The 130,269-nt window shown below is 45.6% G+C and overlaps 2 protein-coding genes across 3 annotated transcripts; one reads left to right on the top strand and one right to left on the bottom strand.

Annotated features, from left to right (window-relative positions):
- Positions 1-15,105: 15,105 nt before the first annotated feature.
- LOC136159156 (endogenous retrovirus group V member 1 Env polyprotein-like) lies at positions 15,106-23,150 on the bottom strand. The gene is made up of 2 exons (XM_065921030.1): positions 23,060-23,150; positions 15,106-18,685 (listed from the first exon to the last, which is right to left on the bottom strand). Exon 2 carries the CDS (start codon positions 18,463-18,465, stop codon positions 17,407-17,409), a length of 1,059 nt encoding a protein of 352 aa, XP_065777102.1. The 5' UTR covers positions 18,466-18,685; positions 23,060-23,150; the 3' UTR covers positions 15,106-17,406.
- A 128-nt stretch (positions 23,151-23,278) lies between these two features.
- Positions 23,279-127,661, top strand: CCNY (cyclin Y). Of its 2 annotated transcripts, none has more exons than XM_065921029.1 (10): positions 23,279-23,793; positions 93,196-93,270; positions 96,763-96,797; positions 103,088-103,188; positions 116,185-116,220; positions 117,835-117,892; positions 117,985-118,104; positions 120,428-120,594; positions 124,002-124,164; positions 125,001-127,661. In XM_065921029.1, exons 1-10 carry the CDS (start codon positions 23,640-23,642, stop codon positions 125,115-125,117), a joined length of 1,026 nt encoding a protein of 341 aa, XP_065777101.1. In that variant the 5' UTR covers positions 23,279-23,639; the 3' UTR covers positions 125,118-127,661. The 2 variants fall into 2 exon arrangements, with proteins under 2 accessions (XP_065777101.1, XP_065777100.1); XM_065921028.1 differs by lacking the exon at positions 23,279-23,793 and adding an exon at positions 92,966-92,988.
- Positions 127,662-130,269: the final 2,608 nt, after the last annotated feature.

The raw sequence follows: 130,269 nt of genomic DNA, 5'->3' as shown, positions 1-130,269 counted from the left end.
TAGAACCATGTTGGTTACACTTTGTAGTGTTTGGTGCTCTTTTAACTATCCGAACATTGACTACAGTTTTTACTCTATGGTGTAATATAAAAGATCTTGCAGAAGTCTTTAGTGTCGGTTTGCTCTTAAGGTGATGAAAGGTGACATATATTTTAATACCTGTGCCGAGTTACAAGTTCAGATTGTATTTGCAGACCTTCACGGGCTCCACTGCCAATTTCCACAGTGGGCCGTGTTTTCTGCCACATGTTCTTTCTGCCGTCGTCTCAGAAACCCAGCCCCAGGGCTTAGCTGTATACAGCGGAGTAGCTCTGAGAGATTCAGCTGGTGTGATGGACTAGGCCTCTCTGCACATGGCCTGGAAATCTCCTGCTGGTGACCCTCTATTTTGAGTTTTGGCTAACAACCATGGGAGGGTTTTTTTTTTTTTTTTTTTTTTTTAATATTTATTTGTTTGGCTGCATCAGGGCTTAGTTGCGACACACGGGATGTTTTGCTGCTGCGTGGACTCTCTAGTTGTAGCACGTGGGCTTAGTTGCCCCACAGAGTGTGGGATCTTAGTTCCCCGATCAGGTATCCAATCCAAGCCCCTTGCATTGCAAGGTAGATTCTTAATCACTGGACCACCAGGGAAGTCCCACCATAGGAATTTCAAAGGAAAATCTAAGACAACTCAAGATTTTATTTTTCACTTCGAAACAGCTACTTGTAGATCAAATACTTTTTTGAGTCAGCACTTTCAGATGAAGTTCATTACATCAAGTAGATTATTGCTGGTATTCACATCTCATCCTGCTTTTAGAATAAAAAACCTCGAAGACACGTGTAAGCCCAAAGCCCTGACCACAAGGTTCTCTGTCATCTCACTCACTCGTGGGACATCTGCTGAAGGCCTCCTGTGGGCTGGACTCGCCTTGGTTTCTGCTGTAACTCCCAACCTATAAAGGCTGCCCCTCCCCCAGTTTCAGCAACGGAGCCGGTTACTGTGTGGGGGCGTGTGGGGTGCAGGCCAGGAGGCCGCTATGTGGCATCTCAGTGCCACCCCCACGGCGTCATCTCTTATCTGTAACTCCCAGGAGGCCAGGCGCACCGTTCCTCGCGGCTTTCTCTAGAAATACTTAATCCACCCCTCAGAGCCTGAGCTCTGAATCTCTTTTACTCAATGTCTGTCTTTCATTCTACAGAGAAGTAAGATGAGGAAAGAAGATAAGAAAGAAAAGAAGAAAGGAAAGCCCCAGGTTTCAAGTGAAGGAGAAGGGTGCTTGGTACTCACGCAGTCATCATTCACTCCATCACTCAACCTTTCATTCAGTCGCTCAGAGTCCGTGTCAATGAGATGTATGTTCAGAAGTGTGGACACCGAGAGGGTGACCCAGGAGTCAGCAGACGGGGCGTAAACAAGTTGATGCAGGAGATGCAGTAGGTCAGAATGGGAGGCAGATGTGGGTGGAGCCAGACTTGGGAGTGACTGGAAATGCAGCGGATGAGGGTGGGTGTGTCTAGATGGGGTACGGAGCAGACACACCCTCCTAGGAGAAGAGTCAAGGAGATGGAGGAGGTGAAGTTAGGACTCATGGTGGGGGTGTCCATTTGGTTCGACAGAGACTGCGTATACATGTGTACCCCAACTCTGTAATTTCAGGGGAAGGAGATTGCATCTGACTACTTGGGACCCCCAGATAGCCAATGCCCCCCTTTTCCCCAGTAGTTTAAACATGAGGAAATATTATCATCTCACAAGACACCAGGCCCAGAGATTCAGTGGGAGATTCAGTGGCTCAACACGGCCTCACAAGCATCGGCTCTCTGTGTAGGCTAGTCTCCCAATCCTGATGTCATTGCCTGGATACAGGCACCAGAGGGCAGCTGGCAGCACCTCTTCTGGTTGTCCTGTCTTCAGAGCAGAAAACTTGCACAGAAGACCTTCTGCAGGTCTCACCAGCTGAGTCTCACCTGCCAGATGCTCATTGTCACCTTCTGTAGCTGCTCACTGGCCTGGAGAGTGGAGTTAAAAGCTCTGGATTCCTAGTGAGGAAGCAACCTCGGGCTGGGAGGGCGGCCAGCTTCTGTGAAGCATGTGGCCAATTGGTGTTGAATAGAACTGGATTCTGGAAGAGCCAGGTGTGGGCAGCTAATAGGGTCTCCCATATTGGGGATGTGCAAGGCTGCAGCTGGCCGGGAGCTGGAGACCTCAGTGGGAGTTGAGGCTGGAGCTGCACATGATTTCCCCGGATTCTGGCTCATCTGATTTGTACCTTGGAACCTCATCTTCTGCTGCTAGATTAGCACAATGTGCTAGCTCTCCACCCAGCGTTAGCAGATACTGCCTGCAGCCTCCTGGTGGATGGAGCCAGAGGTAAGCTGGAAGCTGTGTGAACATCGTTTGTCTCATGCAGCAGTGTTGCACGGAATCCAGAGCTGTCACTCTTTCTGTGACTTTATTCTTTTAATCCTGAGAGTTTCTGCACCTGGACTATTGGAAATAGAAATTACTGACCCTAGGTTGGAGGATTACACCACCTTGTCAGATTGAACTAGGTGGCTTGTGAGGTGAAATTGCTCAAAATGGAAGAATAGAGGGAGGACATTGCTGGGTGTGAGACCAGGAGCTCTGCACTTGCCCGAAGTAGGACCATTTGTATCAGCAGCCTCGCCTCCCTGCTTCCTTCATCAGCTCTTCTTAGGTCCAGTAAGGCTGTGCCTTTGTGCCTAAAGTACGTTTTTAAAATATGAGGACTCTTGAAACCAACACACTGCTTTTCTAGTCCTCATCCAAAAATAATGGTGTGATTTGGGCACATGTGCGGCACAGGCTGCCCTCGAGATTCAGCCAGTCCTGCTGAGTTATCAGCACTTCACAAGCTTCTCGGCAGCTGAGGTGCCGAATCTGAGGTGGTCCTAGAGACACCCAACCCCACGCCAGCTACTCAGGCATGGCGCAGTTTAATCTTTCTGCTTTGTGCGTAAGCTTCTCTATAAATCCATTTTCTCCTAATATATTTCATATTCGTACATTTCAGACTTCCAAATGTATGTTTTTAAACACAAAGCATTGTTAGCACAGTGTCCTTTGTACTTCAGAGATTTATTTTGCCACAGGGTACTGTGTGATGACTCATGACGAGATTTAAGGTAAGTCTCTTCACACATAATTCCATCAAAGATGGAAAACAAATAAAACAAAAGTAACCTTGCACTCTGTTACAGCAGGTTGTATGTGCTTAAATAAAATGCAACCCTTCTTATTTCTAAGCCAGTCTTAGATTTCAGGAAGATAGAGGTTTTTGTTTTTTCAGATTTCCTTTTTAAAAAAAATGTTTGTTTGTTTATTCGTAAGTAGTACCAAAGCTCACTGCGGGTTGCGCTGCACACACTTTCATTACCATTTGTTTTTACTTTATTTTTGTTTTTTGGCCAAGGGATCTTAGTTCCCCGGCCAGGGGATTGAACCAGTGACCCTTCCTTTGGGAGTGTGGAGTCTTAACCACTGAACCACCAGGGAGTCTCTGTTCTTGCTTTTAATCCAGACCTTTACGTTTCCTGGGCCATCGATCAGATGTGGAGATAAAGCCCTGCTCCGAATCTACGAATTCCTTGGATCTTTGTGCAGAAAGAGTCAGAGCCTGAACTTAACACCCTTCCTCCTCCCCTCTGTGCCCCTATGGCTTCTGCCCACAGCCCTGAGGTGGGGGGCGGGGGATGAGGAGGCCTGTGAGGCTCAACTTTCAGCTCCCTAACTGTCCGGAGGGAAGGTGTCACCTTTAAAAAATAAATTGTATCCTTTTACTTTTCAGAAATCAACTTTATTTTTTAATACAGGTAAGACATATTTGAGATTCAAAATTCAAAGGATACAAAGGTATAGAGTGCAGTCTTGTTTCCCATCCCCGGCTCCAGTCACCCGGGAGGCAACTGCGGTCACCTGTTTCTTTTTTGGGAAAGAGATTCATGGATGATGCCTCCTGTTTCCTTGGATTGCTGCACCATATTCAGCAGTGTGATGAGAGGTTTCTGGAAAGAGACCTGTGGAGTCAGGCAGCATGCTCGTTGCTACAAGTGAGAAAGGGTCTGGAAGGAGAGAGGGCCAAGGCCCGTGGCAACACTGCACTTCTGGCCTCTTCTGTTACATCCTGAGTCCTGTGGAGGCTCCAACCGCACAGCTGTTATCCGAAGTAATGGCTGCCATTTCCTGAGTGCTGTCCCCGTGCCTGGCACCAAGCTGCGTGCCATACGGGGCTTACCGCACCTAGTTCTCATCAGTATTGGTGCTTTTACCAGCATCCCCATCTTGCACATGAGGAAGCAGACTTTGAGAGGGTAAGTGACTTGCCCAAGGTCACACACTGTTAGGGCTCAGGGCCGAGGGCAAGCCTGGTAGGGAGCAAGGGAACGCGGGCCCAAAGCACGAGGCTGGCTGGAGGGCGTGTGTGCTGGCCAGGTGGGTGTCGGCTGGAGACAGCTCTGTGGCCCCACTGGGCAGACTTAGGAACACCCGAACCCTTCCTGTTGTAATCAACAAGAGCACGCACCCGTTTCTTTTTAAAACTTTTTATGTTGGAATATAGCCAATTAACAATGTCGTGATAGTTTCATGTGCACGGCAAAGGGACTCAGCCACACATGGACGTGTATCCACTCTCCCCGAAGCTCCCCTCCCATCCGGGCTGGCACATAACACTGCGCAGAGTTCCCTGTGCCGTACGGCAGGCCCTTGCCGGCTATCCATTTGAGAGCATGCATCCATTTCTCTCTGGTGTTTAAAATCCATGAAGCCGATCAGGAGAAGATGGCACCACAGATTGAGGATTAGATGTTGGGCTATCAAAGCTGAAGACTTACACATTGGAATAGAATCCTCAAGCTAAAAGAAGTCATAAAGGTGTAACTTACTGCTTTGATTTTATAGACAAAGAAACCAGATTTCAGGTTGATGTATTTAAATGTTGATAGTTACTGGGAATGGCGACATTACAAATACGCAGAAGTCTTAACTCCATTACCAAGGTGCCTCTCTTTTTTTATAAACTGGATTTTCAACCAGCTTTTGGTGAAAGCAGAGTTTTCTGAGAAACCATTTGCCCTTGTGCCCCCTGAAACTGGGAGGCTGCAGGACCCTGGTGGATACATCCATCTCTGACATGTGGTACAGAATGCATGAGCAAAACGGCCTTAGACTGAAACTGGCCTTAATGAAGGAAGGGGTGTCTAGTTTGATCTGGATCATCTAGGTTAAGATTTTGACACATGAAGACTTTATTTAGACAAATGTTACTTCACTTACAGTTATTTATAAATATGCTCAAAATGTGACTGAAAATTTTCCAGCTCACAAGTCTCTGCCTTGCTTAATCTTAACACGGCTGCACTGAGTAAGAGGAAGTGTTGCCAGCCCAGAAACCATTGTGGTTTTCAATGCCTTAGAAGGTTTACCTTCCCATAACCCGACCTATTAATTTTACCTTCTTCAAAGAACTAAATTAGTCATGAGTAAGAGAGACTATACTCCTTTTAGAAGATTTCTCTCCATGTTAACTAGGTATTTGAAAAGTTTTATTGATTATTTTATCTGATTTTTAAAATCAAACTTGTTATTTGAATAGTTTTATTGATTTTTATATAATTAGATGGAAATTTTAACAATTCTACTTTTAAATTTACAGTTTTAATGTGTTATATAGTAGCTATACAAGTTAAAGTTTACATAACAGAACATATAAGTAGTCCGAAACCAGTTTTCAAGGACTTTAATATTTCCAATAGGACTGAATTTCTAGTTTGCGTATTGAAGATTATTGTGGTGTGAGGTTGTTTTTTTTTTTAACTTAATTGCATATCAGTTCAGTTCAGTCGCTCAGTCGTGTCCAACTTTTTGCAACCCCATGGACTACAGCACGCCAGTCTTCCCGGTCCTTCACCAATTCCTGGAGCTTGTTCAAACTGATGTCCATTGAGTCAGTGATGCCATACAACCACTTCATCCTCTGTTGTCCCCTTCTCCTCCTGCCTTTAATCTTTCCCAGCATCAGGGTCTTTACCAATGAGTCAGTTCTTCGTATCAGGTGTCCAAAGTATTGGAGTTTCAGCTTCAGCAAACATTATGGGTTAAATGATTTGATAGCTACGATCACTATAGATTTGCATAAGCAAATATTTGAAAATATTTCCTTATTCCTGCTACCTGACTCTGGTGCTTGGTAACTTCAAACCCCTGAGGCCCAGGACACAGGAATTTTTGTGGTGAGCGGCAGCCAGTCAGTGTGGTTGGTGATGTTCTCTTTGGAGATAGGTTTATGGGAAAGTCCTTCACGTTTGTCTTGGCTGACACTCTGTGGTCATACAGTGTACTGCAATGAATTTGGCATGTGGAAGTAACTTTATTGAGATATAATTCACATGCTGCAATTCATCTAGTTCAAGTGTACAATTCAGTGACTTTTAGCTGTGTAATCATCACCACAATCTAGAAGTTAGAGCGTTGCCACCACTCCACTAAGATGGTTCATGCCCATTTATAGTTAACTAATTTGCTTTTTTTTTTGCTTCCTGTGATATAAAGAATGGTAAGATATCATTTGTAACTTGGGATTTCATCAAAACTAGGAGAGAAATTTTTTTTTTTTGGCTGCACCACAGTTTCCGGGATCTTAGTTCCCTGACCAGGGATCAAACCCATGCCCCTTGCTGTGGAAAGTAGAAGCACATTTTAACCACTGAACCACCTGGGAAGTCCCCATGTATTTTATGATGACAGTCTGCAGTTGCAGGAGAGAACCTGAGGCAGCCTATGGCTGGGCTGGGTTTCATGATAAAGATTGCCCTCATGTAGTAGCTGTGTCCTCACAAATGACTGGAACCCACGGGTGAGCCCCAGGGGCCAGGTGGGGAAGCTTCAGGGAGAGGTTGAGGGTCCCCTGGGACGTTGCATGGCGATCATTTCACCTGGTCAAGTTAAAACAAAGATGTCTCAGGATCCTTGGAGCTTAAACTGAAGTGTTATCTGAACAGACTCTGATCTGATTTCTTCTGGAAACTTACAGGAAAATTTCTAAAGAAAAAACAAGGGCAAGCCATAGTAAAATGGGAAAAATACTTTGAATTTTTCTGAGCCTTTGAGCCTCAGAATTCTCATTTGTTAAATGAGATGCAAAACATGACAGAAATACATAAATTGCCAGATTAATGTATTTGGAGCATACTTCTACTAAAAAAATTTTACTAAATTTTATACTAAAATTATTTTTAATCTGAAATTTAAATTTTATTGAGTACCCTGTATTTTTATTTGTTAAACCTGTCAATATACAAACCTTAGTCATTCTTCAAAAAATGACTGTCATATTTGCTAAAAATGCATATACTATCTTAATTTTAATCAGTCATCCCTCCCCCCACCCCTGCCTCCCCACAACCTTCCTAAGAAAAACGACTATGTTTTAAGAGGAGTTTTAAAGGTGGCTCTAGTGGTAAAGAATCATCCTGCCAGTGCAGGAGACACGAGACTTGGGTTTGATCCCTGGATCGGGATATCCCCTGGAGGAGGGAACGGCAACCCAGGCCAGTCTTCTTGCCTGGGGAATCCCATGCCCAGTCCTTGGGGCTGCAGAGTCAGGACAGGAAAGCGCACCTGTGAAAATTCCCACACTGACCACTAGATGGAGCGAAATTGTTAAACAGAAACAACAGCCCATCTCGGTCTGCTCAGTCTCAATGGCAAGTCAAAATGAACCCTATTTGAGAATCACTTTTCTGAAAGAGATGCATTTTTCTTTTATCCTCAAAATAACATAATTAAGGTATCCGATGTCTAAAAAAGGTATCAAACAACATATGCTTTTCAACAAGAGTATGCTTTGCGTTAAACACTTCCCATTTGCCATGAATGGAGATGGGGAAGAGCAGGGAGAAGGTGCAGACTCACAGGAAGTACCCAGGTAACAAGCCCTAAGACTGATGATGTAATGCACTGAACCTAAAACTGCAAACCAGAATCAAATACCAGGAAAACAGTGTAGAAAATCTCCAAGCTCCATTCTCTCCACCAGTGGGATGTCACCTTCCTGTAGTCCTCTGATTAGAGGGCGAACCAACTCATTTTGCTGCTGCTTCCTCTCCCCAGACCTGGAAGAGATGGGATTTTTCTGTTTTCCTTCCCTGTTTCAAGGGATTCCCTGGCGCTCTGGTTTAAAGTAAACTTCTGTTTTACCCTCGCATTTTCCCACAAGATCATCAGTGTTAAAAATCAAGCTCTTGTAATAATGCACGAGCCAGCCTGGGTTTGCCCCTGGAAATACAGAGCATTTGGGATTTAGAAATTCCTGTCTCTCTTGAAAGCCTGATTTGCAAGTTTGTGATCTTAAAAAAATTGTCAATAGCAAAGGCTAGACTGCAGAAACATAACATGTTTTTCTTTGTCTTCTAGAAGAATCATAATTCTGCCTGAGACAAATAGATGCTACCAACAGGTCATGTACATGGAGGTTCAGAGAGAGGACATCACCTAATTAAAAAATAATATCCATTACTTTTCAGCATGACAGTGAAGCCAGCTTTATCAAGTACTTTCTAACACCTGATGTTTAGCCAGTAGTTATTCAGATCCAAGCAAACAGAAATACATCCTACCTTTAATTTTATTACAAGTTAATCACTAAAGGGATATTGCCTATAAACTTAAATCATACATAATGGACCATCTCTGGGAACCCTGCCTCCCAGGTAATACGCATTAAACTAAAATACCTTTGTTTAGCTCCCAGAAAACATCCTGACCAGGCCCACCTGTGAATGACTTCAGGGAGAAAGAAATTAACACATCCCCTTCCAAGGCTGACTGGAAACAGGAAATGTCTCACTTTACTCCCTCCCCTTTTAGTATAAAAGAAGCCTGAATTCTAACTCCAGACAAGCTGCTTATTTGGGATACATCCGTTATTTTTTTCATGCTTCTGGCTTTCCTCTTAAAGTTGCTATTCCTCGCCCCAACAACTCATCTTTTGACGCACTGTTCTGTCATGCAGTGAGCAGTACAAACTTGGACTCAGTAACACATGTACATTCTCAAGTGAGATGGACAAATATCCCTGCAATTCAGAGGTCATCTGTTGGGGCCACTCCAGCCATCCCAAACACTATAACAAACAGATGTTCTCTGTTTCTCAGTGGCTGAAGTAAGTATTATAGAAGAGTCTAAGTGGCAAAAGAATTGTTCTAAAAGAATTTTTCCAAATGACTACCCACTGTTAAAATTTCAGCACTGTAATAATGAAAGAACTTGCTAGGAAACTGGGGTTGTAACAGTTATGTTTTGGTGGTTATTAAGTGTTGCAGAAAGTTGAATAGTGTTTTGCCATTACACAGCAGAAACTATACATCTGCAGAAATAAAGAGCGATGAACAAAATGAGAAAAGCAAACGCCATCATTCTGAGTTTGGGATAGTAAGGGAGCCAGCCACTGTCACTGGTGTTTTGGTGGAGACTCAAAGGTGGGCAAGGAGTGGGAAAACTTTATAAGATGGAGAAAGGGAGGTTTCAGGTGTGCCTGACCAGAGGCTGGTGGCAGGGAGCAGCTGAGGGTGGATAAGCTAGAACCGCGGATCTTACGTGATTGGTTGGGGGTCAGGTTTGACTCTCTCTGGTTGGCTTTAAGTTGGAAGCAGGGACAAAATTAGGAAGGTGTGTCAGTTATTAAACAAGCCCTAGCCATCTGAGGCCAACTGTTAGAGAGGTTACTATTTAGCTTCCTGGCTTGTTGCTAGAGGCAGCAATCTTGCTTCCTGTAAGTTTGATTTAAAGGAGGCTGGCATCCTGGGCTGGTTACTATAGATAAGGGGTTGGTCTCCAGGATAGGTGGCTGCAGGCTGTGGGTCAACCTATTGCTCTGATGGTCTGGCCATTGGGTATGTGTACATTCAGTCTCTCCCATTCCATTCCCTAATCTGTGACAGAAAGAGAAACTAAGCAGATACACCCAGATGTTGATGAGAGATCAAAATGAAAACTTTTAATCATAATGGGAATTCCCTGGTGGTCCTAAGGTTAGGACTCTGTGCTTCCACTGTATCTATGATTTGATTTCTCAAGTGCTTCACATATATAAGTGGAATCTTAAAATATCTGTCTTTTTGTGACTGGCTTATTTAACTTGGCGTAATGTCAAGGTTTTTTCATATGTAGCATATGTCAGAATTTCCTTTCTTCCTTTTTTTAACAGCTCCCCCCCCCACCTGCTGCTCCCCCTGAAAAAAATTAGGAAAGATTTAACCTGAGAATAATGAACTCACAGCAGTGCCCTTGTTTCTCTTCATTTAATTTCACCTTTTGGAAATGGGCCTCATTACCCGCATTTGTAACATGGGGTCATAATAGATACATGTTCGTGTGCACACTGCCTAGCACAAAATAGGGAATGAGAGGCTGTTAGGTCTCCCCTGCTAGTCCCCTCAAGATGGTTTTCCCCTGCACCCCATCTCCCCCTCCTCAATTTCCTTCTCTCTTCTTTTGACCCTCTTAGGAACTGAGAGAGGGAGGGACCAGGATGAAACGTCGGTCATGACATGCAGAGGTCATAGCCTGGCGGGGAAATGCTGAGAGGGAAGAAAACTCAATAGACCCAGGACAACATAGGGATTCTCAAGGGGAAATATACCCTTTTTAAGGCTGAAAAACATTCCATTGTAGGTATACACCACATTTTGTTTATCCACTCATTTGTCGACAGACCCTTAGATTGCTTCTACCTTTTGGCTATTGTAGATGCTGCTACTGTGAACAGGAATGTACAAAAATCTTTTTGAGACCCCACCTTCAAATTTTTTGGGGGGGCACACTCAGAAGTGGGATTGCTGAATCATACAATAATTCTATTTTTATTTTGGGGGGATTCCCCTGGAGATGGAAAAGGCAACCCACTCCAGTATTCTTGCTTGGAGAATCCCATAGGCAGTCTACGGCCATACCACCCTGAACGTGCCTGATCTTGTCTGATCTCGGAAGCTAAGCAGGGTCGGGCCTGGTTAGTACTTGGATGGGAGACTCCCATAGACAGAGGAGCCTGGCGGGCTACAGTCCATAAGGTTGCGAGTCAGACATGACTTAGCGACTAACCACCACCACCATCCTAGTTTATATAGCAGCTGCACCAGTTTACATTCCTACCAGCAGTGCACAAACACGTTTCTCACTCCTAAGTTTGATTTCCTGGTGTGCCGGTCTGGAGTAGATTGCTTCTTTAGTCACTAAGTCGTGTCTGACTCTTTTGCGACCCTCTGAACTGTAGCCTGCCAGGCTCCTCTGTGCATGGGATTCTGGGGCAAGAATACTGAGTGGGTTGCCATTTCCTCCTCCAGGGGATCTTCTTGACCCAGGGATCAAACCCACATTTCCTGCATTGGCAGGTGGGTTCTCTACCACTGAGCCACCTGGGAAGCCTGTGGAGTAGTTTAGAAGCAGTGAATTAGAAGGGACCAGCGGGTGAAATAATAGTGTGTCATCTGGCAATCTGGCTGAGAAACAAGAATTCTAAGAAGCAAAACTAGCACTGGATTATTACACTATTCAATAATGTATACTTAATGATGCTTTGGAATGCAATAAAAAACTTAAATTATGTCTGATTTCCCATTTACAAGGAGGCAGACATCTATATGGCAACCCACTCCAGTACTCTTGCCTGGAAAACCCCATGGCAGAGGAGCCTGATCAGCTGCAGTCCATGGGGTCACTGGGAGTCAGACACGACTCAGCAACTTCACCTCCACGCATTGGAAAGGGAAATGGCAACCCACTCCAGTATTCTTGCCCGGAGAATCCCAGGGATGGGGGAGCCTGGTGGGCTGCCATCTATGGGGTCACACAGAGTTGGACACGACTGAAGCAACTTAGCAGCAGCAGATATCTATATACATTTTAGAAAAACATCCACTGATAAATATGTAAGTACTTAAGAGTTTGATTATGATTTCTGAAACGAAGAGTGCCATCAAAAATGGTGAAACTTTTCAAAGGGTCCTTAAGGAGGTCTTTTAATTTACCCAGGAAGTTTACTTAAATGGCCTGGACCCCTTCCTATAATGCCACATCAGTGAGACATTGCTGTTTCCACGTATAATGATCATACAGGGGACTTTTCAAATTTAAATCATTATGTAAGAAGGACATACACTAAGCCAGAATGATATTTTCAGCTAATGGTGTTTGTACGGTAGTGAAATGTTTATTAAGGAAAGCACTAATCTGTTGAGCTGGGGAAAAAATTCCCCAAACCATTGGGGAACAACAGGTCTAACAGATAATTACCATTTGGGGGTGTATATTGAACTGTCTACAGGGCACTAGGAGTCTGAGAGAAGTGAGGAGGTGACATATGCCTGAGAAGCGTCATGACCTAGTTATGACACACACGGGACATTATTACAGGGTGTGGGCTGCACGTGGGAAGGGGGTGGTCAGAGAGAGGTGTGCCCTTTATCTTGGGCAAGAACCACTGCAGCCACCCTGTTGGTGGCTGGTGGGCTGGCAGGGATGTCCAAAGGCGGCTGGTGGAGGCACGGTGTGCAAGCCAGGCCAGGGGTGCTGGGGATGGAGGGTGAGCTGGGAGGCAGATGAAACGGTTGTCGGGAAGCCTAGTCAGGGCTCACCATTAGAGATCAAAGCCACGGTTAGGGAATCCAGAGTGACCTGAACAGAAGGTACTGAGGCTGGGACTAAATAAGTCACTGATAGTTAACGGGCTCCCCAGGTGGCACAGTGGTAAAGGAATCCACCTGCCAAAGCGGGAGATGCGGGTTTGACCCCTGGGTCGGGAAGATCCCCTGGAGTAGGAAATGGCAACCCGCTCCATATTCTTGCCTGGAAGATTCCGTGGGCAGAGGAGCCTGGCGGGCTATAGTCCATGGACTCGCAGAGTTGGACATGACTGAACGCAGTGCCCTGATAGTTAGAACGGCAGAGGTGTGTGAGGACATCTCACATAATGAAGTGATGCTTGCCCATCTTTTTTTTTTAACTTTCCCATCTTGAAATGGGAAAAGTGCTGCTGTCCTTTGTTTGCTCCACATCCTGGCCCCTTTGTGAAGTCGGCTGTGTTGTCATTTCTGGGTCATGGTGAGGAAACTGGGCGGTGAGCCTGAAGTTCCTTCAGTCACATCATGTCAGGAGCTGAACTGGGACTGGAATTCCCTGCCCTGGAGCTTTCTGCTACCAGGTGAGCCTTGGTCCTGTTATTTTCCAGTGCTAACCATCTTCTCCCTAGAAAAAGATTTTGTTTCTGATAAATGTGTTATGTCTTAGTGGGCTGTGAAGCCTGGAGGTAGCTTATGCAACAAACTCAGTCAAAATTGCAGGTTAGTACCCTGGTCTCCTCAGCAACGTTAGGAGGGGGCCTGGAATTAAGGGGACTTGGCTTTTGAAAAGTCTTTTTTAGAGACACTAGGTTTTTGGTGGCTGGCTCTGAGACTTCTATTCAGTACAGATTCTATACTAACCAATAATCCTTGGCTGGACTAATGATTTCTATCTAGGTGAAGGTACTCATCTGTTTTACAGGCAAATGAACCAATGGCTTTTGCATGTACATTTAATACTTCAGTGAATATTTCAGAAAATCACTAAAATGTAAGACTACTGAGATTGCTTATGTTATTTAAGGCTTTTAAAAAATTAACTGGATTGGTAGGGAATGAATCTTGGCCACATTTTCAACAGTAAGTTCCCTTATTCACTAGTTATATCTTTAAACCTGAGTTACCACTCGTTGGTTACAAACAGTTCAAGGCATTAAAGTATTCTAGAATGTCCTGCAAACAACTGCAGCTTAGGATATATACCAACAATCAATCACAAGGTGGAGTGGGCTCCCTTACTTCCTAACTCACCTCAATTGTTCTGAGGATAAATGAATCACTTTACGTTGGTCCAGGTCAAGTTGCTGTCAGAGTCTATACTTCCCTCGTAGCTGGTTACCATCACATTTTCCAGGGGCCTATTTTGGAGGGGGAGGGGTCACTGGAAAATAAAGTGACAGGAGAGCACTGCTGGCACAACAGAGGGTCTTGGTTATCCCACAGCAGCCTTATAAACATCAGCGACTGACAAGGAACCTGGCCACCAGGTGGTCGGAGCAGATACACTCTGAGCAGGCGTTTAGCCTGAGCTTGGGGCCATTTTCCTTCTTTTGACCAAAGGTCCACGTCCTGGGTTAACTTGGCTCACTGTTTTCTGTCTTCTAAGAGGTGATTCAGGGAGTTGTGTAAATTATGTAATTTGCACACTGTTGTGTAATTACGGCTCCCTGATTCAGATGAGGTGGTTTCTTTTTATAAAGAGATATTTATAAATTGTTTGAGCTGACAGCGATATTGCTCGTTTTCAATATTGTGATTCCTTTCAAAATTCTGCTTAAAAAAACCCAGCTTCCATAGCTAAAAAGTTTGAAGAGCACTGACTAAGCTATCCCCCCAAGTTTCATATTTACTTCTCTACAACAACCAAAACCTTCAGCAGCGATTATGGAGATAAAGGAAAAAAAAAAAAAAATTGCCAAGTACTTCTGTCTGCTCAGAGAGCAGGATGGGGTTAGCTGATCCAGCTGGAAGCTTTCTAAGGCTGAGTGTTCAAATACAGGGTCTCAGGCTGCACTGCTTACCTCCCCTCGCCCACTCCAGCCCCACACCTGGGCCAGGTCCATGTGAGAAAGTGCCCCTGCATTCAGACTTCCAAGGGCTACATCACAGCAGATGCTGGGGCCAAAGGCATGGGTTTTTCCTGAATAATGCTTCTCAACCTTGCTGCCTTTGGTCTGGAGGGCTGAGTTCCACAGAAATAACAAGGCTCCCCTCTCTTCAAGTCTAGAACTAGTCCTAAGCAGTCACTCCCAAACCACTTCAAAAAGAGGAAAGGAGAGAAGCAAGGCTCATTAGAATGGGTCTCTTTCCCACTCGAAACATCTGCAGAATCCTCTCTCATTATTCCAATCTGCTTTCCTGAGCTCCTCCTGTTCAGTGATTCCTGGAGATGGGGCAGGAGGGTGGGGTAGAGGTGGCTGAGAGGGTATCTTGCAGATAAGATCTCCACTTTGGCCATTTCTCAGTAGTGTGACCTGCCACAGATTTAATGATCAGAATTAGTGTCTTTATTTGTAAAATGGAGGATAAAAGCATAGGCTTGGTTGTTAAAAACAAAACACAACACCTTAATATCCAGCAGGTGTTCAATAAATGACAACTTTCATCATATTGGCACTGTTTCTCTGTACTGTGACCTTCCACAGGTTTAATGATCAGGAGCTTCTGCGGGCTTTCCTGGAACTCTCACCACGTGTCAAACAGGAGTCATTTCTGTCTTGAGGATTTTCATGTGTGTGTGTTTTGGTGGGAGGGGGTTGGCACTCTGGAAAATTACTGACGAGGCCTTCGTACTTATCTTTCCTTTCCAGGCCTGCTAACCCAAAATCACATCCTGAATAAGCCCCGCAGATGCATTGCTAAGGGGAATGGCAGGAACATTAAAGGAGGTGGGATGGGGGTGGGAAGTGCAGAAAAGTCCCTGTAGATGAGTAGCTGTCCATTCTTGGGCAACAGTCTGTGGCCACCTTGCCCCCTGGTCGTGTCTAAATGCTCCCCCAGGTGGTGTTCTCAGTTGACACTGCCATTCTGTTCTGCCAATGACTCTTCAGCACAGAAAGTGTGCAGAAGTCATGCTGTCTCCTATGTGCCATCCTGTGTCTCCTTGTAAGCCCTTCAGCCCACATCATTAATGTAAATATTTTAACTGTTATGATTAAATAAAAAGTTCATGTGTCTGCATGGACATGCTGCACACATATGGTCGAATGACTGTAAGCTTCTTTTCACACAGCACCCAAATCACAAAGCAGCAATTGGAACAGATCACACAGTAACCATGCACTGCAGCCCTGAAAATCTGAATATTCACTGACTTGCAGTTACATCCCAGTCAAACTTGCCTGGGAAGCAAAAGAGTCGGAACTGCCTTAATAAAGAGAAATACTTTCATCCTGTCGCTGCCTCCCCACCTCTATGGGGCTGCAGTTCTTTAGAACTTTCCTTCCTCATCTTGGCATTAGCACTTGGCTGTCATTTATCTTCCCAGTGCTACTGCCCTGGGCCCTTGGACTCTTTAATCAATAGAAATTGACAAGAGGCCAGATGAGAATTTCCAAGGTTTTACAGGGGCTCACACTGCAGCTCAAGGGAACAAAGGCAAGAATCAGGTGTCCTTGCCCACCTGCTCCTTCACAAAGAGCTCCCTGGGTCCTTAGATGGGGTGACGGTGGGAATGGATCTGCAGTCCAGGCAGGGGGCATGGCTCAGGTGGTCTGTCCATCCTCCTTGGCAGTGCCATATGCATGAATTGTGCAAGTTTTTTGCTTTCTGCATTAGCACTTCAAAATGGCATACTGCCGACTACCGCCACCAGGAAGGGTGTGTAGTGGTCAACATCGCCCTACTGCACAGGCGTGAGGTTGTCTTTAATCACTTGTGGTTAACTTATGGCCTTCAGCACCATGTTTAAGGAAGCATCACCCCTTGGTCAGTCTAAGGATGCCAGCTTCCTGTTTTTCAAGGAGGCACTGTCCTGGGGCAAGTGTCCTGGCAGATGACCCAAGATCCCAGCTGATCTCATTTTCCTTTGAGGGATTTTACACCCTTTGTTCTTAAGGGTCAAGGAGCCGAACGTCTCTTCTTCTGGAGCTTCTTTCTGCTTGAGACCCTAGACTAGCCGAGAAGTGTAGAAGTCCCTTGCTGACTGTTTCAAAGACCTATAGGGACCAGGGTCACCTTCTAGGAATGTGTTTAAATCCTTGAGCCATCAGGAGCCTCACTTGGAACTGTTGAAGCATGGAAGACACAAATCTAACTAAAGATTAAACAGGCAGGCTCTGAATAACAAAAGAACTACCACCACTAGAGGGCCCAGGAGAGGCAGAAACCAAGGAATGTAACAAGATGAAACCTTTGACTGTGTCCCATATAGTTTGTGCAGTGGGGCAGCTGAACCCATGTAGCCATTTAACTTGTTCATAAATTTCCTGAGTATTTACTTCAACTTCCTCTGAGTTGTTGATGCATGTTCTACAAGTTTTGTTAATCACTGCACAGACACCCCCTTGTTCATCCAGAAGATGACCTAGGGTTATTGTTGAACACAACATTGGCTAAGGATCTGGGGACTCTTGGAGACCCCTTAAAGGCATCACCAGTTGTTGTTGTTGTTGTTGTTTTTGGCTGCACTAGGCATATCTTGCAGGATCTTAGTTCCCTGACCAGGGATTGAACCCACACCTTTGGCATGTGGAGTGAAAGCATGGAGTCCTGACCACTGGACCACCAGAGAATTCCCATCACCGTTTTTTGAGACCAGGTTTTCAATGGCCTGTGTGAGGTTTCTTAAGATTGTTTCATGATAGGTGAAGCTCCCCAAGGGGCAGCCAGACCTATGGCCACCCCAGTTCCTGCCAGGACTAGTCTGAGTGCCCAGTTATGTCTGCTTTGAGAGGTGGCACTACTGTATGCAGTGGTGCTTAGTCCTTCAGCGCTCAGTCGGCCCAAAGTGCATTCTCCTCGGAAGTGAACATTGTCTAAGCAGGGGTAGGCCAGTGCTCGGAGAGGCCAGGAGAAGGAGGAATTGGGGCTCCCTTCAAAGGGTAGTTTATTCTGTGGTGGACCACAGAGGAATAGATAGCCGGCAGGGGTGCAAGCTTGGCGGGGTGAAGTAGAATTAAACCATTGACGTAAAAGGGCACCCCAGCGAGGGGCATTACTGCATCTAGGGGACAAAGGCCCTCCGTCTAGTGGTCCCCCATCTAGTTCTGAGTTTTCCTCTATTTCCTCCTCATCGCTGAAGGCAGAGGGGGTCTGATAGGTGAGCCTCCAGGCTGGGGCTGCTGTTCCTTTCCAGTGTGTACAAGATGTGTTGGGCTGGGTGCCTGGGGAGAGCAGAGATGGGTCCACACACCAGTGAGTCTGGTTAGGAGTGCAGGAGGAGCTTAACGTGGAAAATGACATTGGATAAATAGACAGTGAGCTTCCCCCATCAGTAAGGCAGGCATCTGTCTGGCAGGGGCAACAGGGTTTTCCTTGCCCTGTGCAGAGAAAGGGCCGCTTGATCCAGAGACCCGTTTGATTCCAAGGGTCTGTAAGTTCTACACACCCCATTTCCTCATGATCTTCAAGATTCACTATTAGAAGCGGCGTGTTCCTAACTGGTTCAAAAGTCAGGGTGAGATTAACATCCTCATCTACAGGCACAATCTGGAGCTGAGGAACCCCCTCTTGTGGGTGGGGATGACAGGTCCAACAATTGGAGAGATTATTTCCTGAGGCCAAAATGCTGGAGAAGTTGACAACTGTGTTCCCTCTCCAGGCTCCCCTCTCCTCGTTGTTTTGTCCCCAACCCCTCCTTAGGAGAAGGGCCAGGAGAAGGGTCCATGTTTCCCATCCTGTCATTGGTTCTGGTCTTCTAGACTCCGAGGGTCCAAAAAAGCTGCTTATCCGGTGGGGGTGGCTGAGCAAACCAGGGATATGTGAGCAAAAATGCAATGACGAAATTAGCAACCGGAAGTCCAGCCTAGTAAATCACTTTTTACTCATCTCTTAGTGCTGCTTGTCTTCTGCATAAGCATCACAGGTCTTCAACTGGCGCACACGTGTGTTCTTCCGTTGTAGCCTGTGGGGTTTTTGGAGGCAAAAGATTTAATCTAGTTAAATGTACCTAACTTGGTATTCCTTGTAGTTCACTGGCAGTGAGGGTAGCTAAAATTACTCCATAGAGGCCCTTCCATCTTGGTAGCTGATCTTCAGGGGATCCCTCCTTCCAAGTTTTAAGAACTTGGTCCCCAAACTTAACTCATAAAGAAGCTGCCCCCTCTGCTGTAGCCCTAGTGGGCGCTGGTGGTACCTTGTTGGCACTCGCCAAGGCTGCTTCGTGAACCTGTTCCAGGCTAACAGTACACTGTAGCCACTGGCTCAGTTCCTCACACTGGTGGTTAAGGGCGGGCCTCTGCTAGGTCACGTCAAATGGGCTAATCTTCAGGATACCCTGGGGGCTGTGTGCACCCTGAAGAGTGCAAAAGGAACCAGGACTCATGAGTCTCTTGGCAAAGTTTTGTTAAGGTTTTCTTTAAAGTATGGCTCATTTTTTTCCTACTTTTTCCTGAAGATTGGAGGTGCTAAGAGGTGTGCAGATTATAGCTAATCCCCAAGGTGTTTGTTAGGCCTTCCTTTGCTATGAAGGAGGGCCCATTATGGCTCTGGAGGGGTTTTAGAAGTCCAACCCAAGCAACTGTCTCCTTTAAGAGAGACTCACAGACTTCAGTGGCCTTTTCAGATTGAATGGGGAAGGCTTCCACCCATCCTGTAAAAGTATTGATGGACACAGAAAGATACTTTTATCCTGACTGTGGGGGCATCTGCGTGAAGTTCAGTTGCCAGTCTTCTCCCAGGTCTGTCCACCGGTGTTGAACTGGCTTGAGTAATGAACCAGGGACTGCATGGGCTTGCAGATTATTAAGGGGATACAAAACACAAGCAAGGGTCACTTGTTTTATTGCTCCTTTAAGCCCCTTTCCTGAAAAAGGCCTTAGTATCAAGTCCCATAGTGCACTCCTCCCATAGGTGGTGGCATCATATGAACCCTAATGAGCCTTCATTGTTAGGCTCCAAGGATAAGAAACTTGTCATCCTTTCTATACCAGCTTGTTCTAGCTTTCTTATAGCCCCATTTTTCAGCATCCTCTTGTTCCTGTGGGGAACACTGGGGAAGGCAGGCCAGTTTAGGGTGGGGAGACAGTAATTAGGGCCGTAATTTGGTCATGCTCTGCAACTGCACTGTGTGTTTAGGGACTTGATCAGCTTTGTTCTTTCTTTGGGGTATAAAGGATGGCCCTTACAGGGAATTACTGCCGCCTGGGTCAGGAACTGCACTGCTTCTAAAAGATCTAAGATTAAATCTTCATGTTTTGTGGCAGAATTTCTAGCAGTTAACATTCCTGTCTCTCTCCAAATGGCAGCATGAGCATGTACATATCACATGGAGTCCATATTTAGAATCAGTAAAAATATTTTTCTGGGCTGAAGTCTGAGGTGGTGGGGCCCTGGCTCCGATGATTTTATATAAGCCAACTACGTGTGCTGCGCTTAGTCTCAGAGTCGTGTCCGACCCACGATGACCACACGGACTGTAGCCCGCCAGGCTCCTCTGTCCACGGGGATATCTAGGCAAGAAGACTAGAGTGGGTTGCCTTGCCTTCCTCCAGGGGATCTTCCCAGCCCAGGGATTGAACCCAGGTCTACAGCATTGCAGGTGGATTCTATACCATCTAAGCCACCAGAGAAGCCTTAACTGTAGCAGCCTGCCATCTGGATTCCCATCTCTATAAACTACTCCCATCAATGAACCATTCAGCCTTAGGGTTGTCATGGGGTTCACCCAGAAGACTGGATCTGACAGAGTAAGTTTGCTTTACTGTCTCTGTACACTTATGCAATAAATTTCCATTTTCAACAGCTGGGAGAAGTGTTGGGTTTAAGGCTTGGCACACCTTTAAAGTAATATCAGGAGTGTCTATTAGAAGAGCCTGGTATTTTGCTAACCTCCCTCTGGTTCACCAATGGTATCCTCTGGCTTCTAACACAGACTGCACCTGATGAAGGGTCAATTCATCTAGATGTTGTCCCAGGGTGAGCCTGCAAGCCTCACTGACCAGTAGGGCCATGCTGCTAACACCTGAAAGCAGCTGGGGCATCCCAAGGCTACTGAGTAGCACTGTTTTGAAAAGTAAGCCACTGACCGTTGATCTGCTCCCAATTTTGGGGTCAGGACTCCTAGTGCTATCCCTGCCCTCTCATGGATAGGGTGAAGGGTTTGTCTAAATTTGGAAGCCCCAGTGATGGTGCTTTGCTCAACTCAGTCTTTAGAGTCTCAAAGTGCTACTGATGCTCCCTACTCCACTGAAGGGGTTCCCTTTCTCCCTTCAGAGCTTCATATATAAGGCCACACTTGGAATCCAGATATGGCAGAACCCAGACATTCCGAGAAAGCCTCGGAGTTGTCTCTTTGTGGCTGGAGGTGGTAATGCACGAACTGCTGTTTTCTGATCTATGGCCAGGGGGTCAAAACAAACCCTAAACATTGAGCCTGTTGTAAAAGCTCAGGCTTTGTTGAGGAGACTTTATATCCCCTTTCTGCCAGGAAACTTGGGACCTTAACACCATTCTGATCTGAATCTTGCCTTATCTCACAACTTACTGATGGTCGGACATGAGCTCCAACAAACTCTGGGAGACAGTGAAGGTCAGGGGAGCCTGGTGCGCTGCAGTCCATGGGACGCAGTCGGACACAATTTAGTGACAGAACAACAGTTAACAGGTCATCAGCATACTGGAACACAGCGCTCCACACTACAGGCTGACTTCCACCAGTTCTTTTGCTAATGCATTTCCGAAGAGATGGGGGCTCTCCAGAAAGCCCCAGCGAAGCACTGTCCAAGTGCTTCCAGGGTATCAAGTTCCTTCCGTTCAAAGGCAGAAAGGTATGAGTCTGAATGAAGGAGGATAAAGAAAAATGCATCTTTGAGGTCTAGGAGAGAGAAGTACTGAGCACCCCCTGGTATTTAGGTGAGTTGGGTGTATGTATGTATGGGTTAGGCACCAATGGGTGAATTGGGTGGATGACCCATAAGTCTTGTACAAACGGAGGCCAAACGGTATCCCTGTGAGGCTTTTTGGATAGGAGAATTCAAGTGCTGTAATAGGACTGACTGGGCTCAGTGGGCCTGTGTTTTAGGAATTTGGTGAGGAGAGCAGCAGTTCGATCTGCGACCCCTCCTCCCTGCCAAGGTCTCAGGCTTTAAAAGATAGTGCCTCTACCAGGGGTATTTTCCCACAGGCTTGACCTCTATTTCCATCTGGGGAACAAACTTTGCCTTTCCTGGTACCGATATAGTTCCAGAAAATAGGATCCCCCTGTTCCCTAATTTCCTGGGGAATATTTTCATGACCAATGGGTGGGGCATCTGGGGCTACTAACAAATGCATTCTCTGTTCTAATTCTCCGTCTTCTTGGATCTAAGAGTATACTAGCTTGGTTCTAAGAGTATACTAGCTCCCAGTTTATTTAGCAAATCTCTTCTGAGGAGGGAAAGAGGTCACTCAGGCATATACAAAAAAGAATGAGTGATGAGATGACACCAGCTGCAAAGTCACAGGTAAAGGGGAGGGGGTGTAAATCGTCTTATGTTTGGCCGCCCATCATCCCCCGTTAGTACAGTCGCGGATAAAGACGCGGGTGGGCTGGGGACGGCACAGCCGGGCCAAGTCAGAACAAGGACACCTACCCCTTATCCCAATAAACGGCAACAATACACTTCAGACACGGAGCTTTTAAAATACGGACTAACAAAAAGACACAGGGAGAAGCACAAGTTTAAAAGAGAATAAACTCGTCCAGAATTAGACAAGATCATGTTTACAGTGCCTCTGGCAAGCTGTACACACACTGCGGATGCCGAGTATTTGCTCCCTTTTGTTACCAGTTAGCGCCTGCGTCGACACGTCGCGTTTCTGGGCCTCAGTTTCCTCGTAAGGAGAACGGGGTCACACCAGGTTCTACCCGCTAAAGCATTCTGTCCCCGGTCTCAGGATACCTTCCCGGGCCATTTGGAAGGGGGGGGGAAAGGGTTGTTTCAGCTGCCTTATATTTTCTTTCCGAGGGGCGAGGGGGCAGCGCTGCAGTGTGTGTGTGTGTGTGGGGGGGGGGTTAGGATGGGGACCACCCTGCAAAGTTCCCGCACCCACAGCCGACTGCGTGGTGGGGTGAACAGGAGAGCCTGGCGCACCTGACGATAAACCTGCGGGGAGCGCGGCGCCGCCCCGGCCCAAGGTGCATTCTGGGCAGACGACGGGTGGCTCAGGACGGGAGAGCGCCCCAACCCTGCCCATTAACTCTAACTTCTGAGAGTTTAAAGGAGGAAAAAAAAAAAAATCCCCTCCCTCCACCCCGACTCCCCTCCTCCGCTGCCAGCGGCCCAGGCGCCGCACGCACCTCTCTTCCCTGCGCCGGTTCCTCGCGACACCACTACACCTCCGGCGCGCACGCGGGAGGCCGCCCCCTCCTCCGCATCCGCTTCCAGGGCAGAGGGCGGGGCGAGGCCGGTGGGCGGGGCGCGGAGGGCGCGGAGGGCGCGGAGGGCGGGGCGGCTCGCGAGTGGGCGGGGCGCGGAGGGCGGGGCCCGGCCCCAGCGTTCCCCTGGCCGCCCACGCCCGGGCCAAGCGCCGCGCCTACTTGCCGCCCGCGTTCTCGTCGCCCACGGCCGCTCGCGTCCCCGCCGCCTGCTTTCGCCCCCGCGTCTCCGCATCCCGAACGGCCGCGCCCCCTGAACCGGAACCGCTTGCGGCCGCCGGCGCAGAGCCGGGCCGATCGGGAAGCGGAGGCGGTTGCGCGGCGCCCGCCATGGCGGCGGCGGGGTGAGCCGGGCCGGGCGGCCGCAGTCGCGCGGGCGCGGGCGCTCCTCCGCCGCGGACAGGCCGCCGGGCCGGGCGAGGGGAGCCGGGCCGCCCATGGCGAGGCCGCGCCGCCGCCGCCGCTGCTGACCCGGGGCCGCGCCGGGGCCGGGGCGCCAGCCATGGGGAACACCGCCTCGTGCTGCGTGTCGTCCAGCCCCAAGCTCCGCAGGAATGCCCACTCGCGGCTGGAGTCCTGCCGGCCCGACGCCGACCTGAGTCGCGAGGACACGGGCTGCAACCTGCAGCACATCAGCGACCGGGAGAACATCGACGGTGAGGCGGGCTGGCGGGGGCTCTGATTACTCCGACGCCCCGCGCCGCCTGCGCGCGCGCCCCGCACCCCGCGCCCCGCCCGGCGGCCGTTGCTCTCGGCCCGTTACCGCGAGCGGACCGGGGTCTTCGCCCCGGAGAGCGGGCCGGGGCGGGGTCCAGGCCGGGCTCCGGGTGTCTGTCCGGCGGAGCTGCCTGTCGAGTTGCGCGCGGGAAGGGTGAGCCTGTCTGTTTCCCGAGAGGCGAAGGAGATGGGGACCCTGGGCACGGCCGAGGACTGAATGCCTGGGTCGGCTCCCCGGAAACTCGCGAATTGAGCCCACTTGCTGGCCCTGACCCCATTTCGTTAAAAAAAAAAACAAAAACACGGCCCTCCTCGCAAAATAGCAACAACAAAAAGGATTTTGGGTGGGGGAATGTTGAGAGATTGCAGTCAAATAACGTCACCTGAATTCTTTAACATTTTTTTCTTTACAGTATTATCGCAGTGATTTGCAGACAGCTTTGGAATAAGTCCCCTTGTTTTTGCTTGAGGTTGAATTACAGTCCTGTGAATTTCTGATTGATTTCAATGACTTCTGGACTAGGATTTGTAAAGGAAGTTAAAGGACTGATCGCTGCACCTAGTAATGATTGTTTATTGGTCTTACAGTATTTTATTGGTACTGTTTTATCAATAAGCTTATGTGATTTAATATCTAATAGGTGGGTAGTTTATGCATCATACAGTTTATGTAATTTTCAGCTTAATTTTGAAATTGGAAATATATTTTTATGAAATCTTGACTTTTTTTTAAACCACCGATTCTTTTCACAGTTGATGTGGTTGAACTAATTTGAACAAAATTTCTTGTGTGAATGAATTGGCACAACTCTGTCATAATTCATTCTTGTCACTTTTAGGATGGTGCATTCCATCTAGTATGCAAAGCCAAATTTAAACTCTACCACGGGGAAGAATTTTTTCATTGTTTGGCGTCATTTAATTTCTTGTAAATAGTAAATTCATCTTTTTAGAACAACTTTATTAAATGGGTACTATATGTAAAGAGAGACTAATAAAATATCTGGTCTGTAGTAGACAATAAGTTAGGGTTCAGTATGACATTTCTAGTGGTGTTATTTTAGACTTCCTTTATGTTAACCTGGGCATCCCTGGTTGTCTGGGTGCTACGTCGCTTCAGTCGTGTCTCTTTGTGACCCCATGGAGTGTAGCCAGCCAGGCTCCTCTGTCCGTGGGATTGTCCAGGCAAGAATACTGGAATGGGTTACCATTTCCTTCTCCTGGAGCAAACCCGCATTTCTTAAGTCTTCTGCATTGGCCTGCGGGTTCTTTACCACTAACTAGCGCAACCTGGGAAGCCCTTCCTGGTAGCCCGGTGGTAAAGAATCCCTGGGTGGGGAAGATCCCCTGGAGAAGGAAATGACAGCTCACTCCAGTATTCTTGCCTGGGAAATCCCATGGACAGAGGAGCATAGTGGGCTATAGTCCATGGGATCAAAAAGAGTGGGACATGAATGACGCGACTTAGCACACATGCACAGCAGAAATATATTAAGTCCCACTTGTCTTGATCGCTTCTGTGGTCCCAAGCGCCTGAAAGAAGTGTCCAGCATGTAATAAAGACTGAGTAACTATTGTATTATAAAAGAATGAATGAATGACTTTGTTGTAAAATATCGTTACTCATATATATTGTTGGAACTTTGGAAATAATTTCTCCTTTGTGTTGTGCTCTAATATTGGGTAGAGACATTGTTTTAAATAATGGATTAAAGCAGTACAAAGAAAAGGAAGACTCACGTTTCTTAGACCCAGGCTGCATGCTGTTATGACTATAATAAGAAAGGGGGAAAATAAAAGTAACTGTAATCAGCTCTTTGGCAATAAGGTTTAGAAGGATTTTGCCAGAGAAATGTAGAATGGTGTTGAGTGTTCTTTCATTTGGAAGAAGTCTTAAGTTTTGCTCATTTGTTTTTCAGAAAACATTTGGAAGAAGTCTTAAGTTTTGGTCATTTGTTTTTCAGAAAACATTTGGAAGATCATCAGTTCTTGTTTTGGAGCTTTGGGATAGTTTGAGAGACTGTAGAGCAGGTTAAGAGGATTTCTGATCTGGGCTATAGTGTCTTTTCGCCCCAGAACCCACTGGTTATGATGCTAATTTAAACCCAGAAGTATTCATTCACTATTTAAATAATGTTCTCTCTGTCTATCACATTCAGTCAATAATACTTATAACATTTACCTATTCAGCTGTTCTCAATGATTTCAGTTAGACCAGAAATCTAGGACTGGGCTTTGGCATGAGTATGTGTAAAGCTCTCCAGGTGATTCTGAGATGCTGCTGGTTTGAAAATCACTGGCTGGGGTGAGTCTTGGAAGTGTCATTGTTGTTCAGAGGCATTTTCCGTGGGAATTCTTTGTGTCAGAAGCTGGCAGAGAAGAACAGATTTGTTTAAGTTGTAGTGTATAGATATGTATATATATTTGTATTTTAACTTCTGATTGTTAGACGATTAAACTTTTAAAAACTGCGTCTCAAGAGTTCTTAATTTTAGTACATAACAAAAGCTGAAGTGCCTAAGTACCATATTTCTTCTGTCCTGAAAGACCTTCCAGATAGCTAGACTTGGAAGATTCAGAGAAATTCATAGAGCTTAGTTAAGTTAGTTTCTTTAGAGCACCAAGGATACTAGGTTCATGTTTTCCACACCCAAATGCAGCAGGTAATGTTTATCTGTAGAATTTCAGTCATTGTGTTAGGGTTCCATGATGCCCAAGGGGAACTTGCCTCCTTTTATATTTAGTGTACGCTATCCACTGGAGGAGAGAATGGCTATCCACTCCAGTATTCTTGCCTGGAGAATCCTATGGACAGAGGAGCCTGGAGGACTGCAGTCCATGGGGTTGCAAAGAGAGGAACAGGATTGAGCAGCTGACACACACACAATGTTAGGTTATTCCTGTTTTAGAAATTTAAGTTAGACTCATCATTAGCTAAGTAAATGAATGAGTTGCTAAATGAAATAAATGTTACTAAATAAATGTTACTTCTTATAAAGTTATTGTGAGATCAAGAAGTAACAAAAACACTTAGCAACAATGATGATAACAAAGTATAACACTTACATGTTGCTTGACATCAGCTCATTTGTTTAGTAACATTTAGTCACATTTTGTGACAGTAACATTTATTTAGTAACTCATTCATTTAGTAACATTTAGTCATAGTAACCCTGGGGACAATATCATCCTTACTTTACAACCAGAAACAAGGCAGAGAGGAGAAATGACTTGCCTAAAGCCATGGAGCCATTAAATTACAAGTGGAAACTTTCCAGTGTTGCTTGACTAGCCATCAGATAATAACTAGACTGGGGTTGCCTTCTTGGGTAGGCTGTGGGTCACTGGGTCATATCTGTGGTTTCTCTTCTTCCATCTGTAACAACTGGTCTTACCTGATTAGATCTTTTTTTGTGGAAGAAGAAGAGGAGGAAGGACTAAGGAGAATTTAAAAATTCAACGAGGCCAAATAAATCAGGATAATTATAATACCTGTACCTGCGTGTCAGTTTGGGTTTACAAACTCAAATCTTAAAATGATTGAGAGCCACTTCATCCAGGGACTAGCTGTCATCCTGGACCACCCTATCACTTTCTCATCTCCTGTTCAATCTGCTAGGAAGGCATGACTCTGCCTTCAAAGTACATCCAGAGGGACTCCCCTAGTGGTCCAGTGGCTAAGACTCCTTGCTCCCAGTGCAGGGGATCAGGTTCGATCAGTCGTCAGGGGACCAGATGCCACATACAGCAATGAAGATCAAAGATTCCGCATGCCACAGCTGAGACCCGGTGCAGAATCTGACCACTTTAAACTTCTCCTGCTGTTGCCATGTAATGAGCCTGACTGGTCTCCCTGCCTCTCTACAAGCTTACCCACCACAGTCTGTTCTCAGCACTGCTGCTGCACTGAGATCCTTCTCAGAACTTTAACACATCACTCAGAAAACTGCAGCAACTCCATCTGGCACATAGAATAAAAGCTTTACAGTGCATTTGACAACGCAGGCCTTCCAGTGGACTCCAGGGTCCTTTGTAATCTGCCTGCCTGCTTACCTACCTGCCTCAGTCACTTGCTCTTTGCAGTCACACTGGCCCCTTCAGTTCTGTTCCTTGAACATGTCAGATGTGCAGTCACCTCAGGACCTTTGCTCTGTCACTCTGCCTGGAGTTCTCTTCTCCATGTGTGCTCTTGGCTAGCTTTCTCACCACTTTCAGTCTCAAGTCAGGCCTCACTTTTCAGTGAATCCTTCCCAGACACCCCACTAAACACCCCTCTTGTCACCCCATCAGCAATCCTAATATGCCTTTTGTGCACCACCACTTTACTTTACTGCGTATCACCTATAGTGCATTGTACGTATACTTTTACACTGCATATACCATACCACTGCATACCACTTTTACCACTGCACCACTTGCGAAGCCCCTTTTCATACATATATACAACTGTAACCATAACTATTTCTACTTACTTTGGCATGTAAGTTCTTTATTTATTGTTGTGACCCACATGCTTACAGTAGTGGGTTGTCTGATACCTTGCAGACACGCTCTATTTGTTGAATGAACGAGTGACGCCACCCACTGAAGGACATCAGAGCATCAGCGTGTGTGTTTATTGAGAGGAAGTAGAGAATGTGTAAGACTTGTAGCAATGAAAGCAGATTGGAATAGGAAACTTTTCGGTTGGTGTGCGTTTCTACCTGAGAGGTAAGCAGATAGGGTCATGTCCTGAAAATGAAACTTAAGAAAGATTTCAAAGCATATAGCAAAAGAAAACGCACCCAAACGAAAGGAAACTGAAAGGAAACCGTGGCTAGTGGCAATCTGTTTAACAACATGATACTATTCAGTCTTCTTTCCTTGTCTCTTTAGATGAATGACTTTAGCTGTCTCACATCTTTGAGGATCAAAAAGAGTCTCACATGCTTAACACACCAAAAAGTACTAGATAAACATTTTTGATTAGGGACACAGCCACTCACAGTGATTTTCGTGTATTTAAAGTGAGGTGTGTTCTGGGCTGATGAGCTGAACTGCTCATCTCAGGTATGGGAGGGTGGCTGGGAAAGTCCACTGTGTTTAAACTCCACGGACATCAGTGCCTGTTGGGGAGTATTAGCTTGGACTCCTACAGTCAGTTTCCACGCTGTCTGCAGCCTATGGAAATTTGTCTCTTATGCATTCTTTTTCTCAGGCTTTAACCCACTTTAACCTTTCCAGCTTGACGGGCAAAACCATGCCTGTAGACTTTGCTTCCAAGCTAAAATTTATTAGCATTGCTGCCTGTGAGGTTGTGAAGATCCTCTGACCAACTGTGGGAGTGGCTCCCTGACCTCCACCCCACTCACTTATTTTCCTCTCTGATTTAGAGTAGGGGGTCGTTTGTTCCCATCCCCTCATGCTGTGTATGAGGAAACTGAATCTTGGAGAGGTGCAGTCTGTTGCCCTGGTCTTGCAGATCCTGGACAAGGGCAGTGAATCTCTTCACGTCTTTGTCCTCATTTTCCAGGAGAGGTAATCGAGTCTTAAAGGTTAAGATATTTGCTCGAGTTTCTGCAGGTGGTTAGTGGCAGAGTTGGAGTCCAGTCTGTCCTCACTTGGTAGAGCATCCCACCTCAGCTGCCCTGTGACTGCTAATTCGAGGTGGGGGGTGGTATGTGCCTGGCTCACACTTGCCTTGTTTTCAGAGATTCAGTTGTTGCCTGGGCACTTTTGACTAGCAGTATTTGTGATTAGGATTTTTGCTTTTCTGCTCCTTTTTGAGAGAAGTGCATATTAAATAATTTTGTGGAATAGTATTGAATAGATTTCCTCACCCTTTTCTACAAAGCTGATTGTCTCTATCATCTTGAAATGAATTGCTTTCGCATTTGTGGCTAGATGACACTTAACACAAGGATGAAATCCATTCCTACCCAGGAAAGGGCAGAACCAAAAGGAAAAATATGAGAGACAAGCCACGTGAGCAGTTCTGAAATCCTGTGTAGCTCCAAATGTATAGCGTTGGACTTGCCTGTAAAGAAGCAGTGTTTGGTATTTTTCACAAGAGAGCTATTGGCAGTGTTATACTTGCCATACTTCAAAGTACAAATCCGTTAACGATTCAGCATCTGGGTGCCCAGGGTAAGTGCATGGCACCAGCAGTTGATGTCAGGGCCTCTCGTGCTCTCAGTATCATTTTCAGCAGAGAGCTAGAAGGAAAGAGAGAGCTCACTCTCTCTGCAGTCTTTGTTTGCATCATTGTGAAATGTTGAGTTTGTGGCTGCGAGTCTTGGGTAGGAGATTGTTTCCTCTCTGTGTTCTAAGACTCACTGTTAGCCTGTCCTACCTTTTCTGAAGAAGAGGGAGGGCTCTTCCCTGGATTTTTTCAGAATATGCCTCTGGCTATGTGAAGTGGGTGGAGGGTGAAGAGCCCAGAAGTCCGGAGTCTGCAGTCTGACCATGACCCCGCCTTGGCTATGGATCCTCTTCCTACCGAGCCTCACTGCATCTCTGCTTAAACATACTGCCTTGACATGTGACCTGAGGAACCTGAAATTGGACTAAGATGGTTAATAAACCAGAAGGTGCTAGATGGATATATGTCTTGAACGTAGCATTCAGATTGATTTTCTTGAATTAAATGTGCACTGGGTGTAAGAGCTACAGCAGCCTGTGTATGAACTTACTGTAGCCAGAGAAGCCAGAAGCCAGAGGGCTCGTCCTGCAAACACATTGAGGGTTCAAGGCAGTCCTGGAAGGATAAGTGGAATTTGAGAGCTGGGTGGGATGAGGTTAGACAGAGTTCTGTGACTTGAGTGGATGCTTGCTGGCAGTAGAATTTGGACTGCACATTCTCCTCATCTTGGCATTTATTGCCCTTCTAGGTTGCGTCTCTCTACAGTCACACCATAATGCCTCTGCAGAGAGAGTGGAATGAGTGTTTTAGGCAACTCCCCTCTCTCCCGTCGGTGCCAGGCCCACCCAACCAGCCAGTCTGCGTCCGCCCTCATCCTCGGAACATCAGCTTATGCCCTGACAGAGAGGGTGAGGCCAGGGATTTAAAAAAAAAAAAAAAAATTATTCAAAGGATAAGGTTTAGAGGCCTGCATACGGGTGCTTTATTTTATTAAAATACTGCTTTAACTAAAGAGGAGTTGATGGGCTGAAAAATAAGCACAGGCAGCCCTGTGTAAATTTGGGGGGTTTGTGCCTGTTTCTTTCAAGGAAAAGTCTGACCGACTGGGTCTACAGCTGCAGAGGTCAGAGGAGACCTATGGTCCCTTCCTTTGCTTCTTTTTGAGGCTTCTGTTGCTCTCTGCCAGCTTGGAGAGAGGGATGTGCTGAAGCTAAAATTGAGTGGTCTGCCCAACAGCAGACAACTTGGCAGGCTCCTCGGTTGGCAAGATTCTGCCTAGAAAGTCAGTTGGTGTCTCTTGGAAGAGAGGTCATCTCAGGGACGGTTGGTCCCAATCAGCAGTGTGCTGGCTTCTCTGCTGGTTTGCTGGGGAGGTTACTTAACATGTAAATACTGGAGTGGAAAACCTTGAAATCCTTTATTCTTCACCTTTGTCAGAATACTGACATTCTATACATTGGTTTTGACTTTGTAAAAAGATTTTTGTTTTCATTATTTGTTTTTTCATATGGCTCAAAAGTTGGACTGAAAAGAGTCCAAAAAGGGAGTTAGTTCTAAAATGTTCCAGCAATGGTGACATCTCTGGGCTAAGTGTCTAGTCTTCATTGCTTATACTACTTTGATTTAAAAATAAAAAACAAATTCAACCTGGTTTCATTATTCCACAGATACATCACCTGGCATGTGTGATTTTAATTTCTGGGTCATTTTCTGCAGTCTTTGTCCCCTACTCGGGCTGTATGGCGGGGGCTCATTGGGTGTGACAGATGAGTGCCGTGCCCAGCAGAGATGTACCAGCCTCTGCAGACATGTCAGCTGGCTCCTGGTACTGAGAGGAATACAGCTGGAGTAGACTAAAGATAATTGTTAGCCACTGCAGTTACATCCTTGCCAGTGTGCTCTATGAGCTTTGCAGAAATCTTCAGTGGATGGTGAAATGCAAGTCACTTCTATTTTGGATGCCTCTGATTATAGACCTTGTGACTCTTGAGGAGGGTGAATAGGAAATACTCTACATGGCAGTTGGTTGATATGTAGTATAGCCGTGAGTGTAGTGCTTGGAACATTCTGTAAGCAAGTTCTTTCTTGTGGCTGGGTGATTCTGGTCCTTGGTGGGGAAAGAAAACCTATGAAAAATATTCTGATTATATTTGGGGAATCTTGTCTCACTCTGCAAATTGACCATTAATCTGGGGAATTGGCGCATGGACTGATAGGTTGAGAGGCCTGTACTTCAAGAGAAGGTTTTTCTCCACACTTAAGATTTTGTCCATTAATGAACCTCTGACTCAGGATACCAGTTGATGACAGCTGTTCTGTTAAGTGTAATCGTCATCATCCTTTAAACACCCTTTTGTTTTTAGATGTGGATCTAGATTTTGTACAGTTGCTTGTCAGTCCAGGTTTTAAGGCTCCCCGTGAGTCCTGCCAAAATCTAGGACAATAGTCGAAGTCATGATGCTGTGTTTGAATTCAGCTTTGAAAATTTTGAACTCCTGAAACAATCAAGCAGTACTTTCATTTATAGTGAACATTACTTTTGCCAGTTTTATGCAGACAATCTTTTTTCCCCTCAAGTTGTAAGTGATGGGCGGTTATTTTAATGTGTAGTCCTTGCTACTCCTTTGCTTGAAAGGCATTAGTAAGCAGGGTTTCTGCAGTGTTGGAGAATGCCTTCTGTCTTCTGCAAGCTGCAGTGGTGACTCGTTCATTCACTGTAATGTTAGTGTACATTTGACTCTTAAGATGAATCTAATGTCTAATTTTCTGTTTCTTGCATTTTGTCAGACATCTGGAGGAAGCATAGCAGAGCTGGCCTTCAGAAGTGGGACTTTAGGTTTTAACCACACAGCCCTGAACTGGAGGAGGAGAGCACAGGTCCTTGCTTTGCATGCCGCTCTCTTCCCAGAGGCTGGTTGTTCGGAGCCCTGGCCCGGCTGCAGGGCCTGCTCCTTTGTAGCGAGGGTGGTGCACCTTTGTTGCTGGCTTTGCAGCTATCACTGGCCCCTAGGTGTTGGGGGTGCAGGATGTGAGCAGAGTGTGCGTGAAGGAGCTGCAGTGGCCTTGAGAAGGGGGAGGAGACCCAGCACCAGACCTCCAAACTGGCACAGCCCCCACGGTGGCCCAGGAGTGGTCAGTGGCTCTGCTCCTGGGCCATGTTGGGTGTCTCTGAGCCTTTGAGAATGACTGAGGCTGGATGGAGAGTGTGGCTGTGGTTTTCACTTGGTGGGGATGGTCTACTGGGGCCCTGTGGGCTTCTGGCGTGGAGCCAGGAGACTGGATGACTGGACCACATCACCTTCTCTCATTTAACCAAGAATGTTCTGGGAGGAGCCCTTGTGGAATCTAGAATCGGGTTTTTCGAAAACAGTTATTCCTGTGTCTGGGGTAAAATGGTTCTGTGATGGCTCAGGGGGAAGGACAGAAGGATCTGTGAACAGAGTGTGAGGACAAGAGAGGGCGGCACAAGTAAGCGCGGGCCCAGCCACTGAGGCCAGGCTGAGTCACCCTCGTCCTGGCCACCCAGCCCCCCAGGGACCTGAGGGTTGATCTGTGTCTTTATGTTGGATACAGAAGGGTGGCAACCGGGGCACTGGGCGAGTGCTGTCCCCCGCCTTCTGGGTCTGGAATGTAGTGCTGACATCTAGCCAAGAAGGACCTCAAGCTGATTTTCGTAAATGGGTTTCTGATGAGATGTATTCACATGTGAGGGGATATTTATGGAGCCTGGCTTCTTGGGCTGAAGATCAGGGTCACGTTCAGTAAAGCAGGTGTCCTCAGCGAAGGCCCACTGGGTCTCTCAGCTTTGGCGTCATTGACGCTTTGGGCAGGATCCTTCCTTGGTGGTGGTGCTGCTGCTGCCCGTCCGTGGTAGCATGCTTAGCAGCGCCCCTTCCTCCACCCACTGCTCAGGAGAGTCAGACATGTCTCCAGACTTCGCCAAATCTCATTTCCTCAGAGGGCAGCTCCCCTCTGCCCCTTTTGAGAACCACTGAGCTGCCAGGCTCTGTGAGTCACAACTGACAGAGAAACTGACGTGGTGGTCCTGCAGCTTGGTTACGGTCACACACCAGAGGCTGCGGAGGGGTCTCCTGGGGCACCGTGTGGACCATGCCACTGTTCCCCCACAGGACTGCTTTCTGTACTCATGTGGACTCGGTGGAACTGGCCCGGGCTCTGGGGTGGGGCTCCTCATGGTGCTGTGGACAGAAATCTGTGCCCCCGACTCCGATGGTGCCATGGCGTTCTGCGTGCACTGAATGGTGTGTGATTCCTTCACTCAGGTTAAAAGGTCATGTGTTTTTCTTCTCTGTGCCTTTTCCTTTTCTTCTCCTTTCTTTTTCCCCTTTTTAATGCAATATACTGAGAGGTGTGGTACAGTTTTCCTCTTTTAGCCAGCAGTTTTATTTTTTACTTCAACTTCAAAATCAATTAGTTTTTTTGTGTGGGTTTTCCATATTTTATTAATATTCACCGTGGGCTTTCTTCTGAGACTCTGTTTTGAGGAGAAATGTAAAGATTGTTCGAGTTGATAAAGCTCTGATCTGTGTTTTCTGCTTCACTCTGGCTTGGTTTGAGTGCTCAGTGTGATTTTGTATTTTTGTGGACCTTATCAAATCTCATCTCTGCAGCTGAACGATCTGGGTGAACTGGGTGGGTGTTTGATTCAGGGTCTGGTGTTCAAGGTCATGCTCAGTAGAAAACTTGAGGGGAAACCCTCAGGGCGTGGATCTCTGTTGCACTGTTAACACTCTGAAGGAAAAATGTTGAGAGATGAACCCACTTATGTCATTTGATTTCAAGAAGTTTCTTTACCCAAGCTCACCACTGCTGGAATGAGGAAGTGGAGTTTGGGTTTCTTGAGATGGAAGTTTAGAAATTGAGGTCCTGGTTTGTAGCTTGCCTAGGTGAAGAAAGCCCCCTAAAATATGGTGATGCTATATTCCTGACAATTAAACCTTGCTTCTATGAATATTTGAACCCAAACTGTCAGTCCTTCCCTTGTAAAAGTCCTTGTAAAGATACAAATGGAAGTGGTTCCTGAAGCTAGAGGTGTTCTCCCAGAGCCTGGGGGTTGAAGGTGTATGGTCGATGTCTGCATAGCACAGATCGCTGGTTAGAAGGTATCCTTGTGGTCAAGGTGCAGCTGCTGGTTAGAGGAGTGGTGGTCAGCAACCTTGTTACAGAGCTAGGAGGGAAACTGGCTGCCTGGACCTTGACTGCAGGATTGAAAAGGATCCCAGCAGAAAGATGGGAAGACCGAGGCCTTGAGGCTGGGACCGTATCTGGGACTGCCTGTCTGCGCACACACAGTGCGCCGTTTAGCAGCACTGTTTGGAGTTATCAGGTCGAGCCCCTCTTGATCCTCGGGACACATCTGGACGTGACGCAGAGATGAGCCTCAGAAGCAGCCAGAGCTTGGTCATTTTCTCTCAGTTCTTTCTGTATTCTGAAGTCCTCCAAAGTGACCTCCAGTATTGTTTTCAGAGTGACTCTTAAGTTTAACCAAGCCCAGCACATGCCTGTGTGCATGAAATAAGAGATCTCTCAGGGAGGGAAGGTCTGGTCTTACCCAAGCGAAGTGTGTCATAGCTCTTTCAGCTCCTTTCCCGAGCAGCCCGGCTAGCGAGTCTCTTTGCACAAGAAGAAAAACAGCAAAACGCATTCTGTACCACTTACGGAGTGGTGCTGAGCAGTGTGTGGGAACTCTGAGACAGAAGGTTGTGGTTATAGAGGATTTTAAGTATTTTAATTTTAGGCATATAAACAAAACCGAGGGGCAGTAGAGCTTCTCATTAGGTGCCCTCACAAGACTCTTTCAGTGAACAGGTGACCAGGATATAAAGGGGTGTCCAGTATGAACCTGCATCCTGTTCCCTTAGTAAAGAGCAGTGTTCCTCGCGAGTGTCTCCACCCCAACAGTTCATGGGACTATTTCTCCTTTTACCTGTTGGTGGTTTAACATAGCGACCAGGTGGGCGCTGTCACTGAGATCTGTGTTGGCCATGTTGTTTGGTTTGCACTCCGGGGTGCAGGTAATTTACCTAATTTTCAGGTATTATTAGAAGACACTTGGTGTGTAGCATTTTAGCCTTCATTTTTCTAAAGTCTACCGAGAATACACAACTTTTGGTACCATTTTTGTTTGAAATGATTGTTACTGTTGATGATGGGATCAGTGATCCCATTACAAAGCTTTTTTTTTTTTTTCCCCAGAGTTCAGAAACGAGGTGACAGTTTGGAATTCTCTCTATAGATAAAACAGACCATGTGAGCAAAATGCTAATGCTGAGAAGTTAGGGGGCTTCCTTCCCTGTTAAACTAACATGTCTAGCAAGTGGTAAATTCCTTGTGAGAAAGTATTTCTAGAATGTGTTCTCTTCAGCCACAGAGTTGGAGAGAATGTGGAATTCAGTAGCACGTGTTGGCTGAGAGATATCTGGTCTCCCTCGCGCTTACAGGGGAACTCGTGGTGCCTGTGACCACTGGGCTCAGAGCCCTGGCTACCGTGGGCAGCACACAGCTATGCTGGCATTTTGTACAGGAGCGAGAATTTGATGCCCCCTGTTGGAGTTTAAGGTTCATTTCTTCTGCAGGTCAATAAATAATTGGTCAGCCCAAGTACCAGTAAATTCCAGGCTCCTTGCTCACTGCATGCTGGGAATGCAAAGAACAGTGTAGCTCAGACTTTGCCCTTAAGGACCTGATGATCCTTTAAGGGAGACAGATATGCAGATAAATGATTGCAGTAGGTAGAAGGGAGGCCAGTGGTGACCTCTGACCTAGGTGGTGAGGGGATGTGGTCAGGGGAGGCTTTGCCAAGGTGGCCTAGTGGCGAGGGAAGAGGAGTGGGCATGGGGAAGAGGCAGGGAGTGGGCAGAGAAACTGCTTCAGAAAGCTCACACATGAATTGGGCACGGGATGGTGTGAAGTCAGTAGGTAATGTTGGACTTGGTGGTGGCTTAGCCCTAGACATCGCATTTAATGGATTATGCTTGTTAAGGGGACTTTTGTTCTAAAAGATTTCCTAATGGGTGGATGTTCATTGGTGAGCAGTGTCTTGTGTATTTTGCACATACTGTGGATTCTGGAAAATGATGACTCAAAGTTGTAATGTGGAAGACAGAATAAGGTCTGGAGGACTGTTTTTGTTGAGTTTGAGAAGTTAACCTTCATAGAATCACAGAATGTTCATACCATCAGGGACCCCCGAGATCCTCGAGCTCTAGGCCAGGCAGCCTGCTGGGAGGGCTGCTCCTTCCCAGCACCCCACGATTCCTGCTGGGTGGCGTGCAGGTGGGAGCTGTCTCCTGATGGGGTCAGAGCCTCTCACCTGGTTCTCGCCACCAGGCCAAAGATTTCCCCAGAGGAGATGAATCTTGACCCATCTTAATGTTCCTTCTTTACATGATGTTAGTCTGATTGAGAGTTGTGTCTTAGAGAATTGTGTTAGTCATCAGGCTGTGTAATAAACTACCCCCAAATTTAGTAGCTTAGAACAACAGCATTCATTATCCTCAGTGTCTGTGGGTCGGGACTCAGACCTAGCCTAGCTCAGGGCCTCTGGTGGCATTGTAGTCCAGTTGTCAGCTGGGGCCTCCATCCTCTTAGAGCTCAACCAGGGGAATCGAATCTCCTCCCAAGGCCTTAGGTGCTGGCTGTAAGTATCATTCCTTGCCTTGCAGGCCTCTCCAGGGCAGCTCACACTGACAGCTGCCTTCCCTGGAACCAGTGGTCTGGGAGGGCAAGAGAGACCCCTAGGGTGAAAGCCACAGCCTTTCTGTACATAAGTGAGAAATGGCATTTCATCATTGCTTAAGACTGGCCCACACCCAAGGAGCCTATGTTCCACAGGAGTGTGAATTACCTGGAGGTATCTGGGGGGCTGTATTGGAGGTGGCTTACCATGAACATTAGACCAAATTTTCTTGCTTGTATGTAACAGAAGTCCACTGAAATCACAAGAGCAAGGTGGGTGGGGAGTGCGAGAGGGAAGAGCTGTTTCAAGTATGGGAGGATATTTCATGGAAAACGAGGGCCAGCAGCAGCCTGAGTCTCACAGAGAACTGGAGTTGGGAGTTGGACACCCTGTTGGAACAGGTGAACCTTTCTCTTCAGTGTTTTACTATCAAGTTCTCTCGTCAGGCTTAGTTGGTCTTATCCTTCTCCATGTCTCAGACTTACTTTTATGTCAATTTTTATTCTCTATAAAATTTCTTCTTTCCTTCCTTTCTCCTTCCCTCCCTCCCTTCCTGTCTTTCTTCCCTCCCTCAGTTCTAAGACCCCCACAGACTGACTTGGATCTCAGTGTTCCAGCTTCCCAGGAGAAAGGATTGCATTCACTCAGCCCAACTAATGGGGTGGCTCCCCTGTGAAAGGCGTCCAGTCAGTTATGGTGCGGGAAGGTCGAGATGGGGATCTAAACATGACTATAGAAGCGTTATCTCTGTTGTTGTGGAAACAGATAAAAGGATGAGGATGCAGGGGCTGGTGAATGGTTGGGGGAAGCACATTTCAGAAAAGGGCATTTGGAAATAATTTTCTTAAGTGTATTTTTAAAATCCATATTTCAGTTTTTCTTAGTAGGAAAAGAAATTCCCTAGTAGACCTAAAATGATTTGGGTAAAACTCAAGCTAAGGATAAGTTTGCAATTAGTTTTGAAAGGAGGGACCTTAGCAGAAAAGCATGGTTATCTCTATTAAGAAACAAATTTAAAAAATTCTTTGAGGCTTTTGTTAATTTGAAAGCTGGGAAATCTATTGGTTACTAAAATTACTGTTTCTCTTTCTCACTCTTTCTGAGCTTGCCCCTTATAAATTCCAGGTTTATCCACTTTAAAAAAAAGTTCTTAGACTGTGAACATCTGTCAGCTTTCCTATCTTAGATTTTTTTTTTTTAGGAGTTTATGTAACTTGAATTGAAATAAGCATTTTTGTTCTGTTCTGAAACTGCCCACTTAAGTGTCTTCATAACACTAAGTTTTGGGCTTTAATTGATTTCAGTAAATTATAAAAATGCCCAGAAGGTTCTTACCCACGTTTTTGCATGCTTGTTTACTTTCACAACATTTTAAAATGGTGTACACTTTGACTAAGCTGTAAAAAATTTTGTATTGTAAAGGTGAGAACTAAAAGCCTTTCCCAAAGGTTTTTTGTTTTGTTTTGTTTTGTTTTTGCTTTGTAGACAAGTTGGTTGGTTGGTTTCGAGTTTTCTCGGAGTTTGATTTGAATGGCCCCAGTAATAGCAGCAGGTCTTTTTTCCTTCTAGATTCGAACAGGAAATAGCAGCATTATTACCAAATCTACATCTGCAATAGGGGTTCCCCGGTGGCTCAGTGGTAAAGAATCTGCCTGCAATGCAGGAGAGCCAGGTTCAATCCCTGGGTTGGGAAGATCCCCTGCAGGAGGGGATGGCAACCCACTATAGTATTCTTGCTAGGAAAATCCCACAAACAGAGGAGCCTGAAGAGTTACAGTTCATGGGGTGGTCAAGAGTCGGACATGACTGAGTGACCAAACACACACACGCCAACTGCAATAATGGAGTGTTGTGTGAGGAATATATTAGAGTCAATAGAGCGAGTAGACTTTTCCAAAGGAGCACCAGCCAGCAAACCTTGCAGAAATCAGTGGACCCTGAAACACTCAGAATACCCTCTGGGTCTCCACACCCACTGGTGCCAACTCCACTTGCCAGCTCCCCAACCCAGGGACCTGTGAGGGCTTAGCATTCCCAGAGACCATTCTGCCAGTTTCAATTTTTAACCAACAGAGCAACATCCTAAGATGTACAGGCTAAGTATTCACCGCGTGTTAATCTGCTTTGACTGGCACAGCACACCCAGAGGCACATGTGTCCTGTTCATCCCAGTGCTGCTGATGCTGACTGCACCCTTGGTTAAGGGATGATGTCATCCAGGTTTCTTCAGCACTCTGGCTTTAGTTACTAGTAATAAGTGATTTGTGCGGAGATGGAGACTGTGTTGACACCCTGTTTCTGATGAGTTTATTTTTCTGTGAGCTGCAGTGTCCATTGGTGACTTAGCCCCTTCCATGTTTGGGGTAGGCATCTATTGTGGGGGTGAGCTCTTCCTTCTCGCTTATATATTTGCCAGTATGGAGTCATGGATTCTTGTTTTATTCAGTGAGTTGCAATACCCTCATCATCTTTTTTTGTTGTTCTTGCTGAAGTTGTCCCAGATTTGGTTAGTGGAAGCCTCTTCAAGCTGCAGACTGGTTTCTTTACAAGCTGTGTCATTTTTCTATATCTTCCTCATTCCTTGAACACTTCCTTAATTTCCAGCAGGTTATTTGCCTTTTAGAAGTAATTGTTCTCTTAGTTTGGAAAAAGTTTTCCCCTTTAAGAAATACAGGTGCAATATTTTCCTTTCCAGAACATCACAGTAACATCAGTAGCCAATCATGCTGCCTGAGAATGTGACTAGAAGCCAGTCTCTCGTAAACTCACACGATTTTGCTTGCTGGTCCTGAGAAATCAAAAAGAGGCAGCTTATCTGCTGGTAGCTCACGGAGTAGAGAGTTCAGTGAGATGCTGACAGCGTTTATTGAGTACTACCAGTGGCTCAGTGGTAAAGAAATCTGCCTGCCAGTGCAGGAGACACAGGAGATGTGGGTTCGATCCCTGGGTTGGAAAGATCCCCTGAAGGAAGAAATGGCCCTACTCCAGTATCCTGGTGTGGAAAAATCACATGGACTGAGGAGCCTGGTGGGCTACAGGTCTCAGAGTCAGACACGGTTGAGCACGCACACATGCCAGTGTGTGAAACCTTCTACCTGGAGCTGAAAAAACTGGACAGTTGCCAGCTCTGCTCCCTGAGATGGACGGTTTAGTGGAGGAAGACGAGACTGTCTGCGCTGAAGAATGAGTGAGGTCAGAAAGTTGGACTTTGGTAACAAACAGTCCTCTTTACCTGCTCACACATACAGGACAAGGCCAGGCCAGGGCCTGTCCCTTTGACTGTAAAGATATGGCCAGTCACCTTCAGATTGAGATGGTTGATTACCTGTTTAGACAAAGGAGCCGGCGTCGCATAATCCTTGTCCCGCACATCAGCAGGGGTGCACTAAAATAAAAGGGACCCATGATTGTGTGACTCACAGAACCCTGCTGCCATGAAGCCCCATCTCAGTGGGTTTGTGTTCTGGACATCTGCTCGGGGCAGAGTGAGGTGTGCAGAAGGCCCCCACTTCACCAGAACCCCAGGGACAGAGAACTGTCTCATGGCAGCTGCCAGAGAGCAGGGCTGGCCGATGGGAAGTGGCCTCTGCTGTGTCTGAGAGTGTGTGTTCCCCAGAATTCATATGTGGGAATCCTCACTCCAATTGGCTTTGTATTTAACTCAGGCCTTTGGGAGCGCTTAAGTTGTGAGGGTGGAGCCCTCATGAGTGGGACTAGTACCTCATGAAAGAGATTTCAGAGAACTCCCTCACCCCTTCTGCTAGGAGAGGGTACAGTCAGAAGTCTGCACCCCAGAAGAGGGCCCTCACCCCACCGTACTGGCACCCCAGTCTTGGACTTCCAGCCACCAGAACTGTGAGAAATCAGGTTCTGGTGTTTATAAGCAAGCCATCCAGGCTGTTTGTATCAGCAAGAGCAGACCGAGGCAGGCTCCAGGCGCTCCTCAGGCCCCCTCCTCTCATGTCCCGGGAGAGGCACAAGGTGTTCCTCCAGGTCACGTCAGCTGCGGTTCTGCCTCCGGGACTGTGTAGATGAGTGCCGGGTCGCTGGGGCAGCGCGGCGGGGCCATCCTTCTGCACTTTTTCACTTTCTAATATGGTCGGTATCTCCACGTGGAGATGGTCATGGGACCTTTGATTGTCGCTTACCTGGTTCTTCCACTTCCCCCAGTCCTGATCCACCTGGCTACACATCTGTTCTGTGATTGGCTCTCGTATGTATCAGGCTCTTCTTGGGGCTTTTTATTCCCTGTCTACTCTGTTCTTTCGATCCAGTCTAAACTTGTGAATAGCATTTGTTTGAGAACGCCAGGTCAGGCTGTCCTGAATGCCATTGTTCAGGAGCATCTGATTTTGGGCAGCAGGCTCAGCTGGTCAGAGTGGTCCAGGAACATTCGTGTGTTGGAGCTGTGGAGCCAGAGAAGTTGCTGATAGGAAATGATGAGCCCATGGGTTCACGTGGAAAGTCTGAGGTGGGATGGTGGTCTTGAAAGGAAAGTTGTGGAAGTGCCCTGATGCCACAACCCCCAGCACCTTGCAGACGGAGTTCATTAGAACACCCACACCGCTCACTCGACCAGCTTTGTTGAGAATGAATGGAGCAGTCTTGGAGTTTAGTGCCCGAGTGACAATTCAGAGCTGACCCTGGGTCCTTGGAGAAGGGAGGATGCTGTGCTAGTGAATGGAAACTGCAGGAGAGGAGGCATTGACTTTGAGGAAGGAAGGGGCAAACTTTGGGGGCAGAGACAGGTTTCATACAGTTTCTCTCAGTGTTCAGTTCAGTTCAGTTCAGTCACTAAGTAGTGTCTGACTCTTTGTGACCCCATGAATCGCAGCACGCCAGGCCTCCCTGTCCATCACCAACTCCTGGAGTCTACCCAAACCCATGTCCATCGAGTCGGTGATGCCATCCAGCCATCTCATCCTCTGTTGTCCCCTTCTCCTCCTGCCCCCAATCCCTCCCAGCATTAGGGTCTTTTCCAATGAGTCAACTCTTTGCATGAGGTAGCCAAAATATTAGCGTTTCAGCTTCAACATCAGTCTTTCCAATGAACACCCAGGGCTGATCTCCTTTACGATGGACTGGTTGGATCTTCTTGCAGTCCAAGGGACTCTCAAGAGTCTTCTCCAACACCACAGTTCAAAGCATCAATTCTTCGGCACTCAGCTTTCTTCACTTTCCAACTCTCACGTCCATTAATGACTACTGGAAAAACCATAGCCTTGACTAGACAGACCTTTGTTGGCAAAGTAATGTCTCTGCTTTTAAATGTGCTGTCTAGGTTGGTCATAACTTTCCTTCCAAGGAGTAAGCTTCTTTTAATTTCATGGCTGCAATCACCATCTGCAGTGATTTTGGAGCCCCCAAAAATGAAGTCTGACACTGTTTCCACTGTTTCCCCATCTATTTCCCATGAAGTGATGGGACCAGATGCCATGATCCTAGTTTTCTGAATGTTGAGCTTTAAGCCAACTTTTTCACTCTCCTCTTTCGCTTTCATCAAGAGGCTTTTTAGTTTCTCTTCACTTTCTGCCATAAGGGTGGTGTCATCTGCATATCTGAGGTTATTGATATTTCTCCCAGCAATCTTGATTCCAGCTTGTGCTTCTTCCAGCCCAGCGTTTCTCATGATGTACTCTGCATATAAGTTAAATAAGCAGAGTGACTATATACAGCCTTGACGTACTCCTTTTCCTATTTGGAACCAGTCTGTTGTTCCATGTCCAGTTCTAACTGTTGCTTCTCAGTGTTCAGTGATAATTAATTTTCACAGAGTTCATTTTCATATATTCCTGTTAAGAATGTAATTTTCTAAGATCTGAATGTTCTCATCCTCAGATTGGTGTCAAAGGGATGATGAAAGGATCAAGATTTATAGTCATTTCACTTGATGAAGGTGTGTGTTTATAGCAGCTCTTGGTGGTTTGGTATCCTTTGATTTCGTTTCTCATGGGACTTCAGAGCCCTTCGCCCATAATTCAAAACAAGAGAAGGGGCAAGTAGGGATGAAATTCAAGTATTCAGATTTAACTAAAGGTTCTTTTGGTTATTCCTTTAAGTTATTCAAGCTAGCATGATAGAAAGTTGACTAAGTTTTATGTCCTGTTTGTCTCACTTGTAATTAAATATATCAAAAGACTGCTTTCTGACCCCCAGACATAGTTTTTAAGTTGGTTCAATATAATGTTATGCATTTAACTAATTTAAAAATATGATGTGGTGGAATGGTCAGAAGTACCATTAGGATGATTTTTTAATTAAAAAAAATTTTTTTATTGGGCTATAACTGATTGACCGTGTTGTATTAGTTTGAGGTGTACAGCAAAGTGAATCTGTTAAACAAATACTTTAAATCCACTCTTCTTTTAGATTCTTTTTCATATAGACCATTATAGAATATTGAGTATTGATGTATAATTGATTTACAATATTATATTACTTTCAGGTGTGCAACATAGTGATTCAGTATTTCTATACATTACAGAACAATCACTGCAATAAGCTTAGTTACCATCTATTACCATTCAAAGTTATTAAAATAATATTGAGTGTATTCTCTTTGCTGTACATTACATCCTTGTGACTTATAACTGGAAGTTTGTGTTTCTTAATCTCTCTCACCTATTTCACTCATCCCCCTACTCCCCTGTCTTCTGGCAATCACTTGTTTATTCTCTTTATGAGTCTGTTTCTGTTTTGTTGTTTGTGTTCATTGTTTTTTTTTTGTTATATGCGTCCGCCTTCCCAGGTGGCGCAATTGGCAAAGAATCCGCCTGCCATTACTGGAGTCACAAGAGATGTGGGTTCGATCCCTGGGTAGAGGAGATCCCCTGGAGTAGGAAATGGCAACCCACTCCAGTTTTCTTGCCTGGAAAATTCCATGGACAGAGTCGTCTGGAAGGCTACAGTCCATGGAGTCACAAAGAGTCAGACATGACTGAGCACACACGCATAAGTGAAATCCTATGGTATTTGCCTTTCTCCAACTCATTTCACTTAGCATAACCCCCTCAGGTCCATCCATGTTGTCACAAATGGCAAGAGTTCATTCTTTATGGCTAATACTCTATTTTATAAATATGCCACATCTTCCTTATCCACTCATCTGTTGATGAACACATAGATTGTTTCCTTGTCTCAGCTACTGTGAGTAATACTGCTGTGAATATGGAGGTGCAGATAGACAGTGTTTTTGTTTTCTCTGGTTATGTACCTAGAAGTAGAATTGCTGGATCATGTGATAGTTCTGTTTTTAATTTTTCGAGGAACCTCCATACTATTTCTCATAGTGGCTGCACCAATTTACATTACTATCAACAGTGTCCAAGGGTTTCCTTTCCTCCGCACATTAGGATGATCTTTGAATTTGTGTTCATGGTGGTATCAAATATCAAGAGACAGCGTATTTCTGAAGAGTTCTGAATCCTTATGTGAAAGTCAGCTTTAATAGGAACATTACCTACACTGATGTGCCTATTAGACATTTCACCTCTGTGAATTGTATGTTTTTATACTTCATTTTTTCCAGCTGATTGTGTTTTTTCCAAACTTTGATTTCTTTACAGATTTGCCTATTAACTGTTAACAACTTTTGAACTTCTAAAAGCCACCTTCTTTTACAGATTGAGGTCTTTGCCAAAGCAAAGGCTGTATAAATCTGATTTGGGGAATGGTCCCAAGTTAGAATTGGGCACTAGCTGTCAAAATGTGGATTTTTTGAGTTCTTCTAGTGCTCATTTAAGTTCAAAACCACCTTGTTTATGCTTTTGAAGCTAGCCAATTAGCATATGTTTAACAATCAGTCAATTTAAACAAATGTGTTTTGTAACATGTTGAACTTTGAACATTAATGCTTTGGAAGGTGGAAAATTCCAAGTGCATATGAAAGATTTTTATCACTGAGTTTCATACCTTAAAGTCAGTTCTATCTTACACTTACTGAGTAATGTTTGTTGAGCTGGTGAGGTTTATGGAGTATAAATAAGATAGGTTATCTTCTTCCCTATAGGACATTTGAAAGCAAGAGTAACATAAATTTGATACTCAGCTAGAAAAGAAAAGAAATGTGGCTAGTGGGTACAAGTGCTCGTTCGTTAAGTGGTCCACTTTGAATGCCAATTTAAGTGTAAAAGAAGAGACACAGACATTCAGTTTTCCATTTTTGATATAAAATCTCCATTAAAGCACATAGAAATGATGTTACCATGTTGACTCTTTGCTTTTGCTTTAGGGGTGCGTTAGTGAGAGTCACCTTTTGGGTACCTCTTTTTTTTTGGGAGGGGATGGCATGCCATATGTCTTGTGGGATCATAGTTTTCTGACCAAGGATTGAACCCGGGCCTAGCAGTGAAAGTGTGGAGTCCTGACCACTGGACCTCCAGGGAATTCCCCTTGGGTACCATTTTAAAATATAATTTTTTTTTTCCACATAAACTTTTTTCCCAGGTCAGTAAACATAGCTTATCTCTTTGTTGTTAATCACTGTTGTAGTGTTCTATTTTATGGCTTGTTGTTAATCGCTATTGTAGTGTTCTATTTTATGGCTCTGTCATCCTTTACTTATCACCTATTTATTCTTTTAAAATATTACATACAATTTTTATGTTACATGCAATTCTTAGGAGATTAAATTATGTACATTCACTTGGGAAGGGATACATCTTTGCTTTGTTCCTCAGGAAATTCCTAGGATTACCGCTTCATAGTCAAAGCTCTGGTGTATATTAGGTTGGTTTGGTATTTACTGCCAAAGTGCCCCTGCTGTCACCCCCGCCTCTCAAGGCTGGACCAGTTTACTCTCTAAACTGACATTTGTGGAAGGTTCATCAGAGTGAGACACATTTTAGGGGTCATGTGTTGACATAAAGGCGACTTTGAGGTGGCATCTGCACTTTCCTGAATCTTTTTCTCTTCTTTCTACCCCATTTGGGGCAGAAATGCCGTGACCCTGAACATGGTGTCGTGTTAGATACTTGGCTCTCTGGGTTGACCTCAGGGTGATGGCTCAGTGGCACCTCCTGAGGGGCAGGGTTGGGGCTCGTCTGGGGGGTGCATGGGGAGCTCTTGCCACAACTCTCGCTGCCTGTCGGGTCTCCCAGTGGAGAAGCCGTTTACTGGACAGCGGTGGGTCTGGAGCCTTCAGCGCTCTCTCCCCAGCGCTGCTGCCCCGGCCCTGGCTGAGCACAGTGATGCCACGTTCACGGCCGGCGCGTCTCTTGCTGGACCAAGTTAACTGTCTGAGGTCAGGTCACTGCTGCCAGTCCAGTGCTGAAAACAGGTGTTATTTGACATTTGGGACAAAAGGGGGCCATTTTCTTTCACGATTCTGTCTAATCTTCCTTTTGAAAAAGGCCTCAAGTTCAGAGACTTGTTGAAAGGAAGTAGCCTGGCTTATTCTTAACTTATTTTTAAAGACAACTTTTAAAAGAGCAGTTAATGTACACCGCAAAATTGAGAGGAAAGCAGAGCAGTTTCTCATACATGTCCTTCCTCCACAGCTGCAGAGTCTGCCCCACTGCCAACATCCCCTCCCAGAATGGGGCTTGTTACAGTTGCTGGACCTACACTCATCATCACCCACCATTCATGTTTATGTTAAAGTTCACTCTTGGTGCTGCACATTCTTTGGGTTTGGACAAATACATAATGACTTGGATCCATCATTATAGTATCATACATAGCATCTTCACTGCCCTGAAAATCCTCTGTGCTCCACCTGTTCATTCCTCCCTCCTCCTAACTCCTGGCAATCACTGATCTTTTTTTACTGTTGCCGTAGTTCCTCCTTTTCCAGAATGTCATGTAGTTGGAATCATACTATATGTCACCTTTTTTAGACTGGCTTCTTTCACTAAATAATATTAATTCAGGGCTCCTCCATGTCTTGTCATAGCTCACTAGCTTATTTCCTTTTAGCACTGAGTGATTTTGCATTGTCTGAATGTGCCACATTTGTTTATCCATTCACCTAATGAAGGACATCCTGGTTGCTTCCGAACTGGGGCAGTTCAGGATAAAGCTGCTATAAACATCTGTGTTCATGTTCAGGTTTATGTGTGGGCTTAACTTCCCGATCCCTTTGGGTAAATACCAAGGAACATGATTACTGTATTGTATGGGATGAGGACCTTTAGTTTTGTAAGAAATCGCCAAACTCTCTTCTGCAGTAGTTGTACCGTTTTGTATCCCCACCAGTAATGAGTGAGACTCCTTGATGCTCCACGTCTCACCAGCATGTGGTGGTGTTGGTGTTCAGATTTGGGCCATTCTTATAGGTCTGTGGTGGTATCTCGTTTTAATTTACATTTCCCTGATGACATTTGCTTATTTGCCTGCATTTTAGAAAAAGTGATAATTTAAAAATTGTGATAAGAACTGACCTCTGCTAGAATTAAACCTGGGGAAGTGCAGGACCGCTAGCACAGAGATGAAATGAAATCCCCAAACTTTAGAATGGATGGTGGAAAGCTTTTTCTTTGACGGGCTGTATGTGGGTGGGAATAACAGCCATTGCTTATCAGAGAGCAGAGTGATGTGGGAGATAAGATATACAAGGAAAAGTCACAAAACAAGAAGGCTTTATTAGATCATAAGAAAGTAAAAGAGGCAAATGGATTAACATTCATGGAGCATCAGCTCTGATTACCTGGGCCTGTTACTTCATGTCCCTCAGCCTCATTTTCCTCTTCTGTGAAATGGGGTAATAAAAATACCTACCTCAGAAAGTGTTTGGGGCTCGCATGGGGGAAAAAAAGGATCAAGATCACTTACTTTGTTTGGTACAAAGTATTTTGTACCATATAATAACAAATACTAATTGTTATTCATCATATTACTAGGTGAAGGTTGTTTCTTGTGAAATGACAGGGGCCCAAATGTCATGGATCTTAATAGAATAAAACAAACACGGAAAAACTTGGGACAGGTTAGGCGTCTCTGGATTCTGAATCCCAAGTGCTGACCATTTTACCTTGGAACCAGCTAGTCCGGCATCTCTGGAATGCTGCTCTCCAAGAGGCTGGCTTCCCGGGTGGGCGGGCAGCCTCTTCAGGGGGAGTCATGTGGCTTGTTAGAGGGCACCTTCCCCTCACAGCCGAGTGGTGGAAGTGGGCAGGGACATCAGGGCACCTTTGGGCCTATGTTTTTTCCACAAGTCTGTGGTTTGAAACTGATTTTCTTAAACCAGCACAAGGCATGTCTGAATGACCAGAAGTTGAAGATAAAACCTGCTCTTGGGGACTTCTCATTTTGCCCAGTCTCCTAAGTAATGGGGTACAGAGAATAGTCACACATACAAGTTCCGCTTTCCCACTCCTCTGTAAAGCTTCAGAGTGTAGGTGCTGGTTTAAAGAGTTTGGTTACTACGTAGATGGAAAGCCACTAGCTTTTCTTTCTTTTTTAATCAGCACAGGGAAATAGGTAAAATTATCAGAAGGGTGATTTAGGTGCATGTGCTAAGGAAACTCTTAGAAATGTTAGAGCTGGAACTGGTCACAGGTGAGGCTGCACAGTTCTGCCTGGGGGGCCTTAGAACCAAGGTGAGAGCTGCTCCATTGGGAAGCAGCTCTCCAGCCAGAAATTGGGAGACCTGCCATAATGTTCACTTAGCTGCTCTTAGCTGCATGACTTTGGGCAAGTCTTATGAGTTTTCCGGGCTTCAGGTGTTTAACCTTCATCTTTAGGATTCATCTGTAGACCATGCCCTAGTATCTTTAATTTGAAGAAACTGCACTGCCACAAAAAATGGAAAAATCATAGTCTTTTCCTAATTTGCAAAAAGGAAAAAAAGAAAACTTTTAAAATTGCATTGATAAGGTTTTCTTTGTTCTGAGTTTTCTTATGTAAAATTGTCTTATACTTTTTTTTCTTTTTGGTTTGGGCCCAGACCACGGATCGAACCTGAGTCCTCTGCAATGGGAGCACAGAGTCTCATCCACTGGACCACCAGGATGCCCCCGTCTTACACTCTTTTGCTTCTTTTCACCTGCATCGAGCATTCATAGATAATATATGTGCTTGTTCTGTTCACAGATGTGGTCATCATCATATCCTCTGTTAGGCTGTCGACCATTCTCAATTTGCCATGGAGCCTTCCGCACCCCTGTCCAGAGACCGGGACTGCCCTGGGGCAGTCACTGCCCTGCACAGGCCCTTCCCAGTGGGATTAAAGATGGTGTTTGGAGTAAAGAATCATGAAATCCTAGATTTTAGATCCTCAGAGGGGCCTCACAGAACATCTTACTATCTTCTTAACTAAGGCTCAGAGTTGTCCCAGCTCATAAGGCTGCTGAAAGGCTGCTCAGTGGGCTGGGCAAGCAGCTGTCCGAACTCCAGGCCAGTGTACTTTCCACTACTGAATTCTCAGAACTTAGCGTTCTGTTGAGAAACCCTTCGGTGTTTGCCACTTTCTGGTGTATAGGAAAGAGCAGCAGTAGCCTGCCTGTTATCCTGTGAAACTTCCTGCTGGTCTGACATCATGGACACCGCCCAGCTTGCTTTGTGGAAGTGGTTCAGTGCCAGACATACAAATAGCATTCTGGACTAATTCATCATCAGGTACAAATGGCCTTGCACTGTGTCATGGACAAGATTAGTTAAGACTATCTTAACGAAGGTGCTGGTGACTGTGGGAACTGATGTCCCCCTGCGAGTGTCAGCCGATAGAGGAACAGAGCAGGACAGATGAATCTTGACAGAGGTCCTGCCCATGACCTTGGACTCATTAGCACCATATCTCATCCCACCGGAGGCATCAGCTAAACTGTTAGGATATGAACTTTGTTTGGTTTCAGGGGTAAATTTGTTGTTAATCACATTCGCAAAGCCAAGGATAAAAGGCTCAGCAGAGTTCAGGGAGGTTGTGATCTTTGGCAAGTCCTAAACAGAACCATTTCCATAATCCCTGAAAACTTGGATTCTTGCTGTCAGAAAACACAGAACAAATTCCAATCAGTTCTTTATGGGAAATAATTATGAAAATGTAAATTAAAAGAATAAATTCTTGGCTTTGTTGACTTGAAAAAAAAGCACAGTCTTAGAGCTGTGAGTTTCAGTTTGATTTGGGGATGGCGGTGGTCTTATTAAGGACTTCAGCCTGGGAGACAGCCTCTCAGATAGCTCTGAGGAACTGCTCCACAGAACCATGTATGTGATTCTGGTGAAGGGTAATATGTATAATTAGGGCTTTCCTAGTGACTCAGTGGTAAAGAATCCTCCTGCCAATGCAGGAGATATGGGTTTGATCCCTGGGTCAAGAAGATCCCCTGGAGGAGGAAATGTCAACCCACTCCAGTAATCTTGTCTGGAGAATCCCAGGGACAGAGGAACCTGGAGGGCTAAAGTCCATGGGTCCCGAAGAATCAGGCAGGACTGAGAGACTAAACAATAGGCAGCAACATGTAATCAAGCACACCTCTTGGTAGAAGGTTGCTGCTCGTCGCCAGGAACAAATGTCTCAGTTAATGGTATTAGTGCTTTTTTAAGTATGGGAAGATGCCAGGAACTGGGTTCATGACATTTTCTCCTAAAAATACCTGTGTGAAGCTTGAAGTGCCTCATTCCTGATTTTTGCCCTGAATTCCTTTTGTGATATACTGTAGGTAAAACTGGAATGCGGGCAGCATTCTTTGTTTTATAGCTTTATATACCCTCCTGAGAAAACAGCTCCATCAGGCCATCCTCTATTAAATTTATCTTGCCTGATATTTTCATAGCATTTTTCTCACTGGACTAAACCAACTTAGGTGAGCTAAATGTATATAAAAATTTGCAGTTGAAATATGTTCCTGAGATTAAGCCTACTAATGTGTAATGGAGTATTTTTCTACTTCCCATTTGTATTTCATCAGTTGGACCCTAGAGAAATCAGTATCTTTATTAAATTAGAGGTGACCAGATATCTTAATAAAGTGCATTTGAATTCTGCCCTGTGTTGCTCTAAACTTGGCAGACCACTTTTGAGAATATTGAAAAGGGTGACTGTACATTATTCTGGATCAGAATTCCCTGGGTGGCTGTTTGAAAATACAGATTTCTAAATCAGAATTTGCAGGAATGGAACTACAGAGTATGTGTTTTTAGGAAATTGCCCAGGTGATTTGTCCTAAAGCCTGAGCTCCTCCAAGACTCACAGCATCCCCAGGATTTCACTGGTAAGGGCATACGCTCAAAGAGGGGAGGGGAATCCTGTCTGTCACCCTGGCCATATTCTCTGGGCGTTGACATGTATTTGCTGTGTGCCTGGAGGTGGACTGGTTATGAAGCCTGAATTGAATGTTGTTTTGACTTAGCGAGTTACAACGTTGCCCATAATCAGGGATCTTCTGTTCTGTTTCCATTGCTGATCATCCGGAGACTTGGCCAGGTTGTGTCACTGCTTTTCTTCCTCTGCTCAGCTGTTTCTGGTCTCATCTTGGAAGAAGCTCTTAGACTCTGTTCCTTGTTGAGTACCTCTTAGTTAGCTTATTTCACTTTTTGTGCTGTGAAGTTTTTTTTAAAAAAGGCTGGATTTCTTTTCCTTCCTCCCTGCCTAGCCTGCCCAGCAGGGACTGTATATGGATGGCGTTGGTAACAGCAACAAGGGGAAGCAGGAGGAACGTGGTGCCTAGTTAGTGACATGGACTGGTGAGACCTTGCTTTCTGTTGCCACCCTCGCTCCTGCCCTCATCCCCTAAGGCTGGACTCAGTGGCCTCCTCGACCTCTTCCTCTGTGGTCAAGACCCGTCTTCGCCATCCTGCCAGGCTGATGTGTGAACACTGCTTTGACTGAATCCGTCCCTCCTCAGTGACCTTCGCTGACCCTCGCTGGCCTGGGAGACTCTCTGCAATCTCCCTTCTGCCTGCTTTCTCAGCGTCTCATCCTGCCCTTTCAGATCAAGTCTGTACCAGTTGGGATTGGCTTGTTCATCCTCCCACGGTTTTAAATGTGGGGCTCGTGCTGAGCAGGGTCAGGACAGGGCCAAGGTGGTGGAAGTGTTCTCCTGGCATAGGCTGTGGGCCCAGAACAGGACACGGGGCTACAGCTCCGGTTCAGAAGTCAAGTGGAAAAGGGTGGTCAGAGTTGAGACAGGAACCAGGACAGGCAGCCTCAAAGTCCAGGGAAGAAAGAGTTTCCAGGTGAAGAGGATGATTGCGAGTATTGCGTGTTCAGGCAAGTGGGCGAAGACTGAGGGAGTTCCATTGCGTTTGATGAGTCAATGATGACAGTCTGTTGTGCTCTGAAAGCACTTCAGTAGGAACAGAGGTTAAATTGCATCAGTGAGGAGCCAGACCACACACACTTTTGTGAGATTTAAAAATGAAAAGGCAGGTTTTATTTTCTTTTTTCCCAAATGGTAGATTCTTAAGTATATTGAAGGCTCAGAGGATGGAGCTGGTATACAGAAGATTCAGAGTAAAGAGCTGTCATGGAGGATGGGGGAAGGGACCGGGTTCCCCTGGGACAGTCAGGAAGGAGGAGAGGGCAGGAGGCAGGTGGAGGCACTCTGTCCAGCTCTATCCCTTTTGCTGTTGGGAGGAGAGGAGTCTCGCTGTTAGCCTCTCACCTGGCGCAGCTTGAGGTGAGCCTGCACAGATTAGTCTGGCAAAGCCTGTCTGTGTCATCCTCTTCTCTTCACAAAGCTTAGGTGACTCCCTGTCGCTGGCACGAGCCCGGGTGACTTCTGTGGTGGCCAGGCCATTGCCCATCTGCCTGCCCAGCCCTTCTGTCCCGAGTGTCATTCCCCCAACACACCCGGCTGTTTGCCGACGTGCCTTCACTCACACAGGCTCAGGCCTTGGCCGGAATCAGCCTTTCCTGCTCCCCTTCCTCCACTGTGCTATGGGTCAGTTAACTGTAGATCTCACTCCGTAGAGAATGGAAACACATTCCTTAAAACTATGGTTATTTTTAGTCATGCTTTATTTCCTCTGCTAGGTTTGTGACTGAAAGGATTTTTAAATCCAAGAATAATTTTAAATGTTAATAAAATGTAGTGAGAACATGCCTGTCAGTATCAGAGGACAGGCCCTATCTGGGCTGACTTCAGTTTGAATCCAGGCTCTGCTTCTCCCTGGGTGTGGTTTGGGGTGGTTACATCCTGTCACCTTATTAACCTACAAAGTGGGGATCATGCAGCTGACCTTTTAGCAATGTGGGACCCAGGCCTGGCACACACTTAAGTACTCAGCAGTCTACACCCCAACAACATCTGGCTGCACCTCGGGGAGTGGGGATGACGAGGTAGAGGAGAGTGGGTGAGGGTGCCCCCTGCTCCTCATTAGGGTGATGGGGGCAAGGATGCGTGATTCTGCCCTTCTGAACATTCTTTCCTGTGTCTGTGTGCATCGGGTGATGCATGTTATAAAGAACTGGTGGACGTTCTTTATGATTGTGCTCACTTGTTTCCTAGAGTGTCCTATGCTAATAGCAGTTTCATTTTTTTCCGCTGGTGATTGCATAGAAGGAAGTGCGTATTTATTCTAGGAAAGCCGTGTACACTACAGTCAATAACATCAATTTGTACTTTTTAAAAAAGATTTGATTGGTAACTATTTGGGAGTATCACACAATTCGATATTTATAACACTTATGACAGGAGGTGCAACCTGTAGAGTTAGTTTCCCCATTGAAGTTGCTCTGTTTTGCCTTTGCCCACAGAACTCTCAGCGTGTTGAAATGATTTGGTTTTTGGCCCTCTCCTTTTCAGAACAAATGCTGAGGCTTAGATGTATAGTAGGGCAGCTGTATGAAGTGTACATACCATATCGCATATGAAACCAGAGAAGGAATATTACCACGGGGTTCGTTTTTTCCTATAAATTTTTAATGTATTTGACATGGTTGTGGGTAGCTGATCCTTCCATTTTCTCAGTAGGAATACAAATGTTTCCTAACAGAGAAATGAAAAGAAGCTTGCTCTATGAGAACTCGATAAACCAATATAAATATTTTAAGAGTATTCTGTTCCTCTCCATAGCCAGTCACACCAGGTTTTATCTCTCATCCATCTTCGTGATAAATGAGTGCACATTAATTTTTAGTGCTGAAAATCTGTCTCGTGACATGGAGGCTGGTGACAAATGACACTTCCAACCAAGAGATTGCGTTGAGATGTTTTGCAGGTGCAGATGGTTTGGTGGTTCATAAATGAGCCAGTGGGAAGCATCTCATTGAATGCTGATGCATCCTTGACCTTTGTGAAGTGTTTCTTGGTTTTTCAGATGGGCATTCTGAAACAGTTTATATTCTTAGCATACTAGAGGTCTAACTGGAGATCTGACACGTGGATCTCTGGAAAATAGGTAAATATGCCAAAGAGAACACTGACAGAAAGGGTGGGGGAAATGAAGTCATTGCCCACGAAAGAGATTTGGATTGTTAAAACCAGAATGCAAAGGAGACAAAAGCGTATTGTCAGTACTTGGTATGAAGTGGTGCTGAGCAAGTACTCTGATGTTTGTCATCCGACAGAAAATAAGTGTTACGAGTGAGGGTTCAGATTGTAAGAAAGGACATTGAGAAGCTCCAGGGAAAGAGCGCGGGTAGACCCGTGCCCCTTCCTTCCTCCCTCCATCCATCTCTACCTTCCCTCTGAGTGTTTGCAACAACTTTATTTGGAATAGTTAGAAACCAGAAACCACACAGATGTCCTTAAACGGGTCAGTGAGTACCCCATGGAACTCTACACAACAATCAGAAGAAACAGACCACCTAAACATGTAACTCCCTGGGGGCATCTCCAGAGTACTGGGCTGAGTGGATGAAGCCAGGCCCCAGGGATGACCTCGTGTTCAATAGCAAATGTGGGGCCGGTCTCCTTTCACTTTCTGGGTCCTGGCCACCTCTCCACGCTTGTCTCTCCTTCACTTTCATCCCAAGTGTGTGTCTCTCCTCTTGCGTCTGCTGTACTCGTTGGCTTCCCGTAGGAGACAGCCTGGGACAGGCAGCGGTGGGCAGACAGCGCTGTGCTTCTGGTGCCCCTCTCTGAGCACCGGGCACAACACTGGCTTGAAGAGGTGGATGCAAAAGCCGCTCTCCAGAGTTTCTGAGATACAGTAAAGGCAGCATCGTGCCCCTGTGGTCTGTCCGTGCTTCAGCAGAAGGCAGGATTTCCCCATTTTGAGGTCCGTAGGACTAGCACATAGTAGATATTAAGTGCATACATCAACTACTATTGTCTCACATTATAATTCTTTATAGCTCTATCTTCTTTGATCCAGGCTCTCATCACTCCATCTCCAGCATTGGGCACAGTGCCCCAGAGAGAGCAGGGCACTGATAAACCTGGGATTAACGCATGAACTCCTGCGGGTTGGTATTGGAGGAGGTCGTGTTCAGCAGCTGCCTGCTGTGCCGGATCTGAAGGGAAGGAGGCTGCTTTCCCGGACGAGTAGTTCATCTTTTGGTGTTTTCTTGATAACTTTGATGGTGAGTGATGTTTTCCCCAAGGGTACCAGATAATTGCAGATTTTGATATTTGACATTTGGCTGAGACCTCCATCTTGGGAGTCTCTGTGGTGATGTTTGAGCTCATGAAGATGTTTCAGGCAGGCGATACACGTGTGATTTCCAGCCATCACCTCTTTTGAGGAATTGGCCCCAGTGTCCATTTGGACATGCATGGGGAACGCAGGTGCCAGGGCAGGGAGGGGGCAGCGGGGTCACGGGAGGCTGAGTTCCACCTGGATCCATTTCTACACTAAGACCTGCTTTCTCAGCACTTTGAGCAGTTTTTGTTTGGTTTGTTTAGTTTTTTGTTTTTGTTTTCAATTTGATGATGAAAAGTTTATGAGTATGGGAGCCATTACCTTAAAGAGGTTTCATTATTCTTTATCCTAACCCTGAAACTTGGATAATTAACCTGGAGGTGACTTGTTACATTTAGATTTTTCAAAATTGACATCTGCTTGACTTCTGAGCTCTTCCTTATTACCAGTGTTGTTGTCAGTGGGAGAAGTGGCTTTTCTTTTTCAGTGATTCTCTGTGGTGTGATCAACATATTCCTTTCCTCCAAGGGGCTCAGAAGTTGAGAGGGAACCCCAGCTGTTGGCCTTTGGGGCTGTGATAAGATGTGTGTTTGGCAGTATGAGAGATTGTGCCTGGTGTTAGCCTGTTTACATGGATGACTCCCTGAAAGTCCTCCGTTACTGCCCGGGTACGAGGAGAGCTGAGGTTTTGTCTGTTTGTGTTCAGTGATCTAAGCCTTTAGAGCAGAGCCTCGGGAGCGGTGGAGGGCAGAGAGCAGGGCAGGTGCTGGGGGAGGGGGGTGGCTGATCACCTCGGGGAGCCACTGTGTGTAGCACCACAGCTTGCAGCTTGCCATCCACCCCTTCTGCTCCTCAGCGTCATCAAAGGGCAGGCAGGATGACCAGCCGTGTTTTATAAGTGTGACAGTGAGACTCACACCTGCCAGTCTCTAAAGTCATAGGCAGCCGGGGGTGGAGTGGGCCCTGATCCTCAGGCCTTCTGCTCCTGTGGACACCTGTAGGTTTGTGCCCACAGAGTTGGCATACCAAGTGGCAAGCTTGGAAAAGACTTGGGCCGAAGTCGGAAGGAGCACCCGGAGATGTGTGGAAGTGGGGTGGCCCCTGCTTGAGCTTGGTTCGGAAGCCACACACACACAGGGCGTGTTGTCACATCCGAAACCTTATGGGGAGCACCGGGCAGGCGCTCAGGCAGGCCGAGGGGTGTTTTAAGAGAGCAGGAGAAGGACATGGCATGGCTTTGTGTTTCGAGGGTGAGCTTGACTGAAGGCTTCCTTGGTTGGAAAGTTCTGCGTGTGCTAAAAGGGGTCCCCAGCTTTCTTCCCAGCTCACCCTCAGAAAGCCTTAGAGTCTTTTGTGGTGTATAGTATTGCCTTCAACTCAGCCTTTTGAGGGGGTATTCCCTTCCTCCAGCAACGGCCCCCGTCATTGTGTCCTCTGCTCGGCTCTGATCCGTGAAGAGCAGGAAGATTCAGGCACCAGTCTCAGGTCATCAGGGGCTTGGATTTGAAAGTGCTGGTCCCGTGTGGGTTTGTATTTTGGAATGAAAGCCTGGCGTCAGTTCGACATCCAGTCATTGAGGCGAGTATGTGTAGGATGCCGAAATGGACTAGTATAGTGTATCCCTATAGATTCATCCCCCGATTCAGTAATTTCAAGGTATTTCCTGGGTACAGCTGCCCGTTATGTCTAGAGCACTTAACTCTGCTTTTATTACTTTACAACAGCTCCATGGAGCAGGTATTATTTATTTCCATCTTGATGATGAGAAAACTGACAGGCCCAGAGATATGAAGTAACTTTCCCAGGGTCACACAGCAGCAGCTGGCCTTGGCAGCCTGAGTGCTGACACTCTTGACTGCACTGCTTGGGAATGCTTCTTATCTTTTCTGACAGTTTAATAAAACCATCCAAAAGTTTGTCTGCAAAATCCGAAAGTCTAGAATTGTGCCTGTAATTGTGAATGTCGGTGATGGCATACTCCTCCAACAAAAATCTTTTGTTGGTGTTTGTTCTGCACAATTGCTATGGTAACTTGAGTTTTAACAATATATGTGTAAGCCTCAAATGAGTACTTTTTGATTACTTAGCCTTTAGTAGACATCGTAGACTGCATGAAAGTTAAATCAGAGACTGCTAATTATACAGTTAGCTGCTAACATGTGGTGAGGGACTCAGCTATGTGCATTCATTTCAAGAGAAGATTTTTAAGAGTTTGGAATTGTTCCAACTTGCTTCAGACCTTCTTCCCCTACTTAACCCCTGTGGTACTGTGTATTTCTGCATTTAAACAGTAGATTTGAAATGAACAATAGTAGTGATATTGAATAATTCTGTCATTCTGTGTGACCATATGGAGTTTTTTTTTTTTCTGTTTAAAAATTAAATCTGGAGGTGTAATATTTTTTCTTTGGTAAGTTCAAATTTTACATCATATATAAACTGTTTTACTAAATTTGCTTAATATCAGTAAAGTTGAAATGTATTAATTTAAAATGGGTGGTTCTGATACTGAAGAACAAATCATGAAAATAGTTGATTTTTACGTAATTATTACTGAAAGTAGTGTTTTCATATGAAGAGAGTGTTTTCAAAAATGGTCCTTCCTGGCTTTTGAATACATGAGGTATATCCTGGCAGGCAGAATTCTTTTTCTGTGATTCCTTTTTAAGTGGACAGAATGAGACTCTCCTATGCATGCTGCTGGAGCCTTTGGCAGGACAGGAGGAAAGACACAGGACTCCACTGCACGAGGAGTCTGTGCCAGAAATCACCGCGGGCACGCCCTGCACCTTTATCTCCCTCTGTCCCTCTGCAGACTTCTCCCGGGCCTGCAGCCCACGAGACCAGGCAGTGAGGGCTCCAGCAGGACGGGCTGGGTGGAGCCGCAGAGGATGGCATCGAGGCTGCTCCCGCCCAGGTGGTGGGCTGGTGGAGACCTCTGCTCTGACCTGGAGCTTCACTCGGGGCAGTGTCCCTACCTGATTGTGTGCCCGAGGGTGTGTGGTCAGGATGGAGACGTTTGTGGTCACAGCTGGAGGGGTCTGACCCTGGCGTCTTGTATGTTGAGGCGGGTTATGCAGCTCAGCATCCTCCAGGGCACCAGGCAGCCTCTCCACCCCCACGGCAAAGAACTCTCTGCCCAGAACGTTCGTCCACGGTGCTGAGAAACTCTGACTTAGGACAAATAACATAAAATTCCCTAGCCTGTTTCATTTCCTTGAAATGGGAAAAAAATTAGTGCTTTTCTCATAGTGATTTTGTGGCAAGCTGTGGAAAACGATATGTTGAAGAGGCCCGTTTTGGTGGCATAACAATGATGGTTAATTTGGTGGGGAGACGCATAGGATGGAAACCTGTTGCCGTGATGGCTCAGGTGTAGTAGAAACTCTCCACTCTGCGTGCTAGGTACTCTGCACGGGTGATGGTGCTTAGGATCCCGCCTATTTATTTCTTTATTTTGGGCTGCACTGTGCAGCTTGCGGGATCTCAGTCCCCTGATCAGGGGTTGAACCCAGGCCACTGCACCAAGTTGTAACCACTGGATCCCCAGGAAATTCCCAAGATCGTGCCTTTAAATTAGGAAATTGAGCTGGAAATCGCTTAGAAACCTTTGAACAGGAAGCAGTGTTGCTGGCCAAATGCTGGCTTGTCAGTCCTTTTCCGAACTGGTCTGACGATAAGCCATCTGGGCTGCTTGTTACATGACAAGATCCTCCCCTTGAAGACTCAGAGATTAGAAGGGGCCAGGGTTGGCTGTGTGACAGGAATCCTCAGTGTCAACAGGAGTCCTCGGTGAGCCTTAAGATCAAAGAAGTTTGGAAAACAGTCCTTTTAGGTGGGAAAAAGAACAAACTCACTTGTCAGTGAGTTTGGAAAACCATGGTTTAGAGTAATGTGTGTGTGTTAGTCGCTCAGTCGTGTCCAATTCTTTGCAACCCCATGGACTGTAGCCTGCCGGGCTCCTCTGTCCATGGAATTCTGCAGGCAAGAGTACTGGAGTGGGTTGCCATTTCTTCTCCATGGGATCTTGCTGACCCAGGGATCGAACCCAGGTCTCCTGCATTGCAGGAGGATGCTTTTACCGTCTGAGCTACTAGGGAAGCCCATCGTTAAGAGTAAAACAGACATCTTTCGTATAGCCCTCTGCTGAGCCTTTAATAGGATAATTTGCATTGCTGTCTGCTCAGTGTCCCATCTGGTACAGACGTGGGACAGGGTGGTGGGACGGGAAGCAGCTTTAATCAGCCGGCTGACCACATGTGCAAAGTTGGACACTGGGTGGTGCCTCCGAGAAGCTATGAGGAGATCAGAAAAAAGAAAAAACTCTAGACATGAGAGGAGCAGAGGATGCACATGTTCTTAAAAGTGACTATATTCATACAGTTCACTTGTTTTTAAAAATTTACTGTGGGAAGTGTTCTAAGTGCAAAAAACTAAGACAAAGTTTTGGGCAGTGTAATAAATTTAGTAGTTAATATACAGCACATTGAATGCAACTTCCTGCCAGCATCCACAAGGTAATTTTTAAGCCACAGATCGTTGATGGATTCTAGACACAGCTAGGGATTTCATACTGAAGCCTGACTTTCCTGAAAATAACCCGAGGCATGGTCCTTCCCTTTGGCCTCGGTCCTCCTGAGACCGTGCTCCCCAGAGTCATCGTGAGGCACAGACACTCTCCAGGCTGGGACCCCGGGGCAGCCGTCGCCTTGTGCTTTTCCACACTCGTGTCCAGTTGGTGTTTCAGGATTCGGCCTGGCAGGAGACTGGGGGGCTGTTTCCTCTGCAGAGCAGTTCCGGAGAAGCAGATTCTGTGGCCCCTGATTGTGTAGCTTTTTGTGGCATCGCATTTAAATGCTGTGCTCCATGATAAGCAACATTTATAGTCTCTGTTGACAAAGGCTGCCGCAAAGTAGACTCGGCTAGCAGGCACCTCAGAAGGCCTGCATCAGATGCACGGCACGCACGTGTTCAAAGTGGTGGTGCCAGCCCAATGGTTGTGGCCTTGTAATTTGGCAAGTAGTTTGTCTCCCCAGTGACAGCTCTCTGGCTGGTGAACGAGTGAAGGGTGTTTCGAGAGCAGGCCCTGGAGACCTACTGTAGCACCATGAATGTGTGGAGCTTGGCCGTTTGTGCTTCTGGGGGAGCGTTAAGGTTGGACGGCCTCGCTCTCCTTGCCGAGTCTGGCTGATGACGCTTTGGTAAGAGTGAGTGTTCTTGTTCACATGTAAATAGTATCTTCCCACTGAAGGGCTCTTGATTAACTTTCTGTTGCTGCCTTAAATTACTGCACACTTAGTAGTTTAAAATGCTACAGACGTGTTTATTATCTCTGGTTCAGAAGTGCGCGTGTATCACCAGGTTGACATCACGCAGCCCTGTGTGCGGCTCTGGGAGCTCCCTTTCTCCCTGCCTTCTCCAGCTGCATCCCTTGGCTTGTGGTCTCCTCTGTCTTCAAGAATCAGCAGCCTCACATCTCTTGACTTGCTTCTCTCTTTGCATATCTTCTGTTCTCCATGTTTATAGGTTCCTGGGGTTAGGGTATGGACATCTCTGGAGCCATTATTCTGCCTACCACAGGCTCTTTCTATATTTCCATAGTACCCTGATCTGTACTAAGTCACATAGAACTTCTCTGTTTATATATATTTCATTCCTACTAAATTTCCCAGACTCCTAGGGCCACCACCTTGTCTGTATCACCTTTGAATTCCCAGCATTTCCGCAACACCTGGCACACAATATAGGGTGCTTAGTAAGTGTTTGCCAAGCTAAACAGAGCTGTCTTAACCCCCGCCCCCCACCACGCAACCGCGGCCCAGATTTTAAGAACAAACATAAGAGCTAGAGAATTGTGACTTTTACAGCAAAGCAGTAAGAACTCAAAACCCCTTTTGTCTCTTGACTTCTGGAAAGCCATTGAGTGTAAGGCTCAGACAACTTACGTGTGCAGTAGAATACATTATTGTAGCCATCTCTCAGGAACGCATCATCTGATGCTGGTCATGAGTGTGAAACCAGCTGTGCAAAATGAATTACCGCTTGTCTATTTGAAGACTGCTCTTTGCTAAACCGAGTATCGCTTCGTAATAAATCATGGAAAATGGAAAACCTCAAACCACACATTCATTATTGCCTTGCTCTTAAGGATAATATTGTAAAACTGTGAGGACTTCAGATTATTTTTGTATTAAATATACCATATAAGCTAGCACAGAAGCATAGTTTGATCTTTCTATTACAGGTGAATATAGATAAATTCTCATCCATTAATTTTGACTTTGTCTGAATGCCCTTTGTGCCACCTTTTTAGTGATTAATTTGTAGGAGGCACACCTCAGATAGAGTAGCACCCCTCCAAAACTTGCCCAGAATACCTAGTGAGACTGCCTCAGGAGCAGGAATGCTGAGAAAGCTCACCTTCTTTTGCAAGATTGGCACACATTCAGTTGATTTTAAAATAGAGTTACACATCTGTTGCATTTGTCTTGGTATTTGAGTTCTTAAATCAGAGCTGGCTCTCCCAGAACAGCAGTTTCTCTGCAGTTTGTATTGAACGCCATTGCTTTGAGGGTGACCTGCACATTTGGTTCTGGTGTGGACGGTTGTTACCCCTAGAGGCTTCTTCACCTCTCTCCTGCTCCAGGTCTCTGGAGCTTCCTGGCCCTCATGTGCCATCTCATTTCTGTTTCCAGCACATGCTTCTTCCTCCCGCCTGTGTCACTTGCCCAGCATACCTGCCAAATACATCTCAGCCCCTCAGGGCCCATGTAATTGGCACTATGGTAAAGGAGAGTGGTTTTCAAACTGTTGTTTATTTTCTGAAGTGTTGAGAACGCCTCTGTGTGTGTGTGTGTGTGTGTGTGTGTGTGTGTGTGTGTGTGTTCTAATGCTCTTTTACACAGATACTGAAGATACAGAAAATAGGTAAAGGTAGAACTGCTTAGGTGATACTGAAGGGGGCCAGGACCTTCCCTGCTCAGTGTGGGGACTGAGGCCACGTGTCTGAGGATCCCGCTGGTCACACAGTACCCCCTTGAGAAGTTGCTAGTGGAGTGGAGAGAGCACAGACTCCATCACTTACTAGATGTGTGCTTCAGGCAAGTCACCCTGGTTTTCAGTTTTGTCATCTTTAAAAAGGAAATGATAGCTATACCTACCCCCTTCACCGCCCGCCTCCCCCTGCCCCGGTGTTTGTAAGGACAAGAGGAGATTATGCTTATCAGGAGCCTGGGGTCTGACTGCTGTCAATAAACGGTAGCCTTGGCTGGAGATGGGGCTTTATTGGGACAGCAGGCCAGGCATGTGTTCTCCTATTTATAGGGGCTCTCAGAAAACACGTGCAACCAGAGGCTTGCTCACCATCGCCTCTTGGATACTCTCTCTCGCCTGATTCCAGCCACGTGGATAACTTTCCTTTCTATTTGGATTCCCTTCCAGCAACATGTATTTGATGTGGGTAGTTTTGCAGAGGAAGCCTGGTAGCCTTTGTGAGACACTAAGAAGTCATCCTTGTCATGCAATGAATAGTCATTTTATTCAGAATCTCCCTGGTACAGTGCTGGGGTTTCATTCTGGGAGGAGAAGCTGAACAGTTACCTTCTTCTCACCCCGTTCTCCTGCTTTGGGAATGCATATTGAGGGCACTTCAGTGGGTCTCTCGGAGGGAGGAGGGCACTTGGCATCACAGCCTGGAGCCTTGTAGTTGCCGACTTGATTGGATTACTTGAAGTAACCTTGTGTGCTGGGTTAAGAATAAGCCTTATTGAGAAAGTGTATTTTCTGTTCTAAGAACTGAAAGAGATTTTCCTAACTGACGTCTCCCAGTCGTCCAGCTGAAAGAACTATCAGGAGATATCTCCAGAGTCATCAGCTGTGGGTTAGATGACTGGGAGCAGGAATATGAATGGTGCAGTAGGTGCTCAAACAGTGTTCTCAGTGGAGAGAATTCCAATCACAGAACAAGGGAGCCCTCCCTGCCCTGGGAATCTTTGCAGCATGGAGGCATCAAATGCTTGATGCTGCGAGTTGGGCTGTGGAACTGTTGCTGTGGCAACCTCTGCATGAATTTCCAGACTATTGTGTTTTCTTTTAGTAGGCATGCAGTGGCAGTGATCTGTTGTTTTTCATCGGTGCTTTCTTTTGGGAGAAGGAGAAGATGGTGGAGAAGAAAAGAGACTTTTGCATGTGTACTTTCTAGAAAACGACTGCGGTGAACTGTGCTCTAAAGGGCGTGCGGGACTGGCAGGGAAGATGCGGGGCTGGCAGGCCCCTGTGGGCGGTACTTGTGTTTGATTGAGCTTGTTCCCATCTGGGGGGGTTCTGTCGTGAGAGGCAGGTGCCTCTTCGCATCCCTGGCCCCCAGTCGCCCTGTGATTGCTCCATCGCAGCTGTGGAGAGAGGGGTGGAAGCAGGGCCGAGGGCAGGCCTGTGCAGAAGAGCGTGTACTCCCAGGGGGACTGCGGCATGTTCCTCTGTGACCCCCTTATTGCCTGGGAGGTGATAACAAAGCCCTGGCGCTACCAGAGGACCGCCGAGTACTTGCCCTTCCAGCTCCACTCTCCTGGATTGAACGATTGCCTGCCAGTCCTCTCCTCAGACAGCTGTAGCAGAAATTTGTTTTGCCAGAAGCAGGCCCAATTCTAAATGTTTTGCAGGGTAGGGGGAGGGAGTGGCACCTGCTTTTCTCACTTTGAAGTGTTTTTTCACTCAAAATAAGTGACAATTCGGGACCTGACATGAGAAATTGATGAACACAGGCCAACAAACTATATTGTTTCATCCTGAATGGCTCAACTTATGTTCTTGCCATCCGCCACCCTGCTTAATAACTTGTTCTTATTTTCCAGGAGAAAAACAAAAAATAATTACTCTTTTCCCTGAACCCAGGCACAGAGATGAAAGCAGAAATCAAAGTGACCCTGCCTCATAGCTCAGTATTAGGCAGAGAAGCAGACTGTGTTGAGAGGACTGTGTCTCCCTCACGGACTCGCCTGGCTGTGTGTTGTGACCAGGAGTCACCAAACTTCTGGCCCAAGTCCAGGTCGGGAGCCGTGATGCTGTGTGGCCAGGTGCCTTCCTGGGCGAGCCCCGCACCTTCCATGGTGAACCTCCCCCCCACAGCTGTGGTGTCCCCGGGTCACTGCAGTGATGGCTCCGGCACCCTTGCTGCCTTCTCTGGAGCTCCCGTGCTGGGAGAGCCCCGCCGGCTGACACGGGTCTGGGCGCTGGCTGAGGGGGCCCGGCCGCAGCTGCTGTCCGGGCATCTGAAGTGGGGCAGCTGTATGCGGGCTGGCCAGGCCACACGCTCCAAGAGTCACTGAAGTCACCGCCGGCAGCCGGAAGGTAACGGCTGCTGTGAACAGAGGACCAGCTGGTCTCCTGCCCTCCAGAGGCTGGGCCAGAGTGAGGAGAGAAGAGAAACAGCTGGAAACAGAAAATGTACCGTAATTCTAAAGTGCAAAGAGAAATTGCTTTAATTTAAACTGACATACAGATGATTCCTGGGCTTCCCTGGTAGCTCAGCTGGTAAAGAATCTGCTCGCAATGCAGGATACCCCAGTTCAATCTCTGGGGGGTCAGGAAGATCCCCTGGAGGAGGGCATGGCAGCCCACTCCAGTATTCTTGCCTGGAGAATCCGCATGGAGCCTGGCAGGCTACAGTCCATGGGGTCGCAAAGAGTCGGACATGACTGAGCGACTGCGCGCAGCACAGCACAGATGATTCATAGGGAAGAAAGACATAGAGGGAACGCTTTGAAGAAGTCATGTTAAAATAAAGTTGGAATTAATACTAAAATGTTACAGATAAGAGATACTCCGCCCCCATGTAATAAAGTTGTCTGTTATTCTTACATATGTCTTGGATGGTACAGAAACACAAAGGAACCAAAAAAATCACCCTTGACCTGTTCCCCTAGAACGAGCAAACCGTAGATGCGGGAGAGGCACTGACTTTTCAGAACAGTGTCAAAACCCTGCCTAAGCAGAGGCTTTCACTAAAGCTAGAGACAAGACAGAACAGTGAAAGTGGTCTTACACCTTGAGCACAACCAAGGAAGAGACAGGCTCCCTGCATGGAAGATGATACAAAATAAGCAGTTTGGTTCTCTCCTACGTTCCCCCTGCTCTGCTTGCATACCATCTGGGCAGAGCTGGACTGAGAATGAGAGTAGACATGGGGAGATGTAATGTTCAGGACAGAGGCGCCCCCCCCACCCCGCTTTCTCGGGGAGATGTGGAGCCAGTGGTGGCTGAACTTGACCTCTCAAGTTCCCTTCTGCCATGGAGCCTCTGTCACAGAGTCAAGTTGCAGATATTGATCTTTCAGTCCAAGGATTTCTACCTTTTTTTACCTGTCCCTTCTGTGTTAGTTTTTCATTGCGGTGTGGCAAATCACCACAAATTCAGCATACCTCGAGTGCTCTGTTGTGTTATTTCTATTACTTGGGAATTCTTGAAAGAAAGTTGTTAAAAGGTAGGTTGAGGTTAATTGTGAGGCACCTTTAATGTGATTTGATGCTAAATAAATTGAACTTTGTCCTGTAAGTCTTTAAAAAATTAAGCAAAGCAATGGCATGGAGAAGTGTTTTGGAGATGTTGGAACACTGGCAGAGCCATCCGTGACGGACCCGAGGTTCCACTGGAAACCTGGTGAAATAGTGAGTGCAGGTGTGCCTCAGGCATGCACCTGGGTGGTATCCATGGAGACATAAAGGGAGCTGGGGTGCGCTGGTCCTTTCCCTTTCTTTGCTGTGTGTATCAGCTGTTAAATTAGGGGTTGAGAGACTAAATAGCTCATTTGGAGACTGTCCAAACCTAGGTCCCCATAGACACGCCACTCACTGTACTTTCATCGTTAGTCATGCATGTATCTGTGTGTGGATTTTATATATATATGAATTATACATGTATATATGGTGTTTTCAGTTTTGATGCTTTCCCATCACTGTGGCCATCTTCACTCTTCTGAAGGTAGGACATAGGTTGACTGATTATCAATTGCTAGATAAATTTTCTAATTAAAAGAAATAAGAAATGTGGCTGTCATTATTTGGTCCTGCAAATGATTTCGTCCTTATTCAGTTTTTCTCTGTAGGAACAGTTTGGTGCCCCCGTTCCTAATCTTCTCTCTTTTCTTGGTTGAGGTCCTAGGCCTGTGCTTGCCTGATTCTTCCTGCGCTGTCTCTCTTGCCCAGCTAAAATAGTGGGAGTGTTGTCATGTATATAAGTTCCAGAAATTTTCCTTTGAACCAGTTTGCTCCCTAGAGAAATCTGCACCCTGCTCCGTCTCTTGTTTGTGTGTGGGAGTGTATAGAGCCATGCCCGAGTGATTCATGCCCTGCTCCAGGAGAGAAGGTTCTGGTGTCTCTTGCCTTGTGTACAGTGCAGTGGGCTGGTGGGATCCAGCCCCAGTGAGCCTTCCCAGTGGGGAGGAGGAAGCTGGCTTGGGAATCTGGGTCCACCTGGATGTTCTGGGTCTTTCTCACTGGTGGCCTCTTATCTCTCAAGAAGGTGTGAGGCTGTTGTGATGATATTTTTATGCCTCTGACTTGGCATAGGTAGCTTTTCGGTGAGTTTACACCTACTCCTCCAGCGTATCTTCAATTTGAGGTTAAAAAAAGATGAAAATGTGTGGAGTGCGATTGGAATGAGGTAAAAACCCACACCTGCGGATGGAGGCTCTAGGGAGTGGAGTGTGGGACCCAGGATCGCCTGTCTGATCCCTGACAATGGAATCGTAAGGAAAATCACTACCTTACCTCAAAATCTCATTTGAAAATAAAAATGAAGTCTCACCTAAAAACAGAAACTGAATGCTAAGTAAACTCTAGAATGAAACAACTAGCTGCCATGCTGCAAAAGCAGGTGCTTGCTTTTGGCGACTTTGCTTGTCAAGCCTAGGCTGAGTGTGAGTGGAGAATAATTCTTAACTATTTCAATATTAATTTGTTGGAAGCTGGATGAAAATGAGTCTGAATTCTCATTTCAAAATCTTATTTGGCCAACCGCAGTGAAAAATGTGTCATTATGTTACTAATTCAGAGTCATACCCTATAGCATTTTAAGCCAAATCTGAGCCTGTCTTCGTCAAATGTAAATGTGCCTGTTTCCGTTTCTTTCTTTTTTTTTTTTTTAAGTGAAAAAATATATTTTTACTAGTTCTTTTCTTCAAAAGATACATCAGAGTAATAAAATGCCTTAATAATATTTAAGCTTCAGCCATTAAATTCATCTTTTAAAATTTTTCTGCAGTAATAAATTTTCCCTTTTAAATACACAAATTAGTATTTCATTATATACTTTATAAATTCATAATATAAGTTTTACCTCAAATTATTTTCTTACATCTTGCAAAAAAAAAAACGGTTAATACTGTTCTTAATCTAATATGATGGGTATTTTTTCATTAACCTTGATTTTGGACCCTTTTGCATTAGTTTTTTTTTTTTTCATTTGTATTAGTTGGAGGCTAATTACTTTACAATACTGTAGTGGTTTTTGCCATACACTGACATGAATCACCATTTATTTCTTAATCGCGCAACCAGCCGAGTAGACAGGCCTGTCATCTAAGTCAGGCTCTGCTGCCCTCGTGCTGAGGCCTGCTCGGCTCGGGGGCTGGGCCTTGGGTACAGGACCTAGGGAACCTGGCTGAGGACACGGAGCGGCCACACGGTGGCCAGCAGGCCCGCTCCCAGAAGCCCATGCCTGTGCCTTCTCGGGTTATCTTTGGAAGGCCAAGTGTAAGGACAGGGCACTTCTTCTTCAGGTTGGCAGTCCTGGCGTCATGGACATGTCTTCACTTTGACCTCTCTGGAAGTTAGTGGGCAGACAGCATGGTGCTTCATGGGGTTGTCTCTCCAGCTCAGTAAACCCCACCGCTTGTCTCCTGTTCCTCGGGTTTACGGGACCGGTGCCTTGCAGCCTGTCCAGGAGCCCTCTCCCCTTATTCTGCACCCTGACCCCGGCGGCCCAGAACGTGCTCGTGTGACTTCAGCGTGCTGTCTGCAGTCTGCGGCCAGGGACTTCTGACTCCCTTGGTATTTCAGGGGGTCAGGCTGTTCATGTCAGAGACTCAGCTGCATGCCCCCTCGGCTTTGTTTTCCTCCAGAACCACCCTGCTAGTTCTAGGCGGTTGCTGCTGTGTTCTCCCGGCTGGACCCCGTTGCCCTGGGTCTGGTCAGCCCGCCCTGTGTCCCTGAGTGCAGTTGCCCGTCGTCCTGCAGGAGCTGTGTCTTCCTGTCTGCTCTGTCTCTTCTGTGCTCCGTCCTTGTCCACGGGGTAACCCTCCCTCCAGACATCTCCATTCGCAGCAGCAGCCCCAGCACAGTGCTCGCTGTAGCCAGACGTGGTTCTCAGTTTGGGGCACATTTAACCCCTTCCTCATCACAGTCTTACAAGGTGCATTATCCCCGCTCTGCACGTGGGGCAACAGAGGCGCAAAGAAGGTGGGTTACTGCCCCAGATTGTCAAGACTGTTAAGTTGGGGAAGTGGGATTTGAACTTAGACATTTGTCTCTGTGACCAGATCTCATACCACTGCTTTATTCTGCTTGGTCTTGGTTCCTCCACTCTGAAATCTTCTTTCCATCTGGCTCAGTGGTCCCAGGTTGGTCAGCCCATTCATACATGCTCAGCCACTCTGTAACACAGGCAGGTGTGGTGTTTTGAAAACAGCCTCGGGCTTTGGGTTAGATCTGGGGTCCTGGCTTCAACACTCACCTAATTGTGTGACTTCGGACAAGCTTCCTAACCTCCCTGGTCTGTTTCCTCCTCTCACTCACGAGCATTTGGGAAGATTAAATGTGAGTAAGTAGCAAGGTTCCCGGCGCAATACTAGATATTCAAAAAATGGCAGTTAATTATGTCCTTTATGAAAAAGTGGTGAACTGCTATTAACTTGAGAACGACACTAGTTCTTGTTTGCAGTTAGTTCAGGTTTATGATGGATGGGGCCAAGAAAAGACTTTGCAGTTTACATTCAGTTTGGGACAAAAAGGCTCTTTTGTTTTTGTTTTTTTCCAGTTAAGAGTTGAAGGGATAGGAGGGAACTTTTCACATCTAGTTAAGTCTGAAGATACTGATTTATCTTTTGCATTTTTTTTTTGCATATTTTTTTTCCTATTTACTTTCTTTCTTAAAAAATATCAACTCATTTAATGTCTATAGCTAGGGTAAAGGCCCTTAAAAAAATTTTCTCTAAAAACACAATAAAATAGTCTCTGCTTTCATCTAATTGCAGCCTTTGAAACTGACTCCAAATGTTGTTAGATGGCACTAAGTCATCCACAGTTAGTGCTCTAATTAATGGGGAGGAAAACCCCTTGATTTGTGAACCTCTATTTTGAGCCAACAAACCCCCACCTCCCCCCAGTCTCCTAAAATAAGACGGGCCCTCCTCGGGTGCTGCTTGGTCAGCTACAGATCAGTTTTCTGTAGATAGTCTTCTTTGACTTATTTAGTCATTTTCTACTGAAAGAGGCTTTTCCGGGAGGGGACGTGCATACTGAGGGGTTGACTGCAGCAGTGGTTTATTTTGGTAGAAACTGTTGTTTTGGGAAGAAGCTTTCTCCCCCATGTGATGGATGGCGGCAGATGCGTCAGTTTGGTTTAAACACTTGAGAGCTCTTGGAGATTCTGCAAGGAAACCTTCTATCCAAGAAGAACTTTGGCCTGCTTGAATTCCTGGGGCAGAAATTCCTGCCATGGCCAGATCAGGCAAACGATTAAAAACAGCAGACTTCTTTGACAGACATCCTCCTTTGAAAATTCTCACATTTGCTGTTTCAAAACTCCAGTGAGGCTGCATGTATCCAAAGGTTGCTTTTCTGGTCACCTAACAGAATTCATGCAGTGGAACGTGCTGGTTAGAGAAGTCTAACCAGCAGATGGTCCCCAAGTCCCCCTTCAGCGTGGAGATGAGGAAACTGGGGCAGTAACGTGCCCAGAACAAGGGGGCGGAGCAGAGAGCAAGGACGGGCCCTGCAGTCGGACTGCCTGGGCTTCTCCATGTCCCGAGCCGCCCAGCGTGGGTAGAAGCCCTCCTTCAGACCAGCTGTGAGGGTGGGATGAGTTACTGCATGCAGAGCCCACTGTATGCTCTCAGATGTTAGTTTTTCTGATTGTGATAAGTAACCCCTTGCCTTTCTGCAGTGCTTTGTGGCTTACAGAGTGTCCCCTCACACATTCTCTCATCCGAGGGTCACAGCATCTTCTCAAAGAGGGTGTGTCTGCTGTCAGTGATGTTGGACCTTGTGTTCAAGGGGCCTGAGCAGAGGCTGGCTCTGCAGCTGTCCAGAGTGTTGAGAACGAAGGTGTGTGTTCCACCATGTGTCTGAGGAGACATGTATAGTTTACAGAATTCGTGCTTTGAAACTCATGCCTTGTGTGATTGTAGAAATTCCCTTTGCTGAGAACATATCTGCTGTCAGGCACAACCTAGAGAAATGTCTAATCTGCGTTGTCCTCCAGCTGCACGAGCTTGGAAAGTGCAAGTAAAAACGTCAGGTACAGGATTGGTTCTAAAGCAAGTAGAACCGTGATTTCTTTTAACCCCGTAAACTGGCCGGGGTTTTCTCTGGTTCTGCAGAAGCCCTGATGCTGTGTGCTGCGGTCCAGATGTGACATGGGCGCCCCGCTCTCACTCCACATGTGTCCAGTCACGTGCGCAGCCAGGAGTGCAGCCTGGGCCCCCAGAGGTACACGGCAATCCTCTTCTCCGGAGATGGCAGGCTGCCGGGAAAGGCGGTGGTGTGGTCGTTCAGTCGCTCAGTCGTGCCTGACTCTTTGTGACCCCATGGGCTATATGTGGCTTGCTAGGCTCCTCTTACCATGGGATTTCCCAGGCAAGAATACTAGAGTAGGTTACCATTTCCTTCTCCAAGGATTTTCCTAACCCAGGTATCGAACCCTTGTCTCCTGTGTTGGCAGCCAAATTCTTTACTGCTGAGCCACCAGGAAAGCCCTGCCAGAAGAGGGGCTCCCTCCAAAGTAGCGTGGGCTTTGGGATTGCAGTTGCCATTTAGTTGACTTACTCTTTACTGTTTTCTCCTATTAGGGCCAGGAACCTTGGAAAGACCTAAAGATGATTGCATTTGTATTAGATTAAAAGTTCTGTAAATTGTCACAACTTGTTGGGAAGGTGACAGAGCAATATCTGTTTAAATTTACTCGACCCCTACAACCAAGAAATTTCCATTTCAAGGCCTTTATTACTAGTATGCATTTGCAAAGGTCTAGGGTGTTCATCCAGGCTTCCCTGGTGGCTCAGATGGTAAAGAATTCGCCTGTAGTGCAGGAGACCTGGGTTCAGTCCCTGGGTTGGGTAGATCCCCTGGAGAAGGGAGTGGCAACCCACTCCAGTATTCTTGCCTAGGAGATCCCATGGCCAGAGGAGCCTGGCTGACTAAAATTCATGGGGTCTCAGAGTCAGACATGACTGAGCAACTACCACCTTTCAGGCGTTCATCACAGCATTATTCATAGTAACTATTTATTGGAGGCCCTCTGGAGAAGAAAATAGCAACCCACTCCAGTACTCTTGCCTGGAAAATCCCATGAATGAAGGAGCCTGGTAGGCTGTAGTCCATGGGTTGCAAAGAGTCGGACACAACTGAGCGACTTCACTTTCTTTCTTTTTTTCATTCAGTTAAAACCCTGTTTCCTCCTCCACGCTCCACTACCCCAGCACACACCCGGGTGCACACACCCACACTCATCCTTACACACTTGGACACACAGTGAGCAGCACTTAAGCCTTTGCTCTGAAATCTTCTCTACAAACATGCTGTGTTGCCTGCTTTCCCAGTTGGAAGCAAGTTATTAGGAAGGTATGATAGTGAGGAAGGAGACAGCAGAACTATAGGGAAATAAACCAAGACCTCAAAAAACACCCCAGGTCAAACTCCACGTTGGTGCAAAGACCCCAGCATCCTCAGTAGCCTGTTCACTGCAGTCATGCACTGTACCTGCGGATTTATCCCAATGACTTTGGTCAGGCATCGAGAACAGGCAAGATGCGGTCTCAGATACTTTGATTAGGAAGGCAAGAGGGTGCGCAGTACATTTTTAAAACACTCTTAGAATTTCTTTAACAGCATGGTATAATAATACAGTGTCAGTTATCTGGAAATTCTGTGATGCTGAACCAGTGGTTTCACTGACTTTTAAAGACAATATCCATTTCCCTGGAGCTCTTTGTCTCAAAAATACAATGCTAAGTTGAGGCCAGAAATCTTTCTGGCAACCCTTCCACCCTGGTAGAGTATTAGAGTATTCTGAATTATCATTTCTACGTGGACAAGCACTCTGACAGAAAAGACGTTGATATTTTGTTCGAAGGAAGAAGTCAGATTTCTACCCGTCTGTGTGTCACAATAGGCTTTGTGGTTCCTTCATCATTGTTAGATCGAATCTGTAATGAGGAGAAGCCATTGTGCCCCTGAGGCTTCCTGTTGCCACAGAGGCAGAAACCATTTCTAAGATCCATTGTGCACTCTTAAAAAAGTATATTGGTGTCTTGAGCAGAGCAGAAAGAAGATCCCTTTAATATCCTGGGCTTTATGTTAGTAATTAAATGCAATGACCCCCTGTCACAGATTTATTAATTATCACGGAGAAATCCACTGCTCAAGCTGCACACCAGGGCATGCGACATGAATTTTGTCAGGGACGTAGTTGTACCTGGGTGGACTAAGGCATTAAAGCCTTGGAGTGAAGAACTCAGGAGCCTTTTAGGTCTTTTGTGATGGGGGGCTGGGGCAGCGCGCTGCCGGAGGGAGGCTGGTCCAGGACCCCACCCCTCCCTCCAGCTACCCCGCAGGCTCCCCGACCAACTCTGAGATCCGCCTGGCCCTAGCCCATCCCAGACCCGTGGAGTCAGGAGCTGTTGGGGTGGATCCAGGCTTCAGTATTTTGTAAGCCTCCCAGGTGAGTCTCAGCTGCAGCAGATGAGCACAACTGCTTGGGATGGATCAGTTGGAGGAGAGGAGCTCTCCTTCTAGCGAAGAGGAGGTGGTTACCTGTCTCTCCCAGTCCTGCCCTCATGTCCACTCAGGGAACCAGCTCCACCTTTTCTGTGACACCTACATGCACAGGAAGATGCTATAAATTTAAAAGGGAAGAAAAGAAAATGGAAAACTGTGATTGAAGCCTAAGATGAAACAGAAGTGAGGCTGAACACAACCCCAGAGAGCCTGAGGACCTGCCATGAGCCAGGGGCTCATTTTGCAGCAGCCAGAGTCACAGGGGACTCTCCTGGGGTTCACAGGAAACCGGGGCTTCCCATGCCTTCAGCCTGCCTGGGGTGCTGGGAGGCCGGGCACCGTGCCAGGGCTCGGCTGTTTGCACGCACACATGTTCCTGCGTCAGTGCGGCCTGAACTTGCCTCTCCAGCCTGTGGCTCGTTGAAGAGAACACCAGACAGCACAGCTGGAATTCGCTAAATACCAGGATTTATGAAACGGTGCACTGTGGAGAAGGTGTGTAAGTCAGGGGTGGGCAAGGGTCATACTCCGTGCATCTGTTTGTGTCAAGTCTAGAGAAGACGCCTCCAGTTCACTGTGAGTGGCGGGGATCAGGGCCTGCCTGTGGGTCGGGGTGAGGAGGGCTGTGTGGGCTGGGAAGGGGCACAGAGCAGATCTGAAGGCGTGAGAATACTCTGTGTCTTGACTGTGATGGTGGTCATACAGTGTGTGAATTTATCAAAACACCGTGAGATGTACACTCAAAATGTGTGTACTTGTAATTCCCTGTAGATCACCTCCATAAAGTTTATTTTTAAAAAGTGGACAAGAAAAAAGGTGGGCAAGGAGCAGCAGTGTGAGGGCATTGGCATTGCTGTTCTCAGGGTTTGTACGTCATGGGTGTTTTTCCAAGGACGGACATGGTCATTTTCTCTGTAGTTAAAATACACGCTTCCTAAGTGCATACTGTGGTTTTCCATCCAGGCCAGCAAGGGTGGAATCAAAAAAGCCGGTTTTAAGAAATGTACAAAGTAAATGGTATTACCCTTGGTAGTTCCCCCCCTTTCTTTGATGCGTGTGATTGTATGTGCTTACATCTGGCCTGAGAATTCATTCTATGGTGGAGATGGATCTCCGAATAAACCCACTGTGCTAGCTCTGTGTGTGGTCAGGGCCTGCCGTGGCATGGAGATACTAATTAAAGGACGGTATTTTCTTCTCTTAAAAAAAAGGCCAAAACATTTTTCTTTCCAAGCTCCTGCTGGTAGACTGTAGTTTGGCAGAAGTCTAGTGAGCTTGGGGGAAGATATGGTGGGTCTGCAACAGAGAGACACCTGCTCTGCCTCTTCCCTGTGGTGGTTCAGCCGCTCAGTCGTGTCCGACTCTCTGCGACCCCATGGACTGCAACACAGCTGGCTTCCCTGTCCTTCACTATCTCCCGGAGTTTGCTCAAACTCATGTCCATTGAATCAGTGATATCATCCAACCGTCTCTTCCTCTTTTGCCCCTTTCTCCTCCTGCCTTTAGTCTTTCCTGGCTTCAGGATCTTTTCCCACAAGTTGACTTTTCACATCAGATGCCCAGAGTATTGGAGCTTCAGTTTCAGCATCAGTTCTTCCAATATTCAGGGTTGATTTCCTTTAGCATTGACTGGTTTGATCTCCTTGCTGTCCAGGGAACTCTCAAGAGTCTCCTCCAGAACCACAGTTCGGAAACATCAATTCTTTGGGGCTCATCCTTCTTTATGTGGCCTTGGGCCAGTTATACAGCCTTCTAACCTTCAGTTTCCTCATTTTAAAATGAATGTGATCATGGAATGTTCTTTCTACTATGAAAGCCTTTTAGTAAGTAAGTGAAATATTGCATCTAAAACCTTTGTTATGCCTGGCACATAATAAATATTCTATAAATGTTAATGATATGTGTATCTGTGTGAGTATTATAATACTTACTGTACACGCATTCTCCATGTATGTATATGAGATAAATTTGTTACAACCCACAGAAGCATATGTGTAAATAAAGAACATAGGTTGCAGGGGAGTTGAGATCAGCGTCTGGGATTTGCCAGGAGCAAATATGTGTAGTGTCAGTGGGAGCCTGTCAGAGGTCTTCATAAAAGAGGCTGAAACCCAGTCTCAAATTACATCCTTCATTGAGACTTAAGGAGCAGTGACTAGCCAAGCGCTGACGGGTGCCAGCTGTGAGGGCACCGCACACTGCTGCGTCCTTCACCACTGCCCCTCCTGGGCCTGGCAGCCGCCACTTAGCCAGGACGTGGAAACTTCCCTAGTACCTGGTGACGAAGGCGGGAAAAGTCACTGTCACAGCCTGTGGGTGTGTAAATTGGCTCGTTCTTTCTGTGCGTTTGTCAGCACATTCTGATTATATGTTAGTTTTTATTTATCTAACAGCTATTTATTATGTACTTATTCTATGCCAAGCTTTGGGTTAAAATGATGAGCAAAGCAGATGTGTCACTGCGCCAAGCTGTTCACAGCCAGGAGGGCGAGGCGGTGCTCTGTGATGGATGCCGGGCATGTTCATTTGGGGAGTTGTGCAGGTGAGAGGTGATGGAGATAAGATTAAGGTGGTGACATTGGCAGCACGCGCTGGATGAGTGAGGGGAGGGAACCACTGGTTTGAGCCCCTGCGCGGTGGTTCTGCAAACTCAGGGAACCCTGGAGGAGAGCGTTTTGAATGCATCCAGACTTTCTCTTCTTTTCTTCAGTCAAAATAAGGAGAGTTGTATGACAAAACCCACTGAAAAAAAAATAAAATTAAATTAAAAAATAAGGAGAGTTGACTGTGGAAATGAATACGAGAGTTTCCTGGAGGGGAATGGAATCCGCCACAGGGCAGCGGGTAGCCAGAGCCTGAATGAAGCAGCATTCGCCTGGCCTTTGGGGTGGCAGATTTAGGGATTGGCAGTGTGGACTGAGGAAATTGACAGCTCCTCTCCTGACTATGATAGCATTTCCCTGGATTGTCTCAGGCTATGGAGAGGAAGAATTTTGGGCAGTTGTCCTTATCCACTGCTCCCTAGGGGCAGCTCTACAGGGAAGTAGCTTTATGCTTCCCTGGTGTGCTGAGTTCACATACGATTTACATCTGCAGGAGATGAAAGTGCTTTATAGACTGTGGGGTCAGGTGAGCTAGGTTTGGGTATCAGGTCTACCAGTTTCTAGCTTTGAGACACTAGGCCAGTTACTTAGTTCTCTCTCAACCTCAGTTTGGGCTTCTCAGGTTGTGCTCGTGATAAAGAACCTGCCTGCCAGTGCTGGAGATATAAGTGGTGCAGGTTCGATTCCTGGATTGGGAAGATCCCCTGGAGGAGAGTATCGCAGCCCACTCCAGTATCCTTGCCTGGAGAATCACATGGACAGAGGAGCCTGGCAGGCCATGGTCCATAGCGTTGCAAAGAGTCAGACATGACTGAAACGACTTAGCACACACGCCCAAGCCTCAGTTTTCATTTGTAAGATAGGAATTAAAAGACCGTGTTTATAGGGTTGCTTTAACTAACTACATTAAGACTTTGTTAACTTCTACCGTGTATAACCTGCTTAGCCCACTCCGTGTCTGTAGTGGTGCAGTGGTGGGCAGAGGATGGCAGGTTGGTGGGGAGTGAGGACAGAGCAGGTTCTCATGTCAGCAAAGTGCATGCATCTTTTGAAGCATGTATTTGGGTTCTATAAATGCCTTTCAAGTACTTAAGAATGATTGACATTTTTTTGAGATACTGATAATTAGCAATGAAGGGTAAGAGACTTGAATAAATGGTACATCCCTGTATTCCTTACATGGATAAAAAGGATGGGCCTTTTTTTTATTTTTTAAAGAAACAACCATTTTCAAAAGGCTAAGCATAATTAGTCTTTGTTTCTTGTGGTGTGTCTTGCCACTTGTTCATGAGAACTAACACACATACTTTTGCATACATACTTTTTATTTAGCAGAGAGTGTGCTGTTGGGGGATCGAAAATAAGGAAGGGGTGGGACTGGTCTAGAAGCTTCCTTGTCCTACACCCTGCTTAACTGTCAGTTGACTTAGACATTCTTGTTCTCCTGGGGAGTGACACCTCTATGCCCTTATCCAGAGATTCCCTCACACGTATTTCTAGCCTTGGTCTTTTTCCTTAGCTCTAGACCAAAGGTCAGCTGACTTTTTCTGGAAAGGGCCACGTGGTCTGCATCTCACCTACTCAGCTCCGGCAAAGAGCTACAGAAACAGCCACAGACAAGCTGCACATGAGCAGGTCCCGTCCCCCCCCCACCGGCTCCAAACCCTTCTTCTTTCCCATGCCTCCAACACTCCCAGAAGCAATTTTGGGGTGTCTGGCTGAGGCTTATGCCTGTGTTCTAGACCCTGTTCCTGATCTCCAGTGTTTGAACATTTGACACACACTCAAGCACACTGGGACCCGGTCTCTAGTGAGCTGCCCTTCCGATAGACATTGCACAACACTTGTTTGCTTGTTCACAGCAATTTTAGTGATGTTACCCATAGAAGTTATCCAACTCAACGCCTGCATTTTCACGGAGTGTCGCTGAGTCAAACATCTCTCTGTACACATCATTTTGGCATGTGCTTCTGTGATGTTGTTTAAGGATGGGTTCTCTTATTTCTGTTGTAGAGCTCTGGCCAGAGACATTGCAGGAAGCTGTGCTTTTTCTCCAGTTAGAGTATTGTGGTTGCTAATCCGGAGTTCAGGCTATATTATTAGCACCTCCCTGACAAGACCCCGTTTGCTGGAAATATAAAGGTAGAGTCTCTTAAGAAGCCAGACTGAAATGAATAACATGCATTAGATTATTTACTTGAGATTAGGCCTATAATATGGGCTTTCCTGGTGAGCCAGTGGTTAAAGAATCCACTTGCCAAGGGGAAGACTCAGGTTCAATCCCTGGGTCAGGAGGATTCCCTGGAGAAGAGGATGGCAACCCAGTCCATTATTCTTGCCTGAAGAATCCCGTGGACAGAGGAGCCTGGTGAACTACAGTTCATGGGGTCCCAAAGAGTTGGACACGACTTAGCAACTCAGCAACAACAAGGCCTGTAGTAGAAAAGGAAAGATGATAAATGTGCATGACAAGAAGGGAAATCCGCTTCTCCCCCCACCCCCGTCTTTTTTTTTTTATTAAGGAAAGTCATGTGTTACAAATCAGACTGAAATTGCTTGAAATGTAAAGTTTCCCAAAATGTCAACTTCATAAAAGTTCTCCTCAAACTAAAGGGACATAAAATGTGGCAGTAGAAGTTTAATATAGGAACTTAATTCTGAGTCCCAAGTGCTGCAATTATACAATAATCTGAGAAGAGCACTGTTGCATAACATTGCATGCTTTGAAAGATGGGCTCTGTGCTCCCAGCGGCTCCTGTGGAGCGTGTCATGGGCTGGGGTGGGCTGGGGGTTCTCCAGCTCCGACAGGTGTCGGGCCCCCTCCTTCGGAACACAGCCCGTTCCACCGTCTTGCAGAAAGGCGCCATTGTGAGTGTGGAACAAGTTGGCTTTCAGACGATTGTCAGCGGAGAAGCAGCAACAGTCTTGTTTGAAATGACTTCCACTGTGGAAGGGACGGTGACAGGAAGAGCCAGAGCTCTCCCAGATGTTGTGTTTGTGGCTGTAGGTAGTTGGGTAGTGTTTCTGCCTGTGCATCAGCCTCTGTGTGCTGCTTGTTTTAGCTTCGTGGTCTATAAATAGACTGTACCTCAGAAATTAGGCTTCTAAATGGAAAAAGCAGGAGGTTATTCTTATAAATTGTAAGAGTTTATCTGTTATATCTCATTTGACAGTGGAGATGCCTTTTAACTTTTTAAAGTTAATTTCGGTTAATGACTCACTGTAAAATTAAAAGAGAAAGAAAATATGTTTCTCTGGAAATAAACTTGGCTTCAGAGTTGAAGATACTGAGAATACCCAACCTTATAAGAAAATCTATGAAAGAGAAAATTTCCATTTATAGTTTTAGATAGAAAAAGTTTGAAACAGTGAAACAGTTATAAAGAAAGGAGGTTTTAAACAATATTTTAAAAGTCTGAGTAAAGCAATATGAAAAGTGTCCCCGGGCATAACCCAAGGGCTGGAAAGGTCAGTTTGTCTCCACGGCCAGCACTAAATGACCAGTTACCTGCCCAGCAGAGCGCATCGGTATCGCCCCTGGTGTGTAAGGTCATGTGCTGAGGTTGGGCTTTGGCAAACCTTGAAGTCAGGGCCTGTTACCCTGCATGGGTTTACAGTGGAGCCTCAGGATCCTTCACAGGGCAGAGCACTGGGAATTGACAGGAGTTGGGCAAAAAGTGCATCATATTTAAAATCTAAGGGCAGTCTAAGAGTCAGAGGAGGAAAACTTCATGGAGAGACAACAGCGGAGCAGAAGTTGGAATCTCATCGCTACCAGAAAAGCTGGAGTCTGGTTAGAGCTGGCATGTTGGATGTGAGAGTCATTGGTGACTTTGGTGAGAAAGGGCTCAGGTGAGCAGAAACAGAAGCCATGTTTGGAGGTGGCTTGGAGCCGGGAGTGGGGCGCAAGAGCCTGCCTTCCTACAAGCTTGACTAGGAAAGTACGAGGTTGGATGAGAACCAGAAGTGAGGAAAGGTAGAGAGTCTGTAGGAAAGACTTCACAACCTAAATAACTCTTCTTTTGTGTAGTAAACCTGCTGCTACATGCTACATGTTCCTTCATGTTTTATTTGTAAACAGTTTCAGACTTACAGAAAAGTTGGAATAGAACTAACGTTACCGCAAAATGTGATTAACATTTTGCTACAATCGCTTTATTATTTTTTCTTTCTTAACATGGATTTTTTTTCCTGAACCATATGAGAAAAAGTTGCAGACAGTAGGTACTTTTACTTCTCAATAGTTCATGTTTTAAGAACTCTTACATTTGTTATATAATCTGTTTAATACCCTTTACTCTCATAAGAAAAGACTTTTGAGACACTGTGTTGAAAAATAATTAGGACACCCCACCATCTCCTAAAATATTTTATGGTTATTTGTCTAATGGGAGGCTTAAACACAGAAAGTCTGGGACTTGGACTATACTATACTCAGTTCTGAAATAAAAAATATTCTTTTAGATATTTGGTTTTTCTTGATTGGTAACCAATCAGCAGAAAAAGTAGAGGAACATGATGGCTATTTGGACCTTTTTCAAAAAATAGTAAATGTTTGATTCCACAGTGTAACACTGTGTTATTTATTAATTTTATTAATTGTCTGAGAAGTGAGATAGATCAGTGAGGTTCAAAAGTCTTCCCTTCAAAATATTTACGTGTCAAATTAATCCCTGAAGTGTTGTCCCCTATGTGGCATTGGACAAGTATATACACCCAGTAGAAAATGTGAGTTTTGTTCCATCCCTTCCAAATACAGAATACTTTAGTTCATTCGATAGTACTTAACTGTCCTACATCCGCTGCCCTCTGGAGCACGTTTGTGTGGAGGAAGTTTTCCCTTTCCTTCCCTGCTTTCAGTGAAAACGGGTGGTGTATATTTGCCACAGATAGTGTATATTTGGAACACAAAACTCAGAAACAGGAATTATCATAAAATTGTGTCAGATCGTCTTTCTTGAGCAGCTTCCCCTCTTTGCCAGGGTCTTTGTTTGGTGGTGAGGAGAGACAGCCTTCTGTCCTTGCCTTGCCCTTGTGGGATCTGTGAAGCTGATGACCACCCCACCAGCCCCCACGATGTTTTCCCACGGCTGTTTATGGTTCCCTGCTCTGCTGGTTAGAGGGGAGAAGAGGGTTGGTTTTCATTTATATTTAAAAGCAGAGGATAAAAGCCAGCACTCTGGGCCTGAGATGGTGATGATGATGACAAAGATGGTGGTGAGGATGGTTAATCACCATCATCATCGTCAGCCTCATCTCAGTTATTTCTAACACTGTGCATTCATGTTTCTTAAGAAAATATGACAAGGGGGTTCCCTGGTGATCTAGTGGTTTGGACTCGGCACTTTCACTGCCATTGCCCAGGTTCGGTCCCTGGTGGGGGCTGCACAGTGTGGCCTCCCCAAAATTAACTCTGAATCCTAAAAAAAGAAGAGAAAAAATATGGCAAGACTGGAAGTAATGTAAACTTTTAATTTCTAAGATGTCAGGGGTTATTTAGTAGCAGTGTTGTTTCAGTAGTTTGAAAACTTTATAAATAATAACCCAAATGTAGTGTGTCTACCATGAAATGCCAGAAATAGCGTGTCTGATGCTGGGGCGTTTGCAGGCTTCATGTGATTTCTGTTCACTGGTTTTGTTCAGTCTTTTTAGCCAAAGTTGGCTATTTGTGCTGTGTCTGTGATTTGGGACCACAGATAGTTGGATAAGGAAGTAACAGGCAGGAAACAATTAATACACTTTCAGCCCAACTGTGTAGGGATTTCTTTGGGGCACTGAGCTGCTCAGGGTGCCCCTGGGTGCTCTGCCTGGCTCCCCACTCTCCTGTGAGACTTTGTCTCTGCGTATTTGCTTAGTCGCTCAGTCATGTCCGACTCTTTGCAACCCCATGGACTGTAGCCCACCAGGCTCCTGGGGGATTCTCCAAGCAAGAATACTGGAGTGGGTAGCCTATCCCTCCTCCAGGGGATCTTCTTGACCCAGGAATCGAACCAGGGTCTCCTGCATTGTAGGTGGATTCTTTACCAGCTGAGCTACCAGCTGAGAGACGGGAGAAGCCCCGTCTCTACATATACCTTTAGGTTCAGTGCTGCTGAAATGAGAAATGACATGTACACTTTTCACCTCCTACTCAGATATCAAAATAGCCTTTTAGTTTATATCAGCTCAACAGTGGTATTGGTCTTCTTTAAACCAGCCATAACCTTACTTATCTGGAATGAAACAATATTCCTGTTCAGCAGTAAATAAATTTAACCTTGTTTAATTTGTAACGTTTATCTTCCCATCTCTTACATGAACTTACTACCAACTCTTTGTTTTTCATCTAAGTGAATATGGAAGTTTCCACCATTTTAGAGTAAATTTTTTTGTCTTTGTTGTTGCTGAAAATTTAATGGTAAGATTTAAAGCTCTGTAGCATGGTATACCGGAGAAGGCAATGGCACCCCACTCCAGTACTCTCGCCTGGAAAATCCCATGGATGGAGGAGCCTGGTAGGCTGCAGTCCATGGGGTCACTACGAGTCGGACATGACTGAGTGACTTCACTTTCACTTTTCACTTTCACACATTGGAGAAGGAAATGGCAACCCACTCCAGTGTTCTTGCCTGGAGAATCCCAGCGACGGGGGAGCCTGGTGGGCTGCCGTCTACGGGGTCGCACAGGGTCGGATACGACTGAAGTGACTTAGCAGCAGCAGCATAGTATACTTATAAAGGGCAGCTCTGCTGCTCTCTTCATTTTGAATGTGCAAAATATGTCTACAGAAAAAAACTGGAACATATAGAAAAGTTTTTTTTTTTTAAAAAGGAAAGACTTAAATGTGTTCCTTTTTATGACTAATATTCCATTGTATATATGTACCACAGTTTCTTTATCCATTCATCTGTCAGTGGACGTCTAGGTTGCTTCCAGGTTCTAGCTATTGTAAATAGTGCTGCAATAAACAATGGGGTACATGAGTCTCTTTCAATTTTGGCTTCCTCAGGGTATATGCCTAGGACTGGGATTGCTGGGTCGTATGCTGGTTTTATTCCTAGTTTTTAATGGAATCTCCATACCGTCTTCCATAGTGGCTGTATCAATTTACTTTCCCACCAGCAATGCAAGAGGGTTCCCTTTTTTACACACCCTTCTAATGAAGTGGACAAACCTAGAGTCTGTTTTACAGAGCGAAGTGAGTCAGAAAGAGAAATATAAATATCTTATTCTAACGCATATGTATGGAATCTACAAAGATGGTACTGATGAATTTATTTGCAGGGCAGCAGTGGAGAAGCAGACATAGAGAACAGACTTAGGGACATGGGGAGAGGGGAGGAGAGAGTGAGATGTCTGGCGAGAGTAACATGGAAACTTACTTTACCCTATGTAAAATAGACAGCCAATGGGAATTTGTTGTATGACTCAGGGAACTCAGACAGGGGCTCTGTATCAACCTAGGGGGGTTGGATGGTGAGGGAGGTGGGAGAGGGGTTTGGGAGGGAGGGGACATGGGTGTACCTAGGGCTGATTCTTGTTGATGTTTGACATAAAACAGCATAATTCTGTAAAACAGTTATCTTTCAATTTAAAAAATAAAGTGAAAAAAAGTGAAAAGAGAAAAAGTTCCCATGCTTGCTTTACACAAAAGAAGTACTGTGAACATTTTTTTTGTGTAGTATCTTTTAGTACTTTTAAAAGCTAGATTTACTTAAAACCACCATCACCAAAGCAATAAAATCCAAACCTGGGTGACATATAATTGTGGTGACACTGTGTACAAAATTTTTTATCTTCATTTTCATTTAGCATGATAAATAGAAGCATTTTCCCAATTATAAATGCATTATGCATTTTATAAACATTTATTATTTATAATAGCTACAAAATTTTCAATATGGTAAATTTGCCAGCTACTTTATTAAGTCTCTTATTACTGAATATTTAGATTATTTATAGTTTTCTTTTTCCTATTATAAATAATGCAGTAATGAACATCTTTGGGCTTAAAGCCTTGTCTGCATGTGAGATCATCTCACTAGGATAGAGTCCCAAAACTAAATGAATGACTCAAAGTTTCAGATTGCAGTCTGAAATTGTCATATGAGAAAGTATGTAATACTAATATTTAATGTAACTAGCAAAAGCTACTCATTGGATGTCTAAATTGAGAGGCGTAGCTGATTTTAATTCTTTTTAATTACTTTTTCTCTCTCCAGTGACTAGACTTTTTAAAAGATTTTAATCAGGTAAAAGAAAATCTGGCATATTTAAGGCTTTTTGCAATTGTGCATGCTCTCTAGTAATAATAATATTGGTGTTTTACTAAGATATACTTGTGGCCCTTATTAATTTTTTGACTGTGAGCTGTCCGAATCTGTGTTTTCTGTTCATAACCCCCCATGAAGCAGTATGATCCCTGCTTGGATCAGAGGCGGCCACTGGGTGCTTTGAGGAAGAGGCTGTCAGTGACTCAGAACCTCTCGCCACTCTGACTCCCAAGAAGCATGATGCAGTGGCCATTTTACCCGAGGGTTTCCGAGGGCCTGATGTCGCTGGAACTGTCCCCTTCCACTGGGCGCGGTAACCATGGCAGGATGACCTTTCAGTGAACGCTCCAGGACATTCTAATTATGGAAGAAAATCAAAGCTAATCACTGCTAGTGTTTTCCCCTTCTCAAAGGGCAGTTCATTGCATCATGCGAACAAGTGACATTTCCTATTTCGAACATAGTCACCAGGGTATGTGGTTGATCATGGATTTCTTGGAATGCTGAGAAAAATGTTGCCTTAAAAATCCGTTTTCACCAAACCTGGCAGATTGCGGTAGGAAAAATGTAATAAATGTGGCATTCTCCCCTCCTCTTCTCCGTCACAAGAAACCTACCAGAGGGCCTGCTCCTATTCTGCTCCCCCCGGGGTCGCCACCATGCTGCCAGCGCAGAGAAGATGCCCCCTGACTGCCCCGCTCCGGCCTGGGGACACCGAGCAGGCTCGGTGCCTGACTCCCCGGCCCTGATGTCTCACTGGGTCTAGAGAGGTGAGGAACAGGACGGGTGCGGAGCCCCTGGTTGTGGCATACTGACTGAACGCTATTTACTAGGTTGGCAAACCAGGGACCCCGAGTGACCCACGCCAGTCACATGTGCCTTTGTCTTCTTCTGCAGTGGCGATGGCTGTTGCAGCGGCAGGCCGGGCACTTGGCTGCCTGTGCCCCGTGTCTCAGCGTCTCGGGTTTTGCAGAGGACTGAGGGTTTTCATGTGTGCTGGTGTGTGTGCGTGCACTCATACGTGCTTAGAGTCCTCAAGGTGCATCCACCGTCCGCCGGGTGGCTGGAGGGAGAACTCTCTGCGTCTCGGTGCTGCTGGACTGGAGGCTGACGTGCCCAGCGCTGAGCCCTCAGATGGAACAAAAGAGAGTCAGCACCACGCTTCTCGTGCTGGACTTATTACTGATTCAGCTTTAAAAACGAAATGTGACCGTGTCAGTTCGATGCTAGTGAACCGAGCAGCAGGTCTGTGATGGCAGGTTCTGAGGCACATTTATTTACCTGGATCTTCCAGTGTGGCTCTTCTGAATGCACGTCTTGTCCATCCGGCTGCCTGTCTTCTATCCCTCTGAACCGCGACAGACCTGATTAAATACAGAACAGCTCAGCCCTGGCAGTTGCCTCTCAGATTTTATTATTAGTTTTGCACCCCATTTCCTTGTGTCTGAGTCAAGTAGGACCCTTAGAGGCCACAGTATTCCCTTCTATATATTTCCCCAGAAATGACAGGTTGAAGTTACAGATTGAAGTAGGAGGTAAATTCTGGATTTAACGTCCTTCTTAGAATATAAGATAGAGATCAGGTCTAAACGTGAGGAAAATACTGAAGGGTGATGATCTCATTTGCAGAGTATGCGTTTGACCTCTTGGAACTGTAGACGTGCTCTCGGCTGACATATTGGAACTGAGAGAACAGTCTTCAGAGTCTGTGGAATAGAATTGCTGCAGGAGAGGCAGACTGGTTCCTTTCCTGTCATTTATTCTGCGTCGTCGGCGTCGAGTAGGAGCCAGGTCTTTCCTTCCCTCAGACAGTTCCGGGGCGTCGCACCTCGGTGCCCACACTCTGGTGTCGCTCACCCAGCAGGTCTCCTGCATTTGCTCACACTGCATTTGCCCCGAGTTACATCTTCTATTTTCCTGTCTTTCACATGATATCCTTTTGTGATCTTATTTTCGTTTTTTTATTTGGTTTATTTCCCCTCTTTAAGTGCTTTCAGATAATTCCTGATTTATGTAACCATGATTTCTGTTTTTAGCCTTTCTGCATCTGCTCCACCCGTGACCCTCCACACGTGTGGTGGTGACTGGGGAATGCTTCGGGTTACTTGATGAGAATCGATCGGAGAATCTCTTGCCACCCTCTTGCTCTGTGTTCTTTACGGCACCTGTGAGCTTTCGGTGGTTTTGTGTTTGCAAGTAGAAATGCTGTCGGATCTGTTACTGGGAAATCTCAGTATTACTGACTTTATTTGTCCCGGATGTTATTCAGTCCCACCTGCCTCTAAAATCAGACATGAATCTTTTTGTGGCCTGAGTGTTCTTGGTGCGTTTATGTTTTCATCCCCAGCATCCCCACATCCTTCGCCCCTCACTCAACACGCAGTCTGACTCGATTCACGGCGGCCTCAGCTCACTCCTGGGTTCTGTGGCAGCGTCCCGCTTCCCCGCCCGCAGGCCTCAGCATTCCGGGGGCCACGGGAGTGTCACTTTGTATTTCTTGCATGCAATGCCTGCATCAAGATGATTCTGAGTAAATACTTATTGACCATTGAATAAAGTGTCTTTGCTGACTTTCAGGGTGTCATTTAGCTGTCCGCAGTAGCCAATTTTACCAATATTGCTCATACTAGACCTAGTTATTTGCCTGATATTAAAACATCAGTGTTCCAAGTGGTGTTTTTCCTGTTCAGTGATAGCATTGATTCAGGCCTCAGGAGAGGCTGGTTGCTAGGAGATTCTTTCTCTTTGAATTAATCTACATGTGAGTTAATGGTTAGTTCTTGCGTTTTTCTTTTAAAAAAAAAAAAAAACTGAGAAGAGCTGCTTCACTTGATCATTCGCTTATGTAGTTCCATTATTCAGCTTGTTTGTTGATTACTGTTGAGCATTTGGACTTTGTACACATGGTCTCTGTCCTCAGTGCTGATCTGTAGGGCTGAGGGCCCCGCTCAGCCTTTCCTCGGGGCCCCCGAATCCCATTGGCCTTAAGCAGCACTGTCTCTGATCATCACAGGGTCTGGTGGCCTGTCAGACTGTCAGAGAGGCAGACTTCCCCAGAGTGGTTTGCACTGACTTCTGCCGGGCACACAGGGGTCTCACTGGCATGTGACCAGTTTGGTGTGAAAGTCTTGTCCCAGGGTTCCCTGGACTATATGTGTAGAGTAGAGTGGAACTCCAGAACCGTGCTGGAGATTCGGACAGACCAGTGGGTACCATTCACTGCGGCGGTGGGGAGCTTGGGAGACCTTTCCGCTTCTGAGGCCCAGCTCCATTTGGGTTTATAGATAACTTTGTTTTCTAATTCAGTTTTTGTTGCAGTTGTATCTCTTTGAGGGTTCCAAGCATCTGTTCTAAGTTGTATCCCCTCTACTGGCTTATATCCTACCCTGCAGGACATTAAAATAAGGTAACTTCCTAAATCAGGACATTATAAATAAAGAGGATAGACTTGGTTATTGTGTCAGAATAATCAGTGTGAACCAAGACATGTGGTCACCTTGGTTGAAACCCGAGACCCAGGGCACACAGCCAGACGGCCTTTGCTCTGCCAGAAGACTCCGCTTCACTCTTCGGTTAGAGGCTCGAACCATTTCCCTTGCCTCACTCTCTAAGCTTTTCAATGGATGTCTTATATTCTATCTCAGATTTCTAGGTGCCTGTAGTGTGAGAGCTTATAGTTTATCTGGTTGCAGTATTGGCAGAACAGTCTCTCTTTAGCCTTAAACATTAGGATCTTTTCTCTCCTTTGGTTCATCTTAACAAAGAATATTTGAAAGGGACAGTGGAGAGACTGGAGAGAGGGTGCGGGAGCGAAAGAGGAGACAGATACAGGGAGAGGACAAGAGTGAGTAGGAGACTGAGAGATGGGCAGTTTGGAAAGAGGTGGATGGAGAGACGGAGCACTTGAGTGTGAGTCAGATGTGTGCACAGACCTAGGCTGGAGGCCCACCATGCATAGGTGTGCCCCCAGGAGAGTGAGAACAGAAGATGACCACATGTGAGTGCGTTAGAATATTTGTGAAAAATAAACATGAAGTCAGCAGGGGTACAAAAGATGGCTTTGGAATCGGTCGGAATTGTAGTCGCAGCAGTTTGCTGCCACGGCAACAGCAGCAGGGTTTATAAACAGGGGTGCTGATGCGGGATGCAGGGATTGGGGCTGGCCCGGTGGCAGCCCGTGGAGCAAACCAGTGGGGTCAGGTTCTGATGAATGGAGCACTAATGAATGGAGATAGTCACTGATCTTCAGGCAGTGGGTCAATAGTGACTAAAAATAAACGTGAACCAAACTGATTTAAAATGAACAGGCTTTATTTGTTCATTTTTCATCATTGCTTTGCAGATCCCAGTCACACTTAGCAATATGACTACCTAAAATTGAAATTAGAAGTTTAAGATTATGACCATGTCAAATATATTTGTCTAAAGATAGGAAACAGACCTGATGGAATCATCTGAGGTTAAGTTGGGGTTGTTTGCTGACTGCAGTTGGTCTTAAAACACTACCAAGTGCTCACAGGGTCCTTAAGTCTTCGGCCTCTAGTCACTGATGCTGTCAAGCCCGAAATGAACAGCTCGTCTCTTGGATGAGTCACTGGAACATGACCAACCTGAGACCAGGCAGTGCGGAGAAAGTGGGTGGGAGGTAAAAGTTTCTGGTTTTTGCAGATCATCTTTTATGTCTCCTCATCTATCCTAATTAGACCCAGCACTGTTTAGGCCTTGCTGCACCATCATGTTTTTCTTTTTCTGGTTTTCCAGACCGTCAGTCATGGATTGTAACTCCCACTTATCTTAGGCATCATCACAGGGATCTTTATAGCACTGGTGCTAGTTTAAAAGCCGAGACAAACAAGGCTATGACATCTGTGGAAAGGACAGAAAAAACTAGGCTACGTGGCATGGGAGAATATAGTCATTTCTTGGTAACCACTGGGGATTGGTTCCAAAATTCGTCGATGCCCAAGTCCCTCATAAAATGGCATGGATTTGCATATAACCGACCACATCTCCCTATACACCTTAAGTCATCTCTAGGTTACTTATAATACCTAATGCTATGTAAATTTTATATACAGTGTTGTAAATATGCAATACAAATGTTATTTAAATAGATGCCCATGTATGGCAAATGTATTATTTTTGACCAGAGATTGCCTGAACCCACAGGTGCAGTTCCCACAGACATGGAGTGCTCGCAGCATTGCTGTATTAAATTCTGTCAGTTTCTTTCCAGTTTGAATAAAGGGATCCTATCATGCCTTGTACTCAGCCAAAATATGGACTGAAAGCATTGTGACCGAGTATTTCTGTTTTCACCTGAAAGTCTGGCGATAGACTCTTAGAATGTTGTATTAGTATGAGGCACTCAGTCATGTCTGACTCTTTGTGATCCTGTGGACTGTAGCCTGCCAGGCTCCTCTGTCGAGGGGATTTCCCAAGCAAGAATACTGGAGTGGGCAGCCCTTTCCTTCTTCAGGGGATCTTCCCAACCTAGGGATTGAATCTGCGTCTCCTACATTGAATTCTTTACTGCTGAGCCACCTGGAAAGCTTAATAAGTATCATCATCATAAAGAAGGAGTGGATTTACTTGTATTCCCCATCCCGACCCCCCCCCCCTCCCACCTCCCTCTCCACCCGATCCCTCTGGGTCTTCCCAGTGCACCAGGCCCGAGCACTTGTCTCATGCATCCTGCCTGGGCTGGTGATTTATTTCATGTCAATGTATGACAAAAACCACTACAATATTATAAAGTAATTAGCCTCCAACTAATAAAAATAAATGGAAAAAATAAAAATGAAAAAAAAATAATTAAAAGAAAAAAAGGAGTGGACTGAAGTCAACTCCAGGGACTCCACATCTAAAGCTGCCTTTTCTCTCTGAGGCACAGTCACCTCCAAGGGGTCTCTGTGACAGCCATCAGGGGTTGCCTCCAGGGTACAAGGCAGAGTGCCAAAGTAATGATGCCTTTGAATTGTGGTGCTGGAGAAGACTAGTGAGAGTCCCTTGGACAGCAAGATCAAACCAGTCAATCTTAAGGGAAATCAACCCTGAATACTCATTGGAAGGACAGACGCTAAAGCTGTTCACCTAATGTGAACAACCGACTCATTGGAAAAGTCACTGATGCTGAGAAAGATTGAGGGTAGGAGGAGGAGAGGGCATCAGAGGATTAGAAGGCTGGATGGCATCACCGATGCAGTGGACTTGAATTTGGGCACACTTTGGGTGATGGTGAAGGACAGGGAAGCCTGGCGTGCTGCAGTCCATGGGGTCACAAAGAGTCAGACATGACTTAGTGGCTGAACAACAACAAAGAATAATAAAGTGCACAGTAAAAGTAATGCACTTGAATCACCCCCAAACCATCCTCCCCACCCAAATCTGTAGAAAAACTGTCTTCCACAAAGCGGTCCCTGATATCAAACAGGTTGGGGACCACTGACTTAGAGCAAGCCCTCGGCTTTGACCTGCCACTCTGAACGGACTCAGGAGCCATTGCCCTGTGTTCTCTCCTGATTGGCAGGTAGGTGCTTATCGCCTCGGAGGATATGATCCTCAGGTTAAAGTGAGCAAAGAGTGACTTCCCTGGTGGTCCAGGGGCCAAGACGCGGCGCTTCCAAGGCAGGGGACCCCAGGTGGGATCACTGGTCAGGGAACTAGATCCCACCTGCCAGAGCTGAGGTCTGAGGCACCCCAATAAATAAATAATAAATACTATATATATATATTTTTTTTTAAATGAAGCAATAGAACACAAAAACAAACAAGGAGTCAGGGCCCCAGCCAGCGTGGGCCACAGGCAACCATGAGGGCTCTCCTGGTCTGATTCTCTTTCTTTCCGCCAGCAAGTCACAAACGCCCACCTTCCACCAGGTCATGAGCTGCCACACCTTAATGCAGGTGGCGCCTCAGGCTGAGACACAGTCATTGTCTCCCTCAAGGCAGGCTCCAGAGAAAACTCACAAGCACAGACACGCCAACACCCTCTAGAGCTGAGGCTGCCCTGAGCCCAGCAAGCTACTTGTGAGGGCCCTGGATGCCCTCAACAACAACAACAACAATGTGTGACCATCCTTGTTTTTTCTTTCCTCTTATCTTGGACTGGATGAACTATTAAAGCTAAGGATAAGATCCCTTCTGTTTTTTGTTGGTGTTGATTGATTTCTTTGCAAATTTATTGAAATAATGGAACTCAAAAGTTTTCACTGTGATGTTGGAAGCTAATTTGAAGACCGTTCTGACTTTGCATTAATTTTGGTCTTCTCTCTTCCCTCCTGTAACTTTATTCTTTTCTTTTGCTTAACCATTCTTTCTGTATGGAATTTTTTTTTTTTAATTGAAAAAACTCTGTAGTGATGGGATTCTGATTGTTTATACTGGACAAGCCTATCGCCCTTGGAGACTGTTCTAAGGCAGGATTACAAAGGCAGATGCCAGTAGCGGGGAGGAACTGAGGAACAGCCCCAAGGAGTGGGTGGTGGGGCAGAGGGTGAGGACTGGGCACTGGAGTTTTAGGTCCTGCCAGTTGCTACCATCGGGGTGGGGCCCGGTGTTGCTAAATGATCTGATTTCTCAAGAGAAGCTGGAAATACAATTTTTTTCCTTTTGTGTGTTTGAAATACAGAAATTATACATGGGTTCAAATTTATTAAAAAAGAAAGAAAATGAATGAATCAGACAAAACACATCTGTGGCCCTGATTATGCCCACAGATGGGCATTGTGAGCTTTTGCTCTAAAGGATTAATTTTGCCTTTTCAGAAAATAACCATCTTAATTAAGCAGAGTGTGTTGATACCAATTTGGCTGAGATATCCTATTTTAATCACATTTAACAAGGAAATACCACTTGCTTAACTGTGGATTTAGATGAGTCAGTTTTAGCACATACCTCTCCTTAATTACGTGTTAGGACTTTGTCCTGCTATTTTGTAGTTAAACTTGGTGCAGAACAGACTTTTAAAAAGAAAATGGAGTTTTGGGCTAATAGATCTCCAGCCAGGTGTCTAATTTTATGTATGACTTTCTCAAGTTTCTAAATAGTTAAGTGTTCGAAGTTGAACCTGGAAGAATCTATTAACACAGTAACTGTTGGTTTCTTCCAGAATCCTTGAATGTCTTAGTAATCTAAGGTTTAAAAAATGGAAAATCTTGACTCCCTCTAGTTATCAGATGGGTTTTCATATATCTTCTTTTTCTTTCTTTAAAGATTTGAACATGGAATTCAATCCTTCAGACCATCCTCGGGCCAGCACGATATTCCTCAGTAAATCTCAAACAGACGGTAGGTTCTTTCTTCTTCTTCTTTTTTTTTTTTTTTTTTAAGACTTATGTTGGTAACTAGCCTGTCTTGATTTTCCAGTCGCTGTGATTCTCAGGATAAAGATAGAATCCCCTTTAGTGACCACTAAGGATGTTTGGGTGGTTACCCTCTGGGGTTTCTTTACTTTGTAGTAAGTCATATTTTTAGAATTTACTATTTGAAGCAACTGTCCTCATTTTGCCAATCAGTTGGGATAGTTCTAGGCAGTTTCTACCCTGAAAATCAGAAACTTTCCTTTAAAAATTTATTATTTGCATAAATTCTCTAAAGATCAGAAGTATTAGGTAGTATGTAAAAAGAAAACATAATACAACTCTAAATAAAAACACGATTATCTCAGTTGTGTCATTTGAGAGCCAGATTGAACCTGTACACTAGGGGTGGATGTTTTCCTTCTGTCATACTTGTGTTAAGCTGTTTGTTCTGTGGCGTGGAATTTCTTCTGGGGGATTTCCCCCTCTTTTCAGCCCTTGACTTATGTCACCGTTCCCTGGCCCTTGGCTACAAAGGAGAGAGAAAACACACAGTACAGAAAAAAGAATTTTTTTTTTGTTCCTGCAGAAAAAAGCAGTGGAGGAATCTGTTAAATGATGCTGTAGTGACAGTGCTGAGGTCCTGGGGGTTCTAGCCGTGACTCTTGTCAAATTGCTAAGCTCTCATTTTGAGAAGATCCTAAGTTGACTAGAAAAATAATCAAACATATTTAAGACAGTTCATTTTAAGAACTGATAACTCCTCAGTTATGGCTAGGTGACAGCTTTGATGTAGCATAATGCTGATATAATATTGGTGATCTTGATTTAAGCAGGCCAGTGATGAGATCTGAGATAATTTGGTGCATTTATTTATTTTTTTTAAGTTTATAAGAAGAAATCACTGTAGGCATCAAATACTTGTGAGATAAGTTTTGAATGTTTTGGGTGGAAATTAAGCAGGACATTTTTTTCTTCACCTGGTGAAGTGGGAGCCCATGGAGAGGGGAGGGTATTGCCAGGCAGGAAAGTGGTGGTGGGGTGAAGGTTTGGGACAATGAGAAATGAGAGTCAAAAGCAAGTTTTGCACTTAATATAGTACTCTGAAAACAACTTACACGGCTGGCACACTTTCAGATTCAGTTCTCACTTCATGTGAATTCAGGGCACAGACCAACATCAGTCAGAAGCTTTTTATCTAGATTCACATGGAATGGCACTAGAGCCTCTTAAGTGGGTGACATGTGGCGTGGTTGTCACAGGGAGATGGATGGCAGGGTCCTCCGACCTCACAGGATCTCCCGGTGTGAGTCAGGAACGTGCATCTACCCCTTCCCTCTCACCCTGCCCTCCTCCACTGATCGTTGGGGTGTTGGCAACTCTTGTCCTTCTGTTTTTCCTTCATTCCTCAAATGCTGGGTCTTCTCTTTGAGTGTAAAGGATCTGCTTGAGTCTCACAGGTTAAAAGCAAGGAAGAGGAACCGACACTGTCTCTGTGCTGTTCCCTGTCTCCCAGCCTGCAGAGCGAACCCTCCTGTGCCGCCACCTCCTGTTTGCCTCCGCTTGCCCGCTAGGCTCTTCCTCCCGCCGCCCCCGTTCAGGGGATGTGTTTGCAGTGAAACATTGAAGAATCCATAGGTTCTTCACTACTGGTTTATGTGTCAAAAACTCCAAGGGATTTATCATCCAGAATCCCTCCTAATCGCTGCAGTTCAGTCTTAGTCACTCGTGCCCAGTGCTCTTGTCATTTGGTGGCACCTGGACTGACCTGACACTCTCGGGAACCTGGAAAGAGGGGACAAGGGGTCTGCAGCATCTGCGTGCCCTCTGGAGCAGCCGCAGGTCTCTGCTCCACGCCAGGCGCAGCACCTCACCGGCAAGGACCTCACATCCACACTCAGTGAAAGAGCCTCACCTGCCCTTTTCCTGTCAGCTAATGTTCCTTTTGATTTAAATATATCTTTGTCCTCTCCAGTGACCTGCTTATTAACTGTGTTGATTACTATGTTGTTGTTGTTCAGTCACTAAGTCCTGTCCGACTCTGTGACTCCATGGACTGCAGCATGCTAGGCTTCGCTGTCTTTCACTATCTCCCCAAGTTTGCTCAAACTCATGACCATTGAGTTGGTGATGCCATCCAACTGTCTCATCCTCTGTCGTCCTTCTTCTCCTGCCTTCAGTCTTTCCCAGCATTAAGGTCTTGTCCAGTGAGTAAGCTCTTCACATCAGGTGGACAAAGTGTTGGCACTGCAGCTTCAGCATCAGTCCTTCCAGTGAATATTCAGGGTTAATTTCCCTTAGGATGAACTGGTTTGATCTCCTTGCAGTCCAAGCGACTCTGAGAAGTCTTCTCCAGCACCACAATTGGAAAGCATCACTTCTTCGGCGCTCAGTGTTCTTTATGGTCCAGCTATTGCTCTGTGCTGTGCACAGTCCTTCAGTCATGTCCGACTCTTTGAGACCCCATGGACTGTCGCCCACCAGGCTCCTCTGTCCATCGGATTTCCCAGACAAGAATACTGGAGTGGGTTGCCATTCCCTTCTCCAGGGAGTCTTCCTGACCCAGGGATCAAACCTGGGTCTCATGCATTGCAGGCAGATTCTGTACTGTCTGAGCCACGAGGGAAGCCCCAGAATACTGGAGTGGGCAGCCTATCCCTTCTCCAGGGGATCTTCCTGACTGAACTCTTACTCTCTATACTCTCAAAAGGGAGTTTTCAGGAAAGAAAATGCAAAACTCAGTGATACTAGGTTGTTAAAAAGCTCCTCTGGGTTCCCTGTCAACCCCCTCTACATCTTTGAGGTTGAGGGCCCCCATTTTGAGAAACATTGAGGTCTGGGAAACGAAGGTGGGGTGCTGACCCCATCACACACACAGCAGCGTGAGAATGGTCTCTGAGAAGGGGTGCTTTTGTTGTGAGTTTGCTCAGCCTCCCTGAGGGGGCAGGGTGCTCTGGGAGGCCCGCCAGCACCGGCGCAGGGAGTAACTGGTTTCCAGTGATGCTTCCAACGTCCAGTGTCCTATATTTTCATCCAGTTATGGGTAGTATTGTTATCATTTGTTGTCTAGCCACCAGGTTGTGTCATATTTCACCCTAATAGTATGGACCTTTATGGGTCTGTTTTGGTTAGAAATAGATAGTCTTGCTTTTTGTTGACCATCTTAATTAGTGGCTGCATGCAGAATTTTATGAGCTTTACTAGTTACTGTTTTCTTTAGTTACTGGAAAGCCGTTACCACTCCATTAACTATGGCGCAGTGATTTTGTTGGGTGCTGTGGTGTCCGTGGTTTTATGTTCTGCTCTCTTAGCATAGGTCTCATCTGCATGTGTGCAGATCATTTCTTAAGTCATAATTGAGCAGCTGGATATGTTGGTTGGTGGAAGGATGGGACCTTGACACAGAGGCCCGTCCTCAGCAACCTGCCAGGGGTTAGCACGCAGGCATGTAACATTTCTGTTGCATCTTTTGTTTTCACAGTGAGAGAAAAGCGCAAGAGTCTCTTCATTAACCACGTAAGTGGAACTGTTCCCCTGTGTTCTTCGTAATAACTGTCCAGAGACCAGCCACACTGTGTGTGCGGTGGGGAAGTGGTCCATGAATCTTGTCTGCACGTGGAAGAGTGTGAAGAAGGCTGCAGGGCACTCGTGCTTTGTTTGGCCTGTGGCTGGACAGGCACGGCTTGGCATTTATCGGATCCAGGGCCAGTGTGGCCTGAAGCCCCGGGCTGCTGCTGCTCCTGGGATGGTGTGCATGGATAGTGTGGCATCAGATGCCACAGGTCCTTTCCTGCTTCCCTTCCCACAAGTGACTGTCTTCTAACTCAGTCCCATTTGAATAAGCAAACACATGTTTTCTTCCCCCTTGTTGTTTATAGGTCCAACAGAGTCTGCATGTTCCTTCCGATGCTCAAAGAAAGGATGAACTTGACAACACTTGAATTTTAAAACGAATTAAAAAAAACCCCAACTCTAGTCTCTCAGCCATTCTGAGCAGCGTCTCGCTGCCCTGCTGGCCAGGCATAACGATCCTTGATCTTTCTCTTCTGATCAGTGGGTACAGCCAGCCTCCCTCCACCCTGCCCAGGGGTGACCTCAAGCTGCCCCTCAGGACTGTAGTGCCCAGCCACCAGGAGATCTATGGTCACACCTCCTAATCCTCTAAACTTAGGCCTCTTGATGAAGTAGGTGTGTTACCAAATAAGTATATGCCATCAATTCTCATATCAAAAATGAGAATGATGTATTTGATTTCTCAGGGGTTTTTCTCAGGATTTCTAAGCTGTCTGCATTTAAGTATTTGTGGATCTTGAAATACTTGGCTCTGGAGCTTTGTGCTAAACAGACTTAAAGCCATAGTATTGCCTCTTCTGCCCTTTGAAAATCTGGGCAAAATGCGGTTGAAAAGAAATTCATAGCCGGACCCTTGCACCCGAAGGGCTCCACGCTCGGCCAGTAGGAGGTTGGTGAGTCCTTCATAGGCAATGGTCTCAGGGTTGGAGAGACGCCCTATGGTTTTTATCAGATCCTTACAGCAATTCACAGCCTGTTTCTGGCCCTCTCCGGTTTTGCCACAGCAGTTTGAAGCATCTGTGAAATTATGAGCTGTGTCTTAAGGAAAATATGCTGGAAATTGCTATGCCCTTTTTGATTTTTTTTGAAAGCTGTATCTGCCTAGACCTAGAGAGGTGGGAGATTTGACCCCATTCTGTAAGCCCTCACTCCTGTCTCTTCACGTGCCGGAGTCACTAGAACACTACCCCCCGCTTCGCACGTCTGCCCAGGAGCCTGTAGACCCCCTCTGCTGGTCACTGCAGCCGCATTCAAGTGGCTGGAGGGGAGGTCTGCCCTCGTACCAGCCACACGCCCCACATGGCTCCCCCGCGCCCCACGACCTCACGCTCTGCGGCACACCATCCTGGCACCTGCCCCGCACCGTGCCCCCTGACTCAGCGTGTCCTCTCACCCCTGCCAGCCTCTCGCCCCCCTACACAAAGAGCGGAAGCACAGTTGCTGGAATGTGCTCAGCTGTGCTCATTCCTATAAAAGGAATCTCTGTGCTGCCTTATGCGACAGATGCCCCGGTAACCGCGTGCCCTCCGGACCACATTGCACAGTAGCATCTCGGCTCTGCCCACGCTGGGAGAAGCCACTGGGATGTGCCCTTTCAACCAACTGAAGTAGAATTGGAGTGGAAGTACCTGCAGGTTCAATTAGGCTAATAAACCAGCTGTGCTTTTCAAGTTTTGAGACACTTGAGTGTCATAAGTTAGGGCAATAAAGAGACGATAAGTGGTAATAATAATCATCAGTACAGTCTAGCCAACAGTTTATACCATGTTTGTGCCACACTCTGTTCTTTAGTTTAATGTCTTGATAACTGTGTCCAGGAGGTACTGTGTGTCGCTCCAGTCTTCCATATGGGGAAAGTGAGGCACAGAGAACCAGCCATCCCAGCAGTGGAGCCAGCCCGGGGCCCAGGGGCTGGCCTGGGCCATTCAGTCCTCAGACAGTCATTCCAAGCGCCACCCGGACATGAGTTGTTTAGCTTTTTATCTGAAGACAGAGAGCACTGTTTTCTGAATTGGGGCCCCAGCTAACGTTTATAGTTTCTTTTGTTGTTGAACTCTGGAATGACCATTATTCTTTGGTCTTGTTTATAAAAACCGTTGTGTTTTTTATTTGTTTTATTGTGAGGGATGTTGTTTCTTAGTACATGCTGCTAAGATTGTCTTTAAAGAGGCTACTATTTAAGAAAAAACAGTGGATGTAGGTAAGCCATGTGAGGAAAGGTGAGGGGTGATTGTCACAACAGGAAATACCTTCCACCAGGTGGAGAGAAACAAGGTCTTTTCTGGCTCCAGTACAGTAACACAGTCTAGCAAGTGATGGAAGCTGACTTTGGGTACAGCCTCCAGGGAAGGGGCCAAAAGAAGAAACCCCTGGCTGGAAAAGAGGGTACCACTCGCTGGCTGAGAACTGCCAAGAGAGACTTACAAAGTAAAAGGAGCTTCTTCTAAAAGAATTATTATAGATTTTAAATCTTGAAGCTATTTGAGGATAAACCCTTTGGGGGAGTTTTAACAGTAAGTTAAACCAGGGCAAATTATAGAGATTAATATTCTAATCAGCACTATGTTTTAGATGTAATTATCAGATCAACAGTTACAGGAAAATTTAATACAATAGAGACATTTAGGTATTTTAGCAAGGATTGTGTAAAGGGCTTTATTTAAAGTTCGTAGCTTGCTTAAAATTTGCTGAAGTTTTGGCTAGCTGTTTTAATGAATCTTTTAATTAAGGTGCAGTAGTCTCTGATTATAAATTGTTGGTGGCATTGTCGGTGGCTGAGAGTCTGGACTCTCTCTCCTGAAACTTAGGGAAAACGCACATCTTTTGCTTTAGCCTATTTTTTCTGTGACGTTCTCCTCCCCTTGATGACAGTGTACCTGAAGGGAATTGATCATTCTAAGTTAAAGAAAAAATTAAAACTGAGTCAGGAGTTGAATGGCCAGCCTCCCTCACCCTCAGCAAAATGATCACAGTTATTTGTCTTAATATTGAGACAGGTGGTAGCTGTAAAAACTTCACAAAGGAATATAGAGTGTTCTTTATCAGTCTAACAAGAGCCATATTTGGAGCTGGACTTGGAGCCAAAAGAATTTTGTTCAAGCCCTAAATCTACCAGCTGATAAAAGGGGGACCTTGAAAAAGTCTTGAAGTCATAGTTGTCTGATCTCGTAGAATGACTCCTGGTCCGCCTGTTTACCTAGTGGACTGAACAGAAGGTGATTTGCAGAAGTGATTTTAGCACCATCTGAGTATGCTGATGTTATTATTGTTATTGCTCATTAGATTTGTAGGTAAATTTTGTATTTCCAAGTTCAGTAGCAAAACTCAAAGTCTTTCTGGTATTTTGAGTACGGGTATAGTTTTTTCATAAGTATTAAGCCATAGAACTTAAGGAATGAAGTGAATGTGATCCAGGAACTGAAATTTTAAAAATTCTAAACCTTGCTTTTGCTTCTCTGGGAGCTTGGCTCTTAACAGAATACAGATTTATTGAGCACAGTCCCTGCCTGCCTCTGCCACACGAGAGTTCAAACAGGGAACCAGGCAGGGGCGCTGCCCTGGGCACAGAAGCCTTTCTGTGGAGGGATCCTTGTTCTCTCAGTTTTTTTTTTTTTTTTTGGGGGGGGGGGGTGGATGTCAGATCAAGAGAAGTATACATTCTGTGTGAACCTTGTAGCCCTTCTATCCAGCAAATGACTTATTGCCCAAATACGGTTTCAAACTTAACCCCATTATAACAATGCCAAGGACTTATATTCAATTTAGAAATTACTAAATAGTTTGAAGGGAGCTTCCCTGATGGCTCAGATGGTAACGAATCTGCCTGCACTGTAGGAGACCCGAATTCTATCTCTGGGTCGGGAAGACCCCCTGGAGAAGGGAATGGCTATCCACTCCAGTATTCTTGCCTGGAAAATCCCATGGACAGAGGAGCCTGGTGGGCTACAGTCCATGGGGTTGCCAAGAGTCAGAAAGCTGAGTTGGCAACCCCCTTTGGCACACCAGCCCTTAGTGATAGAGGGCTCAGGCTAACAGCTGGCAGATCTCCAGGCCAGGACTGGCCCCTGGGGGGTGCTGGTTTTCAGTTAACCCTGTGACCCCAAAGGTACTGCTACTCCTGAAAGGAGGACGAGGAAGTGCCCGCTCTGTGACCTGGTGCATCACCGACCTCCTCTCCTTAACTCTAGTGCTCATGTTTTCTTAGGGAAACCATTTACTCTTGGCTGTTCCCATCACGTTTTCATCTTGAGGAAATTTGTGTCAGAGGAAACAGTAGAAACCTCACAAATAGAAGCCAGTCATTGCTGTGCTTTGCGTCACTGTTGTGATTATTCCTAAATAAATAATTTTCTTGTATCTCTAAAGATTCTTTAACATATCAACTAATCACTGAATTTTTGTGTTAAGTATATCTGTTGAGGTTTCTGTTTTAGGTAGATTTTCCATTGGTGGGGAAAATTTCATAAGGATTTTTAAAACTTGCCACACATGTTAATAACTATTACTAGATTGCAAGTTTTTGTCTGTGACTTAAGTGTGATTGCTACCTGACCTACAAAAGAGATCAAAATGGTTTTTAATGCCTCCGCCTTGTCTTAATGGAACTGTTGTGATTAATTTGATAGACGTGAAAAATGCCATGTTAAAATTGCACTCAGGTAACTTGAACTTGACAGGCTTTTTTGGTGCCCTTATCTTACACAGGCACAGAACAGTGTGTGCCTAAACACACTGGCCAAGAACAAGCCTTGTCTTTTGAGTTCTCTGACTCTGGTTATTTCCTCCTGACCCACATGCCTTTGTAGAAGCCGTGCTCTGGAGGGTCCTAGCGATTCAGTGGTGCAGTGCCCTCTGGCGGGGATTTTAGGAACTGTATGCCCCAAGGAGTGACGATTAGCAAGAGGGGAGATTGTTTATAATGCTGTCTTCTCTTTCTTAGGCTGTTGCATATTTCCATAATTTTATCACATGGGAAAGTGAAAGTCGCTTAGTCGTGTCCAACTCTGCAAGCCCATGGACTATACAGTCCATGGAATTCTCCAGGCCAGAATACTGGAGTGAGTAGCCTTTCTCTTCTCCAGGAGATCGTCCCAACCCAGGTCTCCCGCATTGCAGGCGGATTCTTTACCAGCTGAGCCACAAGGGAAGCCCTAATTACATGGGAAACCTTATTAAATAAGTAAATGTTAAAATAGGGCGTTTGGTCTCTGATGAGCTTTAAGGCTCCCTTCGTGTTCATAAACTGTGGGTACTGAGTGCTTCCCTGGGGGCGGGCAGGTGAGTCAGGGCAGGGTTATTATCCTTAAGGAATTAATTGTTGTGGTTGCTGAAAATGACACTTTTGATTGTCAGCAGAGCACCAGGCCAGTTGAAACTCGTTTGTATGATTTGATTCTTTTTTTTTTTTTTTTTAGTATGCTTTGAGCAAGAATGATCCAGATTGATAATCTACTAATCACATTGCCCACATAATTGCCAGAAATCTTACTATTCAATTAGATGTCATCTGCGTGTAATTTAAATTCTGTTTTCTCTAACAGTATGTTTTAGAAGTATACTTCTCAGTTCTGAAGTTTTTCAAAGAGCTCAAAACTTAGACCGCCTGAAAGAACCATATGCACAGCTGCCACAGGCACTCCACCTGAAGCTCATCCACTGGTCATATTTTCAAAACATCAGATAACTTTCACCTTTAAAATGTATTTTGCCCTTAAAGAAGGAGTACTTTTTTCTTTACATCTTCACCTCCTGAAATTGAAGAGTAGGAGATTCTTAATTCATAGTGACTGCATCTGCCATGGTCCCCAAATCAACTGTACCTCAGGGGTAGGAAAAAATGGGTGCTGTGGACTCCTGTCTTGATTCTAGCACCTCACATCAGGTTGTCCCCTGCAGCATGGGCTTTTGCTGGCGAGATGAGCGCATGCTGCTTGTTTCTCAGTGATTTTTATGGACTCTGCAGCACACCTTTTGATGCTCGATTTTGGGAGTGTGCTGAGCTGATGGAGGTTTGGGACTGGGAGTGGTGGTGGTGACTTTTTTATATGGAAGAACATGGAATTCCATTGTAGGAAGAAAGTGAGTTTTGTGCTGTACTTGCTGGTAGTGTTAACATTTCTCGGTTAGACACTTTTCCTCTATAGGCTGGTCTCAAGGTGAAGGGGATGATGGTCCTTGGAAGAATTTTGAGCCCCTTTTTAATTGTTCTTGTCTTGTTACCATTGTTTTTCTAGCATCCTCCAGGACAAATAGCGAGGAAATACAGCTCCTGCTCGACTATTTTCCTAGATGATAGCACAGTCAGTCAACCAAACCTCAAGTATACAATTAAGTGGTGGGTATACGCATTTTTCCTTCACTGAATGCCTTTTCTGTTCCTTAACCTGCTGGCTAACTGTTTGTGGGATCTGTGAGTGGTAGGATTGGGGAGGGGGGAGGACATTGACAGGGAGTCTTTTAAAAATGTGATTTTAGGAGTTAAAATGTGGAAGTCTTAAAAATATTTATGTGTATTACCATTTACAAAAAAGACCAAAATTTTCAGTGACTTGAAATTGTAATTGAACATAGTTTTGTTTTTGTGCATACTTTCTACCTTCCCACTTTGTATGGACTCCATCCCAGCCTAACTCTGCTTGAATTTTACTGTCAGAATGTGATGGGTCCCACTTTGACTTGGGGCTGCAGTAGAGAGCAGGCGTGGCACCGTGGAAGTGTGCTTGTCTGGAGCAAGGACAGCAGGCTTCTGACTGGTGGGAATGAAGACCCTTCGCTTTGGGCTTCGGGGAGTCTTTGGATTAAAATCTTTCCCTTTGGGCTTCAGCTCCCTTATTTTAAAGTGGGAGGTGGGAGGGCCGGAACACTGGTTTTCCCTGAAGTGTGCCTCCCAGCATTGTAGTAGAAAGTCTTGACTGAGGTTACAGAGACCCATTTGCTGGGGATCTGGTCTAGACTTAACTATGAAAAACCTGAGTATTTTGCCTTTGTACTCATTTAGGGAGAATCCACGTTTAACAGCTCACTGTGCCATCCTGTGCAGTGAGTGTTTGCTTTCTAAATAAGATGCTTTCTGTTCCATTGGACCAGGCCTCCAGGTCTAGAAACCCTTTCCTGCACATGCCCATATGTGACAGTGTTAGGCCTGCCAGGCAGTGGAGACGGGGATGGTCTTCTATGGACAGTGTCCCCTTGAGGGAGAAGGTGGGAGGTGGGCCCACCTGGAGAATTGGGTGGGTTGCATGTCTCCTGTGGATTGCATGTCTCAAAGACCTAAATGGGAAAGTAGCTTCTTTCTTTGTTCCATTGGTGATAGATGGTTGTGGTGGTGACCAGTGGGCATCACCCCTTGGTAGACACTCACAGCTAGGGGACCGTGTGTGCCCTCACTCCACTGTTCTGCTCTTGGTCAAGCCACTCTGCCCTGGGAGCTTCATGCCAGGAACGAGAGGTGCTAGGGAGGTGGGAGCCTGGAGACCTGGTAGCTAGCACCCACTCCAGCCCTGGAACCCAGCCTCCCTGGGGTCTGAGACCCGCCTTCTGGGGCCACTGGGTTTCCTGGGCCTCGGACTCTGTTGCTCAGCACTTCCCCCAGGGATGACTTCAGACTGCCCCTGGTTGTGACACAGACACTCGGGGGCCCAGCAGGAAGTCTGGGTGACAGTTGGATACTTCGGTATTGAGTCTGGGAGGTGCCAGCTCCAAAGTCACATGTGTGGTTTGTGCATCAGCAGTTTTAGCCATACTGCACCTGTGAGGTCCTCGCAGGGATCTGGTGATCCCGGTTACCAGATCCGGGATCTGGATTGTCAGCTCCTCCAGGAGGGTTTCATGGGTAGCCAAGGCTGAGGACCCCGGATGTCTGTGGACCTCTGCCTTCCAGTTCCCTTGAAGGTGTCACCTGTGGTTAATACCAAGAGGAAGAGAAGGGTCTCCCACACAAAGGGTGGAACATCTAACCTGACACCGTCAGTCTCATTAGGTTGTGACTTGTGTCTGCAAAAAAAAAAAGTGAAATCTTAACCTGTCTTAAGAACTACCACAGATGCTGGATTCTTCTAGAAAACATATCACATCAACTTGGCCTCTCCCCGTTGTAAACACTGACAACTGGTATATGGTGTCAGTTTGTCTCATTATTGTGATGTTATGATGTTGATTGTGTGTTTAAAGTGGTCACCAGAGAGCCCCAGGTAGAGTTCCCTGTGCTGTACACTCTAACACCCTCTTACTGAGATGCCCATAGTTCCCCATTGGGTTTTCTTCTTGTTGCAACAAGCAATGAAACTGTTCGTGGACTCTGATGAAGAAGGACATGAAGACATGAAGACATCAAGCCCTGAGCCTTTAGAGTGGGAGCACTGACTCCAAGACCCTCGACTACCAGAGAACTGACCCTAGGGAGCATCAAATAGTGAGAACTCACACAGAAACCACGAATACAAGAGCCGGCATCACGCAACCGCCAGTAGCACCCTTTGCAGGATGCCCCATCTAAACAACAAACAAAACAAAAATACACAATCATCAGCAGATAGGATTACCACCTCACTTAGCCTTGCCTATCAGAGGAAAAACAAAAGCTCACCACAAATCTCACCCTATACGAAGCTTACACAAACCACTGGACCAGCCTTAGGAGGGCAGAAACCAGAAAGAAGAAAGAATTCAACCTTGAAGCCAGGGAAAAGGAGACCTCAAACACAATAAGTTTAAAAAAAAAAAAAAAAGAAATGGCAGAGAAATACTGCACAAATGAAGGACCAAATTAGAAACACAGAAGTCCAAATAAATGAAGAGGAAATAGGCAAACTACCTGAAAAAGAATTCAGAATAATGATAATAAAGATGATCAAAAACCTTGAAAGCAAAATGGGGAAAATGCAAGAAACAATTAACAAAGACCTTGAAGAATTAAAGAATAAACATACAGAGACAACACAATTACTAAAATTAAAAATACTCTGGAAGGAATGTGAAGCAGAAGAACAAATCAGTGAGCTGGAAGATAAATGGTGGAAAAAAACTTCTGAAGAGCAGAATAAAATAAAAAGAAAGAAAAGAACTGAGGATAGCTTTAGAGACCTCTGGGAAAATATCAAAAGCACAAACACTCAAATTACAGGGGTCCTAGAAGAAGACAAGAAAAAGAAAGGCTATGAGAAAATTTTTGAAGAGATTATAGTTGAAATTTCCCCAACATGGAAAAAGAAATCATCAAATCAAGTCCAAGAGGCACAGAGAGTCCCAAATAGGGTAAACCCAAGGAGAAACATGCTAAGACACTAATCAAACTAACAAAGACTAAACACAAAGAAAGAATATTAAAAGCAGCAAGGGAAAAGCAACAAGTCACATACAAGGAAAACACCATACGTTTAACATCTGGATCTTTCAGCAGAAACTGCAGGCCAGAAGGGAATGACAGGCTATATTTGAAGTACTGAAAGGGAAAAATCTACAACCAAGATTACTGTACCCAGCAAGGATCTCATTCAAAATTGATGGAGAAATAAAAAGCATTACAGACAAGCAAAAGTTAAGAGAATTCAATACCATGAAACCAGCTTTACAACAAATCTTAAAGGGACTTATATAGTCAAGTAATACAAGAGAAGGAACAAGATCAAATAAATAAAAAAAAAAGAGAAGGAACAAGATCTACAAAGTCAACCCCAAACAATTAAGAAAATGGCAATAGGAACATATATATCAATAATTACTTTAAATGGATTAAATGCTCCACCCAAAAGACACAGACTGGCTAAATGGATATAAAAACAAGACCCATATATATGCTGTCTACAAGAAACCCACTTCAGACCTCAAGCCACATAAGACTGAAAGTGAGAGGATGGAAAAATATATTCCATGCAAATAGGAAGCAAAAGAAACCTGAAGTAGCAATTCTCCTATCAGACAAAAGAGACCTTAAAATAAAGAAGATCACAAGAGATAAGGACATTCACTACATAATGATCAGGGGATCAATCCAAGAGGATGACATAACAATTGTAAGTATCTATGCACCCAACATAGGAGCACCTCAGTACATAAGACAAACATTAACAGATACAAAAGGAGAAATTGACAGTAACACAATAATAGTAGGAGACCCCACTCACACCATTGGACAGATCATCAAAACAGAAAATTAATAAGGAAATACAAGTCTTAAATGATATATTAGATGAGGTGGATCTCATTGATATCTTTAGGACATTCCATCTAAATGCAGAAGAATACATCTTCTCAAGTGCACATGGAACATTCTCCAGGATAGACCACATCTTGGGTCACAAATCAAACCTCATTAAATTTAAGAAAATTGAAATTCTATCAAGCATCTTCTCCAACCATGACACTGTGAGACTAGGTATCAATTATAAGAAAAAAACTGTAAGAAACACAAACACATGGAGATTAAACAACACATTTCTAAATAACCAACAGGTTACTGAAGAAATCAAAAGGGAAATAAAAAAACTTCTAGAAACAAATGACAATGAAAACATGACACTCAAAACCTATGGGATGCAGCAAAAGCAGTTCTAAGAGTGAAGTTTATAACAATACAATCCTACCTCAAGAAACAAGAAAAACGCCGAATAGACAACCTAACTTTACACCAAAACAATTGGAAAAAGAACAACAAAAAACCCCCAAAATTATTAGATGGAGAGCAGTGATAAAGATCTGAGCAGAAATAAGTGAAAAAGAAATGAAAGAAACAAGAGTAAAGATTACTAAAACGAAAAGTTGGTTCATTAAGAAGATAAACAAACTTGACAGACCTTTAGCCAGACTCATCAAGAAATCATCAAATCAACAAAATTAGAAATGAAAAAGAGATTACAACAGACAATGCAGAAATACAAAGGATTGTAAGATAAGAGACTACTATGAACAACTATATGGCAATAAAATGGATAACCTGGAAGAAATGGACAGACTCTTAGAAAAGTTCAATCTTCCAGGAAGAAATAGAAATTATGAACAACCCAGTTATAAGCATGGAAATTGAAACTGTGATCAAAAATCTCCCCCAAAACAAAAGCCTAGGACCAGATGGCTTCACAGGAGAGTTCTGTCAGACATTTAGAGAAGAGCTAATGCCTATCCTTCTAAAACTCTTGCAAAATATTGCAGAGGAAGGAACACTTCCAAACTCATTCTACAAGGCCACCATCACCCTGATACCAAAACCAGACAAAGACAACACACAAAAAAAAACCTTATTGCCAAATTCAAACTTAAATTGAAGAAAGAAGGGAAAACCACTAGACCATTCAATTATGACCTAAATCAAATCCTTTACTATTATACAGTGGAAGTGACAATAGATTCAAGGGATTAAATCTGATAGAGAGCCTGAAGAACTATGGACGGAGGTTCATGACATTGTACAGGAGGCAGTGATCAAGACCACCCCCAAGAAAAAGAAATGCATAAAGGCAAAATGGTTGTCTGAGGAGGCCTTACAAATAGCTGTGAAAAGAAGAGAAGTGAAAAGCAAAGGAGAAAAGGAAAGATATACCCATTTGAATGCAGAATTCCAAAGAATAGCAAGGAGAGATAAGAAAAAGCCTTCCTCTGTGATCAGTGCAAAAAATAGAGGAAAACAATAGAATGGGAAAGGCTAGAGATATTTTCCAGAAAATTAGAGATACCTAATTTCTCTTCAAGAAAATTAGATACATCAAGGGAACATTTCAGGCAAAGATGGGTTCAATAAAGGACCAAAATGGAATGGACCTGACAGAAGCAGAAGATATTAAGAAGAGGTGGCAAGAATACACAGAAGAACTATACAAAAAAGATCTTCAAGACCCAGATAATCACGATGGTGTGATCACTCACCTAGAGCCATACATCCTGGAATGTGAAGTCAAGTGGTCCTTAGGAAGCATCATTACGAACAAAGCTAGTGGAGGTGATGGAATTCCAGTTGAGCTACTTCAAATCCTAAAAGATGATGCTGTTACAGTGGTGCAATCAGTATGCCGGCACATTTGGAAAACTCAGCAGTGGCCACGGGACTGGAAAAGGTCAGTTTTCATTCCAATCCCAAAGAAAGGTGATGGCAAAGAATGTTTAAACTACCACACAATTGCATTCATCTCACACGCTAGTAAAATAATGCTCAAAATTCTCCAAGCCAGGCTTCAACAGTACTTGAACCAAGAACTTCCAGATGTTCAAGCTGGTTTTAGAAAAGGCAGAGGAACCAGAGATCAAATTGCCAACATCTATTGGATCATTGAAAAAGAGAGAGAGTTCCAGAAAAACATCTCTTTCTGCTTTATTGACTATGCCAAAGCCTTTGACTGTGTGGATCACAACAAACTGTTGAAAATTCTCAAAGAGATGGGAATACCAGACCACCTGACCTGCCTCTTGAGAAACCTGTATGCAGGTCAGGAAGCAACAGTTAGAACTGGACATGGAACAACAGACTGGTTCCAAATGGGAAAAGGCTGTATATTGTCACCCTGCTTATTTCACTTTTATGCAGAGTACATCATGAGAAATGCTGGGCTGGAGGAAGCACAAGCTGGAACCAAGATAGCTGGGAGAAATATCAATAACCTCAGATATGCAGATGACACCACCCTTATCACAGAAAAGAAGAAATAAAGAGCCTCTTGATGAAAGTGAAAGAGGAGTGAAAAAGTTGACTTAAAGCTCAGCATTCAGAAAACTAAGATCATGGCATCTGGTCCCATCACTTCATGGCAAATAGTTGGCGAAACAATGAAACAGTGGCAGAGGTTAGTTTTTTGGGCTCCAAAATCACTGCAGATGGTGACTGCAGCCATGATATTAAAAGACACTTGCTCCTTGGAAGAAAAGTTATGACCAACTCAGACAACTTATTGAAAAGCAGAGACATTACTTTGCCAACAAAGGTCTGTCTAGTCAAGACTATGGTTTTTCCAGTAGTCATGCATGAATGTGAGAGTTGGACTATAAAGAAAGTTGAGTGCTGAAGAACTGATGCTTTTGAACTGTGGTGTTGGAAAAGACTCTTGAGAGTCACTTGGACAGCAAAGAGATCCAACCAGTCCATCCTAAAGGAAATCAATCAGTCCTGAATATTCACTGGAAGGACTGATGTTGAAGCTGAAACTCCAATACTGTGGCCACTTGATGCAAAGAACTGACTCATTTGAAAAGACCCTGATGCTGGGAAGGATTGAAGGCGGGAGGAGATGGGGACAACAGAGGATGAGATAGTTGGATGGCATCACCGACTCAATGGACATGAGTTTGAGTAAACTCCAGGAGTTGGTGACGGACAGGGAGGCCTGGCATGCTGCGGTACATGGGGTCACAAAGAGTCAGACACGACTGAGCAACTCAGCTGAACTGAAGGAGACAAAAGAATCGTACACAAAAAAATTCTAAGACACTAATGAAGGAAATCAAAGATGACATTAAACAGATGGAGAGATATTCCATGTTCCTGGGTAGGAAGAATCAATATTGTGAAAATGACTATACTACCAAACGCAGTCTACAGATTCATTGTGATCCCTGTCAAATTACCAATGCCATTTTTCATAGAACTAGAACAAAAGATTTCACAATTCATGTGAAAACACAAAAGACCGCAAATAGCCAAAGTAGTCTTGAGAAAGAAGAATGGAGCTGGTGGAATCAACCTTCCTGACTTCAGATTATACCACAAAGCTACAGTCATCAAGACAGTATGGTACTGTCACAAAAAGAGAAATATACACCAATGGAACAAGATAGAAAGTGCAGAAATAAACCCATGCACCTATGGGTACCATATTTTTGACAAAGGAGGCAAGAATATACAATGGAGCAAAGACAGTCTCTTCAATAAATGTTGCTGGAGAAACTGGAGAAATCAATGTAAAAAAAATGAAAATAGAACACTTCCTAACACCATACTCAAAGATAAACTCAAAATGGATTAAAGACCTAAATTTAAGACCAGAAACTATAAAAACCCTTAGAGGAAAACAGGCAGAACACTCGATGACGTAAGTCTGATCCTTTGTGACTCACCTCCTAGAGTAGTGAGGTGAAATAAAATAGTGAAATAAAAACAAAAGTAAACAAGTGGGACCTGACTAAACTTAAAAGCTTTTGCACAGCAAAGGAAACATTAAGCAAGCTGAAAAGACAACCCTCAGAATGTTGTCTGGAGAAAATAATAGCAAATTAAACAACTGACAAAGGATTACTTTGTGAAATATACAAGCAGCTCATACAACTCAATACCAGAAAAACAAACAACCCAATCAAAAAGTGGGGAAAAGACATAAACAGACATTTCTCCAAAGAAGACATATAGATGCCTAACAAATATGAAAAAGATGCTCAACATCTCTCTTTATTAGAGAAATGCAAATCAAAACTAAAATGAGATATCACCTTACACCAGTCAGAATGGCCATTGTCAAAAAGTCTACAAACAATAAATGCCAGAGAAGGGTGTGGAGAAAAGGGAACCTCTTGCTCTGTTGGTGGGAATATAAATTGATTCAGCCACTATGGAAGACCGTATGGAGATTCCTTTAAAAATTAGGAATAAAACCACCATATGACCCAGGAATCCCACTCCTAGGCATGTATACCCTGAGGAAACCAAAATTTAAAGACACATGTATCCCATTATTCACTGCAACACTATTACAATAGCTAGAACATGGAAGTAACCTAGATGTCCATCAACCGATAAATGGATGAAGAAGTTGTGGTGCAGATACACAATGGAATATTACTCAGCTATAAAAAGGAATGCCTTTGAGTCAGTTCTAATGAGATGGATGAACCTAGAACCTGTTATACAGAGTGAAGTAAGTCAGAAAGAAAAAGATAAATATTGTATTCTAATGCATATATATGGAATCTAGAAAAATGGTACTGAAGAATTTACTTACAGGGCAGCAGTGGGGAAATAGACATAGAGAATAGACTTGTGGACATGGGGAGAGGGGAAGAGAGGGTGAGATGTATGGAAAAGAGTAACATGGAAAGTTACATTACCATGTGTAAAATAGATAACCAGTGGGAATTTGCTGTATGGCTCAGGAAACTCTAACAGGGTCTTTGTATCAACCTAGAGGGGTGGGATGGGGAGGGACATGGGAGGAAAGTTCAAAAGGGAGGGAAGATATGTATACCTATGGCTGATTCATGTTGAGGTTTGACAGAAAACAGGAAAATTCTGTAAAGCAATTATCCTTCAATGAAAAATAAATAAATGCTTAAAAAAAAAAAAGGAAGAGAAGCTGGAAAGCTGGACCAGTGGTGAAGGTTGAGTGTCAAGAGGAAGAGTCCAGTGTGGACGCTGTGGCTTCCCGGGATACCACCCAGATTTGAGATGCTTTTAGTCAGTAGCTTATTTGTTTTAAAATGTGCCCTGTTTTTAAAAATGTCCATTTTGGATCTGAGAGCTTGGCAGGGTGAACCCTAGCTATAAACATACCATCAGAATCCTTCCCTGTAAATCCAGTATGTCACACATGACTTGGTGATGGTCATTTTGAGAGGTGTTAGTGGGCCTGGGTGACTTTAGCCAAGGCCTTTGACCACACAAGGGGAATGCATGTCATGAAGAGGGGAAGGGTGTGCGAGGTGTGAATGCCCTCCTGTTCTGAAATTCCGCCTAATCTTGTCCCACACTTGCCAAGGCCCCTGTGGCCTCCTCCCCCAAGATGTTAAAATTGATACAAACTCACTAATCAGTCATTCAGCATCCTGTGGGCAGAGTGGGCATTCTTGGGCTGAACTCACCTTCTGTTAACCACGTTTGACCTTTGAGAAAAGCTCTGGGTTCTAACAACTGCTTTGTAAGCTAATTTTAGAAGAAAACCCTCTGGGGAGTTCCCTGGTGGCCTAGTGGTCAGGATTCTGGGCTTTTCATGGCTGTGACCCAGGTTCAATTCCTGGTTGGTGCAGCCAGAAAAAAGAGTAAAGTTACAAAAAGACCCAAATGGAAATCCAGAAACTGAAAGGTACTGTGAAATAAAATTAATATTTAAAAAATAAGAAAAGAAAACTCTTTTAAATTGGGATTGCCCAAAGAGCAAACGTATTTGTACATTCTGGTTAGGGAATGGGTGGAGGGTTGAACGGCCAAAGAGAAGCAGATGTGTGACAGGTTTGCACACGATTCTGTGTTCATTGTTTTCACAGGCATTGATATCTTCCCTGAGAACTTGATTTTTCCCATCTTTCCCCTGAGTGCTGATAGCTGTGGTATGAATTCAGAGTTTGCCATCCACCCCGGTGCCCCTGTAACCACCCCAGACCCCCAGTTGTGTACAGGCATGGGGCTGGTGCTCAGAGGATGGGTGCAGGTGGTGAGGAGCTGTTCGCAGCTGCGCACGCCATGCATGGCCCCTGGCCTCAGGGTCGGAGCAGCTTCGTACACCTTCCGGAACCCGGCATTTCTGACCTAGCTCTAGGTCAGAAGTGAGGCAAGGGTGGTGCTAGCCGTCAGATGGGTTTTGTTTTCCTGGGCAAGGAAATAGCATCTCTTCCTTCCAGGCTCCCCTTTCCTCCTGGCTCTGCAACTCGGGCAGTTGCGCCAGCCCTCTGGTCTGCCTGTCCTGGGAGACCTCACCAGTTCTGAGGACGTGGCAGACTGGCCGGGCCTCCCAAGCTGGCCGTTGGGTGTGAAGCCTGGGATTGATTCCATTTCCAGCTGGCCAGGGTTTGTCTCCAAGAGTTGCTTACTTCTTTCACGGCGACCCGCTGAACTGGCTGGTGGAGCTGGACCACATGTACATCCTCAGCTTGGTTTTCTCACTTTCGGGGTTTGACCTTGAGTGGACATTGGCCTTTCGAGCATCCCTGTGTTTCACGGGGGTGTGAGTCATGATAACATCCAACCTGGCTTTCGGCTCTGGAGATACAGGAGATAGTAGTAATCTGGGGCCCTGAGACTTTCCCTCCACAGAGGCCAGAAGACCTCCAGAGGTGGAATCATTCATAGGACAACAACAGCTACTAATAGTAACTTTCATTTGAGAACTATATATTTGAGCTCATGCTTTTATTTACTTCATTTGATTGTAATAACCACTCTGTGACGCAGGTTGAATTGTCCAAGGAAGTGAACGCTCTGAGGGGTGGATGAAGTCTAACTGATGAAGGAGCCAGGTTTTGAGCCTAGCTAGTCTGACTTCAGTCCATTGATGTTTTTCCTATGATAGGGAAAGCAGGGACCATATTTTTTCCTCAGCCAATTAAAGCAATTAAAGTAATCACTTTACCAAACCCTATCATATGTAACATTCAATTTAATCATCACAGCGTGACTTTTAAATGAATAAAACAGTATCTCTTCCTTTTTTCCAGAGGCAGCGTTATAGAATGAAAGGGCACAAAACCATTGTATGTCAGAAATCATGACATCTGATATCTTTACCTGAATTTTCTCATTTATAAAATAGAATCGGTAACATTTATTATTTCCCATGGCAGGGCTTTTTAGGTACATGTCAAGGCACTTTGAAAACTGTACTATTATTTTTTAAACTTTTGAAGTCCCTTCACTCCAATTACAATTCCTTCATCAGCTTAGACACTTTTCAGGATGTTAGGAGAACGAATATATTACACTTGCTCAGGAATACTTTCCACACTTAACTAAAATTCTTGAATTCATAGATCCGGAAAGAGAGCTTTGGGAGAACGTGCTCTCTTTGGGCAGAGTGAGATGAGCTGCTTTCGTGTCAGGGCGTGGGTGAACGTCTGGGCCGCTCGGAGTCCAGCGTGCCTGCCTGGTTTCTAAGTGGGCACCTCCGAGTGAGGGGAGGTGTCTGGGGCTCAGTCTGCTGGCTCCATGTTGGGGACCTGGGTGGCAGTTCCTGGGCTCAGAGACCAGAGCACAATCTGATGCATCCAGTTAGCTATGTTCTTTAGAAGCTTAAAATAAAAGAAAATGGCCTCCTCAATAAATTTTAAAACTGTGGAAGGATCTAGACAGGTTACAAAGGAGGAAGTAATAAAAACGTTGGGCAGTTCAACCTGAATAACCCTGCCCACTTGATAGGCGATCAAAGAAACTCAGGTTGAAAGCAGTTACCGTTTTTACCCTATCCAGCTGGAGAACATTTTTTCTAAACATTCAAGGTGAGCACTGGTGAAGGTGAAGTGAGACACACTGGTGAGGAGGTGTACACTGGTACAGCTTTTCTGCAAAGATATTGGGAGGTATGTTTGGGGGGAGCCTTGCGATTATTTATGACCTTAGAGCTCCTATTTCCAATTACAGGATGTTTTCTTGTGGAAATAGTAAGAGTTGTAGGTCATAGAATGTTTATTTGTGGGAATATTATGGTGTTAATCATAATTGCAAAATACTATAAACAACTTAAATGTTCAAGAACAGGGAAATAGTTAATAAATTATTCAACAGTATGGTGGAATATGGAATATAGTCAGACATTTAAAGTTGTATATTTGAGTAACATTTTAATGATAAGAAACATGTTAATGAGGATGAAAGTGGGATGTGACATTTAAAGTTGTATATTTGAGTAACATTTTAATGATAAGAAACATGTTAATGAGGATGAAAGTGGGATGCCAGCCTGTTTGCTTACACACATAATTTATAGGTAACTAAGAGTAGATGTCTCTGTATCTCAAGCTGGTCGTAATCATCTTTGGGCAGAGGAATTATTTTCTGTATACTTTTATTTTCCAAAATTTTCTATAATATGAATATATCTTTTTATAATCAGAGAAACAGTACTTGAAGAAAATTCAGGGGATGGGAATGTCTTCATTAAATTCTTTTAAAATGTAAAATGAAATTTTAAGGTATTAAAGTATAAGGTATTACAAATAAGAGGTAAGTACCATTTCAGCAGATGAATGAATAAGTTAGGCAGACTGCCAAGAGGTTATTGATTTTAAGAGAAAAAATGATAAACCACTGTGGGTAATATTCACATTTTTCCAGCAGTTATATAGAAACCACTGATTTTCTAAAATAGGTGCTGAATTGGGAAAACTCTAGAGAAGTTTTATTTCATCACTTAATTTTTACATAATGACTATTATAAAGTGAGGAAACTTAAAATTTCAGATAGAGAAATTTATTTCTGAATATCACAAAAGTTTGTTGTTTCTGGAAAAGATTTAATAACTGCTGAGTATAAATACCTGATTGATTTACTTTGAAGAGTGCATATTCTTAATCAGCATTTTGAATTAAATGGGGGCTGTTCAGATGGACCGTTTTACTTAAGTTTTAAACATTTATGATCAGACTGATGTCAGAGAAAATACAGCGTCTTGAATATGCTTATGAAGCACTGAACTCCTGCATTTTATTTTACAGTGTAGCTCTTGCAATATATTACCACATCAAAAACAGGTATGTGGATTTTGTTTAACTTTGTGCTGAAACCATCACACATTATCTGCTGTGACATTTTTCCTATTGCGTTCTAGTTGCCTCAGCCTTTGAGTTTTGTATTCTTATCTCACTTTCATAGAATCTGTAAAGGTTAGGGTTATCCACACCTCCCAGAGAATTACTGAACTGCTTCTGAGTCAGAGGAAACCAAATGAAGTCAGCAAAAGAAAACAGAGTTTCTTGACAGTATTCACCTCCTCTTGACTTTATTTTCTGTGTCATTCACTTAAACATTGTCTTTTATAAGATATTTTAACAAGTTTCTGTGTGCAGCTTTCACATGAAAAAGAAGTTTATAGTTTCAATTCAGTAGAAACAGTTGTTGTAAAGTTAGTCATAAACTCTTTTAAGGCGGTAGAAATCCTCTCTGATGGGAGACAGTTCAGTTAATTTTAGAAGTGAATTGAAACCCGGAATCATGGAAGAATCATATAAGAAGTTACCTGTTCTGCCAGTTCTCTTTCGTCTTTTTGTAGACAGTAAGTCATAGAGCAGAAACTATGGTGTGTGCCACGAGGGTGCATGTCAGAGACAGATCTGCAGCTTCTAATAATTGCGAGCCTAACTGATGTTGGAATGTTACATGCTGTTACCAAAGCAGCGGTCTCCAAAGAAATTTTTTAGACAACACTCAAATGACATAAGCTTGGTGGAAGCAGAGCCGTCACTAGCGGGGTGTGCCCCACCCCCCAGAGCCCAGTGCCCCCTCTGTCTGTGTTCAGAGAGAGAGCCGCCCCTTTAATGGACCTGTGCAGGAACCGGCTTGGTAACAGCCAGGTACAGTTTTCTACATGCCCCCTGTTGTTTTTCAGTATTGAGTCGTGGGGCTTCCCTGATGGCTCAGTGGTAAAGAATCCGCCTGCCAGTGCAGGAGACACAAGTTTGATCCCTGATCCCGGACGATTTCGCATGCTTCAGAGCGGCTAAGCGCATGCGCCACAACTACTGAGCCTGCGCTCTGGAGCCCAGGAGCCGTCACTGCTGAAGCCCATGTGCCGAGAGGCTGCTCTGCAACGAGACGCCCAAGCACAGCAGCTAGAGGAAAGCCCATGCAGCAGCGAAGACCCAGCACGGCCAAAGATAAATACATAAATAAAGTTGCTTTTTAAAAGTACAGGCGTGAAGCCCCTCATTAGTGAAGTGGTTAAGCTGCATGCTGTGAGAATTTCAGACTAATCTTCAGGACATACGACGTGTTCATTCTTACCCTCAGACTTCTTTTGTGTTGACTGCAACATAGTGATGGTTTAAGCAGATCCGTCAAACTTTGCTCAGAAACAAGATGTTAAAGAAATTTAGATTTGGTGCATTTGAAAACTCAAGAAATGAAAATCTTTGATTTTTACTTTACTAAATGGGGTTCATAATCTTTATTTTATGGACTATTCGAAAGTGATCAAGTATTGTCCCCAAGAAAAACAAATTATAATTCATGAATAATCAGTAGCATCTCTTAACAGTACTGCCTCTGTTTCTTGAAATAACAGTTGAATCAGAACATATTTTGTTTTCATTTTGACTGGCACTCTGTTACAGAAGGGAAACTCCATTTTCTGTTACTTTCCTCCCCAGGGACCCAGATGGAAGGATGCTCTTGGATATTTTCGATGAAAACCTTCACCCTCTCTCGGTAACCCTCCCCTTGGGTCCCAGGGTGTGGTCCAGCCATGTTTCCGTGGATCCTGTGGGGCGGCTGGTCATTGAGAATGTCTCCCTCCCCAGAAATCCGAAGTGCCACCAGATTACGACAAACACAACCCGGAGCAGAAGCAGATCTACCGGTTTGTGCGGACGCTGTTCAGTGCCGCTCAGCTGACTGCAGAGTGTGCCATCGTCACCCTGGTGAGTGCCCGCAGGGTGACGTGGCCACGAGCGGGGTGCAGGCGGGGATGTCCACTGCAGACTGGGAGCCCAGCGCCACCTCAGGGTTGTCTTTTATCCAGAGTAGCCACTGGATCTCCCAAAAGAGGGCATGTGGTCTGTTCCGCAGGCCCACCTAACGCCCCTTGTCAGATCACACTCAGAAGCAGGAATGCTGAAACGACCCAAGCAGGTGAGTGGGACCCAGGGCCCACAGCACTGAGAAGGACCAGGGCCGCCTGGTCTGCTGTCATTGCTGCCTTCTCTTCTGTGATTTTTGTGTAAATATATGTCTGTAAGATACTCAGAGACAGCATGGACATAATATGCACATTGACTCAAGTTAAGAACCTGTAGCCTTACTTAAATTCTTAAAACCTTAGGGACGGATGATTTAGCTCCCATCTCATTGGGGAAGTAGCTTTGACAGCAGCCGCTGTCACTGACCTTTCACACTGCGAACCACTCAGATAAGAAATGGGCTCCGCCAGGGCGTGGGCTGCCCCGTGGGCCTGTGCAGGTCCCTGAGAAGAGGCCCTGTGGTGTGACGACAAGTGTGAGGACCGTCCACATCTCCACCACCCTGAGAGCCCCGTGTTCTCAGCTGACGGCACAGTGACCCGTTTGCTTGTGCATTCCTTCTCTCGTGGAACTTGCCCCCTTACAGGTGAACAGACATCCAGCGAGTCTTCCTCCAGGGATGTGGCGCTGATAGACCCTGAGGTCATGACTGAGAAGCATATTTATGGCTCAGCTTTGTTCCTCCAAAGGATGACAAATCCTCAAAAAACACCCTCCAGGCGGCAGGGTTGACATTTTGATGAAGGGAGATAGTGACAAAGGGGGAAGAAGGGGAAGAAAATCAGATAATGAGTACTTAAATTGACGCCCTGAGGAAAGATTTACTTTGAAGCTCCTGCTCCAAGATGCAATGTGGTGGGGTTTTTCACCTTCCTTTCTGAAGAAAATGGTGACTTGACTTTGCCCTGTAGCACCTTCGAGTTTGGATTTATCAGTGTGAAGAAGCTTCGTGTCCTGTGAAAGACATAGTTTCTGCAGAGACTTCTGTTGAGGATGTGTAGAGTGTGTTCCCCTGTCTCCGAGCGTGGGTGGTTAGTCTGTCTTGGGAGTTGCTGTGGGAGTGGTGTGTGTCTGTCAGTCGTGGGAGCTGCTGAAATCCTCCCTTGTCCTGGGACAAGGTGGCTGGGGCTTAGCGGGAGATAAGTGTCTCTGGCTCACAGCTGACGGTGGGCAGCGTCGGGGGCCCTCCCAACAGCACAGCTCTGCAGACTGATTCTTGATCCTCCAGGGTCTGCTTGGTTGGCCCAGGCAGCCAACTGTGTGTTCCGAGTGAGCCCTGTGTGTGATGGTCCCACCCATCTCTCCAGGTTCGCAACAACCCTTCACAACAGGTCTGGGCTAGAGCTGGCGGGCTGCATCCCTCTCTGCCTTTCTCCTGGGCCTTCCCTTGGTGGCCTGGCCCGTTGCCCGGAGGAGGCAGGGAGGACCACAGTTAACTCTCCTCCCTAGACCTGCTCTCCTGTAACCGCATTCCACACCCAGAGCTCGTTCTCCCCGCAGCGTCCTGTGTCCCTGAGGCCAGCACGCGGGGGCCACTCCCTGACCCAGCCCCATGCTGGACGCTGGGCACACGGTGGGAGTGAGGCCCAGGCGTGGTCCTCAGGGGACTGTGGCTTCCTTGGGGGAGAGACCAGAGGAGGGCAGCTGCCCTGCCAGGGGAGAAACGCAGCCACAGACCAGGGTGGGGCAGTAAGGTGGACGCGATGGCTTCCTGTTTGATCACCAGGGCCTCTTGGCAGCTCATTGGGTATGGCTATTTTGTCTTTGTGATTACATTGGTAGTTTCTTTCTCATGATTTTTATTTTGTCTTTCATACTGTGCCCTTCATCCGGTCTGAGTACCTGGTATCTGAGATCAGTCATAAAAATCCTGCTTTTTAAGATGGAAAGAATTGACTTTTCATTAGTAAAGCAGTGGAAGCAGAATGAAAACTTCTTAGGCAAAAGAACCATCTTTCGTCTGTTTATTGACTTAGCAGACAGTTAGTGCCGGCCCCTATCTTAAGAGGCAGAGAGCTTCTGTTGAGCGGCAGAGGCAGACAAGCTGGTGGCCCCGGTCAGCCTCCCTGGGGCTTCCTTGCCTGGGCCCCCGTTCACAGACCGCAGGCCGCACAGGCTGGCTGCAGAGGCCATTGGGGGGCTGCTGTGGTTTGGGAGGGAGCCCTGACCCTGCCTTTGCCTGTGGTTTAGGGATGAAGGGGGCCAGTGTGCTTGTGTCTTCCAGGTGTACCTGGAACGCCTCCTCACATACGCAGAGATTGACATCTGTCCGGCCAACTGGAAGCGGATTGTTCTGGGGGCCATCCTGCTGGCCTCCAAGGTGTGGGACGACCAGGCAGTGTGGAACGTGGACTACTGCCAGATCCTGAAGGACATCACGGTGGAAGACATGTGAGTGTGGGCAGGGTGGCCCCGTGTGGACATGTGAGTGTGGACGGCGTGGAGTGAGTGACCGTGACTGTGTGTCTGTTGTGGGCTGGCCGAGCAAGGACACGGCTGCGGGCAGGATTTACAAAAACCCGTACGTCTCGTCCTGTGGGTCCAGACAGGTACTGGTTACGCTTCCTGGCTTGTGAGTCTAGTCTCTGAAACCATGTCCCAGGGAACCTTCCTTTACCTTCCTGCTCCCCGTCTGCGGTGGGGTTCATCCCCAGAGTGTACCCACTGCAGACTGACGACAGGCAGCAGACGGGCTGAAATGCGCCCTGCCGCTTCAGTTTCAGAGAGATTTTCGCTGCTTTTGTCACGTGTTGCAAGTTCAGTTGGCTTCACATGAACTCTCCATCTCTCAGGGCCCTCCTGTGTGTCCTGATTGGGCCGCTTCTCTCAGGGCACCGTCCTGGGTCCACCTGCAGCCGGGGCCCGGGGTCCCTGGCTGGGTGTACAGGAAGTGGGGTCAGGACGAAAGGAGCTGCTTTGGAAACGATCAGGATGAACTTCTGCGTTGCTGACCCAGTTCTTACATTTTTCTCATCTTGTTTGTCCGGCGTCCTCGAGGCACCTCTTGCTAGAGGAGGTTCCACTGTGTCCCAGCCCCCATCCGTGTCCCTGGACCCTGTGACCACTGAGCGCTCCTCCCCAGCCTGTCCCCTTCCTCCGGTTGCTGGCTGGCTGGGCACCCCCCTTTTTGCTGCCCTGGGGACACTTGTTTATGTGCTTGCATCTTTTGCCACAGAGCCTTTTCTTACTACAGACCAGTAAGACTCCTTCCTGCACCTGTCATTCTTTATCCTTAAAAAGTAAGAAAAATACGAAGTTTTTGATACCAAGAAAAAGAAAATTTAAAAAAAAATTTTAAGTCTTGATTTTATTTCAGATGGAAAACAGTTATTAAGAGAATTGTCATCCAGACCATAAGTTGGTCGCTTCCACCTTTTGGCTGCTGTGAGTAACTCTGCTGTAATCGTGAACATGAGTGTGCAAATTCCTGCCTGAGGCCCTGCTCTCTGTTCTTTGGAGTCTGTGCCCAGGAGTGGGATTGCCGCTCAGTAGCTGGTCTTTAGAGTGGGCTCATTTTTCTAGAAAAGTCGATAGGCCATGAGGTGATGAAAACAACTCTCTTTCTCTTTCCTGCATTGGAGAGCCCCATTCAGAAGTTGCTAAGTGGCATCACTTCAACTGGGTTTCTTTACAGTGATGACCTAATGTAACAGATACTTCTGAAATGTTTTTGGTTTATTGGCTTGAATTTATTTATTATAAAGTTTTACATCAGAACTATTTACTGGTAATTAGGCTTCCCAGGTGGTGCTAATGGTAAAGAATCCACCTTCCAGTGCAGGAGACGAAAAAGACTCAGGTTCGATGTCCTGCGGAAGATTCCCTGGAGAAGGAAATGGCAGCCCATTCTCTAGTATTCTTACCTGGAGAATCCCATAGACAAGCAGCCAGGCGGGCTAAAGTTCATGGGGATGCAGAGAGTCAGATACGACTGAGCAACTAAATGCACACACACACACACCCTTGGAGAGTAGCAAATCCATCAAACTCATTCCCTCTGCATCACTGTTAGTTTTCTGATGATTTATCCTATAACAAGCTGTCAGATGTCCCTGGAGGAGGTACTGCTATCGTTTGGAAATTCAAAGTTGGGGAATTATTTTTATTTTCTAAATACTGCCCAAGTTTGAAAACACAGCCACTCTAAAATCTTTATTTTCCCCCAAAACTTAAGCAGAAACATTTAAAAAATAAATATTCAGAAAGGCCGTTTTCCCCTTAAGGAACCTGGGGAAACTGCCACCTTGTTCGAAACCAGATTCCTCTCAACTTTAATCCTGGTTATACCCTCAACAAAAGGCAGTGGTGTCTAGATACCATCTGAGGTGGGAATAGCTTCCTGGCTCTCTTACTGGTTTTCTTCCTGGCATTGGAGCATGGGGTTTGCAGTGGCACCACTTGGCCACTAGGTGGCAGTGACTTGGGAAAGTCTTGTTAAGATCCTACCTGGATTCTTGTATTTCACAGGATGATCTCCTAAGTCTGACTTAAAGCAGGCATAAATAAAAGTCATTAGAAGTGTAAATTTTGACATAACATATACATTTGGGGCTTAACTCCTTTCTCAAAACTGCATGGAAGCAGCCCCTCTGATTAGATGAACTGAATCCAATGTCTTGGTCTTTCCCTCCAAAGCACTCAGGCCTTCGATAACAACTTGCTGAGGTTTCTCAGTTATCTTTTGCCTGGGAGCTGCTGTCAGGGAACCAGCCACTACTGCCTCCCAGACTTAGCTCATCACTTCCAGGAATCTTTCTGTGATTCCTCCACCCAGGCTGAGCTTGGTCCGCTCCATTCAATAATTAATAACAATAATTATTGAGCACCAGCTGTGTGTCAGGTGCTGTGCTGGGGCCAGGCTGCAGTCAGATGTCAGGGTTTCTGGCTCGGAGGAGAGGAGAAGGGGAGACTGTGATAAAGGACAGAAGTGAGTCCAGAGTGCTGTCCCGGGGGGTGGCCTAGAGCTGAGAGTCTGGCCCAGGACCAGTGCTGACAGACAGACCTGTCTCTGAGGATGCTCCTCTCCCGGCAGTGACTACCAAGAGGTAGGCCTGCTGATGGGGGGCATTTTACAGTGTGTTCTGGCCTTCATCCAGCTATAAGTGGGTTGGCTCCTTTGTGGACCAGGTGCTATTATGCAGGTTTTCGGCAGGAGGGCAGGCTCAGCATCAGGAGCATATTAGAGATGCATGTTCTTGGACCCACCCAGACCTGTCAAATCAGATGGGGTGGCTCAGCTGTGGGTCCTCACAGACCCTGCAGGTGATGGGTTAGGGTTAGGGTTAGGGTGGGTGGCTGGGTGCATGCTGAGACTGGTGGTCTCCTCCCTCCTCTCTCATGGTCCTGAGGAAGCTGCTCATCGCTTCCCCACCCTTCCCTCCCAGCAAGGTGATCCTCTGGGTCTCAGAGGCCTGTCCTCTAGGCAGAGTCCAATCTCACTGGACTCTGTTTGACAGCTTCTAACTGTGTCTTCTGCCCCCTGTTTGATGGCTCATGCGGTGAGGTGAGGCCGGAGCCTGCTGCATGCGTGTGCACTTGGTCTCAGTGTTGGGGTCACCCTGAAGCACTTCCTGGTACTGATCATCTCAGTTCATCAGGCCTCATCCTTCCTGGCACTGGATCAGATGGGCCTGGCTTTTATTGCCAATTTGGTGGTGAGCTGGCAACTCTGCGTCCAAGCAGGCTCCTGGAGAGATGGCTCTTCTCCCTGGAGGGTGCGGTCTTGTGGCCTCTGTGTCCGGCAGCCTGCCTGGGCCATCCGCGGTGGCCGAGCTGTGCATTTCTGTCTTCCTCTGCAGGAATGAGCTAGAGCGACAGTTCCTTGAATTGCTCCAGTTCAACATCAACGTTCCTTCCAGTGTTTATGCCAAGTATTATTTTGATCTTCGTTCTCTGGCGGAAGCCAACAACCTGAGCTTCCCCTTGGAGCCCCTGAGCAGAGAAAGGGCCCACAAGCTGGAGGTAAGAGGCGCCAGCGTCCCGCGCGTGTGCTTCTGTGGCAGAGCTCTGTGCTCAGGCCGGTTCCTGCCACTGCCAGTCATCGTAAAATAAGGGCCAGATGACCTGGATTGCATTGGTACAACCTCATACTTCTAATAACTGTCTCAGTACTGGTTTTTATTTAATGTGCATTGATTCTGTTTTTTAAATCAAATAAGTTTTTTAAAGCCCCTGTTTTAAACCAGCATGCACTTTTATAAGGGAAAAGATCCCAGATGACCCTATGATTGGCAGTCCATAAAGGTTTGAGTCTGCTTTTATTTTTTTAATTTATTTTTTTATTTTTTTAATTTATTTTTATTAGTTGGAGGCTAATTACTTTACAATATTGTAGTGGGTTTTGTCATACATTGACATGAATCAGCCATGGATTTACATGTATTCCCCATCCCGATCCCTCCTTCCACCCCCCTGTCTACCCAATCCCTCTGAGTCTTCCCAGTGCACCAGGCCCGAGCACTTGCTTTTATTTTTCATTTTTTAAAGTGTTTTCTCCACAGCCTAGTCAGAGCTCCAGCCAGCCGGGTTGGTCTTGACTGGGTTTAGGACCGTCATTGTGAAGCTGTGTGACACTGTGTCTTAGGTACAGCTCGGCTTTGCACTGCACTGGGCTTTTCCCACCTGACTTTTGGTGGCTGCAGGTGTGGGGAGGAGAAGGCTCACAGGTCAGAGCCGTCTTCCAGGGGAGGTGCGGGGCCCTCAGCACCTTCATCCCGAGCGTCCTCAAGTGTCGAGGATGGAGGTGTGGCCAGGGTGCCGGCCTGGGGCTGATCTGAGTGTCTCTCTCTGCCCCTCAGGCCATCTCCCGCCTCTGCGAGGACAAGTACAAGGACCTGCGAAGACCCACGAGGAAGCGGTCAGCGAGTGCTGACAATCTGACTCTGCCCAGGTGGTCCCCGGCCATCATCTCCTAACCGTGGGCGTCCCTGCCGGAGGCCGTGCCATCCCTCAGTTTCTCCTTTAGTTCGAGAAAAGACAGACGTGGGGTGGTTTTGTTTTGTTTCCTCTCCTTTTCTTTTTAATTCATAGCTCCGCCAGGCTGCCTTGATGAGCGCCTCCAGGCTGCATGCACATGCAGCAGGGCTCCGAGGACGCGAAGTCGGTGCCATGGGATCCCGTCCATGCCTTCCCAGCCCCGGGTCAGCGCTTCCTTCGTGGAGGAAAAAGACTCTAACCCTGGAGGAGGCAGGGAAGGGACGGGAAGTCGCATAGAGGCAGGGAGAGCGGCTTGGCCTGGTTCCTAAGTCCCCGTCGGTCAGTAACCGAACCAACCCGACAGAAGAGCTCGGCGTAGGTGACAAAGTTGGATGCACATTAAAGGCACGCGCCGCGTTCACCACCCCACCCGGATCAGTATGTCCCGTTAAGACTTCTTGCATTCCTTCTTGCTGCTTCTCGGGGATTTGGGGGGGATTTTTGTTTGTTTTATTCTGTTTTGGTTTTGGTCCCACAGAGCAGAGAATATAGTTTGTACCCACCATGGCACAGACATCCAAATAAATAGCACTGGCTGTTTCTCTCTGCACCACTCCTGCGAGCTGTCTTCTGAGCTTTCTTGCTCTCCAGGGGGAGCACTTGTCACGTCTCTGCGCACCTTTATCCTAGACGGTTTTCTCCACAGTGGCAGAATCAACTTGACTGTAGTGCTGAACCAGACGACTCCCTTCCCCCAGCTCCTCCCCCAGGAACATTCTAGATCACATGGGTGCTTGTGCCTTCTGATCCTGCGGTGGTCTCTCTCTCTGCCTGCCCCAAGGGGCAGCCCCGTCCTCGCCCTGCCCACCCCACTCCTCTACTTCCACGTCCATTGTGCAAGCAATATTCCTCTCAACTTTTATATGTTTACTTCAAATCAAAGTTAGTCTATTTGTATAAAAATTTTTTAAAAATCTAAAATTTAAAAAAAAGGGGGTGGGGGTGGGTATTCACATGGAAGATCACTGAAGGGCAAAATGTTCCTATTTACTGAGGTATTTTTCACAGAATGATTGAATAAAAAACTCGACTTGCATTTTCATTGTGGGTGCTTAGTGAAGTTATATGAAACTAAAACTGTGAAGGTTTATGCGTCATTAATTATGACCATCTTTTTTCATTTCTGACTGTTCTTCATTTCCTTATGGGCTAGATGAAAAGCTTTTATAGCAAGGAAAATTAAGGGTTAATGACAGAACCTCACAGTTAAGTATAAGAATCTGGGTCAGTGAAGCATACAGTGCTTTGGGGTTTGCACATTTTCTCGGGTCACAATAACAGAAGTTTCTAAGTTTTTCCTTCATCAGGTCTTTGAGGCAAATGGCAGTAGATAAATCTGTGTTTTACCACCCTCTTGTGTGAGCTTGGAAAACTCTGGAATCTTATGTTATTTGTCTTGTGCCCTGAACTCACACACCTGCTCCCCAGACATGCCTGCCCTGAGGAGACATGCTTCGTCAGTGGGAGGGGCTCAGAAGCACCCAAGCAGCCCAAGAACACGAAGCCCAGTGCTGGTCAGATGGCCCTGAGGTTTGTAGCATGTGTGAACCCAACTGTGTGGGCCAGAAACACTGTCAGATTCTTTCTGGCTTAAACTTTCAAAAGCAAACAAGCGGAATATGAAAAGTTAATTATCTTCCATTGTAACTGTGTATCAATATACTCCATATGGGTTCCAAAATCAGCTGCTCTCTCCAAGTAAGATTTGGATTTAGAACATGAAATAGAGACCCCCCAAAATGTAGAAAATACCATTTTATATTCCCTAAACTATATAGCTTAAAAAGGGACATATTTTCTTAGCCGACTATGAATACCTCTCAAATAAATTAGTTCCTCCCATGTAGAGTATGTTACTTTACCGATCCATTTCAGGAAAGAGGTTTTGCTGCCTTTCAAGCAGACATCTTATTTTTATCCCTTTTATTTGAATGAGAGATTTGAAAATTGAATTATGTAAATATTTCAATGCATCTGCTATTATTTTGTGGAGTTTATTAAACTACTTTAAAAAATTGTATAGTCTATTTATTGTATGTATGTACATACAGTCTGCTAACTTAAAGTTTAAAGTGGATTCCGTAAAACCTGACTCAGTCTTGTTTAGACTATTGAATATTGTTTTAGCCTTCTGCACTGGATTCTACCTCTGTATAGGAAAATTTTCCATATTCCTGAGCATCAATCTGTATTAATTGGTTATGTTTCTTGCACTAAGGACTTTTAAAACTCTGCTGTAAGTGTAGATTTCAGTTTTACTTTGGCAGAATGGTTCCCTTGACATGAAGATAATTTAGGTTGGGTTTATTTTTCTACATGATGAAGAAGACATTACGTTCTCTGGTTTGTTCTAAGTTTGCAAAAAAAAAAAAAAAAAAAGCCCGACAACACCCAGTACAGTACCTATTGATAAATCATGATGATGTAATTTGTTTGCAAGGTGGTTCATGCCCTACAATTAAAGCCGGATTGCTATTTAGGAATACATTGTCTTAGTGTAGTTTTTGAACGGGCAGTTTTCATCATTAATGAAGGGTGAAGAAAACCACACAATTTATTGCCTTTAAGTTTAGATTTGACTTAAGGTCATTTGGGAGAATAAGTATGCCAATGAATTTTCCCTTTTTGTTTTACCCTTTTTTTTCTTTTAAACTGGGAAAAGGCAAAAAAGTCAGGGATTTAAAACCAACTGGAGGGCAAGATGGGAGGTCCTGCCAAGATCCCAGACATCGCTGTGCCTTAAATGCACCCGCTGGGGCCGTCACCTGGCCCCTCTCCCGGGTGGCCCACCCGCACCACCCCCAAGCTCCTCCTCTTGGTCTTTGGCAAGACCATCTCCGCCCCGGGCTTTCCCTTGGGTCTAGGGGTTTTGATGCTTGGCCGAGCTGCAGAGCAGAATTTGCGGAGTGAGTGATTTTGATCCCTCCAGGCTACTTTTGGTAACCTCTCACCTGGGGCCATATTTTACAGCTTTGAAAATTTTAAATAATTCCTGGTTCATTGTAGGTACTTACTAAGTGTTAAATAAACACAGAGACCAAATAGTGCTTGCCTTTCTGCTGCATTTTTTGAATATGACATTGAGATAGAATTGAACCGGTTTTGAGGATGCTGAGTGAACCAGTTCTTTTCTACATGATGAAAAGCAGTGGAGAGTATTATGGGTTCTGTAGATGTTAAGTGATCTTCAGAAGGACTGGATCTTCTTCATCCGCTTTGACTTCACTAGAATCAGCATCTCAAGGCTCCCAATGGGTGGACTGTGGCAACACAGGTTGTCTTCTGAAAGGCCAGCCACAGGAGCCCTTCCCTGCCCTTGTTGAAAAAGAGAAGGAAGTAGGGAACATACCCTCAAGTGAAATGGGAACAGGATACTGAAGGATTAATTTGGAACTCATATTTTAAGCTCTGTGAATTACAAGGAAGGCCCAGCACACAACTGCCTTCGGTTCATGACTGGAGGGTCCTGAACGCCAAGCCTTCCTAGCCCCACTGCACTGGAAACAAATCGTCCTGCAGGGGCCAGCGGCCCCATCCGCAGTAGGGAGGTGAGCAGGGGCTTGCAGTCACCAAGCTGCTAGACTCAGACTAGAGTGGGGTAGCGGCTTCCTTCCACTTCTTCCTGGTAGGTTGCTCACTAACTTTGCATGTCTGGAGCTGCTCAAGGTCAGTTGTGTCATTTTCCATAAGAAACGTTCAGCTCTGATTTGAAAGGGTCATGGGAGGCGTTGTCTGCATCGCTGTGAGTCTGGGCCGTGGGTCAGACTGGGTGGTCCTGGTGCCCACGATGCCCATCATAGGTCTTTGCAGCAAGAATTGTGGAGGAGCCTGTGTCCTTTAGGGACTTGGTCTGGATAGAGAACTTTATTCCTTAAAGAGCTTTGTTTAAATAGAATGCAGGATAAAAGAATGGCATTCCAAAACAACTGCCATTATGGGCAAAAATATTAAATGTAACTAGAACTTAGGCATAACATTTATATTAACGTCATTCATTTATATTGTAACAGAACATTGGGTTTCAGTCTCTGCCCAAAGTTAATTTGCTGTGTGACCTTGGACAGGTTCCATCACCTCTGGATCACTCAGCAAACTTCACTGGCAAGAGATTGACTTGCTTGTGTTTTCTCCACCTGTCTTACACTTTTGCTAAACTCACACTGCTCAGCCATTCTTGCATTACAATTGTTGGATGCTGCTCTGTGTGTATGTAGGAAGGCTGGACCCACTGAAAGACAATTCCAAGCTCATCTGTGAGTTTCCCCAGGGAAATCAGTTGTCCCTTTCAGGACCAGGGTGGAAGAAGCGTGGGCATCAGCAGATACAGCCGTTCTTAGGAGGAGGATGTGGGTATCTAGAATTCAGTTGCTGTCCCTCCTCCCCAGGTTTGCCCTAATGCAACTGAATCCTCAGCTTGTCCAGTTGGGTTTTACTGGACCTTTGGTTCTTTTCCACATTGATGGACAATGAAAATCTTGCAACAGAGAAGTTGGGTATAGGAATCCTCCCCAGTGGTCGTCTTGAGAAGGGTGCTGCCTCTTGGGTTAACTCCCAAGTAATGCTTATCCTCCTTAGACCTGCAGACCCAAAGCTCTAGGGGCCACCATCAAGAAGGGCTTTCTTCCCCCTCCTCTCCTGTGACACTTCCATGGAACTCGGCCATTTGCAGGCTTCTCAGATCTGCCTCTGCTCACCAGTTCTTGGGTCTACAGCAAAGGACTTGAATTTTGTGTGTGTGTGTGGCGGGGTGGGGGTGGGGTTGTGTGCAGAAGACTTGGGGTCCACTCCAAAGAGAAGTGTATTATTTGGGGGACAGTATAAGGTAAAACAGTAGACTCTGCAGGATCAGGACACCCACGTGCGAGGATTCACCAGAGTACACTGGGCATTTGGTCTGACCAGCAAGTCTTAGAACTTTTCTGGCTTCCAGGAGCTTCATCTTTAGAGCAGAGAAATGGGTCAGACCCTAGATCACCCTAAGATCCTTTCACTTCTAAAACTCAGTTATCTTATGAACCACTTATTCTGAGATTTCCAGGAGCAGCCTCCAGGCTCAGAACGAGAGATCTACTCACCCCTGCAGTGTTAGGA

The sequence above is a fragment of the Muntiacus reevesi genome, chromosome 2 (assembly GCF_963930625.1).
Source record: "Muntiacus reevesi chromosome 2, mMunRee1.1, whole genome shotgun sequence".
Lineage (NCBI taxonomy): Eukaryota > Metazoa > Chordata > Mammalia > Artiodactyla > Cervidae > Muntiacus > Muntiacus reevesi.
Note: the sequence above shows the minus strand (reverse complement) of the source record. Positions and strands in the feature narration are given on the sequence as shown.

Bases quoted from the DNA above. Each gene is read 5' to 3' on its own strand.
- CCNY (XM_065921029.1), top strand. From the start codon at position 23,640: ATGGGGAACACCGCCTCGTGCTGCGTGTCGTCCAGCCCCAAGCTCCGC. The intron at 93,271-96,762 runs GTAGGTTCTTTC...TTGTTTTCACAG, and splicing joins CAGTAAATCTCAAACAGACG to TGAGAGAAAAGCGCAAGAGT. The intron at 118,105-120,427 runs GTGAGTGCCCGC...TGTGTCTTCCAG, and splicing joins AGTGTGCCATCGTCACCCTG to GTGTACCTGGAACGCCTCCT.
- LOC136159156 (XM_065921030.1), bottom strand. From the start codon at position 18,465: ATGACAGGATGGGAAACATGGACCCTTCTCCTGGCCCTTCTCCTAAGG.